The sequence below is a fragment of the Emydura macquarii genome, unplaced genomic scaffold (assembly GCF_026122565.2).
Source record: "Emydura macquarii macquarii isolate MOO-44397 ecotype Brisbane River unplaced genomic scaffold, CSIRO-AGI_Emac_v2 contig_3506, whole genome shotgun sequence".
NCBI lineage: Eukaryota > Metazoa > Chordata > Testudines > Chelidae > Emydura > Emydura macquarii.
In genome coordinates this window covers 469,674-613,852 of record NW_027133643.1, presented here as the reverse complement: position 1 = coordinate 613,852, position 144,179 = coordinate 469,674, and positions in this window count along the sequence as shown.

Sequence of the window (144,179 nt, the reverse complement as noted above, 5' to 3'; positions counted from 1 at the left end):
CTGATCTCTGGGTTTTCCTGAGCTGGGGGTATGTCTGCCATGTGACATGGCCCTTCTGCCTGGGGTCGGTGCACTCGCCCTAGGGGGGGGGGGGCCCGTCCCCACCGCTTCTGCGAGAAAGGCAGCCCCAGAGCCAATGCGTGAGGTCCTGGATCGAAACTGCTAATTGAACCGGTTCACAGCTCCCGCATTGCAGCGCCTCGCCAAAAACCAACCGGGCGCTGCTCCGGCGCCCCTTTGGGACCACACACAAGCACCGCACAAAGCTTTTGTGTGTCAGCAAAGGGGAGGCATAATAGAAGGAGCGAAGGGGGGGGGGGAGATTCAGTAAAGACATAGGGCACGGTACCTATAGAGCAAGGGAAGGCAACCGGTTCCCAAGCGGAGATCAAAAGTTGGGCTTCTGCTATCAGCAGCTGAGCAAACTCAAGTATGGGCCGTAATGAGCTTCGAAAACGAAACCGGGAAAGCACAGCACCAGCCTCAAGGAGCTGATTATAATACACCGCTAGGTCATAGGTACAGAGCACAGAGCGACACAAGAGGCTAAAGCTCTCTGTGTGCTAGGTACAACACACACATTTCATACACACAGGGTGCGCACCCCTTAAACACAATACCACCTAGCCACGTATTCATGTCACACACCTCTCCATATATAGTACACTCACACCGAGATTGTATATATGTATATCTCGTTGAAAATCGCTTTCTATATATGAGAATGTGTATAGTTTTCAAATACATGTCAAAATTAAAGAGATTCGACGACTAGATAGACAGACAGACAGACAGATAGATAGATAGATAGACAGACTGGATTTTCTCTAGATAGAGAGAGAACGGAATGGATTTTCAAATGAGTGTCAAAATGAAATCGATCTGATCAGTGTCCATCCACCCTTGGCTGTCTGTCTTGCAGCTATTTCTTATGGGTTTTTTTTTCATGAAAGAGAACGGGGAGCAGTCACGCAAGATGTGCAGTGTTGGCTGCATCCACGTAAAAAGGCTCCCAGTCACTATTATGTTTATTTGCTGTCACGAGGCTCATGGATGAGCTAAGCATGGGTGTGAGAAGGCAGATTGCGGGTGGAAGTGCAGAGCATTGTAAGGTACTAACAACACAGAGCACTGATCTCTTGCACCGCCCAACTAAAACTGGCGTTAGATCTAAAATCGGGGAGAGGGGAGAATAGAATTCCCCTACCTAACTGACTAACATCAGCCCAAGTTAAAACCAGGGGGAAAATACTTAGCAGACAGAGGCTGAGATATAATGGGACAAAATCCCACTGGTTGAGCTAAAATTCAGCCATAACAATTGGTTTCAGTCAATAAAATTGTCTCTAGGAGGAAAACTAATGAATATAGCAGGGGTTCCCTAGAAATCCTGTGCTTTAGTACCTGACATGACCTATCTTATATTATTTCAGCTTTTGCATATGGTTACCTCAGCCATCAGCCTGCTCTCACAGTCAACCCAACTGCTTGATCCTACAGTTGAATCCACAATCAACGATGTGTTTTTTTTAACCCACTTCTATCAATTACTCTTGTGTCTCCTCTGCGCATCATCTATAGGGGAATGTATATTTCATAGTAAAATAACATATATTACGATTGATGAAGACATAGTCCGGTGGGGATAGCTGTCTGAGGAGGAGAGGTAGGGAGGAAAGAAAATGAGGGTGATTAATATATTTATTAGCAATGATTTGATTAGTTATATCACCTGCTGGAAGATAGCACACTGCATTTGTGCTGGGATGGAGTTAAACCTGTGCTCCTAAAAGCAGCTAGCATGAGAGACCCAGAGACTGAACTTGTCTTTTCCCAGGACAGATACTGCCTGGGCAACTTTCCCTACCTTGCCATACAAAAGTACCTAGGCACACGCCAAACCATATGCCATGCTGGTAGGTCCCGTTGCTCATTCAGCCTGCTTGGCCTCTCTGATGACACTGCAAATAAGAGTAGCTAATCAGTGCAGTTTTTATATGACATTTTTGGCGGCCAAAGGAAAATGTTTTGTTCAGATACTGGCACTTACTGTGAAAATTGATCCAAGTTCATTGAAGTTATCCAATAAAAGGGGACTAGATCTGTATGGTGACTTGCTCTATCTGTATCTACACTGACAAAGATTTCTGATACTAGAGGGTTCTTTACTTTATCAGACAAAGGCCTAATGGGGTCCAATGGCCAGAAGTTAAAACTAAAATTCAAGCTGGAAGCAAGGTGCACATTTTATTTTTAACGGAGGGTAATTAACCTCTGAACAGCTTCCCAAAGGGTGTGGTGCAATCTTGATCACCTGGGGTCTTGAAGTCAAGATTCAGGGCCTCTCTGAAATATCTGCTTTTGTTCAGCCACAAGTTATTGGACTTGATGCAGCCATCACTGAGTGAAATTCTATATGGCCTGTGACATGCAAGAGGTCAGACCAGATGATCCCAGTAGTCCTTTCTGGGCTGATACATTCAATAGAAAGAATCCCATTGGCTTCAGTGACCCCCCAGTTCCCAAACATCTGCTTTATCTGCATGATACACGTGATCTGTCTCTCAATGCCATTGCTTGGGTTTCCTTGCTGCTGGGATGGATAATGGAAGGGTCATAATGTTTCTGGGCAATACTGAAGGTGACACGCTGCAATTTCCTGGCCAAGATCATTGATGTTATCAGTCACGAATGTGTAGAGGATTCCTGGAGGACAGGCCTCCCCTGCAGTGTTTCTGCACTCTTGGACCTATCAGCAAGTTAAACAAGAATGTGTTAGAACTTTTTCCTAGAGGAAGGGCTGTCAGCTGCTGTGTTTGCTCAGACAGTTCAGTGGGCATTGCAAATTGCGCTGATAGTCTTGAATGCAAAGCAGTGACAGCAGCAAGGAGATGGGGATTGCCTCGCACTTTCCTGCCTCTAGGGCCAAATCCTGCTCATTTTACTCACCTGATTAGCCCCGCTGACTAGCGGGGCTTAGCACATGAATGAGGGTTTCAGAACAAGGCACCAAACGAACACAACCCTGGCCTACAACAGCCCTTCCCAAGCTGTGTACGGAGGGTACCCGCAGGATATGGGGCTCCAGCTGTTCCGTGTGGGGTGGAAGGTATGGTACTGTCTCATCTTCCCCTTCAGAATGCTACAGAAGCTGCTCCTGGCAAGAGGGCCGAGACAGGGCAGGCCAATGGAAGTCTTGGGTGTGGTGATGTGGTCAGGGAAGGATGAAAAGATAACACAGCCTTGTGAGGCTGGCTTCAGTGAATTGTTCTTAGAGGACTGTGAACCAAGTATCACAGGCCGGAACCTGCACTTGTTGCATACTCAAGATTCTTATTGCCTCCAGAAGGATTTCTGAGTTTCAAAGGCGGCAGGATTGGACCCCAGGTGTTTTCAAGTTCACGGCCTATTTCCACCTGATGGGCCAGTTTGTTGCCCTCATTTTATTCTTGCGCAACCTGGGGTTGCCTGGCCATGACTGACAGCAACACTTGGCCCAAGATAGGTCATGATAGCCATGTTTCAATAGGCCCTTTATTGGCAGCACCGTCTAATAGAAAAGGCATTGGACTGGACCTCACAAAACCTAGGTTCCATTCCTGGCTTTACTATTGACCGGCTGTGTGACCTTGAACAAGTCACTTCACCTCTTTCTGCTACCCTTTTACTTCCCACCCTTTGTTTATTTAGGCTGTAAGCTCTGTGGGACATCTCTTACTACGTGTATATACAGTGCAGAGCACCAGGGGACAATGATTTTAACTGCTGCTAATACACGAGGTGTTTGCAATCACCTTCTTACAAGCCATAAACAAACAGCGTCCTTGCTTCGGCTGGTTGTGAGAGGCAGAGCACCTTTCTGGAGAAATAAGGCATTCCTTTTAAAGTGTATGTGTTTCTTTTTTTCATTTTTGCTCTTTAAAAAAAAATCAAACATTCTTGTTCATGTACACGCAGGAAGACCTGAACGGTAGTGACCAAGAAAATCATGGTGCGCAAGAGACAACTCAGTTAAATTTATGACCAAGTATCTCTATGCAATATTTTGGCATCACACATGAAAAAAGCAACAAAACCATTGCTGCTAGCATATTCTTAACAAAAGGTCTCCCCTGGTTTCCAGATCTTGATACTAGGGCAAAGGTTTCTATTAAAAGCAGCACAGGACATTTCTTAATTTCACACGATTTCTTAATAACAGCCACAGACAGTACAGAATGGTGGAACAAGTTGTTTTACTTCATGAATCTTGCATAACATGTGTAGCTCAGCTTATGCAGGAAAGTATTAGAGAGAAATTGGGCCACTTAAGTGGGATTCAATTTTTTTTCATATATTAAGCCATCAATAGCCAAGTTATGGTGTATGTTAACATCTCACAGACATCAAGGGTTTCCCATTTTACCTGGTAAATTAATCATACTCTTCATTTCTGTTTGACTGTGTCTCTCACATAGACTTTTCTACCCAGCTCTTGGGATAGACAGATATTGGGCCAAATTCAAGGGTGATGTGTAAATTAAATGTCACTAAATTGGTGTGAAGCAGTTAGAGAAGTCTAAGGGAGTCTGAGTGAATGTAAGGAGTCTATGTGAGTCTAAGCTGGTGTTGCCGTGTGGTGAGTGGAACTGCAGAAAGAAGGCCAAGGTTTCTGGAGGGACCAGTTGGTGCAACACAAGTGACGTAGGAATGCAAGTTCTTAATGCACATGCTCTCGAGCCTTAGCACATAACACTGGCCTCTCATCATATTAAATCAAAACCACTTTCCTTCCAATCTGCCTATCTTCCACATCATTTATTGGAAAGAAACAGACTTAACTTACATGCTGAAGAGCAAGGGGGACTTATAATAAGCTGTCGGGAGTGGTCTGGACTGACTTCCTCATGTCCCTTTCTTCTGTTAATTGTTTTTCCTGCTGCACATCTCTGAACATGAGTGTCTCCAACTTTGACTAAGTAGGCCATTTTCATTGTTGATGGATAAGGAGATGCAAGTTATATGTTAGTAGGTGGGTGTGAGTCTTAGAGGGTTTAATATACAAGCTGAGAGGGGCAGGGAATGGTGTAAGGTTTACCCACTTAGTATTCAAAAATCTGAAAGCGTCTAAGACGCACCTCTGAATCTCTGAATGTAGTCCATTAACTTGGCAGTGCTTCTTTTTTCAGCATACCACACACTGTTCAAAATTAGACTCAAACCCTCTGTGTCCCTTAAAATATTAACATATATTGTACAAATTCCAAGAACAAAGCTAAAGAAAAACAAATGAAAATAAACAACTTTTAAACACAACCACATTTTGTACAGTAAGGTCCGTTCCTCAAGCCAAATTTTTATTCCAATGAATATGGCTAGAAAAATGAAAGACAATAAGTGAAGCTGATTCATATATAATGCTATAAATCTTCATTCTCACTCAGGAAAAAGTGGCTCATCATGATGTTTTTAGATCATAAATACCAACAGAGTTAATTAATAATTTGTAACGTGCTTTGAGACCCTTAAATTTATGGTTGGAAAAATGAATAGGTTGGTACAGTATAATTAGACCACAAACTATCCAACACAAGAGTGTTGCTTTGTAAAACAACTACAGTGAGTTTGAACATTGTTGCTATGTGTTTCTACCTAGATTTCTATACTATACTCACTGTTCATTGAGGGCCTCAGTCTACCAGCCTTATAGATTCACAGATTTTAAGGTCAGAAGGGACAATTAGATTATGTAGTCTCACCTCCTATCAAATAATAACATTTCATATAGTTACTTCTGTATTGATCACAATAACTTGTATTTGGCTAAAGCGTCTCTTCCAGAAAGGTACCCGGTCTTGATTTGATGACTTCAAGAGACGGAGAATCCATCACTTCCCTTGGTAACACTGGATCTGATTCTCCATTCATGGTGGTGTAAATCAGGAATAATCCTATTGAAGTCACTGTGTGAAAATGGCATAACTCCATTGATTTCAATGGGGTTACTCCTGATTTACAGAGAGATAAGTGAGAGACGAAAATGGCCCATTGAGTAGTGCTTACGGAAGGCAACAGAACTACTTGTGTGAGTAAATGCTGCTCAACATGAATAAAGATGGTGGAATCGGGTCCTAAGAGAAATGAAGTAGGGAGGAAAAGAACATAGTTAAACCAAGCAAAGGGAACCAGGAATGATTCTATTATTATTTTTCAGCCGATGAACACGTCTTAAAACGTTCTGAATCAAAACCATGAGCTGATTTATTAGCATCCAATTACTGCACAAGAGAAGAACAAAGAGGTGAATCCATTTCCTAATGTAAGGTGATGGTTTCTAACACAGTTAGGCCCTAACTGCCTGGCTCTTCCTCGTAAGCCTACCTGATAATTAAAAATCAAAGAGACCCAGGTGCAGTTTGGATACAAAGGAAGAACAAAGAGATGAATTGCTCCTCGAGCCAGAAGGTTAAGTGCACTATTTCCCTGCACCCCCCGTGGCATGGCTTTGTGTTCTAAAGTTCTCTCCAACCTCTCATGCTCCAGGATGCTCCATAGCACATTATATGAAAACGGGGAGGCTCTGTCTTTGAACTGCTCAGACTAGTGGTTAGGCTAATAATTACACCACTCAAGTTATATTCGATTTAGAGGGCCTGATTCTAAGGTCGGGTGATGCATCTTCACTGTGTTCAATGGATGCCGGTGGGAACCAGCTAGGAATCGGACCCAGAGCACCACTTTGGTAGGCAAAGTCGTTCCACAGGAAGAAACCATGGCTACCCTGTCGCCTCTCCTCCTCCTCCTGCAATGTGTATAAACTTTGTCCTTTAATGGTGCAGGATAGTGGTTAAAGGGAGAAACGGATACATCGCCATTGAAAATTAAGGGGCACATTCTAAGCCTTCACATGGAGATGCAGTGGGGATGGGAGGAAAGCCCCAAAGACTCTCTCTCCTCTGTCCCAACCTCCTTAGGACTCAGGTACTCAAGGAAGCACTCGACCTTTACTCTGGGGATGCACAGTGCAACAAAGGGTCCCACCCAAATCCAGGATTTGGGCTTGGTTTACTAGCACTCACAGACCAGTGACCCAACCTGTTATGTCACCAAAAAGAGGGTGTCACCTCCAAGACATGAGGAAAGCCATTGTTGCTGAGCCGAAAATGGCTGCCCTCTTTGCCTTCACAGTCACTGTGCTGCTGTTATGCAGGGCCTCACCTCAGCCTGCACACATTACTCCAAGTACGTAGCCTTCTGGGATTAATTTGTAAAGCACTTTAGGATGCCTAGTGTATGAAAGGAACTTCGGGAGACTGAATTCTATTCTAAGTTCTCTGTTCTATTGTTCCTCTCATTTCCTGTGTGATTCAGGGCACATGGCTTTGTCTAGTGACTCCCTTTTCTGGCTCCAAGCGCCCACAGATGCTACGTGTCACTTTTACATAACAGGGACACAGCTCACTCAGTACTTAAAAAAAACATGGGACCAAATTCTGCTCTCAGCCATGTCTGTGTGACTCCACTGAAAACAACTGACGGTAGAGTTTGGCTCCTGGCCTCCATGTTAAAAATAAAAATATTTCTTCAGATTACTGGATTCTTTCCAGTCTCTTCTTCTCCTACTCCACTTTCAGCAGGTTTCCTCTTCCCTTTCAACACATGGTATGATTTGGACAGGAGGGAATAGCAGGACCTCGGACTCTGTGCCCAGAACTGAATCTATTCTCTTTTGAGGCTAATGTGATGTTGATTATCTCCGGAACACCATTCCGTTACTCTCTCATGGGATCATCATGATTGTATTTTGCTTTCTTCTGTGCTTACAAATGGCTCCAAAGAGGTCAATATGGGGTGGAGCATTAGAGCCACTAGACACCTGTGTACTTGGATCCAGTAGCCAGGTAGCCTCCCATAACGGTTCAGGGGGCAAGTAACTGCTATTCATTGTCTCTTAGCACACAGGGGAAGCTTGATGGTGGGCTGGAGATAGGCAAGAGGTGCTCTGAGTCAGGGTCAGTGGATATATGATTACATAGCTCTCGTCACCTTTCACCCCCGTGGTGGCACATTCCATTAGAGAACTATGGTATCTCGAGGCTGCAGAAGCTGCCATATTGCAACTCAGTGACCTAAGAGACACCACAAGCCTGACCACCTTCCATTTTAAGTGCAAGGTTCACTCTTTTGACCTGCCTTCACTAACACACACACTACAGTGGACATGAAAAAAAATTACCCAAAAATTTCTACACAGAATTTTGCAGGCATATGGTAGAGGCCAGCCACGTTTCTTAATCCGCTACGGAAGTGTGGTCAGCTGGCATAGTGGTGGGCATTGTAACAGAATAGAATAGGATTAGGGCTAGTCTGGAATTTTTCATTGAAGTGGTTTGGTTTTTTGGTCAGAAAATGCCTATTTGTGAAAACCCAAACTGTTCACAAGAAATTGTCAGTTTTGATCAATGTCCCAGTTCAAAGTGTTTTTTGAATTTTGACATTCGCAAAATGAAGAGTTTGGCTTTTCAGTGTGAAATGACTATTTCAAAAATGTAGATAATTTAGACTAAAAACATGTTTAATTTTAAAATTTAAAAAAAAAGGTAAATATCAAAACATTTCAAAATTAATGGAAGTAAAACATTTCTATTGACCTGATCCGGGGGGAGAGGAGGGAATCAGATTATTGGTTTGAGGAAAATCTTTGAAATTTTGTCTTTTCGTCCTGATTCATTATGGGGAAAAAAACTGAAATCTTCAAAAAAACTCCCCTGGAATGGGAAAGCTATTTATTGCCTCAGTTCTGAATAGAACAGAACAGAATAGATGAGAACTCTACTGCTGCTCTGCTTTCTGGGGTTACCTCCTCCAGGCCCCACACAGAACCTGTGCACCAACTCCATGTAGTCGGACTTGGTTCTGGATAAAAGATCAGACCTTCAATGAAAAACAGTAGAGAGATCTCAAGCAAAGCATACCTTTTGGATGAGATTTTTGAGAGTCACTTGGCTTTAGACGCCTAACCCCCTTCAATCCTTTTGAAACTCCCAGCCTTTCTTTTCAAGGAAAAAGTTAAACAATCTTCCTATGCAATGGCCTGAGAGAGATGATCCAGTTTCATTCACCGTGTCACTCATAAAGAATGAATAGGTCAATTTGTTTCAGTAATACAAACTACACCACTGAGGCCTTTTCCCTCCGCTCTTTAGATTTATCTGCATAAATATTAATACCACATCTCCTAATTAAATCCAGGAGCATATTTACTTTCACCAACTAGATACTTATGTGTCAGAAGTGGGCTTCTTGTTTCTATGAAACTTTACAGCCTGTGAAATACAGTATTTCTTTCCAGGGTTACTGCCACTCAGTAAATAATGTGGAATATTTCTGAACGCTGGTTCAAGTGCACTTCAAGCAGAAACATGCTAATGGGGAAAAATGTAAGAACAATGTCAATGTTCACAAAATAGCTACCGAATATATATATTGACCAAGTGCAATGCTCCTCCGCATGTATGTAAGTACATGCCCTTAGTGAAAACTAGTATGGCTATTTTCTTAGCATGTTTTTTTTAAACTTAAGAACAATAATAAAGTCCCTATATCCTGGAAAGGCAGGCTTATTCAGTGTGTGCAAAAGTCCTTGGCCTCTTTATTGTAAAAATTTATGGTTACATATATTAATCATCACCCATGTATGTTCTGAGTGCGCCTTATCCAAAGTCCCACGGGAAAAGCTCCCATGGACTTCAATGGGTTTTGAATCAGGCCCTTTTTAAACAATCAGTTATCCCAAAGATGGCTTCAAGACTCAAAATGTGGATCTGGATTTTAATCACAATAAATCAAACCTGGGCATGCTAAAATCCAGGAGTTTGGTGTGACCCATAATAAAGACAGGTCACCTGCAAAATGTGTGTCTGGATTCAGTTCTGAACAGTCCCATACTCCTAGATGTTTGCATCCAAGATTTTGGTCCGGGGCCTCTCTACAACTTTCCCATGTCAGCAGCTACTGTAAAGCTTCCCATAAAGTTTTATGCTCAGTGGCCTTTGAGATGATTTTTGTTTCATCTAAATAAAGACAATGAGGAGTGTGTTGCCATTACTGCCCCACTGAAATCGACAGGGAACTCTGTTCAGACATCAGTGGCATATAGCCCAAAGATCTATGATTGTGATGAGGGCGTAGGAAGTTAATGCCAATCCACAAGGTGGTTGTTTATCACAAGGGACAATATATTGCGTGGATGACACTAGGTTTATTTTGTAATCAGCATCACAATTACAGTAAATTGGTACTTCTCCACCTCCTGTCCTATGAACTAAGAAAACATCATAAAGTATTCTCTGTTATATTCTTCTGAAAGTCATAAAGCAAGAGTTAGGATCAAGGAAAAATGAAATACAGAACAAGGAGCCCAAACCATAAAATTCAGCTTTGTTTTCCGTTCAGCAAAATAGTACAGCTTGTGTCCCTCTCTCATTTCCTTTATGGGGTTTTTAAAGCTAGTTTTCCATTTGAGATGGCTCCATTCAGAAAAATAACTTCTATGGCACAGGAAATCACTGTCTTTTTCATGATCATGTACTCTGAATATGTGCTGCAGGCTAACGGGGAAAATTGTTATTTCTGATCCACATTTCAGGATTCCTGCCTATATACAGCATAGCTCCCACATCAATGGCAACTCTGCATGTGGACTGAGTGCAAGTAGCCGCTGGGCAGATTGAAGTGATTTTTGTTTTGGTTCAAGTTAAAGACAGGCAGATATTAAAAGTCTTTAGCCAGCTGAGCACTCAGTTTGCAGAGAGGCCTGCCTCCACCAGAAATCAGGATGGATCCTGGGTCATGTAACAACTTTGGCCAAGGTCCATGAATATTTGCTGAATCTGAACTGATAGTGCTTCCAAACACCTCTGGTGACCCAGCCACCATCAACAGGCTAGAAGCCAGAACACACACACACACACGCACACACACGGGGCCTCAGCTATCAGAGCCACATAGTTACATCAGAACCTAAGCTTTCCTTTTTAAATAAGAGTAAGTTTTTAGCCTTCCTGGTGGCAAAGAAAAGCTCAATCAATGAGCCCAATGTAACTGATGCAGTGATATTTGCCTGAGTCTGCAGAGAGCCTGAAACAATAGCTCTGAAAGAGGCAGACTGCCCCATGCAACTCAATGGGGTGTTAACTCCAAGAGCCACTGCTCCGGGGAGAGATCTTCTCACACCACCAACATAACAGAGGACTGAGTGGCAGGAAAGGCAGAGTGCAGTGCAACCAACCATCCCACTGATGCAGATATATCCTGGCTGCTAAGTGCTAGCCCACCCCAATCACACTTTCACTTCTGCATTGGCAAAAGGGTGAGGGGGAGAAGATGTTTCCACTACTGCCACTAAAGAGAAGGGGCCCCATGCAACCATGCCACCCCACCCCCACCTCTCTGCCATCACCCGTCCAAGTGGGGACAGAGCAAAGTGATGAGTCATCCCTCAACCAGAGCCAGGTTAAGCCACATGTGGCAAGGAGTCATTCCTGTGTTACTTTCCAGCCAATCCACAAGCCCAGAGCCGGTCTGGTGACTCTCCGAGCAAATATACATGACTCACAGGAGAACCAGCAGCTCAGGCTGGCCCATGTCACATCCTGGGTTGGAATGCTCCCCTGAGTGATATTGGTAACAGACGCCACAGGGCTTAGCCTGGTCCAGGCTTGTTCCCAGCCCTGTCCTATGGATGCCTTGTTCCAACCCTGTTCACGACTGCCGATTCTAGCCCAGAGTGCCGGTTCCCGGCCCAACTGCCACTGCATTAACTGCTAGCCCAGACTGCTACTGTTCCAACCACTAGGCCTGACCATCCACATCTCAGTTTCTGACCGGCAGGGCCACGGCGGGGAGGTGAGCTGCAGGAATCGAGCTGGGGGTGACCGCCCATGTTCTGGTGTACCTACGGGTCTGCTTACCGCTTCTATTCCCTGCTGGAGCCACGCTCACACCTCTCCAGCTTCTCTGCGCTCCGCACCTCCACAGGCTCTTCGGGAAAGCCAGGCAGTGGCTGCTCTTTGGAGGGGACACCAGGAAAGGTCCACTGTCTCTGACTCCTGTGAAAAATCCTGGGGGCCTGGCCCCACAACAAGACTGCACATGCCTTGAAGCAGGTCACAGCGGCTCTGTATCTGGCCCCAGTAGGGGGACGGGGCGAGAACATGTGATCAACAGACAATTTCCCAAACTATTTTTTCCTCAAAAATTTCCAAGGCCATTTAAAAAAAAAAAAAAAAAAAAAAAAAGTGACCCATTTTGGAGGGGGAAAACAATTTTCTTTCATTTACTTCCCTCCCACTCACCTTCCCCCTCCCTTTTTCCCATTTTGCCCCTGAAAAAGGGAGGTAAAGGACAAGCAAGGAAAAAAGAAGGGGGCAGAGGGAAAAGAGAAACCGAAAAAGAGGAAAAAAAGAAAAACCTCTTTTTTTCCGTTTTTGAAACAGTCTTAACTCAGGCTACCCACATACACACACACACACACACTGTTGTGTACTGTGCTGCTATGTTGTGTGTATGCACACATGTGGCCCAACACAGAAAAGATTTGCCTATGTGCTTAGCTCCATGCACAGGAGCTCTGCCACTGACATCGCTGCCTCTACTCACCTACTTAAATATGAAGCAGGTGCCTGCGTTTTTGAAGCATCAAAACATGCACCTGCAGACACACTAGCCCTTTCTTAATACAGTAGAGGTGGGATTTTGGAAGCATTTAATCTGACTCCTAAGCAAATTCCTGCAGGAGATCAAAATAAGGCCCGGATAATAAAGTTATGCAGAATGCAGGCCCCTTACTTAGAGTTGGCCAAATAGGGTCTGATCCTGTTTCTCTTCAAATCAGTGTTAAAAGCCCAATTGATGTAAATTGTGCAGAAGGCGGATGATGGTGTGGGGAGTTAAAAGTGACTATTCTGTTTGAAAAACTAAACAAAAGCGTGAATCTATTCATGAATTATCCACCCTACTCTGGAAACTGAGCTAACGGGGCTGTCAAGCACTGGAGAGAACATTTCTACAAAAATACCATGGAGTTTGTCTAATAAATTCGACAGATACACTTGATCAGCCAGACACACAGCAACGTTTTCTTCTAGCCTCCTCTTTGCACCGGGTATTTGGAATCCTTTCACACCGTTTTAGGATTTAGGTTCCATCCATCTAGGGACTTGCTTCCCAAGGTCCAACCTGTGTGCTCCTTGGTTTGAAGTCAACTCTTCCCAAAGCTAACAGATAAACCCAGGCTTCTTCTTATTATGAATGTGCTGATAACAAATGAGGATTTCCTCTTAAAAAGAAAAGAAATCAGGCTAGAAAGCAACACATGGAGAACACCTTCGAAAACATACCACCCAACATCTGAGACCAGGGAGCCTAAGGGTTAGTTATTTTTAAATGGCTGCAATTCCTTTCTCCAGGACAGATCAGTGACTTGTACACAAACAGCCTTCCATTTTTAACAGGGATCCGCCTTTTTTTTTGGTGGGGGGGAAGGGATAATTTGTGATTAATTGATTTATCCAAACAGACATTTACCTTTAGCTCTAGAAGGAATCATTGCTTGCTGGTAATGACTGGATTCATCCACTTTTCTCCAAAGCCTACTGCCTTTGCAAGAGACAACTGGTTATTGGACTCCAACAAACACTTATTGCCAGTGATCACTGGGTATTTATGAAGCAGGAGACACCAGTCATCTGGATTTAGGAAATAAAGGATTGGAGTGGAAAACAGGGTGGTGGGGGGGAGGGAAGGTTTGTTTCCTGATTCCTGAGAATGCCGTTGCAAACTCACAACGTGCCTGTCTGGAGACTTTTTGCACCGGTCCTGGCTCTGAGTGGGGTTTATGGTCCAGAACGGAGGGGGGCTGACCCGGGGGCTGTCCCAGCGGTGTCCCCCCGCGATCAGAACCTCGCGAAAGCCTAGCCACTCATTGACCGGCGTGTTATTTCCTCCTCCTCCCCCCCCCCCCTTCCGAAGTCCCGACATCAATTTGCAACGAGTTTTAACCAACCGAGGGGCTGTGACTTTCCAACACGGTCTCTGCTCCCGAGGGGTGCACGCGCGGAGCACACACCGAGCCCCACCGGAGCCTAAAATAAACACGCGTGAAAACGGTTTAAAGTTTCCCACCTCGTCTCCCCGGCCCCGGGAGCCCCAGAGATCTGCCCGTCTTTCCGAAGCGGGGTGTGTGTGTGTGTGTGTAAACGGGGTGATATGTAGCACGGGCTCGCACTCGGATCGCTTTTCCAGTCGTCGCCTTAATGCAAAGGCCGCAAACACACACACACCTGCCCCGAGGGGGATGCGCGTCATTCGGATTCATGTGTCGATCATGGAAACGGTGCTGCTCTGGTCTGGCGTCTAACGACTCCGAAGTCAGGCTCCCCGCCAGAGGCTCGGGTGTGAAAGGTTCACCCGACACTTTAACAGCCCAACGCCGCCCTCAAACCCGTGCAGCTCCGAGCAGGGCCCCCCCCCCACGCCTCGAAATGCAAGTCAGCCCCCAAAGCAACCGGGCGCCCGCCCTGCCCCGCGTGGGGCCAGGCCGCACGGGTGGGTTGATTCGCACCGTGCCGTGTTAGAAGTGGTGCTATTTCTGGGTGTGTCAGCCTCTCCGAGGGGGGGGGGGGGGAGAACTGGATCCCGAAAGCCTGCCTGGTTTCGATCTTGCATTCCTGTCCCTAGGCAGAAATCCCATTTCCAATCAATGGGGCTAGCGTCCAGGATCGAGACCTCTTTACTGGAGACGCAGCCTCGGGAGAGAACGTGCCTTCGACTCGATCACCCCGGGCTAGTCACGCAGTGGAGACGCGCTCAGCTCAGCTCAGCTCGATGTATTCCCGTTTTCAAGCAGCTGTCAAGCCCCGTGTGTCCCAACGGCTGCACTTCCAGGAGCCCAGCACCCCGCTTTATCCTGGGGTCGCATGGCAGCCCCGTCGGCCAGCTCCATGGCTTTCAGACGGGAGTCAGAGGACTTAAAACCCAACGTCGTGGTTAGCATTTGTAATAGCAACGCTGCAATGTGAAAAAAAAAAGAACAGAAAAGAAAGGGGGGGGGGGTGTCCTGAGACTTAAAAGCTGCGGATGGGAAGGAAGAAAACTAGAGTCTCTTCTCACAATTCCTAGCTTTATGGGACTTGAAAAAGACAGAGTTTAATTTGTCACATTACATGTCATGGCCGCCCCGTTAACAGACACAAAGGATTGAAAACCCTTGCCGTGAAGATGGGCGGGTTGTTGTTTTGTTAAGTATCTACAATAACCACATGGAAAGTTCCCGGTGAAGCATTCCCTTCTGGGAAGATTTGCTGCTGATTTGCTACTGGAAATGTCTGATTTTTGAATGAAAAAACTCCATCCTATTTTATCAAAAGAAAATTAGCTACCAGGAGGAATCGGGTAGAGATTCAAGAGTTGTCGGGGTTTGGTTTTTTAATGGAAAAGTACGCCTGTCAAACAGAATTTGGTGCTCTGAATTTGGAGGTTATTTAGGGGGAAATAATCTGTAATCGGTCCCCTCCTCTTTCCAGTTGTTCTCTGATTGTATCATCGTGATGAGAATTATCCTACAGCTTGCAGATCCAGAGCCTGTACAGAGGTTTTCAACAGGAATGAGACAGGCCGGTTGCTATTATAGTAGCAGATTCTAAAATGACCAAGGCCTGGGCCCAATAGATAATGAAAATGGTAGCTCCTCTCCCATAATCACACCAGGTGTAGGGGGAAATGCTGTATTTAACCTGGGTTTACTTTTAAGGCAGTTCATGCAAGAGAAATATCAGTGACTGGTCACATGGACACCTTGGGATGCACTGGTGGCCTGGGTTAACAGCATAGCATCCTCATCTCTGGGCAGGGCAGGGCACAGAGACAGGGCAGGGCAGGGCAAGACTGCTCCCTGAACACCAGTCTACGAGATGAACCCATTCACCCTCACCAGGGCGCCTGACAGTTAACTCCTTCAGCACCAGGCGGTTGTAGCATTTGTGAGCTAGCATTGGAGATGCTGGTGTGTCTTAATCAGTTTATTGAGAGAGTCTACGTCCCAATGTTAGCAGGAAAGCTGTAAATGATTGTGTGTTGAATTATCATCTCTACTCTCTAATGCCTTCTTCAGCCTGTACATCTTTTGGGGCAAAATTATGCCTTTGGGATCAAGTACAGGACAATCATTTAAATAGAGCGTGTGTCTCTACATTAAATTATAAACAGGTGCACATTGTATATGTGCATATCAATATACACATACACAGTACAGTGGTTTGGGGGATTTTTGCTTGTTTTTTGTTTACAAATTCACACATACATGGTGTAAGACGTGTTGGTGTGTACACACAGCATCTGTCACTGTGTACATAGGCTCATATACACACACAGAGACCGTAGGAAATACACGGTTCATTTAAATAAGTCTCCTACTCTTGATCCCAAGATACTATAACCCGCAGGCTATGGAGGAGGAGAAGGAGAAGAAGAATCTGACTTGTCAAGAGAAAAGGAAAAGCAGCATCACCATAAAGATCCATGTTGTCTAGTCCCTTCTAGATAGCACAAAACCCAAATGTTCTCCCAGTTCCATAAGCAAAAGAAGTCCCTCTTTCAGTAATTCATGGTGGTCTTTGATCACAAATGTGCACAAAATCATTTACCCCAACTATTTGCCTTCCCTGGCTTTTTTGCAGTGTGAGGAAATAAACCAGCCCCAATGCCTGTTTCCAAGACCTTTCCTTTTCCCCATTTGCAGTTAAGGCTGATCTCTCCTTGTAGCTTTTCCCTCCCGCGTGTATAATCTCCATTTCCCCCTCGGTGTGGTATTTGGTTTTGGAATTACATCTATTTACCCGGAGTGGAAGTTGCACAAAGGTTGTGTTTATGCGAGAAAATTATATCACTGACAAACGCTGATTGGCATGTGGAGGCTGCGAGGGAAAACGGCGGAGGACGTTTTCATCAGCTTGGAATAACACAATGATTGTGTTTTCAGCAGAGCTAATTGATCACATACCTCTGCGCTCTCGCATAGCTGTTTACACAAAAGAGGGCTTCCCAGATGCAGCCCAAAAAGGCTTGGAATAGGAAAACACCTCCCAGCAAACATAATAATAGATCACAATAATGGAGGATCTCAGATTATCTTTAGGAGAAAATTCTAGAGGCTGATTCTCATGTACACTAAGACCCCTTTAAATCCCTTTGACAATATATATATAAAGAGGCCTTGGAGTGGATGTAAATGACATGCACTTCCACACTGCCAGAGAAGTGTAAATGGGCTGTAGGGTAAATAAGAATCAGGCCTCTATCCTATCCCTCTATGATCCCTGTATGATTCAACCCAGGTGAATACACCATTTAGTTGTTTTCCAGTTACACAGTTTATACAATGCCCATTCCGTTTTGTTTGGAAATAGTTCCTTGTTATAAGAGACTTGAGACCCATTCCTGGTTGGGGTTAGACACAGAACTTCTTGGAAGGCACAGGATGCAAAGAAGAGAAAAGGGGGCTTTCACGGGAAGATAATATCTATTGCCTAGATGGCCTCTGTTTAGTTGCACTTCAAAAGCAAAAAACAAACAAATCTGCAAAGAAATGTATTAATGTGCTGGCCCTGTGAAAATCAACAATCCCCAATGAGACTCAGAATAGACATAGACAACAATAGACAACAACAAACAACCAATCCACACACACCACTTTGGGGATGAGGGAGTAAATCGACAACATTCATTTGGCAAATTTAGTGTATCTATCCCCTATCTGCTATGCTTTCTGGTTTTGTATGAGCCAAGGTCCTGTTAGTCTAAAAATATTACAGCAGCATTGTCAATTTATTGCATGTTCCCAGTTCCACGTCTCTTCTTGCCTTTCAGAAAGTCTAAATCTGCCACACGTAATCCAGAGGAACCTGTTTGATTTTGCTCTTTATTGCATGTCATCTGCTACTGTGTTTAAAAGACCCTTTTTTTGAACAGCAGATCAGAATCTGATAATATTTCTCTTTGCAAAGTCAACATTCTATCATTGTTTCGAATTCAATTATGCCGCAGACTCTCGGTGGTATGCAAGCACTATATTTAGGTTATATTAAATTATGTTTTAATAACATCCACTAGCTTTTGTTTTTAATCCACTTCAGCCTTTAAATGTCTTAGTCTCTTTAAAGGGGAGTGTGTGTAGGGGGGGAACAGTTTATTAATACACCACATTCAGAATTGTTTTTTAATTGGAAACATTTTGCAGAGAAGACCATTAATAAAACTGGAGTCCAAATCAAACTTCTCTGTGTATGTTATTTTTACTCTGCAGTCAAACGCTTTTATTAGATTTAAAACTTTCACTGTTCTTTTTTATCTCTAGCACTGTAATGTTCTTCAATTAAAAAAAAAAAAGGCCCAGTGACTCCAAAGTCTGGCAAAATAATATACTTTTTTGGATGTCTGTGTATGTTGCCAATTAGTTTTGCTGTAAATACAGACCTCCATCCATCATCAGTCTCTGGGTGGCTATAAGAGATCTAATTTGTTTCAGATGCCTCACGCTTTCTGAGCTATTCACCCACTCTGCTGACCTGCTGTGAAGACCAAAAGCTACAGAAGGATGACTGACAAGGGAAACTCAGAGAGAGAGACCCTTATCTGCTTAGGGGCTGATTCTGCCTCACCAAGTGAGAAATAGAGGCCATTGCAAGGGTTTTTCCTCCCCCCTCCCGGCCCCCCTTTGCCCGCCACAGTCTTCTTTTCAGAAGCTTGCAGTTTTAGAAAGGATCTCAAAGGCGAAAAACTCACATTAGGGAGGCTGTGACAAGGTAATGGAAAACTCTCCTCCCCAATCCATTCTTCCAACTTCCCGCTCCTCCTTTTACAAGCCATGCTTAAAACCTTCAGTTCCCTAGGAATTTTATGAATGCCTGAGACAAGCCAAAATAAACTCGTAAAGAAAAAGTAAAAAAAAAAAAAAAAAAAAGGTCACAGACCCATACAGCAAGTGTTAACCAGTAAACATCAAATCTTAGGCCAGAAAACATTTGGTGAAAATCTGGTGGCTCTACACAACATGGCAACACCTTATTTTTTGTATCTAAAAGGCAGGATTTTTTCCAAAAGGAATTCCTTCCCTCGAATCCCTGCGTCATTTAGTCAGATAAAAAACATTTGCCATTGGCTTCACTGGAAGCCCTTCTTTTCTGCCTTTTTTGCAAAAATAATCAGGCTAAAGTTAGGCACCTAAATCCACATTTTGACAGGTAAAGGGAACTCAGTATATCTGGGGGTGGGGAGGAAGAGTGTGCCAAGGTGTCTAAGGCCATGATTAGGGCTGTTAAAAAATGTTCCATCCTAACTGGGGTTTTTTTTTTTATAGAAAATTGGATTTTCAATTAAATAAAATTTTCCTCAGAAAAGCAGATATTTTTCATGAAAAATTTTGATTTTCCATAAAAAAAAATGAATGCCACAAAACCAAAAGTTTTTGGTTTTCTGCTGAAAACGAATATTTTGATTCCGATATGTGCCACGGTGCCTTGTGGGAATTGTGCTTTGGTTACCTCATGCCCTCTTTCTCCTCTATGAACCAGGCTTTCCAGCTGGATCTCATTTCCCATGATGCATTGTGTCCCATGGGACTTCCATGATACAGGGCCTCTGATACATGTCTTATGGGAGATGTAGTCTGAGCAAGGCGTGTGACCTACAGAGCGTGGGAGCATTGGACACTTGAACTACAAGTCCCATAAGGCACCATGGTGGCATTTATAAATCAAACTATTTTTAGAAGAAAATATTTTGGATTTTGTTTTTTTTTGTAAACCAAAAAAACCCCAAAATTCAGTGAAAAAAAGAAACCAAAATAAAAACAAGGTTTTCCAACCAGCCTCAAGCCCAATCCAACAAATCACTTAAACATGCGTTAACTTTAAGCATGTGAATAGTCAAGATATGCGCATACTTGAAGAGATTTGGTCTCATACTCTTGCTAACATGCTCACCTTACCTCCTGGCATGATTTCCCATTGTTAAACAGTCCCTTATTAAGGCCTGTAACATTCTACAGTACCTACCCGCAACTGGGTTAGTGACGCTAATAAAAGTTGCTGTCAATTTGGCCCAGGCAGTGAAGACACCTTACTGAAGGCAAGTTTAGCCACTGCCTGCCCTGTTTCTGAATCAGATCCATTTTGATCCTGACTACCTGCTCCTGTAAAATGGCTCCAAGTGCACTTTTGATTGTCAGTTGCACCTACTCTGTTTCAGATGTCCCTAGACGTCAATGGGACTACTGCCATTGACTGTTGCAGTATGGTCTGATCCTGCAGGATGCTGAGTGCCTCTTATGAGGTGCTCAGCACCCACAACTCCAGCTGGAGACAAATGGAGTTGAGGGTGTTCAGCACATTGCCTGGGCCTGGTCACAGCATTGGACTAGGACTCGAGAGGTCTGGTGCAGCTGCAGACATTTCATATACTTCCTCTATAACATTGGGGCAAGTTGCTTATAGATTCTATGAGTCTGTTCCAAGGACCACTGAAGTCAATGCAAAGTCTTTCGCTGAATTAGATACCAATCCTTCATTTCCCCAACTCTTGGCTTTTCTTTTCGAGTGGGACAGTAAGCTCTTCAAGGCAGGGACTGTCTTTCACTAGTGGTTTGTACAGCCCCTAGCACAATGGGGATCCCAATTTCAGCTGAGGTGTCTAGGTGTTACCATATGACAAATAATCAGAATTGTTGGAGATATTAAAATACAGAATAATTTGTTTAAAGGTCTAAAATGTACTTTGAAAAATGTACCCAGTGGCTTTTAAAAAGTGCCTAAATGACCTTTTAAAATCCATCGCTATCTGCATCTTCATGCACCTAAATACTTTTAAAAATCTGGCACCTAAATCCCATGGACTTTCACTGAGACTTAGGCTCCTAAGTGTCCAAGTCACTTTTGAAAATAGGATGTAGGCTCCTGAGTCACTTAGGCACTTTTGAAAATGTTACCCTGAGCTCTTTTCAAAATTAACATAATCGGTTCAGCATTCATTGAGGGGAAAAGAGGAAAAAAAAATCTGATCCTCTTCTATCACACTGCGTGCTTAGTTTTCATCATGTTCGGAGGAAATTACTTTTACTCAGAGACATATGTAGAGCATCAACAAATGCACATTCTGTAATGTGGGGAGTTTCTGCAAGCCGGATTACAATGCTAGCAATTTATGGCAGCTGCATAAGTAGCCTCTTCTTCCACACATTATTCTGTCAACATAGTATTTTCCTTGGAAAAACACCTACAGTAGTTTAAATCTCTTTACTGAAAACAAATCTACTACAGGTGCTTTAGAGTTCAGCCATAGGATATGAGAAGGTTGAACGTCCCCAAGAAAGGGAAATTTATGTCAGTAATGACTAATTGATTTGCTTGGCTTTAAAATCCCCAATGTATTTTCACTTTTTTCCTCCTCTTTTACAAAGCTAGTAAAAGAAGCTATGTCATATATTTGTGTTATATGTGGGTTTATTCTGGAAATCCTTACTTTTTGAAAAGCATTTATGTTTTCCCTCATTTCCTTTTACCATCCCTTTATAAAAGAGCTTGTTTTCACAGCCAATCAATAGGCTAAAGGTGAGCAGTACAAAAAAATGTGTGCTTTGAAAATAAACGTTGAAATCGAGGTAGAACCCGAAAGCAAATTTTCGTGGCTGAAAATTGAAGACACTTTCCACACTCTTTTGGACTAAATGTAATAGGTTATAGCACAAAACTAACTCCACTGTAGTTAAGGTTGTGCATCACTTTCTGTTTAAAGTCGACCATTCTTTGTGCTCTAAAATCTACATGATTACTCAGATTGTCTTAAAATTGGCTGTGCTTCACAATGGTACTGGTAAGGTTAGAAATTTGGGGGCATTTGAGTCAGGAGTTCCCATGATATAGCGCCCCCTCCCCCTCAAAGCCAGCTAGGTCTTCTAGCTTTTTTTGCACACATGGATTCCAAGACCAGAAGGCACCTTTGTGATAATTTAATCTGACCTCCTGCATAACCCAGGCCATAGAACTTCAATGTAATTGCTAGAGCATGACTGTTAGAAAAAGATCCAATTTTGATTTTAAAATTGTTAGTGATAGAGAATCCACTACAATCCTTGGTAAGTTGTGCCAATTGTTAATTGCTTTCACTGTTAAAATTGTATACTTTATTTCCAGTCTGCATTTGTTTAGCTTCCATTTCCAGCTACTGGATCATTTTATATCTTTTTCTGCTAGACTGAGGAGCCCATTATTAAATATTTATTCCCCATATAGGTATTTATAGACTGTCGCAAGTCACCCCTTAACTTTTCTTTGTTAAGATTAATAGATTGAGCTCCTTAACTCTATCACTATAAGATATGTTTTCTAATCCCTTAATCATTCTCGTGGCTCTTCTCTGAACCCTCAAATTTATCAACATGCTTCTTAACTTGTGGGCACCAGAAGTGGCCATAGTATTCCAGCAGCAGTTGCACCAATGCTAAATACAAAGGTAAAATAACCTCTCCACTATTACTCAAGATTCCCTTGTTTATGTTTTCCATGATTGCATTATCCCTTTTGGCCAAAGCATCATCCTGGGAGCTCATGTTCAGCTGATTATCCAACATGCCTTAATCTTTTTCAGAGTCACTGCTTCCCAGATTCTCACTGCTTCCCCATCCTGTCAGTATGGCCTACATTCTTTTGTTCCTATATGTATATATTTACCTTTTGCGATATTAAAATGCAAACCGTTTGCTTGTGCCCAGCTTCCCAAGTGATCCAGATCACTGGATCATCTGGGTCACCTGTAAACTTTATCAGTGAGGATTATCTTGCCCAGGATCAACATCAAACTGACAGGCCTATAATTACCCAGGTCATCCTGTTTACCCTTTTCAAATATTAGTACAACATTAGCTTTTTTCCCAGTCTTCTGGAACTTCCCCAGTTGAAAAATCAACAGTAACGATCCAGTGAGCTCCTCAGCCAGCTCTTTTAGATGCAAGTTATACAGACCTGCTGATTTAAAAATGTCTAACTTTAGTATCCGATGTTTAACATTTTCCTGAGATTCTAGTGGAATGGAAAGAGTCATCATATGATATGACTATACCATCTTTTTCGCCCCTAAATACAGAACAGAAATAGTTATTGAACACTTCTGCTTTTTCTGCATTATTATTGATAATTCTATCATTACCATCTAGTAATGGACCAATACCATTGTTAGGATTCTTTTTATGTCTACTATACATAAAAAACTCCTTCATAGTGTCCTTAACTCTGCTGGCCGTAGATTTCTCCTTGCATTCCTTTGCTTCCCTTATCAATTTTCTGTAAGTCCTAGCTTCAGAATTATATTCATTACTGTCAGCTTCCTCTTTCTTCCATTTGTTTATATACATAAAAATAAATAATTTTTTCATAGATGCCTTCACTTCCCCTCTAAAGCAGGATAGATTTTTAAACAACATGGCCTTTTTCTGCAGTTGTGGACTGTGGCTTTTTGAGCATCTAGTAAAGTGTTCTTAAACAATTCCCAATTATCATTCATATTTTTCTGATTAAATTCTTCCTCTCAGCTGATTTGGCTTTTTTTTTTTTTTTCAGCTTTGTAAAATTGGCCCTCTTAAAGCACCAAGGTGATAGATAGATAGATAGATAGATAGATAGATTTGGTCTGGACTTTATTCTGTTTGCACATTATAAATGTAATTAAGTCATGCTCACACTTGTACCTAAGTTATCATTGTGTTTTATTTCTGTGACCAGTTCCTTTTTACGTCAAGACGAAGTCCAATATAGAATTTGCTGGTGCTAACTGCAACACTTTTTGAGTTAGGAAATTGTTCATCTTTATAATATTTAGAAACTCCAAAGCTGTTTTAGTACTGGTAGCATGAGACCTCCAGCATATGTCATTCAAATTGAAGTGCCCCACGCTCACACAGCTTTTTTACCCTACACATTATAGATAGTTGTGTAAGGCGCTGATCATCCTGTTCCCTCATTGTGACTTGGTGGTTTGTAACAGACATTAACTAATACTCCAGTTTGTGCTTTAGCTGTTAGGACATTGATCCGTGCACATTCAAGATAATCTTATTCTGAGTTGTCAGTGACTCAGAAACTGGTAATGCCATTTTTGACAGAATGCCAATCTCCATCTCCTTCTGGCCGCTTAGTGCTTCCTAAATAATATATCACCACTGATTTTAACATTCCAGTCATGGGAATCATGCCCCCAGGTTTCTGTAATATCAAATAGGTAACATTTATGCCCATAAACGAGCAATTCCAATTCCTCTTGTTTCTTACCCAGGTTTCTAGCATTGGTGTATAGGCAACTAAAGAATTTCTTTGCTTCATATCCTGAGGTTCCTTGGTTAACTTTGTTCACATCATCTCAGTTTTGTGCTGAGTGTTCAAATCTTCTCTCTTTTTAACCCTCCCCCTCTGTAATTTGCTTAACACCCTCCTGGTTACTCTAGCCAGCCTGTTCCCAAGAAGCTGGGTTCCCCTTCTACTGAGGTGAAGACCACCCAAACTTTACAGTCCCCTCTCCCCACTGAAGGTGGACCAAGGTTCCACAAAACCAAAACCCTCCCCACCCTCCAGCCAGCAGTTCACTTCCAGAATTTTCTGCCTTTTGTCTTTGCTTGTGGACAGGACGGGTCTCAGAGAAGGTTGCTTGGTCTGAATGTAGCTGAACTCAATGTTCTGGAAGGGCATGAGGTAGCCATGGGCAACCAGCCATGGGTGATTAGTATTTATATATCCGACAATGCTTTATACGCAAAAAATGTCATCAGGACTTTTACTAATTTGCTTGTCTTCATTCAATCAATCAGTCTCTGGTTATTAAAGTTATGTTCAACTAACTTCTTCATGCCTATCAATCTATGGTCCACTCGCTAAGCTAGTGGACTGCGGGTTAAAAAGACCGATGTTCTCTTCCCGGCTCTTCCATGTGCCTGATGTATGGCCTTAGGCAAGTTGCTTCATCTCCTTGTGCCTCAGTTTCCACATCATTAAAATAGGAATAATTTTATTTACCCGCCTTTGAAAAATGCTTTGAGATCTGCAGATGAAAAGCCCTATGTAACAGTGTGATGTATCGATATGGTATCTGAGCATATAAAGGCCTGTGCCCACCAACAGTTGTTGCTAATTAATAATTATAATGGAAATATTCAGGTAGCACCCAAAGACCCCAATCAGGGTTGCTCTGAGCCCCACTGTACTGGAGAATATAAAAACACAGCTAAAGAGACAACCCCGGCCTTAGAGAGTTTGCAATCTAAAAAAAATGCTGTTGCCTTTAGATTCACCCTTTCATCTGCTCTCACACACGGAGGTATTCTTCCTACAAACGTGCTCCTGATAAGTTTACATCCAATTTTTATAATAGACGAGTCTAAGGAATACATGGGTAACTTAGTGACCAGCTGGTATAGGAACATGGGTATTACTTTAAATTACAGGGAGTAAAGGAGAATATAGTCCAAAGAACATAAAGTATTCGGATGTCTCCATATGTTTCCACACAGGCTCCTGCATTTAATTTATAGCTACCCCATGGAATAAGGAACCTGGCTCACAGACTGACAAAAGCTGTAGAGGTTATAGAATTGATGGTTCCCCATTTCCTCATGTGGTCTTATTTTCAAGATCTTCTGGGACACACTCTGTTCTAAACATCAATTAACTTTCACAAGGAATGCTTCCACTGAACCTTACAATATTCATTCTCAGCCACCATCCACCCAAGTTATTATCCTCAGGCCAGGAGAACTTTGACAAACTAAATGTCTACATGTAGTGCACAGCTCTGGATGTTATCTGAGGAAGTTTGCAGGATGCAGCAAGTTTGGGACATGGCTTTAGCTGAGAAACGGAAAGCAACTTCCTGGACTGGATGACTTTTGCACGCCTGGGATCTCCACATTACAGAAAAGAAACATTTCTCGAGCTTAAATGATAATACAAAGATTTTTCTGAATCCATATTCAGGCATCTGAGGGTGTATTTGGTAGCATATCTAAAATAAAAAGTGCAGCTCCAAAATGCTTTGCACCGTTACTACAGACACAAGGGGCTGGAGTCTAACTTGCTGCTGGCATAAAAATCTGCCTGACATAAGAGTGAGGAGAGGGTGGGTTGGAGGCAGGAGGAGAAGGAAGGTGGCACGCCTGACCGGAGCTCTGCTAGGCCTGACCCACCATCGATGTAAGGTCTAAGAAGGACCTTACCTAAGTGGTGTAAGTTAGGGCTTGCCCCAGTGCAAGTCTCACAGGCACCAGGGCCAGGTAGGTTTGCAGCTATGAGCCAGAGAGGTGGAGAGAAAGGGAAATGTTATTCCAGATGACAAGAGCTGCAAAGAAGAAGGCTCTCCTACCAACGAGGGCCAAAATACTGGACGGGAGAGAGAGAAGACAGGCACCAGGGGCCTGATCCAAAGTTCACTGAGGTCAAAGGAAAGATTCGCTTGAATTCAATGGGATTTGGATCAGACTTTAGATGAGCAGTGGGAGTGGCCAAGAGATAGAAGATCCATAGAACTCTATGACGGGCAACACTCACCACCGATGCCACCTTGTGGTCAGGCAGGGGTGTGGCAGGTTGTTCTCCAGCGTAACCCCTCCCCCCCCCTTTTTTTTTACTACAGCTCTGCCTTGTGGTGATCTGTCACTTCAGTGACTTAGCCCAATGGCCTGGTCACACTTTCAAGTCCCCCTCCCCCCTTTCAGGGTATATATAAGGAGTCCAATAATGGGAAAGTCTTTAAGATTAAGCCAGAGACTCAGGGCTTCCCCCTAGGGTCATGGGTTTGTGGTCTAGACCCTTGTACCTACATGGTCTTCCCCAGCAAGGGATAGACTTCCATCATTGTTTCATTTTAGGGATTGGTAGGGGAGCCTGGACACACCCCTCTGCCAGGCTCCAATCCAGCACCCAATAGTGAGCAACTAAGTCCTGCACCCTAGGGTGCCTGTCTGGATCACTTCCTACGAGTCCCCTTTCTTCTCACAGGGTGAAGTAAATAACTAAGGCACAAAGATACAGTCTCCATCTTCAGAAAGTCCCAGAGCCTTCTTTCCTTCCTTTGTTGGCTTGGTCAAGTCCCTATAGTCAGACCTCAGGCAGCAAGAGTTCCTGCAGTTCTTTTTCCCAGGCACGTAGCATGCAGATCGGCTCACTCCCACCATCTGCCTGACAGTGAGCGTCTCTGATCCTCTTTTTAAGCTCCTTCTCCAACCTGTGCAGGTGGAGTGGGGCTGCCGGGGCCCAGACTAGCTCCTTAATCCCTTCCCCACCAGTGTGGGGATCGCAGGCTCACTTTATTTTAACATGCTGCGTTCTCAGTTTTGAAGCAGAATTCGATGAGGTGTTCTGCTTCAAAATCCTTGCCATGAGAGGGCCCGTTATTACCAGCAGCTAGACGCAGGTATAACCGGGGAGTAAAAGGCATGAAATAAGATCCATGCTGCGGTTATCTGATTAACACTTAAAGGGCGGCCACCGAAACACTGCACCATTGGTTGCAAAGGTTCCAAAGGGATACACGGCTAAAGCTGTATTGTCTTAGCAGGGTGCTCACTGCTGGTACTTAATCAGAAATCCCAACTCTGAAGAGGACACATCAACACTGGCCTAATGTTCGTGGTCCCATTGTATCAACATAGCTACAGGCTTTTTGCTAAAGAGCAACATCCCTATTCCACATGCTGTTCCCAGCTAAGGAGTGAAGCATCGAGGCCCAGATCCTTGAAGGCATTTAGGTGCCTAATCCATGGGAGCTGGGTGCTGTGATAGGGCATTCACCCCACACTCGCCCCTGAAGGGGTGAAGGTAGCTAGACGGGCCCATTAACCACCTGGGCTGCACCTGGAGGAGGAGCCAGGGAGAAATAAGCACTAATTAAAGGATGAAGCTCACCTGGACAGGAACAGGCAGGGCTTGTATAAAGTCAGGTAGCTGAGGGCAGAAGGTCCTGGTAGGTATGAGATCTGTAGTCACTCTCTCCGAGGCTAGGGAAAGGAGGGCACTTGGTCTGGAGGGAAGGGAGTACCGAGTGGAGATGGAGTCTGAGGGAGGCACCATGGGAAGCAGCCAAGGGAAACAGCAGCAAGATGCAGTGCAGACCTTGGATGCTAGTTTTAGGGTCCCTGGTCTGGAACCCAGAGATAAGAAGTCGTTCCCCCACCAGCCACTGAGAGGCAGTGAATTGGAAGACTGCCTGGGACAGTCAATACAGAGAGACTTTAGTATGCAAACCGCATGCAGGAGGGGAAAACTACAGTCACCTGGCCACAAAGAGGGAGCCCGTGAGTCCCAAGAGAGAGGCGCAGTGAGCAACCACAGGAAGGGGACTGGCAGAGCTAATCCCAGAGCAGTCAGAAGGAGGTGCTCCAGTGGTGAGTACAGCACCCTGTGACAGGTATCTACCTATCTTTTGAGGGTCTGGACCTTGGGCTGGTATATTTCCCTTTAATGTGTTAAGTCCATTAGAGTGAAATGCTTACCTACAACCCTGTTTCACCTCACTGCTGCTGTGTTTCCTCTGCTTTGGTTATTAGCTTGTTTTCCTGCTGATTTTCCTATAATTGATATGTAGATATTATCTACAAAGAAAGAAGGCCAGATCCTCAGATGGTGTAAATCAGTGTAGATCCAATGAAGTCAAAGGAATCATACTGACTTATACCGGCTGAGGATCTGTCCCAGCTTGCTAAATGAATGATTACCCAAAGACAAGAAATATCAGGGGTTTTATCTATCCATATATAAATAAATAAAACCATGACTTTTCCTATCAAAGCAGGAAATAAATAATAATACCTAACTCCTATATAACGGCTCTCCAAGTACTTTACAAAGGAGATTGATATCATTATCCCCATTGTACACACAGGGAAACTGAGGCAATGAGAAATGTTGGTAACGAAATATTTTGAGTCACACAAACAGCATAGACTTTGAATTTGGCCCCTCAAAATATTTTCATCAACAGTCCACTAGCATGTCTATCTGATGTATATGGCCCCATCTTACATCTCTCCCTCTAATAAAATACATTAGATCCAGTTCAATGATTAAATATGATGAACTTGCAACCATTTACCACCAGTGAATTTTGCTCTCAGAAATGGAATCAGATGAAAATGAAGTGGCAGGAAAAACCCTGTTTGTCTGTTTCAGCTTTAAGGAGTTTTTTCTTCAGCAAACATCAGGGTCAATCTTATGTCAAACTCAGATAAGGTCATATGATGTGATGTCGAACTTGGTCCTGTCGTGTGAAATATCTCTCTTCGTTCTCCTGAAATCATACTGAACTGACTGGAGGAAAATTTTGCCAGATTCCAGAGGAAGACTAAGATCCAGCACAAGAATTAACATAAGATTTAGGGCCAAATTCTCCGATAGTGTAATCTGACAACACTTCATTGTCAACAGCGTTTCACCTACTTAACCCATCAGGGTACTCAGTTCTCCATTTCAGAGTATGAAGGAGCTGTTCATCTCACCTCAAGTCTTCTGTGCTGCTGGATGTTGGAGACCTGACAAAGAGAGAATGGTCCTGGCAATTTCACAGCCAGTTAAATCTGTTTGCTGTTAGCTCAAGATCAAAATGTCTTCAGTTTTCCTAGAGCCTGGTTTGACTGCCCTCTGTACTCTTTTTCCCCCTATAATTTGGTGATTTGCCTTCAGCAGTAAAAAGAGATGATGATCGTCACACTTCACTTCCCACTCCTTTTCCCATTTATATGGTGTTGAAGGTGTGCGCACCTTCCAGTCCATGACACGGGTTCATAAATCTTGGAGTTCCAGTCCTTTTCTCTTCAAACTTCTCTTGACAGTTTCTCCATCATATCCTCAGTCTTCCACTTCCTTTCTTGCTGTTCTCTTCCTCCCAAGCTTTCCCTGCCGCTTGTTCTCCTCCCATTCTTAACACGTGTCCAGCCAACCTCAAACGTGCATTCTCCAGACAATCATTGAGACTCCCAAGTTCATCGACCCCCTAATTTATTCCACTTGCACTCTGTCCACCCTCCATTTGCCTGCCATTCTCTTTAGTATATTATTTTCTATTATCAGTGGCTTTCTTCCGTCTCCATAAAACCCACCGTTTCACTGAAAAAAACCTGAATTTCAAAAATTATAATTTTCTATGAAAACATTTATTTTGATAAAAAGCCATTTTCAGTGAAAACATATTTTGAGAAAATGTTGATCAGCTTTACAGTTGACTACAATGGGAGGGGGAGCAGGCCTTACATCTGTTTAAAAAAGAAGAAATTGTCTCGACTGATTGTCAAGACAAGAATAGTGAAAGGAACAAGGCGTTTAATCTCTAGTTCTTGGGCAACTCTGACTCCTTGAGAAACTGACTCCTATGTTCAAAATTTTAAGCTCTACATAGAGACTATTATTCTGCATTTATCTTAGACTTTGCAAAGTTTTTTTGCATTTTATCAGGAGCACTGGCATGAAAACAGAATCTTTGGGTTTTTTTTCTCTTCTTCTCTTGTTAATTATTCCCCATATTTAAGTAAAAATCCACCACTATTTGTGACTTCATAATTGATTGCCGTGGAAGGTACAAAGGATTTAAGATTGTTTGAGGAATAAGCATCAGGAATAGATAAACTCTGAAGGCATTGTTGTCATGTAAGTGTCCTTGATGATGAAGAATTAGGGAAGAGAAAAGAGACCATTTGTCAACAAACGGTCAGTTGCTCTTTTAAAATGCAGGTAAGGAAGGAATATTTGAATCTGTAGAGACCGGACAGCATTCAACAATTTAAAAGAGGGTGACACATAGTATGATGTCTTACATGGACCCAAGATCTCTTTTAGCAAACATCAGAAGATTCTTTTTCATTTGGGACTTTTAAAAGTGGACTGGACAGGATCACTTGAAAATGAGCTTTCTGGAGCAATCTGCTTCTTTAAGAAGATGGTCTGGAGCGCTAATGAGCCTTTTCTGTCTCTGGCCGGCAGTGCAGGATCGATTTTGCGGGTTCAATTGACCGGCAGTGAAGACTCGCTCAATCAAACCTGGAAGTTGACTCTGTAAATCCAGAAAGAAGCGTAGCGCTGCGTTGCCGGGAGGGCATTTCCCATTGGCATAGAGCAGTGGAGACGCTGCGGTAAGTAGACGTTAGAAAGTTGACGGGAGATACGCAAGTTACGGTACATAGCTTGCGTATCTCCCAATGACTGCCACCGAAATCCGTGGCCAGTGTAGAGCAGGCCTGTCTTCTGTGAATCTCTTTAAAGGGTTTAGCCCCCAGCAAGGTACTCAAGCGCATGCTTAGCATTGGGTATATGTTTCTCACTGACTCTAATGGGATGTAAGAATGTGCTTAAGTGCTTTGCTGAATACTGCCCAGATTCTGCAAACACGATAGATGTGCTGAAATTTGCTCACTTGAGTAGTCACATTCGGATCAATGGAACTGCTTACATGAGTATAGTTAACTGCATGAAAATTGCAATATCTGGACCTAGAGATGGGGAAACAGCATGTGCCTAAACATGTGCTGAAGTGCTTTGCTGAATCAGGGTCTTATTCTTCCTCTAATAATTTCTTTTAGGTACAGGATAAAGGTATGCACCAGTCGCCTGTGTGTCATATCCATAGCTTTCAATGGAGCATGTAACTAAGGACAGAATTTGTTCCATCAATCTTTACAACACGAGCCAAAATGATAGGTGATATTTAAAGAGACAATGGCTAACTCACTAATACATGTCCCTGAGACTTTGTATGAGTATAGATGCCCAACGCCGACAATCTTAAGAGCAAAGACACTTCTAAATGTTGATTGCTGTTGTGTTTCAAAGATTAGACACTGGTATTAGGGTAGTTTTCCTCTAGGAGACAATATGCAGGGCAGTAAACAGTCTGATCAAACTACTATGCTAAAATGTTAATCTGATGGATTCGACTTCTGATTTTGAAATACAAGGTTAACAAAATATTTTCCGTGCCAAGGGGCTGTAAAATAATCTTCATTTTAGATGTGATGGGGGAATATCTTATTACTAATCGTACCAAGGTGTCTGCTGAGTTAGCTGTGATATAATATATGAGCAGTCAGTGTAAAATCCAGGCCTGCCATTTGAAAATATCTAATCATACTGTGCAAACCAAAGTTCACTGATGTCTCTTTTTGTGTATGGAAGATTAATGTTATCACGCTAATGTTAATCATAAGTTAAGGGACAGTCATTTATCATTAAGCCAACATTTTCAAATTTGGATGCCTGTAGTTAAACACCTAAATATTTTCAAAAGGGCTGAGCGCACCCACAACTGTCCCGGCAATCAATGGGAACCGTGGGAGATCAGCACTTCTGACCCACTGACACCAGTGGGACATAAGCATGTGCTTAAACGCTTTGCTGGATCAAGTCAGCAACTCATAAGACTGAATCCTTCTTGGGTAGGGAAGGGACTGTTTATGTGGTTGGCTAAAGCAGTGCCACAGGGCCTGATTCAAAGCTCATTGAAGTCAATGGATAGACTTTCACTGATTCCACTGGGCTTTGGATCTGGCCTATACTGCAGTAATTATGGAGCTGTGTCACAATAAATTGCCACACAGCAAAATATTACTGACTAATCAACATCTGTTTGTTGGCAACTGGCAATTACTTATGCTACGCAAATGCAGAAATCTGCCCTGTGACTGGATGGAAAAACGCTGTGGTTAGATTTATTCACATTAACTTCTGTCTGGTTGTACTTCCCGTTCAAGGCTCACACACAAACAGGTTACTTTTGTCCAGTTCAACTTTTACTGCATATTATTATTCTTATTTGTACACCAGTGGTGCCTAGAGGCCGTAGCTGAGACCACAATCCCATTGTATTAGGTGCTGTACATACACACAATAAGAGACAGTCCCTGCCCCAGAGAATTTACAATCTAAATAGATCCAGCAGACCAAGAGGAGCAGAAAGGAAATATAAGCATCTTGACTTTACAGATGGGCAGCTGAAGCACAAAGTCACAAAATGACTTGTGCAAGGTCACATGGGGAATCTGTGGCAATCCAGGAACTGAACTCAGATTTCCTGACGCCCAATCAATGTCCTTAATCAAAAGGAGGTCTCCCTGTTAGAATTGTACTTTAAATATTTTGGACGTTGGACTTTTTTAAAGCTGGTTGTTTATATTTTCTACTGCTCTGTGGGTGGGTGGGAGGCGGGGGGAGTTTACATAGGTGCATGACAGAGCTATTTAACTAAACCGATGGTGCATCTCAAATATTTTTGTGTCTGAGACTGATAAGTGATTTTATGGTCTGAGTATATTATAGAGTAGCCCTTTCCATAATAAAACTAGCAGTGTGTGTAATTTATAACTACAGTGCAACCCAACATTTATTTTCAGTAATTTCCCCCAATTATCCATATCAATTGACGTCTCTCAGTGAAGTTCCAAGTCTTCAAAGTATGTTTGGAAAGTCACATATGTTTGCATAATACAAACCTATGTCATGTTGGGAATTCATTTGACTAATAGGTCTTTAATTAGATCCGTGTGAGGCCTGGATCTAAAATATAGACCTGGTTTTCAAAAATTTTCATGTATAAGATAAATTCTCCCCTGTAAATGTTCTCTCTGATGTCCGATATTAGTCATATAAACAATAGGAGAGACATTTTCTTCAACCTATTTCCCACTACATTTTCACTGATGTGCTTGACACTTTAAACTTCTTCTGTAGAGTATTTGAATAGTGGGATCTATAGATAAAGAAGATAAAGGTTTCCATGGTGTATTGATCCAGAAGAGATGCACCTAGTGTACATTTCAGTCTTAAATATACATATTGAAACACTTCCCTTGAGGACACAAATTAAAGTAATATCTACCTGCCACTGGAGATACATTACAGAAACCACAACAGGAAATGTTCATTTTCTCAACCTTAATTCTTTCAGTACCAATTATTTTGGATTTTTCAGATATGACATTCATTCCCAATTTTTACTGCAAGATACTTCACATTTAAACAAAAGTCAGTACTCGTCATTGCTCTGATTTCTTCAGTCAGCTCCTTGACTTCTCATTTAAATGGCCGTTGTACTGTAAATAAAAGGTAAATTTAAACTTGGTATCTGTTGCCCAAGTGAACAGACATCTCTGAATGCAAAGACTAATGCAAGAGATCATTACAAGCCCCAGTGTAAATGCAGAGGAATCTTAATGGCAGCGCACTAGACATAAATCAGAGAATTGAGTGTCTGCAGGTCTAAACTCTAATCCCAGCAACAAATGTAATAACTCCTCTTTGCTATTCCTTTACAAATATGAGGACAAATGATACTGCTTAGTGCCTCGAATTCCCACTGAGGTCTAGAGGAGTTGTAAGCACTCAGCACTTCCAGGTTTTGGTCGATGCATAGCAAAATAATAAACCAGTCCAGCTGCCTCCTGAGATGGGGTGTGTGTGTCTATTGCTGCTTATTGCTTTCTGTTCGTTTCATGGTTCCTGCTCCTTGAACTCCAGTGTTCCAGTTCCTGTTCCTCTGTGTCGGGGGGTTAATTGCATTGGGTGTGTGCAGTTTTTCAGGGCCTGCTGCTAAATAGCCACCGTTTGGACTATTTCATTTGGTTCAGGCTGTTGTTGATTTAATTGCTTCATGATTATGACATGTTTCGATTAACCACCTACCGGCGTTCCTTGCTTCAATTTCCTCGTGTTTTGGTATTACTGTTCTTCTGGGGCACATCAGAGCGTAACATCACAGCGACCATGACTTCTATTCTGCAACCCATGCTGCCTGAGCATCCTTCAGCTGTTGACTGGTGGGACTTTTGCAGTTCCTACAACTCTCGGATGCCGCTAGGCGACCCTTGCTGCAGAACTGCTCAGGCTGGGATGGCTCTAATATTTATGACGGACTCCCAGAGTTCCAGTTTTCCTTTGATGCGGCCGTGGAGTGGCTCAGTCAGTATTTCGGGACTAGAGAACCTCTTCTGCTAAAGAGGAAAATGTTTCCTTGAAGCTTGCCAGCCGCCCAATGAAACCACACATGAGTCTGCATGTCGTTTGCGGTGGCTGGCCCAGGACTGTGAATTTGGGGATGTTATGATGATCACGCTCAGGGATTTTTTTTTTTTCTGATTGGCATAGCCAATAACCATCTGGGCAAACAGTTACTGGCTGAAGCTGCTAGAACTCCAACTTTTGATGCTGCGGTTGTGAAGAGCGAGGCACTTGGAGAGGGCTCCAGCTGAAAGGATCTCAAACTGCTGCTACTTTTGTGTCTAGATTTAAACCATCAGTTGCTCCTCTTGCTTCTATCGCCCAGAGTCATACAACATTGCCCACTCCCACTCCACAGCCTTGGCAGAGAAAGCTGCCAGCTCCGCAGCGTTTCCACTGTGGTAGTACGGGTCACTTGGCCAATTTCCCTACCCACCTGGCTCGAGCTGTTATATTCCAGGCTTGTGGGAAGGAAGGAAACTTGAAGTTAGTGTTCCATGGTACACTGGTTCATGCTGACGGGCGGCCTGAAGTGCATACTGTAAATGGAGAGCCGCATGAGACCTTCACCAGGCACCCTGCCATCTCCTCTAGTACGATCTCACGTGGCCAGGTGCTGGAGCTGGTATCCCATATTGTAGATATTAAAGGTACACCACTGAAGTGCGTGGTGGATGCGGGTAATGAAGTTAAATGTTTTCCTCTCTGGGCTTGTTAATAATCTGGACATCTGCCTGACTACAGTGGTTGTAAAAGCTTGGAACTGGAACTGCTAGACCACTCTGGCACTTTGAGATTTCCCACTTCTAACTGGGGTGGTGTCAGGGGATTGAATCTCTCACCAGTTCTTGGAGACCACTCGCCACCAGAATAAATGCTGTGAGGGTGGTGCCCAGTGGCGATTTAACACGAAGCAAGTATAGGAGTGGGCAGGAAAGACAGAGTGAAATAGCTGACTCAGACTCAGTATTCGTGTAAAGAGCTTGTTGGAAATTTTTCATCTAAACTTTTTTTTTTCCCCCAATGAAAAATGTCATTTGTCTAAATGAAAATGTTTTTGAAAATTTCTGGTTTAGACAAAACTTTGTTTGACTTTACTGAAATGCTTTTTTGGGTTTTTTTTTTTTAAGTTCCATTCCAGTGTTTTTGGAATGGAACATTTCAATTTTTTATTTGAAAACGTTTTTTCAAAACTTCATTAATTTTTTTATATAAAAAGCATGTTAAAAGCTCCATTGGAATGCAGTGTTCTGATTTTTTTTTTTTTAAATGAAGCTTTTCAATGGAGCTGAAACAAACATTTTGGAATTTTTTTTGGGGGGGGGGGGGGGGAAATTTCAGGTTTTTGCTTTTTTTCATGTTGGAATGGGGAAAAGATTCAAAAGGCCAAAGAAATGGAAAATGTGGTTCCCTCCCAGCTCTTCTGATGTATCAGGCTAGTCTACGTGCACTGCACTTTAATGCCCACATCTTCTGTCTCTAAATTACCCGGCCTTGTTTTGACTTGTACAGAAAACATGCACCTTATTCATAGAGACCAATTATTATCTTAAATTAGGAGACCAAAATTCTGGCCAGTAGGCTACTGCTTTACTTAACCAACACTCATCCTACCTCTACCAACTACTGCTTAAACCTTTCTGAATAATTTACACAGCGTTTGATCTTGGATATCGAACAGACAACATTTACAGGTGTTTCATTTTACTGTTCCTCACTTTGGCCCACAGAGGAATTTATACCTGGGACCTTCCGTGTTAAACTCCTGAGACTCTACTGCATGCATTAAAGGGCTAAGGCCTTTAAGATCAACACTTTCCTTTTCTGGGGTTTCTTCTTTGGATCCATTTATGATCCTAAATGCCTGCCATGGTGAGGATATTCAGAAGCAAAACATCGATCCCCAAGCCCACTGACCATGTGGCGTTGTGGCCATAGAGTGCTTCTCTGGGAGCATTGGCTGTGTCACCCAGCACTCAACTAAATGCTAGGTCTGTATCATGGTCAGTTCCTAAGTGGATACATTGGGAGGAGGCGGGTTGCAGAAGACATCCCCTCTACCTTTCTCTTCCCCCTCCACTGCCCGTACACATGCACAAGGCGGTTGAGAGTTAGAGAGAGGCTAGACCCGAAGAATATCTATTAACTGCCTCACCCCAGCTTTCCTAGCACCCACACATCCATCAGTTCCTCAAGAGTAGAACCCAGCATCTGCAAAACTCCTTTTAAAACGGACAGGTAGTTTTCATGATCTTTAATAAGGCCGTCAGTCTGTTCACATTAGAGGCGGGCCTGCACTTTGTAGTCCAGATCCAAAGTTCTTCAGCAACCCGGGGTGTTCATGTCTGGCTTTATAGCAGAGGTCCTGCCTCTGGTTCCTGCACATCCCCAATTGCTCGTGCCATTCCTGCCTGCCCACAGGCCCTCTGTAGGATAAGTTTTGTTAAAGGTTTATGGCAAAGGTTTAAGTATCTCTAAAATAACTTGTAAAAAAAACCAAAAAACCCTCTAAATTTATAACAGATGCACAAATGTGCCACAGGCACAGAACTGGTGTCAGACCCTCCCCACCACATTTTCACCTGCTCATGTGGTGTGCACCTGTAGCAAGCTGGTGATGCACTTGTTCTCAAGAGGGGAGAGATTCCCCAGGTTCTGGGTCTTTGGTCCCACATAGGAGAGTGAGAGAGAGTGTGTTTTTGTGTGTGTGTAGAAATGGCCTCGTAAACAAGTCCTAGCTAAAGCTAACAAGACACCAGGTGCTAGAACGACAGGGGTGGGGAACGTGTAGCATAGTGAAAGGGCACCAATGGTCTCCTCTCTCTTCCATTCATGTGAATGGTTCTAGTTAATTCATTGACAGATGTGGGGTGAATGCCTGGAGGCAAAAGCAGTTGTGGGGAGAAACGTTTCAGATCCAAGTTCGGGTCACCTGAACTCTTGAAAGTTCGAGGGTTTGTTAATGGGTGTGGTGGCTGAAAGGTTCAGGTCGTGTCTCGTCTTTTCCACATGAAATCCTTCATTCTCATGGTCTTTATTATTTAAAACCTTCTCACTACCACTCCAGAATTTAGTATTTCTCCCTATATGTTTAAGAGCTTCAGCCGTAGTCCCAGGCCTTAGCGTCTTTTCTGTTCTCTGTCTATTCCAAAGACGGCATTCTTGGCTCTAAAAGAGAGAGTCAGTAAAATGGTTTAGGAATCTGTGGACTTTTAGGGGGGAAATCTAATTGTCAACGTGCAATTTTGCTTTAAGTGTTTTGTGTGCATGAATTTTGTTCCTGGGAAAACGAGCAACTTAGTAACATAAGCTAGTGCCAGATAAACTCGGTGCAAGTTCGCCACACACAACTCTCCGTGCTCCTTGGTTTTAACATCACCCTGGCCTCTGATTCCATTGCTTAGGCTATCTCGAGCAGAGGTGATCAATTGGCCTGTAGACAGATGTCTTCTGGCAAGTAATAAAGATGTAATAGATAACGGTGAATACTAGGGGCTGTTCAGAGGAGTGGAGTAGATAAACAAGTTGATGAAGCTATTACCTCCTTGATTAAAGAATCTGGTTTGTTTGTCCTGACGGCTTGCTTGCTTCCCTTCACACACAACCACTATGGCAACCACTCCATTCTTCCCATCAGGCTTTGAGATCCCAAGTCTCCAGAGATCAATCCTGCTATATTTTAAACACATTATGACCATTCATTTTGACTCTCAGAGCAGCCTTTTTCTTATGTTCACTGTCGCAAATTACAAATATGTACCATTTAGAAAACATAATGAACTAGTATGACTCTGCATCCTTAACATCTCAACCTCTCCTGCTGGAAGGGAGGTTATTTTGTTCCCAGGAACTCAACATTACTCAATGGAACCAACCATACTAGTAACACAAGAGAGCAAAACTGGAACGCTATGGTTCCAGAAACTGGATGCAACTTGCCTGTTGTGGGCGGGAGCCCGACTCACAATGCTCGATCTGAACAAATGCAAAGTTGGGAGACAGCTGTAAGGCTAACCTGCATCTGGATCTGAATTTTGCACTTTGCTCCCACAGCATCTTTGCAAAGGGCTGAACCAATTCCCTGCTTCCAATCAGCCCTAAAGCAGCATTTGAAATCTGCCTCTCAGGGCTTGTCTACATGATGCATGAGTTTGCAGCAGAGGGGTGTAAATCCTAGTGAACAGTAGCATGCTGCACACCAACTGGCTTGCGTAGACCCTGCAAGTACTACATTAACAATGGGGGAGTTCTTGTGCACACAAGCAGGGTCCATACAGGCCACTTAATATGAAACACTGGTGTGCACTAGAGTTTATACCTCTCCCGTGCAGATTAATGCCCTTTGCGGACAAGCCCTGAGTTTCGTGGAGCGAGGCTATCTGATCCTGTGAGTGGAGAAGATCCCAGAGCCCCACCGTCGACACTACAATTTTATAGCCCCACGGCACGAGCCAAGTCAGCTGGCCAAGGCCAGCAGCGGGTGTTTTATTGCAGTGTAGACATATCCCTTGAGTCTGTTGTCTTCCTGTCAGCTCTCCTTAGACTATGATAAAAGAGGACAAAATGTTACAAAGACTTGTTGACGGGGGTGAAACTCAATGGTGGCCAAAGACTGTTTTTTGGCAACAGTGCCAACTCTAAACTGAAACCTTCCTGGCATGCAAGACAATCTTTGCTTTTTACTGCGCGGCCCAAAACTAACATTTTCATAATAATTTTCCAGTATCAAAGTGATAGTTTTTATCCAAGACAGCTGAATACTGCAGAACAGTGCAAGAATAAGTCAGTGCCAAACATATGCTATGTATCTATTTTAACACCTTTGATAATAATAAAAAATGCATGTTCATAGCCGTTTTCTCAACTTTCCTGCAATAACAACAGCCTAGAGTTGATGCTTTTTGTTTTCCTTTCCCATTCTTACGGACCTGTGTTTAATTCTCCATGCCAGTTTGGCTTTTTAACCTCTCTTTCTACATTCCACTAGTAATGTCTGATTAAGAAATTAGCCTTTCAAGTGCTATAAAAAAATCCAAGAAATACAGTAACACAATACCATGGAAAACCGATATAATCTTCTCAAAACTATAAAAATTGGTCACCCGAAGGAACATCTGCATGGTAAAAATTTTTAAACAAACTGGAAAGGAATCAGATAGCCCATAAAGAACCTAGCAGCTAGAAGACCCGTTGGTCGGCTCACATTTTTTCCTGTCATCCTGAGTCAGAAAGGACTATCATTCTGAAGCATGTTTCTTCTGTTTTAGTTACCAGCATCTGCAATGAATTCCAGGATAGAACACTGAAAGTTTTTAAAAGGAAACTCAAGCTTACAATAATTATTCCTTAAATCATTAATACGGTGAAAGCGCCAGATGTAAAAGTATGAAGAAAAATAATAAAATATACTCCCAGGTACCAGTCAATTCCCCAATGTGCATCTGTCTGTTTTCTCAGTTCATTAATATGCGTTGTAGTCTCAGATATTTTCTTTTATGTAAAAATTTCCACTGGTTTGTTAAGTCTTCTGTCTTGCATTAGATTCGCTGCTCCACCACTCAAAGCAACCCTGGCAGCATATGTTGCTGGATTGTGGATCTACCATAATGTAGGCTTGGCTCCAGCAAAAGATAACAATGTATTAGTCTGTTATCCAGCATGAGAACTGCTTCGGTGGGAAGGTTTTCTCCAGGGCCCTGATCAGCTCATTGCAAGACTGTAGTCTAATTCACAGATGAGATATTACTTAGTAAGGACTTGTTGGGATTGTAAATAATGCACATGATTGCTCAGGTTGCCATGCTTTTGGTGGGGTCAAGGACCTAAACTGACTTAGCAACTCACGCCACCAATTCCTGATCCATGCCTCATGCTCGCTGATCTCCGCTCATATGCTCAGGGTCGAACTGTTCTCCAGAAGTGGGATCAGGAAGGAATTTCCTCCAAGATCGGCAGTGACCTGAGAGGGGATTCACCATCCTATAAAGCATTGTTGCAGGTCACTTGCCGACATCATCTGGGTATCTCTCTAAATCAATTCCTCGCCGTTGCAGAGGCCTTGGACACTGGTGCACTTCATACCTCCTATTCTCTGCCAGGGGCACAGAATAATTTAGTCTCCTGTGGGCTGTAACACTTGGGTCTCATTTCTGTTGTTGGGTTTAGTGTGTTGGTGCTGCAGGGCACCGGTGGCCTGTGATATGCGGGAGATCAGCGTAGATGACTGGTGGGCATTTCCGGCCTTGAGCTCTAACACTATGACAAAGCACCCGGACTAGAGTCAGGGAGATGAAAGTCACAAGATTCCTCACTCAGGCAGCTTGGGACTCCGTGCTTACTTGGGAAAGGGACACAAATCGTAAGTCCAAGACTCAACTCACTATCACGGTGGTGTCTACCTAAACCTGGAGAGTCTCAGCATGGTGTTATATTGCATGGGATGGTCAAAACCACCTAAGTGACTTATGAGCACAAGTCCCGTTGAAAGTCTAGGGGCGTGGTGCTCCTAAATCACTTATATCCTGATGAAGATCCCACCCATTCTCTGTATTGCACCAATGCCCCCCCCCCACACTGTAGCAAGAAGATGCCTCCATGCTACTAAATGTTCTTGCAGATGAATGCTCATTTGAATATTAGTAATTATGCCAGGCAAGTGTATAATTAGATGCATACTAAGTTCATTCCTCATTAAAAATAAATGGTAACTATCTGGTTTGCAGTCTGTTTCCATGTACCAGGCAGATTTATATGTCGTAGACTATAAATGGGCTTCCCGGCGAACCAGATGGAGCTGGAGGGGGACCAATGATAGCACGGAGCGAGTACATGTCTGAAACCCAGGGTTAACTTAAATAAGGAAGTTGCCAGCCCTCCATACATCCTGCATACGGCCCCTGATATGACTAGAGCCTTGCACAGTGCTCTAGAGCCGCCTGTTCAAATGTCAAGAAGGGACTGAAGAGAAACACATCCAAGGATCAGAATTAAAATCCTCCCTTCTAAGAAGCTTAAGTGTCAGGAAAGCCACTTGGCCAGGTGCTTTCTGAAAGCTCCTGTGACCGTCAGGGCAGAAGCCAAGGTTTGGGGACATGTAGGCTAAGCAAACTCAGCCCATCTGAGAGGGTGGATGAAATGACTCCCTTCTCTTAACCAGGTCAGAGCCCGTTTCTTTCTACCATGTTAACCAAATGCACAGTGGACATATCAGCAACTTTTTCTCACCGCTAAGCAAATCTATTGGTTATTAGTGAAGCCTTGTCTCTGGGCTCGGTGCTGCTCTGCAAGAGGCATAAATAAGGACAATCTCTGCCCCCGGGAAGCTTACATTCAGCAGACAGACACATGCACAGGAAAGTCAGAGGAGGGTGGTTACTTCTAACTAGAAACGTTTCCCCTCTTTCCTTCTCCCCGGTAAGACAGTTGCAGAGAAAGCTCTTGACTGACGAGGTGGGTTAGCATTTGTGGGCCAACTGGAAGATGTGAATCTTTAGGAGAGATCAGCAAAGGGAAAGCCAAGAGATCAGGTGTATTGGGACTAAGGATGGCATTCCATGTACAGTGGGCAAACATGGAAGGAGGATGAAGATGGGAGTGGGAAGAGGAAATCAATAGGATGGCAAGGCTGGTATTGCTAGCTGTGCAAAGGTAGCCAGAGGCACACTATAGCATTGAGATGAGAGTCGCAGTGTAAGACCCGGAGGGTGGAATTGAATTGGGCCCGGAAACCAAGGAGGAAAACATTAAACTTGAAAATATTTGATATTTTCAGTTGTGGTCAGGGGCTGCGATCAGGACTTCAGCCCTAGTGTGCTGGGTGCTGTGCAAACACGTGGTCACGGCACAAAATATCTTAACCATCTAAGTAAGACCTTGCAAGAGAGAGCTGGTGGAGGGCTTGAGGCGGGTGTGGAAGATAATGTGAGTGATGGTGGCTTGGCTATGGAGATGAACACAAGCTGGAAACATGTCAAGAGTCCGAGTTTTCTGGACTCTGTGCATTTGATGTGAGACCACGTCTATCTGCCCTAGGTTGCTAGGGAAAGATAACAGTGTGTGTAGCCTCCAGACACCCCAGAGCTCAAAGAAACCATCTAGAAGTGACCAGATATGTGACAGGCATATGAAAAGGCTTCGTATAAAAATCAGGGATAGGCAAGCCAGTATGGATGCAATAAAGACACCATCCCAACTTGTCATCCATTCTTTAAACCAGACTTGAGTCTTTCGGCTGATTTTTATTTGAATATTTTAAAATAATTTTGTGCTCCACTGCATTCAGTGATTTGGCTAGGAGAGGAAGTTAAAATTCCAAATTAACCCAGGAAAAAGAAGAGATCTGCAACCTGGCTGATCCTCAAAAAATACCACCAGGATCTCAAAATTTGCAACTCATTTTCCAGTGCAGGCAAGCTTCAGATATCACCCGAACCTTCTTGATGACTATCCAAACAGAATGGAACCTCTCGTTATTATTACATAATATTCTATGGCACCCATCCTCACAGTATCTGAACAGCTCACAGCCATTAATTACTGTCTTCACAACTCCCACATGAGGTAGGGAAGTACTATTATTCAGAGACAGAGAGAAGGGAAGTGACCTGGCCAAACTCACAGAAGGAATTGAAGCTAGATCTCCTGAATCCCAGTCTAGGGCGCTCACCACATGACCATCCTTCCTCTGGATTATTGTTGACATTCACTTGGACATTCAAAAATAGAATTGAAGAGAAAGGTTCAATATGGACTCAAGAATTTAGCCATGACGGTATTCGGTGAAAGGTCCAGATTCTCTCTGCACCTTGCTGTCACCCAAGGACACAAGGAAGAGGTGTGGGTTGGACAACCTTTAGATAGGATAGGGCATAGGTATAGCAGATGCGATTCATGCCAGTACGAATGACAATGAGCGAGACAAATCAGAAGTGACAGGAAGTATGACCTTGTGGTTTGGGTGCAATCCTGGGACTTAAGACATCAAGGTCCAATTTCCTGCTCCACCACAGATTTTGTGCATGAAATTTGGGCTAGTGGCTTAGATACTCCGTACTTCCATTTTCCATTTGAAAAATGAGGATAATAGAACGGCCCTGCCTCAGAGAGGTATTGTGAGGATAAATAATTAAAGCGTGTGAGGCAATTGGATACTATAATAGTGAGGACCATAAAAGTACCATAGAGAGAGGTTGGTAATTTCAGCAAATCACCCCGTGTCAAAGCCCGGACTAGACAGCATGAAATCAATTAGGAAAATTTACAGTATAGCTAGAAAATATCTGGTGTTGTCGGCATGGATTTAAATCATGGCTTGTCCTGATAGGGGTTGCAAATCAGCTTTCTCTGGCTAGATAGGAAAGGCCAAAACTTATGGGAGAGGAGTTACTATTTTTTTTTCTTTTGTAACATGGGGTCATGGTAAGGAAAAGATCGAGCACCACTGATTTGGATGAAAGAATGTAATTTTTATTTTATTGCAAGCATATACATGGCGCCCATTGCTTGAGTATTGTCATGCAGTGCTGTGAGCTATTGGTTGAGGTGCTGGACCCTGCAGTAGAAAGACAGCTGTGGTGAGCTACACCTGAGAAAAATGAGGGCCAGTGTGTTGGCAGAGAGAAGATACAGCGCCATGAAGTGTCACAGAATAGCTTCTAAACTAGTTGTGATGAGCCTCCAGGCCACATCTGTATAAAATGCTGCAGGAAAATCAGTGGAGGAAACTTGTGAAGGAAAATGGGAAAGCAGAGACCTACGAGCACACAAGAGGTATAGAGAAGGGAAGAGAGAAACACAAAAAAGTATTTGACAGTTGGCCAAGAAAACCAAAGGCATTCTCAAAAGAGAGCCCCAACTTGCCTATGTGCAAATGCGAGCGGGTATAAGAAACAGACTAGTTAGCGACATGTGTGAGCATGAGCTGATGACTGAGATATGTTTTGTATAACTGAGAGACATCGGGGTGACACAGATTCACGGGAGGCAAAAGTAGAGGAGAACTTACCATTTAAAGGAGACGATACAGGACACTGTAATTTAGAGAAGCAAAGGAAAGATAATATTTGATAAGCCCTGAGAGCCACATGTGTTAGAACTCAGATGCTAGTCCCTCATACAATTCTGGCCTTGGATACACAAGTGCTAGTCCCGCTAATGCCAATGAGAGCTACCCTTATTAAAAAGTACTCAAGTACTCTGACCAGTCAAACGTCAGTGCCTAAAGAGAGGCGCTCAGATCCAGCATCCGAGTCAGGGCACTGAGCACCTCTGAAAGCCAGCCCATTGACTAATGTTAGGCAGCCAAGTTTGCCATTGCTGACCTAAGCTTGCAAAAACGATACAACACTGAAGCTTTTGGGACTATCTCGGTAACTGTTTGCCTGCAGGGGCACACACCCAAGCACCTGGAGTAAAGGGATATAGACTTGACGAGGACCTCCTGGGCCACTGAGTCCAGCCCCCTGCTATCACAAGCAACCCTGTCCTATCATTCCATTCGTAAACGTATTAAACTCCATCATCTGACTAGTTGGATTGTTCTGGAACCTCACTCCTCTGATGGTTAGAAACCTTCTCATTTCCAACCTAAGGTCATTCATGGACAGTTGATCCCCATGTGTTCTTTGGTCAACATTTTCCTTCACTTTAAATAGCTCCCCCCTCACCCTCCTCCGTCGTGTTTACCCCCTGGAGATATTTAGAGAAATCAGTTTATCCCCCTCAGTCTTTGTTTTGCTAGGCTGAACAAACCAAGCTCTTTCAGGATGTATCTATACTTCAGCTGGGAGCGTGCTTCCCCGCTCACGTAGACAGACAGCATGCTAAAACAGCAGTGTAGCCAAAGGTATTATAGGCAGCAGTTCGGGCTAGTTACCAGAGTACAAACCCATCTGGATCGCCTCGGTATACTCCCAGACAGCTAGCCCAAGCGGTGCCTGCTATTTTTAGCTGCTAGCTCTGTTTGAGCTAGCACTTCTCTGTCTACCCACGCTGGGAAGCGCACGCCCAGCTGTAGCGTAGACGTAGCCTTAGTTTCCTCTTGTAAGGAAGGCTCTCCATTCCCTTGATCACCCTAGTAGCCCTTCTCTGCACCTGTTCTAGTTTGCATTTTCGAATCAGAACTCGACACAGGAGGACTATATGTTGTCAACCACAAGACTGGGGGGCAGGAGAATGAGAAATGAAATCAAAAGGGGGATCTAGAAAGGGAGGAGTTGTATTGATGGGGAACTTGTATTGCTCACACAAACAGTGAATGTAGGCCAGGCTTTATCATAAATGCCAGCTCCATTTCTTGCACCATCTCCTGTCCATGTGCTCTTCCTCCCTGCTGTGCTTTTAGCGTTTTGGGGTTGACATGGGTGTCATGGAGTAGGTCATAGGCATCTGGTCATGGAAATTGCTTTTTGGCTCAATCTCAGCAATATACAGGGTACCCAGATAGCACAGGCTCCCACTGACTTCAGCAAAAGTTGGCCTGATCCCTCCCGGAGCTCCCACTAAGGTATTGATGCACCACTTCCAGTACAGATTTGCGCCTATCGGACACAATTTGATGCCAAGAGTTGAACAGGAGACACAGGTGAATGGGGAAAAAAAATTATGTGAGGTTGAGAATGCCTTGAGAAATGGTAGAAAAGGCTATAGAGGGTCAATACAACCTTACGGATTGGCCAACAACTGTACTGAAGTCAAGAAACCCTTGAGAGACTGAAAAGAAGGCCTGGGCGGCTTAAGTCAAAACTGAGGTGGTTTGGTGGGTGGATTTTGCTTATAACCAAGATATTAATGACTAACAGTGCTAAAGTATGTGGTTGACCTGTGTGTGAAGTGGTCTATGCATGGCTACAAGTGGTATTTGAGTAATGTGGATTACAGAGGAAATTATGGAACACAGCAGACATATAAATCAGCAATGTCAGTGCTACAAGGGGGAGATGCATGAGATGAAGGAAAAGGAATGTAAGAAAGTTGTCAGAAACATCACTCCAGGGAAGAGTGAAGATTGAGCAAGCCTGCAAGACAAACAATACAATATTTTACAAATACATAAAGGAGAGGAGGAGGAGGAGGTCAAGGGAGAAAAGACTGGAGGGCTCTTGAGGAACTAAGTCAGGGGAAGAGTGTCAGAGGAGGCGGCAGCAGATATTTCTGCGGGAAGTCTTAGTATTTACCAGGGAGGGCAATGAAAACATTCCAGAGTCTAAGCCATGGTTCCTCATGAGGAGGTGAAGATGGACAAATTGCCGAGAGTAAAGATGCCACCAGAACAGGTACAAGGTACAGCGGAGGAGTAACATTTTTGAAAGCACCCAAATGACTTAAGAGACTGCATCCCATTTTCAAGAGGTACTTAAGCTCTCAAGAGTCTTAGTGTCATTGAAAGTCCATGAGACTTAGGTTCCTAAGCCACTTTTGAAAATGGGACTTTGGTGCTTTTGAAAATGTCACCTACTCTCAACAATCCTATTTAACAATTCTATTGCAGTAGTGTCCGAAGGCTCCGGTTAAAATCGAAGGCCCAGTCACTGTGTCAGGGGCTCATGCAAACACAAAGCAAGACCCAGTGCCTTCCCCAAAGAGCTTAGAGTCTAATTGGAAACAAGAGACAGCAAGCGAGCATGGCGAGAAACGGGAGGGCAGAGAAGGGTGCGTGAAGAGATCAATAACAGGCACGCACCGTTACACCAGCAGCTGTGGGCACAACGGGGTGGTTCCAAATCAGTCCAATGAGGCTGGACTTTTCAAAGGAGCTGAATGGAGTGTCCAACTCCCACTGGATTTCAATGGGATTTGAGTACCTAACTCCCAAAGGCTCCTTGGAAATGTCCAGCCTAAGACGTTAAAACTCCCCTTCCATTCAGAGCCCTCTGAGCTCTCTTAATATTTACCTTAAGTGCTTAAGTAACTCTCCCAGTCCCTAGTCAAGTACAAGTCACCTTGGCCTTTTGCTCCATTCTTACCACCTCCCTGCTCAACCCAAAGACTGTCCCTCTAGGGTTCTTGCTCAGGGTCACACTGAGAACGGTTTATTCTCTCTCGGCTGCTGCTGGGAGTAGGGAAGGCAGGACTGGACAGTGACCTGTTCAATTGGAAAAGGAGGCTACGCTGTAAGTGTGGCCTTGCGAAGTTGTCTCTCCCACTACTGCTACTAGCTGAAGGAGGAGGACCTCACAGGGCTCTTGTGGTAGGTGAGATCCCCTTCTCCACGCAGGTCTGAGTCTAACTAAACTGGAGAACTCTGCAAGTCAAGGCCACCTCCCAGAATTCCTTAAGACATGGCAGCTACAAACTGAAAGGAAGGGTGGTGAGGATGTTTAATTCTCCACTGACAACAGAAGAGGTACATAGGGGACTTGGAAGGAGATAATGTTTCATCCCTGCTATGGGAGGAGTTGAGAATGGAACTGAGCCATCAGCCTGGATATTGAGGAATAGTTGAAAGCCAAGAAGTGAAGGAAAAGGCAGAAGAGCCTTAGTCCCAGAGAGATCGCACAGAGCCTCCAGAGGAACGAGGTGGGAATGACTTTAGAGCTGGTCAAAATTTGTACATTAGTATTTTTTGGACAGAAAAATGAACATTTTGGTTGAAACGGTCCCTGTCTGTCAAAAAAATTTTGGCAACTGAAAACCAAACATTTTCAAAGTGTTTTAACTTTTATATTCTGGGTTTTTGACAAACGCAAACATTTTGATGAAAAATATAATTTTTTGTTTTCATTGACATTTTTCGCAGGGAAGAAAAATATCATTTTCTGACCAACTCTGGAAGATTTGGGGTGTCTCTAATCCTACTGAAGAACTCCCGAAGCACGGCATACATTGACTTGGGCCATGAGAAGGGCCCAGGATTTGGCCTGATAGTGATTTCCTTTTTTCTCTTCAGGCAACAGATTTTTTGGGTGCAGGATCAAAATTTAACCTCCCGTGTCTAACAAATAGACCAGGAGTGTGAGTTAGATGGAACACATTCCAAGGCCTGGTGTGCTTAAGGAAAGTGGTATGGTTTTCGCTCTCTCCTCCAGTTAAACAATAAAGTGCTGACTGAAAATGTCAAGCTTAAGTTTAAACAAAATAAAAGACTGTCTGGCTGCGAGTAGAGAATTTAAACACATATTAATTATGGTTGCTAATACTCTGACATTTTCAGGATTTTAATAAACCAATACATATTTCCCCTTCATATTTCAGTGACATGAAACCTGTTTGGCACAAGTAATTTCAACAACTCTGGATGACGGGTGCAAAAGGAAAATGAATGTGTAGAGTCATTAACATGAATCAGTAGTGCCCTCGCTCAGAGTAAGTCATATGTAAACCTATTGCCCCCGTAGAAGATGAAATCCCAGCCCTGGGGGTTTTGACAGGCATTTATGTATTTGAAACACATGATTTATTTAAATAATAATAATACAGGAATCAGATGAAGGAGGAAAGATAAGATCAGAAAGGCTCTCTCCAGAATATGACAGACTGGAATAAAAGTCTCACCGAAAACATTACAATGATATAATTTAAAAAACATTAGCACGAAAGCAGGGTTGCTGTTGTTCAAAACTAATTGTCGGGTTACAAAAGACAATGTTCTAGACCAGCATGGTCGTTCAGGTAGTCTTGTTACTATAGTATAAAGGAATAGGGTAGTATCCTTTAAATGATCTGTGAGCCCTTCAGTGGTGCTCACTGTGTGGTATGTTTTAGAAGCAGGGGCGTAACCAGAAGTGATTTTTGGCAGGGCCTGTGGCTGACCTGAGTGGACCGGCCGAACTTCCTGCTTCCGGTCATGTGACAGGAAGCAGGACGTTCGGGAAGCCACCGGCCGAGAAACTAAGCTGCCTGATGACTTTACAGTTGCCAAGGTACCTTAAGCATAGCGTTGGACTAAACTGCTGCCGATGCTCTGCTTAAGCTATCTTGGCAACTGAAGCGTCGGGCAGCTTCGTGATTCTCGGCTGGTCACTTCCCGAACTTCCTGCTTCCGGCCACATGACCAGAAGCAGGAAATTCGGGAAGCCACCATCCAAGAAAACTCCAGTTGCCAATGTAGCTTAATCAAGGCTTGGGTGGGCCTGCTTTCAAAGTGAGTGGGCCACGGCCCACCCAGGCCCACCTGTAGCTACGCCACTGTTCAGAAGTCACCTGAACCTAACCAGGGAAGCAACGTGTCTGTGTAGCCAGGCCTTGCATGTTGGGTATATTCAGAAAACACGGTTAACTGGATTCCACCCTACCCACGTGGTTTCTTTGTAATGTTTGTTGTGCAAAGAGGAAAAGCCACAATTATTACTATTTATTTGTATTGTGATGGCTCAGTCATGGAGCAGGGCCCTATTGTGGTGACTTCTGTTCAAACACATAACAAATGGTTGCATAAACCAATGCCACCTGGGGAATTTGGGACTGACCCCCATCTCAGTACTCTGGAACATCAGGGAGGCAGGGGCCAACCCCATCAGAGAGAAAGATCTCAGTTTTGGGGAAAGAGTGGAGAGATGATGGGTTGCTCAGATACTACATCCCAGGTTTTCAACCAGGGAGGTACAAACAGGAGTGCAGTGGCATGACCCATGTGGCTCCCATATGGTTAAGTGGGAAGGGGCTCATGGATGATGGGAGAGAGATGCTGAAGAGGGTTTTGTTATGGAAAGGACTGAGAATCTCTCTACTACGATAATGAAGGATCATTAAGAACCTAGGTAGATAGACCTAGCACCAAGCTCAGAGTTTTAGATTTAGGTAGGGAGGGGCTCAACTATAGATTAGAGCGGAGACCCTTTTTTAATTTTTCAAATTTCAAATTTCAAATTTTGAAAATAAAAAGAAATCACATTTTGTGTTAACATCAAACTATAGATCTGGGTACCATTATTAAAACTTTGAAACTTCCAAGCTAAAAATGTAGATACAATTGCATTTTGGGGGGGGGGGAGGAGGGGGGGGGGAAATCTGGCAAAAAATTCTGAAATAATTTTTACTCATCAGTTCCTTTTTCTCAGCCACCTCCAAAGATGGATCATAGTCACAGGCAGAATGAGGCAGTTCTCTCTCAGTTACAAGTTTTGTGTTGGGAAGAGGTTGCTACCGCTAATTGTTGTTATTATTAATAATATATATATATGAATCACACTACAGCTTAAGGACACCTGTCAGCAATCAAGGGCCCATGTGTTAGGCATGGTAAAATGGTAATTAAAAGACACTCATTGCCCCAAGGAGTTTACATTTACTGATGCAATCAGGGGAAAATGGGAGGCAACACAGAAAGGAAAGGACTGATAGATACGTTAATGGGGTTATTGCAGATTTACACTGCTGAAACTGAGATCAGTATCTAGGCCATTATTATTGTTAGCATCAGTAGGATTACAACAGAACCTATGGGTATTTCTACACTGCAAGGAAACACCAGCAGCTGGCCCATGTCAGCTGACTTGGGGCTCACAGGACTGGTGATGTGGAGCGATCAAATTGTAGTGTAGATGTTTGGGCTTGGGCTGGAGCCAGGGCTCTGGGACCCTCCCACCTTGTGGGGTCCTAGAGCCTGGACATCTACACTACAATTTTATACCCTCACAGCCCAAGTCCTGTGAGCCTGAGTCAGCTGAGCTGGGCCAGCCGCAGATGTTTTATTGCAGTGTAGACATACAAGACCAGGGCTCCATTGTGCCTGTGGAAATAGACAGTCCCTGCCCCAAAGAGCTTACAGTCTCAACAGACGAGAAAGAAAAACACGTGGAAGAAAATGTATAATCTCCATTTCACAAATAGGCTCCCAAAGCACTGATTCAGGCACCGATCCAGCAAACTTCTTATGCATGTGACTAACTTTAAACACATGATTAGTTTCATTGGTTCACCCAAGGTGGGACAAGACATCTGTGAGAGAGCTGGGAATGGCACGTAGATCGCATTATCCCAGTCAAATGGCATAACTGTTATCATAAGCCCAACCCATCTCTCTCCAGATCTGGAGTTTCCTTGACTTCTCGTAAAGTTTGATTTCTGCTGTACATAGCAACGGTTTTGTTTCCTGTTATGCATGTTCTGACGTTGGAGAAAGCCATTTAAATCTATGCAGATGGGACATGGAAACTGATTTGACTCTCACTCCACCACATTGAGTTTCACGGGAGTATTCTAAGTCAAATGAGATCAGAATCATGCCCATTATCTAGTCTTCCACAAATGCACAAAGAATTAGAATGAAACTCCTGTTTGTCTTATCGGGAGTTACCAAAGAAAATCCCTGAATACAGAGGCGACCCTTGACCTTTAAATTGGGTCTTAAATTATAGGATTTATTGGTGGAAGGAGTCTAAGACAAGGATGTGCTCTAAGGGATTCATTTCATTACAACACTGAGTGCTGATAGGTAAGTATCATGAAATAAATGTGATCTCCAGAAGGAGCTTGACATCAAGTATGTGGGGAACAAACAGGACTGGCTGCAGAGTTCTGAAGGTGACTGGTCAGAGATAAATATGAAATGGAAATGAAACAGGCCAGTAGCGATCACAAAAGATTTGGAGAGAGGGGGAAAAACCCAGTGACGCTGGAGGAGATGGGAATAATGAATTCAGAATAGGAGGAGCTCAGCTCCTACAATTCTTTTTAGAGCTGATATCCTTATAGCCTGTGCAACTTCAGAGATCAACTTTTTGTGATTAACATTTGGGGCTTTGGTGTTTGATTTGCAGGACTAGGAGTCAGGAGACCTGGATTGTTTGTTTCTGGCTGTGCTATAGACTTCCTGATTAAATTTATGTAAGTCACTTAAGGCCCAGATTTTCAAATTTTGGGGCCTCAGTTTATGCACACAAATCCATATTGACCTGCCTGATTTTCACAGTTACTGAGCAACAGCAACTCTCATTGACTTCTAGCCCGGCTCCTCAAATTTGAGAATATTGGCTTTAATGCTGTGTGCCTCGGTTTCCTCATCACTAAAATGGGAGCAATATTACTACCCTTTTTTCCAAAGTCTGTTCTGAGGTTAATTTTATTAGTGCTTGTAAAATGCTTAGAAATACTAAGATGGAAAGTGTGACAGAAAAGAAGAATGCAACTATGTGGAACAGCTCAAAACTAGAATGATAAAAGCAGATTCCATTTAGAATAATTAATCTGGTTATTTTAATAGTGTACTTTCCACCTAGGTATTATAACAACTGGCCCACAATAGAGGGATAGATATGAAAAGTATTATTAATTCTTAATTATTATTATATCTTACACACAAAATCTATGATCTTTGCTACTGCTGCAGTCTAATGCAAAAGCCTGGCGCATTTATAGTTAGAACTAGAAGAAGGAAGATGATCCTTTGATTCTTTACAGGAAAAACACAATATTATCCAGAACTAAAAATGAAGCTAATAATATATATAGCATGTCATCCTACAATCTCAGAGCAATGTAAAATGACCTTAATGGAAGTTCTGGGTGTTAAACACTTCTGAATATCAGATCATTAGCTTAAATAACTAAATATGACATTAGTTGTCTAACTTGAAGCACCCACATTGGAACATTTTGATCCAAGGTTACTGATGCGCAGCTCTTTGATCTATCTGCTAGAACAAATGAATAAAGCACTTTAAATACTGTACAGGTTTCTTTTCAGGTTTTCTAAATAAAGGGACATATTTTTAGACGCTGCAGACAAAACATAATGTAGAAAAATGACGAAATATCCTGAGCCATTCATTCCATCAACTCCCTGTCTTGAGATTCACAGGTGAAGTTATTCAAATCTGTTGTTGGGAGGCAGAAAAAAATTGCAAGAGTTTAACAAACCCAGGAGGCTATTCTATTTGAAACCAGAGGAAGTTCCCCTTTAAAGAATCTCAGTCTTTACCAAGAGTGCTCCTTTGTCACTGAGAGCCTCCAATGAGGAAATTTCACTTTGAAAGGGGCCATGTGTCTGGACACAGGGTTTTTGCTGCATGTGTATGCACGCACACACACACACACACACGTGCGCATGCACACACAAAATCCATCAATTTGGGAAATAATTTGTTTTCTTTAAGCTCACTGCCATGCATCTCTCTCTTTGTGGCAAAACTTAAGTTAAAAGTACAATCTGCTTAATATACATAATACGTGAGACTCATCAGGCCTAGAGGAGGTGGAAAGGTTCCAGTTTGAGGCTGGGGTGAATGGAATGATGTAGCAGGACTCCTGGAAATCTCCACTACGTGGTGTGAGCTTCCATTCTTGACCTCGGGACAGAAACAGAGCAGATGTGCAAAAGTGGCCTCTGTACTCTGCATATCCTGGGATCTCCCAGCATTAGTTAGAGAACCCTAAGGGTTGTTCTGCCTGTTGCTTTGCTTCCTATAGCCCCTCGGAAACAGAGAATTGCCAGAGTGCAGTTGCCCTCTGACCACACCTTGATGTTGCCACCTGTGTTGATGCTGGGAGCAGAGCCAGTGCAGAGTCTTTATGCCAGCTGTACAACACCTGGCGAACCTCCTATGCAAGGGGATCCTCAAACGGCTGTTTCTGTCCACTTTAAAGCCCCTTCATGCTTTCAAAGTGATGTAAAAGGAGCCATTGGCTACCGAGGAGATGCCAGGGCTCAGGAAGAACTGCATGCAACCACACAGCCTGCACGAACATTGGGTTGGCTCTGAAAGCAGGCAAATGTGAGCACATCTAACTCCATAACAGCGTCTCTGACAACATTCCTTCCCTTTACATTCTGTTCTGTGTAAGTACATTTGTTATTAATCATCCACTTGCATGTTAATACAGCGTTTAAACCAGATATTCCATCCCAGAAACTTATATTAATATTTGTTTGAATAATCTATTTAAAATGATGTCTGGCCAGCAGTGTGGTCTGGCTGGCAGCACTCTGCACTCCCAAGCGGACGTTTTTATTTGGTTTGCTCTGTATTTTCTTCCTCTGCTCTTATTTTATATTATCCATCAAAAACCTTCCACTCAAATTGATATTCTCTCCCGATGCTTCTTCTGCATGCAGTCAATGTAGGTCAAGTGCGTTCTTTCTTTCTTTTCTTGTCTTAATAACTTCGGACAGGTGACTCAACCAGAACGGAAGATTTCTTTGTAGGGCATAATTGTTTTGCAGCATTTATTAAGAAGGAGCCTGGATCCTGCAACGGATTGCGTCCATAGGCAGACACGTGAGCCAGCACAGCACCCCCTTGAAGTCAATGGGGTGCCCCCGTGGTATGTGGATAAGCCCACGGGCATTACATTTCAGAATAAGGGCCATATTAGCCTGATTCTCCACTACAAAGATGAAGAACAGGAAGGTGACCAGGCAATCGTTTGAGATGGGCCTAAATTCAAATGCTGGATCTAGACAGCTTCTGACTTTAGAACGTTTGAAATCTGAATCAGATTTTTGCAATTCAGACCCACCTCTAGTAAATACGAAGGAAGGGCAATCTTCATTCATTTTGAGCAGCAATTACCCTGTTGAGTAGTTCCATTGATTTCTCGTGTGAGTAAGTGCTACTCAGGGTGAGTAACGGTTTCAGAATGTGGCCCAAAGTCCTTCACAGTTCAAGAAAAGAGGGGAAATCTCTCTCATTAAAAAGGAACTCTGACACAGGGGTCAGCCTCAGATGATTTGAAAAATAATATTCTCAGTAGTGTTAATTTTCAGAACCTTGTACAGATATTCATTAATCCTGGCCACATCCCTGTGAGGTGCATATCCACGTACAATTTGTTCTCACTTTTCAAGACACCTTGGACATAACCCAAACACCTTTGAAGTCAACTTTCTATTTGTTTCTACAGATCAGGCCCAGAGATAGTAAGTGGTCTGAATAAAGCTACAATGGGAGTCTGTGTCAGATTTGGGACTAGAACTCAGGAGGTCTCATCGGTATTCACCAGGCACTACTCCTTCAGGATTTCATCTCAGTACCCCTTATTTGCACATGCTCAGCTAACTAGAACAAACCTAGTTCTCTTAGCTGAATCTTCTCTGAAATGCAGCATCTGAACATTTTGGAATTGCAGATCTTGGTTGGAGATCTCTCAAGAAAATTCCTGTCCTCTTACTCTTTTTCCTGATATCCAGGGTTTCGTCTTCTAGTCTGATTGCCTGCAAAATCAGCCTCTCCCAGGTTGCTTTGGTGTTTCCTTCTTGAATCTGGAAATTGAGACGCACGCGAAGTGGAAAAAAGGCTAATTAAATAGTTTTGAACCACAAGAGACTGAGTTTGAGGCCTGGGTTAAGGTTCACATTACGTTTCCTTTTATCTGAGCAGTTCTTCAACTCACTAGTTAAGAAAATTCATTGTGAAGTCCTCTGGCTCTTGACTCCCTCAGGAGAAACAAAAATTGGAATAATATGACCTTTGGGGCAGATTCTCCCCTTTTTCCACATGCAGGTCGGCCAGGAACTTTTACACATGCACCAAGGAGAGAACATGCCCCCTTGTTAGCATGTTCCAAATTTCCATCCACTCCAGTAATTAGATATTCTTTACAATAATGGGATTTTGGAATATACTTTCTGCCATAGTTAGCGTCAACACAGTGGCCAATCCATCAGCTCAACACTTCTCACCCAGTTCATCCTTCATGCACCTCTATACAGAGACATTGGGAGAGCTCCTATGGAGAAAGGTTCAGTGTTTCATAATGCGTGTTGGTCCCTCCCAGGGGCTCTGTAAATCTTGTTTCCTCACTGCACAATGGAAACACATCAGTCCCACTGCAGCAGGATTAAGCCCTTATTATCTGTATTCCCTTCGGGAACTGTTGCTGAGTTAACCTTAGCAACACAGATAGTTGTGAATGTATCAACCCGATACTGTGCTCTTGCCCTAGCTTCCTGTGGGATAGAGGCCGGTTTAAGCTCTCTATTAACCTACTGATAAAACACTCACTGGGACTGATCCCATCTCCCTGAGATGTCACCTTTCCTTCCACAACCATGACCTTTCACAATAGCTAAAGTCAGCTAGGAAAAGGAAACTGTCAACCAACATAGGGATGCTCATGAGTTCAAGAGACAGAACTATGATGGAAGCTGAACCTAGACTATGAAACTCACTCCCGCAAGCGCTAAGAGAGACCGTATAAACCAATCAAGGTATTTCTCCTGAAAATTGGAAAAGAGGAGAGCAAGAAAGAGGCAGATTCTTATTTCTATTTTTAAATGCTTGTGAAGAGCACGGATGCTACAGTGCTGAAGGAAGGATGGGGGGGAGGGACAGACAAATATATAGATCTCTGAACAACATTGAGAGAGCGCTATTGGTAGCTGATCACACAATGGATCAATTTCAGAATTTCTGTTCTTATCCACAAGGTCTTGTGTTTGATATTGACTAGGGACAAACCTTTTGGTATGTCTGCTGGTCAAGTTGAAGACAGCCTTCAATAGACATCTGCAGGAATCTAAAATTCAGGGCAAAGAGCAAAATAGCATATTTCAGTTAAAAAGGCCTTTTTTGCTCATGGCAAAGAAGTTAAGGCATGTGCTCAACTGCTATTTTCTTTCACCTTTAATTTTTCTTTGTAAAGCATATGCTGATGTTCTTTATGACTGCCTGTATATAACTCTGCAGCCCAGCGTGATATCCCGCTTCAGTAGAGCGCTCTTGTAATGAAATCATTTTCTTTTTCCACCCCAGAACTTCACTGTAACTGAAATAGAAATTTGCACATGGCATTGCAATGAAACAATTTGAGACTTTCATTCTACTTTATGCTGGGGCAATTCTGAGGACAGTTCTCAGGCAGTATTGAATAGACAGTTGCAACTGAATTTTTAAAAATATTTTGGGGAAGAGATGGTAATTGGAAAACAGAAAAATCCAAAAACCAAAAACATTTTTTGTAGGGGGAGTTGATGAAAGCCTGATTTTTTTTTAAAACAAAATTGGATTTATTTATTTATTTGCAAACATTTCCATTTTGTGGAAAAGCCATTTTTTTAATGAAAAAAGAGCCCCTGAAAAATGTTCAATCATCTCTAATATTGAGCATTTGCATCCTCTATTTAAATCCATGAACCTGAAGGTGCTTAGCATCTCTCCAGATTTGGATTTACAAATGGAGTTTGCTTTACCTAAGTTCACTAATCCTTGTTACATTTTTATTCGGTCCTCACTCAGGCGAAGCTCCCATTTAGGGGTAGTGAATAAGGACTTTAGAATCTAACCCAATTGCCGGATTCCACTGTATGCAAGACAACGCTTATTAAGCATTGGGTGTTAGTCAGCAACAGGCTCTACTCTAGCACTTAAACTTTTGGCGTTCCCACAAGGAAATCTATTGAGAGACTGTGCTTTGTAAATTCAATTCTCTTTGCTGGCTTATAACACAGCTGCTATATATTATCTTATACATTTGACCACAAAGGTGCATTCTATAGGCAAGATTGATCCATTACTAGCATCCCTTTTTACTCATTCACTGCTTTTCAGTGTAATGTTTGGGGGCCCTGTTCTCAGCCACTTGTACATTTCAGCACTTGAAACACACCAAGAGGGACAAACACTTGACTAATATCTCCACCTTAGTATCTACACCCGTCTCTCTATTTCTCTAGCTTTCTACCCAACCCATTGTGCTGGTCAATTGTGCTATCATAAAGCAGAGTGTTGGGGGTGGTTTTGTGGTGGCGAAGGACCATGCAATCACAAGCTTTATTGCATACCATCCCATCCAGTGACCCTTGTTCTTATCATGAGAGCCCATTCAAGGGGAAATTACACCAGACTTCAACTGGGGAAAGTGTACCTCTGTTTCAAGAGCATTCAGGGCTATGACCACAAAAGGTGAGAACCACAGAACAAGCCTCTTCTACTTTAATTGTGAAATATTTCAAGCAACTAGCAAAAAAAAAAAAAAAAGAAAACCAATAACAACAAAAAACCACAAAAATCCTATTGAGATCAGGTGGTCCCAATTCCCAGAGATAAAAAAGTTCAATAATATGCTGGTCAACAGCATTAGCCTATCCTCAATAGGCTCTTGTGTTTTTAAAAAAGGACTAAAATAACCACTTGGAAATGTTAAACCAAGGCATGGCATTTTAATATGAACATAGAGGCCTAGTATATTTTTGGTTCCCTCTAACAATGATTGCCCTCAAGCAGATCACTTAGACTCGGCAAATTGGTTTCTGCAAGGGGCTTTATGATCATAAAAATAATTCATACATATTTATGGCAAGCTGCTTTCAAGCCTTGGGTTTTTTTGGTTTTTTGTTGGGTTTCTTTGTGGGTTTTTTTTTTTTTTGCTTATTACCATAGTAACAGGATGGTCACAAGAAGTGCATATTTTGGCTCAGTTCCAAAATAACATTTAAAAATGTTCTTTTTGTCATTTATTAAGAGGAATCCTGATGACTATTTGAATTATATTTTCCAGTTAGGTGAACTGAAGTGCTTGCTGGCAGCTCTGGTTTTTCCCTCATCCACAGAAAACGTGACTTTTTTTATTATGCCAAGGACTTTTGCGACAATAGCCGTGGAGATGTTCCCCCCCCCACATTGTTTATAATGATATCTAATTCTGTGGTAATTTTTAATGGTCAGAATTCCTCAGGGATTTATTTGCAAATTTCATCAACTTGAGTTTCTGCTTCATTTACTCAAATGCAGTGCTTAGAACTGACTCAGATAGCAGGGTCACTCTTAAAATATTATAGCATAACATAATGGACTGTGACTAGTTATCACAGATAAAATGCTCTATTGTCAAGAGAATCAGATAACACATTTTGCTGTGGATGAACTTGTTGAATTAGATGCACCATTGACCCAATTTAAACAAACACACACTGTATTTTAAACCTTGAATTTCTACTTAATCCAGTAGCAACTGGGGCAATTTACAACATGAAGGGAACTTTATTCCATTCAGGAGTAAGTCGTTCTGCAAATGGAAGTAAACAATCGACATCCACTCCTTAATTATTTTATTAAAGGTCAGAGCTGAAAGATTCTTAGTACTCTTTCTCTGAAGGTCTTCATAATATGTCACCATTATACTTTTCTTAATGTCTCAACAGTACTGCCATTATCTAGACCCCTCTTCTCTTATGATTCTCCATATCATGGTGTTGCAACCTCTTGTATAAGGACATACTGGTCTATATATGCCCAGTAATACAAACTGTGGCCCTGATCTGTGCAACTAAAAGATCAGGGCCCATTTGCTTATAACTGAAGTGGGACTCTGATTTTATCTTGTTCAGACCCTGAATAGATTGTTTAAGAAGGAACTGACCTCGTCTGGTCCTTGGCCTCCTCTGAAAAGAGATCTTTGCTCTGTTTTTTAGGTTGTGTTTTTCAGGAGCCAAGGTAGACACTTGAGTGACTAGCCCTTCACTGCTCTTGTTATTTGAGCATCTAGATCAAAGCTAACTCTGGTGTGTCTACCTGGGCTGCAGCCACATTTCTGATTACAATATAGATGTAGCCTTATTAGCAAACCACTGGGGTAACTTCTGCTGATTCTAATGAAAGGAAATCAGAAGAAATCAGGACAATATTTTCAAAAGTGGCTGCTGATTTTAGGTGCCTCCATTTTTCATCGCCCAACTTCAGACACAGTAGCAGAAGTTCTGGTCAATCAAAACTCGCCTTTGCAAGCAATGAGAGTTGTGGGTGCTTAGCATCTCTGAAGAGCAGATCCTATATAGCTATATCTGCCTCCATTTATATAGCCACCCCATGTTAAACATACCAAAATATGCTTCTATCTTAATGTATTATTAAATCAGCAAGTTGGAGTGCTCTTTATGGTCTTTGAAAATCTGTATATGCTATTTATTGTTTGTACTTTACAGAGGCGCCTCATCTGAAGACACTGCAGATGGAAATATACTGTATGTGCCAAAGCACTATAAGCATCACAGAGAGAGAGAGAGAGAGATTGTTATGGTACTCAGATTGTGTTAGGTTCTTTTTAAACGGAGATGAAACTTCAGGATCCATTGACTTCCCTTGGCGTCAGCATCCATAGGGTTAGACCCCAGGTCTCTGCCTTGCATACTTTACAAACAGAAATACTTTGCTATATTCCTCCAGTGTTTTATTACTGCATAAAACAGCCATTTAAAAAAAACCCCACTCCAATGGGTCTCCAATGATCAGAAAACGCTTAAGCAACACAGAAGGAATTTGCAGTTTTTTGATACTGCATTATTACACTAATATCTTAATCCTTTACCAATGACATTTAAATCCCTAGTGGGACCTGGATTCAAAATTACATTATTTAATGTTTATACAGTGAATAATCCAAATAATATTTAACACTAACAAAGAAAAAGCACACACAGATACACACACACACAGCCTGGATGGATTGTCTGATTTTCCCTTGTTTAGCAATTACCCAACCAAGGGCCCTATTAAATGACTGATTTTTATGATCTTAAAATGAAACAAACCCGCTGTTCAAACAGTCTGCAGAAGAAATGCTTTAGACACGTATCTGCGCCATTGAGCTCAGACCCGAATTCATGTCCAAAGCCTTCCAAAGATCAAAGCTGTTTAAAAGCATTTTGGAGGTTCTTGGCCAAACCTAGTTACTATAGATGGGTCCAATCCTGGTCCCATTAACTTGACTGCAGGCAAGAGCAAGGCCTAAAAGAGTGGATGAAGAAAAAGAAATGATCTACAAGTGGAATGTCCCTTTTCTTTTGGGTTCATTGTCTTCAAAAACATAATATGGTTCAGGCAGTTGGTGTGCTGGGACCGCTGCTTCTTGTACTGATCATAATCAATTACCTTGTATTTTCCCATATGTTTACTATGTCCACTTGTTAAATCCTCTTACACTAAGGCCTTGTCTATACATAGGCTTGGCAGAATTCATTTTTGTTATGATATTGGCAGATATCAATGTTCATTTTTTTTAATTTTATTGATTTAAATGTTCACAATCACACAACAATATGGGCTTGAAGTGTTGTTTTCTAGTTTTAATCAATTTACATTTTCACAGTTAGGGGAAATTTTGGCTTCGTCAGACAATCATTATTTAATGACAGTAGATGCTGAGATTCAAAACGTTAAAGCTTTATAAACATTAAAAAACAAGTTTTCATCATTGCGTGTCAAAATATACCAAATCAATATCCTTAAATCAAATTCTAATAAGTTCTCAAGCAGCATTATTATTGATGGAAATATTTTTGGTCGGTTTATGTGTCTACAGTGAAATCGGTGCTTACTGACATTTACCACTAAAAATCCAATCCTTCCAAGGCTATCTATACAAAAATTTGTATCTCTATACTAGTACAGTTAAAGTGACACGATTCCCCCAATATCTGGACGCAATTATATCAACTTTGCCTTATACCGGTATATTCTTATAAGGGAACCAGACTAAGTTATAACTGCAATATAACTGCATCTACAGTACCTATTTAACTATACCACATCCCTAATTGGCAGAGTTATACTGGCACAAAAATTGCATGTAGACAACCTTAATTTGTAAGTTCTTTGGGGCAGAGACTTTTTGTTATATGCTGGTAAAGTGCCTAGCACCAGAATACAACACAAATAAATTAATAATAATACCTACCTATTAGACAGATCACAAGGAGTGCAAAGTCTATACCATCTCTGAGGAAGGCGCGCTCACCACAACCTTTTCTCCTGCTGTGAGAAGTTAAAATCCTTAAGATGACCCAGCAGGGATGGGAGAATTTTATGAAGGTGGAGGTTTTGGGAACCACTCAAATCTCAACTTGCAAAAGGAGCTGGAGTTTCCAAACCTGTACGTTAAACCTATGTTTCCCCAAGAGCAATTCAACTTTTTCTAAAAAAGCTCTGTGTTTTCCTAGTTAAAGAGCAAACTGTTCTCTGGCAGTAGGGGTAAAGGAACCCATCAAAGGAAGGCTGACACTCTGGGTAGCCCATAGATATATACAGAGAGGATTTCTTTTTTTTTTCCCCCCTAAGAATTTTTTTCTCTCCATCTCCACAGCTTTTTCAGGTTCACAAAGCCAATGATGCTAAAGTTCAGACTGAAGCCTGAGTAGGTTCACCCTTCCCCAGACATTTAGGATAGATTGTGACAACTCTTATAGATTCATAGAATATTAGAGTTGGAAGGGACCTCAGGAGGTCATCTAGTCCAACCCCCTGCTCAAAGCAGGACTAACCTCAGCTATATCATCCCAGCCAGGGCTTTGTCAAGCCTCAGCTTAAAAACCTCTAAGGATGGAGATTCCACCACCTCCCTAGGTAACCCATTCCAGTGCTTCACCACCCTCCTAGTGAAAAACTTTTTCCTAATGTCCAGCCTAGACCTCCCACCCTGCAACTTGAGACCATTGCTCCTTGTTCTGTCATCTGCCACCACCGAGAACAGCCTAGCCCCATCCTCCCTGGAAACCCTGGAACCCCTGGAACCTTATGTGGTGCAACAAGTTTGGGCATGGGACAAGCACATTCAGAACCCCCCTTTCTCTCCCCCCCCCCCCATGCCCAGGGAAAAGTTTGGGAGTGTTCAGATGCAGAGATTTAGCCCATCTATTTATATCCCACTGCTTTTCACTGACAGTTGCTGAGTACCTTTGGGACGCTGACCAATAGGGGCAAGCTGCAAAACTTGGATCCACATCCAGTCTGAACTCCCACTAAGTGTTCAGATCTGGGGTGTGATTTGCACCCATTCTCCCTGTGCCACACCAAATAGTTCATCAGACTGAGCGGAGACCTGATAACATGGGGCGGGGGACCTGCTCACTTCAAATATGTTACAGGCTGTTATAAAGAGGACGGTGATCAATTGTTCTCCATGTCCACTGACGGTAGAACAAGAGGTAATGGGGCTTAATCTGAAGCAAGGGAAATCTAGGCTGGATATAAGGAAAAAACTTTCTAACTAAAAGGGTAGTTAAGTACCGGAACAGAATCTAGGGAGGTTGTGAGATCCCCATCACTGGAGGTTTTAAAGAACAGCTCAGACAAACACCTGTTGGGGTGGGCTTGGTCCTTCCTCAGTGCAGGGGATGGACTAGATCAGTGTTTCTCAACCTGGGGGTTTAGAGGGGTCGCAAGTGCAGAGCTGGTATTGGGGGTGGCAAGAAAGGCAATTGCCTGGAGCCACAGGGGCGCCATGAAACTAAGTTACATGCCTCAGCCCCATGGGGGTGGGACTCAGGCTTCAGGGGTACAGTCGTTTGGAAAGGTTAAGAACCACTGGACTAGATGATCTCTCAAGGCCCCTTACAGCCGTACATTTTTATAATTCTATCCTGTAGAGAAGCTGACAGTGGGTCTATTTTCATGTCTAAGGGTTTGCAGAGCTGAGTTTAATCTCTGTCCTCCACTCTGGACACTAGCTGCCCGTAGAATATCAAGTTCAAGATCTCAATCCTTACCTTTAAGGCACTCAATGGTCTGGGCCCAGAAGACCTAAAGGATCACCTAAAACACTGGGATGAAGCACGGTTGACAGCTCTGCTTCTTTGTCACAATGGAGCTTTGTACCATGAGGGTAAAGCCGAAGACAGAGCTTTCTTGGGGGTTGGTGCAGACTGAGGAACAAATTCCCACAGGAACTAAGGATCAGCCCAAATCTCCCTACCTTCCACTTCAAGTGCCAGCTGTACTTCTTCAACCATGCCTTCTCTCATATAAACACAGAGCTGTGAGGACATATAAGAAATCCTATCAAAACAAATACTAGACTGCACACACAATTGTCCCGCTGCGGACAGGATGGATGGATGGATGGAAGGAAAAAAGCTGACTAGCCCCTTAATTCTAGTGCCACTGCTCATCACCACTGTAACATCTTGTAAGAAAGCCAGTGGGAGGAAGGGAATGAAGAAACAGGAAACAGAAATGTTTTCTGGCTTTGTGAAAAGGCAAATGAGTTTACTGTGTGGGTCAGATAAAGAAAACAAATCCTTCCTTCTAGTTTGCCACAATCCATTGTTAAGACTAAGTCAAATTTAGTTGTAAAGGGTAAAATCTGTCCTTTCCCCAAATGCTGCTATATTAAAGGAAATCATGAAAGACATGATATGTGCATCAACAGACACTTTTCCTTGCTAGGTTTTCATGCCTATCCTTCAAACCTGCCTTAATTAATGGCCTAGATTTTTTTTCCTTCTTCTTCTGTGGAACATTTATAACTGAAACCTTTACTCTCAAATATAAAAATCAACTGAGCAGACCTTGAGTTTGTAGCACAGATGTGTGGAAGAGAACAGGAGGGGTAGATTTGAAAACAATAAATGTTATTTCGTCTCTTTTTGAATGGAAAATGTTCTTGCAGGTTTATCTGTAATATTCTATCAAAGAAAGACAATTTGAAAAGATCTCCTTGTCTCATGTCTGTTTCATATCTGCCATAAGTGGCCAATAGAGTTTTATTCCAGTATTCAACTCTTTCAATCTTTAAATATCTATCTATCTATATATAGATAGATATATATATTTAAAATCCAGTATAGTTCTGCAGACACATTTGTTAACATCACAGCAGCTCCTTGTAACCTGTCAGTATTTCCAATATAGAACCCTGTTTTGGAGAGCTGAATAGATCAACCATTTCAAGATCACATGGACTGATATATAGACACATGTTGGTCAGTGTGGTGATAGATAGATCGATCGATCCTTTCCCACCCATCAACCTTTGGATTATGCACAACAATGTAGAAAGTGTTAAAGGCAGTTTTATTCTTAAAGTAGACTTGCCCATTGAAATATAAAGGTCTTGATGAAATTCAGATATTTGTTTGAAAAATAGCAGCTGAACATGTGCAGTAGGCTGTTTCTCATAACTTGCGTGCTGTGTAACAGTACCATATTGAAGCTTCTTAGTTTCATAAAAATTTCGGCCATGGAAGGGCCTGTGTTTCATCCTGTTTTCTTGATCTTGTATCTTTCTTATATTTTGTATCTCAAGCAGCTGCCCAGTCCAGTGTTGCAACAATGTGGCATGGAAGTCTATTCGGAGCTTTCCCAGTAGAGCTGGTGGATTGGACCAACTTCATTATTAGCACTGGGAAAGCTCTCTTCCATGTCTAAAGCCAGATGACTGTCCATTACAAGGCTCTCACAGAGGATCTGAGAGACCTGCTCATGGATTTAGGGTCACTTCCATCAAGATTCACCCTCCCTTTTGGTTTGGAAGAATAGTGCAGGCTGGTTTAATGAATTCCCCAAGGACCAGCCTGTGGGTGGCTTATAGACAATGTGTGTGCAACAGGCCGTGTCACTGAGGCTAGGATGTGAAGGCAGACGGTTAGTTCAGCACTATTCAATATCTATGCAAGATTGAACGGGCTAACAGCAAACTGAGGCTCTGAACCTGCAGATGGCTCCGCTGAAGTCAACGGAGCGCCATATGGCCAGACGAGGCTGCCAGCACAGAGCCAATGGCTGGAGCAGGGCAGAGAGTCCTGATTTTTGAAGTCAATGAGGTGCCCAGAGGGAGTAAATGTCTACATTGAATTAACAGGACCTTTCAGAAGGACGGATTTAAAGACCATATCGTATGCACAAAGGAGAGAATTAAGATTGTACGAACTTCTGAGTGCTTGACTTGGCAATCTTAAAAACATGCTTTTAATGTCATTTTTTGTATGTAATCCCCTAGAGGTTCCCCCTCACCCCTTAGAAAATAAAAATGGAGATATCACAGACAGTTGTAATATTCCCACACATGTGTGATCCAAAGGGTCTGAGCCCAAGACCTTCAGATCGCCAGCACAGACCTCTACCACTGGAGCAAGAGGAACAACTCCACTAGCTAGCAGCAGTAGTAGTCCGTTATCCTCTGTGGACCAGCTACTTTAGGGGAAAAGGTTTTGAGCTGTTAGGCATGACTCATTCCAAATGTCTGAAAGCTGGTCAAATGCCACTTTTGTAATGACCCCCTGCAGGGCTTGTCAAGAGGGTTTGAAACCCTGTAACATGTTTGCAGGATCATTGGGAATGGTGCATGCTCTGAAATGACAAATGTTCATCTCGCTCACACAAAGAATGCTCTGGATTCTCTAGCATCCTGAAGCATTAGTCATTCAGAAAAGCCATTCAGTCTTGGAATAAATCTTTTCCCCTTCGATAAACAGCCAAAACTGGACTGGATTTAGCACTGAATAGTATAAAGTGGAGACAACCCTGCACAATCAGAAGGATGGACAAAATGACCCCAAATTTAGGTCATTTACATCTTTAACCTTGATGATGCTAACCTCTCAGCCTGACAAAGACAGCCCCTAATGACTGCCAACAGCAAAGACAAAGAGGAGTCTCTCCCAGTCTGAGTTACTCTGGGCTTTATATTGCCAATCCAGGGAACATTGCTGTACACAGCTGGCATTTCAGAGTTTGCCAGTAGCTCTTTTCACCCGAACTATCTTACCACAAAGACAAGGGAGATCTGAGTAAGCTCAAAGGAAACTAAGACGGTTCCCAGTTTTCAAAACAAAGCATAAGCAAAGGTCCCAATATGCACTGGGGGTTTTATTGTTTGGTTCTTTTAGAGCACGATTAGCTAAATGAATTTTAGGCCTTTCCCCAAAGTTCCAAGGTCATCATCCACAGGCCTCATGTTTACTACTGGTTTTTTCTTGAAGGTAGGCCCAATCAACTAGTCCTGTTATGATGAAGCCCGGGGGATCTGCTCCGTTTTGGGGGGACAGACCCTGTAGCCTTTTCACATGGGAGGGGCAAACCTCACCCCTTGACAAGATACCTATTTGGATATTTATATACCTCTCACCACTATAGTAAGAAAGCACCTCGGTCATTAATGGATTTTATTCTCACAACATCCCTGGGATGGAGGGAAGTATTATCTTCATTTCACAGTTGGGAACCAAGGCACAGGATATGCTGAGTGACTTGCCCAAGGTCATAGACAGGAAGGTCTCTGGCTGAGTGGGGCATTAAATAGTCCAGGATCCCTTCCACTCGACCACCCTTTCTTCCCGCCATGATTTGTCTGTGGGAGCAGATGATCTGGGCCAACATGTGAGTGTGTGGTTAATGCTAAAGCAAAGAAGAAACTAAAATGCATTGACAATCCTAAAATCTACATTTACCGACTGGGTCAGGGAGTTGTTTTACTTGCTACCAATATTAACGTCAGGAATGGAATCAATTAGTATTTGTTTAAAACATCATCTGTTTTGGTTTAACAGAAAGCTTCTGTTCAATGAAATACAGCATTGGTAAATGAAAAATAAAAGTTCTCTAATTGTAGTAACTCCTAGAGTAGTATTTTAAGATACAAACTGAGGTACGGTACATGTGGCATAACTGTGTGTTTAAATATATCACCTTTTTTTTCTTAGGTTTTTTTTTTTTTTTTTTTTCCACGTTTTCATATTACTATATTCCTGCAACAATCTGGAAGAGAATAAATAACACATTTGTCCTTAACAGCATGAATCATAGCCCCTTTTGCAGTCTGATTGATTGAGTATCTTCATTAGTGGTAATGCTAGGTAATAAACTGACTGTTTCTTTCCTTACTTTTTAAACAAACGGTTGCTCAGATAATTAAGATCTTCTTTAAAACCAAGGTACAAGGAATCCTTTCCTGAAACTATCTCCACTTTTGCAGGATGAATGGCATTTATGCATAGTTTTCTACTACCAGAGATGCAGAAATCAAGTATCAGGTTCCACTAGAAAGCTGAAAGACATGAGAATCTTTAAGCTGGTGTATAAATTATGGCAAACTATACTGCTCATTGTATCAAAACCATTTTCAAATACTAATATTCCCTGCACTTCTAAACATTCTGAGAGTCATATGACCTGCAAAGGTCAGCTGTTCTGCATTTGATCTCCTTGGGGACACCTAGCACCCACAGTCTCGCTGTTGGTCAAAACACTTTAGAACCCACACAATAGCCAAGAACCACATGTTATTTTAAAGACAAATCAGCAGTGTTTCCACTGGAGTAAGTGGGCCTGACTCTGGTCTCACATCTGCCAGTGTGACTCCATTGATTGCAATGGATTTGTCCCTTGATTTACATCAGCGCAGGTGACATCAGAACCTGGCCCACCTAGTCAACCACCTTGGGCATCTATTTTTTAAGGTTGACTCCTGCTTAGCTGTCCTGTTCCACCAGCTGGGACAGCCTTGAGGTGTGCTTCCTCTTTAAGGGTGCCCCTCACCCCCACAGAGCTAGAAGCAGCAGGGTTCAAAAGCCGTCGCACAAGCACTGACTATAGTACTGTACAATTTTTTCATTCAGAATTTTTTTATCCTTCCCCCCCCAAAAAAAATCCACACCTTTTTAAATGAAAATGTATGTGTAAAATTTTTTTTTTTCCAAAAATTTTTTTACGGGAACAAAGCCACTTTTTTTTTTTTAAATTTTTTTCATCTTTCTCCCCCCTCCCTTCTTTTCTTTTTTTTTTTGGAAGGGGGGAGGAAAACAGGAGAGAAAAGAGAAAAATACTTGGTACGTTCTTTAATACTTTTTGTGAAGAAATCAATTTTTTTTTCACAAAAAATGGGAGTAATTTATAGATATATTAATATATAAATAAAAAACACACTTACCGTTTCCCCACCAGCTGTACAAGACTATAACCTGGCCACTCAATCCCCTTCAGCTGGGATAGTTCTGAGGAGGTCTAGGCTAGACTATAGGTTAAAAAGGGAAAAAATATAGCTAAGAAACAAATCACAAAGGATTGTGCTGATTTAAGGTAATTCATCCTTGGGCAGAGCAGTAATGGGTTCACAACCACACACCAAAAAAATCACCAGGCCTGGTATGTACCATACATGTTTCAGCATATATAGCACGAGTCAGCAGAAAAAGCCACAGGGAAGGATAAGCAGAGTGTGGGGCGAGATGGAACAGCTGTTACACTTCCTAATCGGTGGAAAAATGACATCGCAGCCCATGTTACACTGCAGCTACCAATGCGAAAGTGGAAATTTACAGATATATTTTTACACAGGGATGATGATTTTAGCATATGCCTGATGCGCTTCAGCCAGTTTCTGGATCCCTTCTCACTTCAATGACTTATGTTCTATTCTGACTAGGAGCAATAATCTGTTTGCTTTTATTGCCCTTTTATAAACATTTCATCCCACTCTACTCATGAAATGAAGAGGTGTGAGCACTGTCAAATAAATTCAGCGCGTGACAAGAAGAACAAGTTTGGGTCAGTTACAGCAACTAGGCCAAGCAGTAGCATAAGCAAATGTCCATATCTTGATGTCAAGGGGGAAAGTGTGGTAATTCCTTGGAAAAACTGCTCCACTAAAAGGACGAAGGTAAGGAGAATGCTGGAGCTTCTGAATGTGGCAAGTTGACTGTAGATCTTTGTAACCTACTTCTTCCTGCCTCAGCACTTACAGACAGCCCCCCAACCTGAAGCAAATACTCACCAGCAACTGTACACCCCACAAGAACACTAACCCAGGTACCTATCCCTGCAATAAACCCCAGCTCTGCCCACACATCGACTCTAGTGACACCATCACAGGTCCTAACCACATCAGCCACACCATAAGGGGCTCGTTCACCTGCACATCTACTAATGTAATATATGCCATCATGTGCCAGCAATGCCCCTCTGCCATGCACATTGGCCAAACCGGACTGTTACTATGCAAAAGAATAACTGGACACAAATCAGACATAAAAAATAATAACATCCATAAACCAGTAGGGGAGCACTTCAATCTCCCAGGACACTCTGTCGCTGACTTGAAAGTTGCCATACTTCTACAAAAAAAACTTCAAAAACAGACTTCAGGGAGAAACTGCAGAGCTAGAAATCATCTGCAAACTTGACACAATCAGACTGGGTCTGAATCGGGACTTGGAATGGTTCTCTCATTACAAGAAGTAATTGTCACTGTTCACACATTCTCACCTCCTAATCAATGGTTGTGAATAGGCCTCAACTACTCTAAGTGAATGGACTTTGCTTTTATCTACCTTCCCCATTGTTGTTACTTACCCTTGGATATGTATATATATATATATATACCTCCTATCTGATTTCTATTCCTTACATCTGATGAAGTGAGTTACAGCCCACGAAAGCTTATGCCTGCAGAAATTAAATTTGTTAGTCTTTAAAGTGCTACAGGACTCTCCTTGTTTTTCCTGTTAATATATGCAGTGTCCACAAAATGGCTCAGTGCCACAATGTTATGATGGACATTGCTGAATGAAGCCACTAAGAAGTATTTTACAATGACCGGGGCATGACGAGTTGAGGAGCAATTCCTTTTCCACCGGGGGCAACTGATGCTGGAAAAATCTGTATAGCATCCTTCTGTGCATAATATTAATTTATATTGTACGCCTCCTGAACTCACAAGTAGACGACTGGAGGATGGAATGCAGAAACAAGCAGCATAAAAACAGAGCTAGCCATGCATCTGATCCTGGGCATAGTTTCAAGAAGAGATTAGAAGCAGAGGACTCGATATCTTTTTTTGATGATATTACAAGTCTGGCTGATAAAAGTGATAAAAGTGATAGTGTTGGAATAATTGACTTCGCTAAGGCTTCTGACTTAGTACCGCATAACATTTTGTTTAAAAAACTAGAATGATATAAAATGAACATGGCACACATTACATGGATTTAAAACTGGCTAACTGATATCTCTCAAAACATAACTGTAACCAGGGAATTATCACGGAGCAGGTGAGTGTTTCCAGTAGGGTCCTACAGATATCAGTCTTTGGCCTTCAATGGGAGAAGCACCTATGCCACTGTAGACAGATTAGGCCTCCTGCCCTTGAGAGTCCACATCCCCTGACTTTGCCAGACTTCTACCAGCACTGACTTCAAGAGGGAGAGCACAGCAGCTCTTCCCTTCCTCACAGGAATGTGGTAAGGAGAAACACATTAAAATATGGTGAAGTGCTTCGAGATCTACTGACGTAAAGCACTATATAAGTGCCAGGTGTTATTGTTGAAGAGAAGCCTCCATCTCTTTCATATGCTGCTTTCAAAACCAGTAAGATTTCTCCAGCCCAATGAATAGCCCAATGATCAGAAGGAAATATGGTGTCACCCTTCAACCAAGCAGCAGCAGATTTGGGGGCCTTGTTGGTCAGCTTCCCACTGGAGGAGAAATCAGTAAGGTGGAGTCTGGGTATTTTGTTAGTGTAACTTGTTTATTTATATTGCGCCTATGCAACCCTTCTGCCAGGTGCTGATGACAAGGGGTAGGCTTAATCCACTTAGGGGTTCCCTTTTCTAAGATAAAAAAAAAAAAACTATGGCCCTCCATCCAGAACCATAATCCTACTTCTGTCTCTGGGAAATTAAAATAAAACCTCCCTGGTGCTCTTTGCAAATGGTTCTTCGCCATTCACAAACACTCAGAAACAGAGCTTGGCAAAAAATAAGAATTACCATCCCACAGGAAATGCCGATATTTCAACATTTGTTTTCATCCTGAATTGGGAAGAAAAGTTTAACCATCAAAATTTGCCAAGGAATTAAATGTTTTGAAAAATTTTCAATTCAGAAATGCCAGAACATTCAGTTTCAACATTTTCACCTGAAACGAGACATTTAGATTTCCCCACACTGAAAAGTTTCACTACAGTTTGGTGAGCTTACTCAAAATGCTTCCTTATGAGTCAGTTCAACATTAAACCAGATTTCCCTATGGTGGCACATTGCCGCCTAGCAGTTGTAGTTCAGGTTGCCTGATGTTCCCATTCTCCCGTGGGGGCCAGGCTCCTGGCTGGACTACTTCACAGATGATGTCACTCCCATGATGCACCCAGCTAGAGGATGAACTGCATTGCATTGCAGGAGATGTAGTCCTGCCAGAGCGCCCAACCCATAAGAGAGAATGGGTGCCTGAACTACAGCTCCCAGGAGGCAATTCACCACTATAAGGAAATCTCATTTAATGTTGAACTGACTCAAAAATGAACGTTGGGTCAGGTCAACAGTCCAAAATATTTTGATTTGGGTTGAACCAACCTGAAATAAAATATTTCGTTTTGGTTTCCCTGACAGAAAATTGAAAATTTTCCGCTAAATTCCGATTTTCCTTTGGAATATTTTGATTTTGTGGAAGCTGCATTTGCTGTCAGAAAATCACTCTGGCTGAAAATTCCCGAATCCCAATCAGCTCTGCTCAAGAGTCCTTGGCGAGATGGAACCACAATGCCTTTTAGTGGGAGCAAAGGTGATGTTAAGATATCTGCGCACTTCCAGTGTATTGAGGCTCTTCACGGCCTTGTCTGCTTCCAGAAACATAGATGGATATGTCTGCACTGGAGCTGAGAGCACGCTGCCCAGCCCGGGCAGATAGACTTGCGCTATCAGGCTCAAGCTAGCCTGCTAACACAGCAGTGTGGATGTTCCCACTCGAGTTTTGAAGCTTACGGGGGTCATGTGGGCTTGAGAGTCTGCTAGTGTGAGTCTGTCTACACAGGGGAGGCTCGCTCACAGCTGCAGTGTAGACACGTCCCATTAGAGCAATCTCATTGTTACCTTAATTTATACTCTGTTTCCTATAGCCCCTGGGAATCAAAGCACACCCACGGTACAGTGCCCTCCAGCCAGTCCCCTGACATGCGCCGTGCCATGGTGGCTGAGAGCAAGGACTTCCCTTACATCACTTCTACTCTACCCAGGGAGCCCCTCCGTGCAGGCAGTTTTCTTAGGGGCTGTTTCCATCCCCCTTTGACACGGCCAGAGCAGTGTAAAGGGGGCCTCAGTGCAACTGAGAATCAAGCCGCCCCGTATATATTTGGTGTTTGTGCATCGATAAACATAGCAATATGAAAGGCAAGAAATAAATCTCATTTGAACTACTTCTAGCCAAGTGGTCTTATATCTAGGGAACACTCACTAGTATTGGAATCATTGTTCAGTTGAAGACTTTTGTCTAATGTAAACATTTAATTGATTTTCAAGGTCCTAGATCCCACTACCTTTTTAAAATTCAGCCTTGAAAAGGGCTATACTTTATTCCAGAGTCTGAACTGAATTGTACCATCATTTTTTTTTTAGGAGTGTGTTCTTCAGACAAGTAGATAAACAGACACTACAGCTGTCCTTCTGAAGAAGGTACAATGATGAAGGACAAAGATCCAATCTATCATGGGTGTTTCCAGCTTCCTTGAAAATAAAAAATCTTTTAAAAGCTTGGGTCTAGCTATGGCCGGTTGAAAAATGGGTTTCTTTCCCTGAAGAAAATTTCAATGGAATAAATAATTTTTTTTAAATTTGTGGGGAAAAAAATTCAGTCTCTTCATTTTGAGCTGCATTCAGATGATTTGAACATATAGCATGATATTAAATGGGTAAAGTAAAATACAAAACAAGTGGAATAGGTCAGAGCTAATCCTCGCTGCTGGGCCCCACAACTGCAGCTGGTATATCTGGCTGTCGCTCCTCCCACACCACCCCCATTGGTCCCTACAGTAAAGGGCATGCTAGGAAGAAAGAGAGCATGGATGGGAAGTCCTTATGTCCAGCAATTCTTGTCTGCCAGAACAATACCTTGGGTCCATGTTCAATCAGCATAGAAGTGGCATAAAGCAGAATTCAACTAGAATGGAAGATTGAGCCCAATGCATTTAAACTGGATATCAAAAACATGAAATTAAAGATGGGCCCTAATCTGAACTCTGGAATCGGACATCCCCATATTGAGGTAGGTCTGAGATGTGTATCTAGAGTCTGACCTAGAGTCAAGCTTTTTAAATGTTGGGCTGATGTCTTTTCCATGGGCTGAATCAAAATCTGGGGTCTGAAGAACACTTGGCAAGTTCAAATCTGAGCTGCTGGCAGGGCCTTCTCCTTGAAGGAACCTCAATTTTGAAATGCATTCATCCACAGTTGGTCCAAAATAAGATCAATCTATTTATCATTCAGCGATGCTTCCAAATAGAGCCGGTTAGAAGTATTTCAACTAACTTTTTTTTCTTCTTTTTTTTAATGGACAATGCCAACTCATCAGGATCAAAACTATTCAGAATAAAGGGTCAATTTTGACAAGTTTCTCATTTTGAAGAAAAAAATGACCCCCCCTCCTCCCCCCTGAAATTGTTGAAATATGATGTTTCAACATTTTCTAAAATACAAGGTCTTGTTTGCCAGTTTGAATCAAGTGTCTTCTGAAATTTAAGTTAATTAACAGCAAAATAAATGTAAAAATTTTAAAAAGTCAAAATTAGAAACTTTTTTTTTTTAAATTGTCAACATGAAATGTTTTGATCGGCCCAATCCATTTTTCCTCCTAGTTCACACAATTTTTCAAGATTTTGATCTTTCTCCCCAATTTTTGAAAGGACATTTTTTCGAAAAATTCTCACAGGATGGGAAAAACATTTCCCTCTCTCCCTCCCCCCCCCCCAGCTCTACTTCCAAGGCTGCCTATCTGAATGGATAACTGGGAAGGGCCGTAGGAGATGTTTTGTTATATTTTTTTGGTGAAGAGCTGAGCAGGAGGGTTATGTTGGTTGAGACCTGTCGCTTGTTATGGCACAGTGTTTTGTCAGAAAGCCTATCATCTGAGCTAGGAAAAAAAATCAAACTATAATACATCTATAATATATCTGGATCTGCTATTATTGGTGTGAACCCATCTCTGCATAACATTAATATTATCGCATTATCATTTATACAGATAATATATTCCAATGGGAAGTGTTGAAGCACCTAACACCAATTTCTGGTACCACTGGAGCCAGGCAGCCCACTGAACACTGCATATGTAATGGAGCACTCTCCATACACTATTGATAGACATAGCCAGAGAGAAAATAACATTTGGTATATTAAAATAAAAAGGAATGTTGGGTGTTTATGACTTAAAGTTCTTACTCCTTCATTGAGGGATAGTCAATTATTTTTTGTCAAGGTCCAAATTTCTTGGTCGACAGTCAAGATGCAGACTCCAGAGAAAATGATGAAAAATAATAACAATAATGATAATAATAATAAGTAAATAAAAAGATTTGGGGGTTTGTTCAAAAGCGCCTGGCAGTCCAGATTTAGGCCCTGGTCCGCCTATTGACTACCTTGCCTTAATCCCTCTTATAAAGCCAACGCCCTTTACAGTATTGATGAATGTGTGATAAGCAAGGAATCAATGTTACAGCTGAACAAAATCAAATGTCTTCTTCAGTTTTCATTTGCATGCTTTGAACCATGCAGAGTTTCACTATACCTTTGAACAAACCCAAAAACTTAAAGCAAACTTCCTCTTCTTTTGCTTTGTATCCATGTACAACCACTGGGGTTGCACTTGCGTTATTTCAGTGTGAAACACTGAAAATTGAGTCAGGTTAGTTCAACAGTTTGCCAACATCTGCTGATCTTCCTGTGCACCTGGTCTGAGTTTACACTGAAATCCCAACCAGTTTCATCAAGTTTCAGATTTTGTTGCAAACATTTCACAGAATCTCACTGTCAGGACTGAAACTTCATAATGAGTTGTGAACCTCTTATGGTTTGGAGGCTTGGATAAGCATCAAGGACTTTGGATATTTATCCAAATTTATCCAGCCCTTTATTAGTCTGGAAATTTCACGACATCAAGCTTTCTTGAGAAACTTTCAATAGAGCTTGACAAAATTTGTTGATTTCATTTTTCTCCAAACCAGTTGGCTCGTCCCTTAAAATGTGGTAAAACTTTACTTTCCTGATTTATTTTTCCATTTGTGAATTTCATTGATGAATATTTTTACATAATGAGCATCCATAAATGAATCAGAAATATTCCTCCCTCTTCCTGTGCAAGATGATGCCTAATGTGTCCTGTCACAGAGATGGGGCCAGTTCAGTACGATCGGTAGGTGAACTAGGCAAGCAGGATAGAATAGAATTCAAATGTATCTGAGGTCCTCTCACAAGACATTAAGTTCTCCAATTCAAGGCTCAGCAGTTCTGTGTGTAACTTTATCCTAGTCCTCTTCTTTCACCTGCCCTAAATTCCTGTACAATGCCAGCTGGGGTATTAATTCCTATGGGGATGGGCAGAAAATAGGGTATCTAAAAAAGATTCAACAGCTAGACAACACACCTTGCAGAGAAAGATTTAATGAGCTCAATCTGTTTAGCATATCAAAAAGATCACCTTGATTATGGTGTAGTAGTACCTTCACAAGGAGAAAATATCAGGTACTAAAGGGCTCTTTAACCTAGGGTATGACTTCATTGATAGCGGCAAAGACCCGCTCAATCGATCCAGAAGTCAATGCATTAAAACCACCCCCTCAAGTGACGTAGCGCTGCATTGATGGAAACGCATACCCATGTGCTTCAAGATCTCAGTGGAGGATAGCTCCAGTCTTTACTGACTTTCTGGTTCACTTATTCCATGAATGTATGGATATGAATGTTGAAGACCACCTGCCAGGTACTGAACGTTGTTTTGAGATGCCCCCAGGAAATCATCTCCACAACTGCTGTAAAGGCAACGGCCTCTGATTTTCAAAACAAAAGAAAAGAACTCATATCAAGTACCAAGTTAGAAAAAGTAACTCCACACACCTTTTATCCTGCTAAAACAAAGGTAGTTCACAACCATGAAAAGACTTCTGCAACAAAACTCCTAAAGAATTTTTAGTCAGAATGTTTAAAATTCTTTGTGTGCATTGGCTTGTTTGGGGTTTTTTTTTTTTTTTTTGTTTTTAAAATTATTCAACTTTAATTAGAGCTGAACAGAGAAATTTTGGCAAAGCCAAACTCCATCAGAATATGTGGTTCCATCAAAATCACAATGCTTCATTAAATTGGGTTGATTTTGCTGAAATTTCATTTCAGAAGAAAAGTAGGAAAAAACTTCTGACAAGATCAAAATGTCCCGATTCAACATTTTCAGAACAAAATGTTTCAATTATTTGTTTTGAACAACTTTTTGTTTCTAAGAAGGTTTTTATTTTGTATTATACTATATCTTATAATATAATACACACATTTTAAAAGACAAAATCAAAATGAAAATTTTGGGGGGAATTTTCCAGTTTTCACTTCACTTCACTTCTGATTCTAAATGAAGCCAAACGTCAAAATCCATTGTGAAACAGAACGTCCATCCTGTGCAGAACTTTAACTTTAGTGACTAATTAACATTATATGAGGGGACACCTAATCAGGGCCAGCCTCAGGGAAAATGGAGCCTGGGCAAACTTGCATTTTGGTGCCCCTGGCCTCTGCTGCCTCTCCAAAACACCCTCCTATTGCCCCTGATCCCCACTGCCTTTCCAGGCCCCACCCACCTCCCCTGGTCAAGGTCCCTCTCCATCCATGCCCCCATCACCTCTTGCCCCTGTTGCCTCCCCAGTCCCCACCCCGCCCCCATTGCCATTGGGCCCTCCTACCTTCCCCATTGCCCCATGGTCCATTCCGTTGGCTCGCATCCCAGGCCCACCCTGCTCCTTGACTCTTGACCACGACACCCCCCTGACTACGGCGCCCTGGGCAGGAGCCCACGGTGGCCACCCATAAGGCCAGCCCTGAACCTAATCATTTTGAACGTTCCTACCATGGACTCTTCTCACCTGTGGTTACGTCACTGAGATCAGATCCCGATTTTGTATCATATCATTATGTCAGAGTTTAATATTTGTGATTTTTCTAACTTGTAACAAGCTATACCATATACAGGACTGTGCTGAAAAGAGCTCATCAAAATACAACTGGTAGTGTCTTCACAAAGAGGAATTTGTACCGTTGCTGTTCATAGGTCGTCGCAGTAGAACCTTCAAGTCATATGGAGATGTTTCTTAGTTCATTTCCTTTACCCAGGCCAGTTTCTTATTGTCAGTATTACCCCATATTTTTATAGAAAAAATATGTACACTATGCGCCAATTTATTTTCTTACTAGAGATCTGATTATTTTGTAATTTAGGCCTCTGTTGAAGCGCGATCGGGTTTAAATTGTTTCCAGTTTTTAAGATTTTGTAAATAGTGTATTCGCTGTAAGATGAAAATAAAGATATAGGGTCAGAGTCCAATATCATTTACCCTGGTGTAAATCCACTGAGCTCAATGGATTTATTCCTGAGTTTACAAAAACTCAACATTTTCAATAAAAATTGAAGTATTTTACTTTTGTAAAAAAATATTGCAGGAAAAAGAAAAAGATTTCCTGACATTGCTAAGAAATAAGACAGGACAGACCAGATTAGATTAGGCTATATCAGGTCATCATCAGATCTCTATTGATTTAGACTATTTTAGGCTTTTTTTTTTTTTTTAAACAAAACAGAAGAAAAATCAAGAAAACGTTTCTCTTTCCCTTTTTCTCTGCAACTCCTGGAATGTTTTAACAAAATGTCAGAAAACCCAAATCTATGTGGTGATATAATTCCTAAAAATAAATATTTCCATTGTGGAATATTTTCATTAGAAACACAGGAACTTATACATAAAGCATGATTTCTACTTATTTTCTTTGAAAATAAAATAGTGGTGATAAAAATAATCCTGCTATTAGGAATGTCTTTAATTTTACATTATATTTTCCAGCTGTAATCTTTCTATAGAAGTAAACCTCAACTCCTGGAAGGTTTTTAGTTTTACATGTTTATTTCATTTTGTTTAATATCCTAATCGGTTCACAGTAAATTTGACCACACGCACATACACAGTAACCCCAGCTGGTTGAATGTAGCAAGTGAAGCCAGAGACATAATCCAAAATACCAGCACTAATGCTGAAAACTCAGCAAAATTACAAACAGGATGCTTAAAATTATGAACTTGGCATCAGAACCCAAGAGTCATGATGATAACAGGATTCTGCGGGAAAACAAGTTCCGTGCTCGTCTATGTCTAGATGTTTGTTTTAAAAGAAACACTCACATTTCACTGGGTTTGATTTATAGTTTTATAGCCCTTTTGGCCAGTATTATGGTTTTAATAAACTTGCCTGATAACTGCTGTGTTTTTTCTTGAAGGTAGGAAGATGACATAAATTAACAACTGAAGGAATCTTCCAGTGTGCAAATCCTCTGTTGTTGTTGTTGTTACTGCCGTCAGTGTCAGTAGATTCATTCTCTTAGGACGCTTCTTCCACTATAACATCCAAAACAAACAAACAAAAAATCCCTCTGTTAAAGATTGTCTGATGCCCCATGGAAAACATTGCAAATATGCTAGGCCAGATTCTCAGCGGTTGAATAACTGCCTTGAACTCATAACTTGAATGTATAACTCCATTGAAGTCAATGCAGCCCTGGTGATTCACCCTAGGTAAGGATCTGGCCCACTATTTAGAAGCAATACCTCTAACTTTTTCTTAATCTTTCTCATCTCTCTTCATTCGTTACTATGGATATTTGTACTAAAACAAAAGTTCTTGTTGCTAAAAGTTCATCTTACAACCCACGCTTATTTCCATCTCGCAAGGCTGGATTCTGATCACTGTTTCACCGATGTAAATCCAGAGTAATTCCACTGGGGCAAGGGAATCACTTCGGAGTTATACTGATGTCAAATCACGATTTAGCCCAGAGAGTCATAACTTTCTGGGATATCAGAGGGTCAGATCCTTTACTCCTCATTTAGACAAATCTCCCCATTGACTTCAGTGCTGAGTGTGGGATAGAAAGTCGGATTATGAAGAAAATCATTCCAAGTTTCCCACACTGAAATCAGTGGAAATTTGGGGTACACATGGGATGAAAGAAGATAATATTAATTAAAGTGTGGGGAAAAGAGGCAAAACCAGATCAACTCTTAACCCTTCCCCTTTCCCCCCACGTGCACACACAATTTCCCTTCTTTCACAAGTGCCTTAGAAAAAAAGAGAACAAAGGAGGAAGGAATAGACACAACAAACATACCATGGAGGCGGAGCTGTTTCTATATAGTCTGAACTTGTCTAGGAAATGTGGGCGTTCCTTAACTTGAGAACTCAAACAGTAAGGGTAGATGACACAGTGCAAAGATCAAATACATCAACCATCAGAAAGAGATAAAGACTTGAGGACACAGAAACATTTTATCTTCACGGTAGCCCACGGAGCTCCATTTGCTGTGTCTATGAGGCTAATCAAAAGCTGAAATCCTTCGTGCAATAAAGCTTGTTATCAAGATTCCTCATCTGGCCTGAACATCTTAATTTAATGATGATATGGCAACACCGGCTTTTCCACAGCACAGCACAAATTAACACATTGACTTCTGAGGACGTAAATCTTGCTCAGCGTTTTTCCCCCCATGGAGTTTTACTTGCCAGATAGGAGGAAAAAAAACAACAACCAGGAAGTGCATAAGGAATGTCTTATGTAGACTGTGAGCATAAAAAGCCAGTCCACCCCTGATATACGCTGCAGTTTGGCATGACTATTACCACAATATTTAGGCATATTTTTATGATCCTTGGCTACCCAATTTTACACACGTTGGGCCAGATCATCAGCCGGTGCAAATCAGCATAGCTCCACTGACGTTGATTTATAGCCACTGACGATTAGGCCCATTGCTTTGTACACTGGAATCCATCAAAAGCCATCATTTAGGCTTATTCCTGAGGCTTATTTTTGCAACATATTCGTTAAATATATATATATATGTATATCCCTCTGATTCTCCCTTGCTGAACAGACTTAGTTTGAGCTGGAGACAGAATCACATCTGCTTTTGGCCAATTCCAGTCTTTAAATGCACTCCCGAATTAGAAGAGGGAAGGCTAAGTGGTACATGGTAGTGAAGGAGGGAGCAGCTCACAGGAGACTTGTGGAATCAATCCACAGCTGATGCATAATATACTCTCTCCTACTAAATGTCTCGGTTCTGCCATCTTGCTTTGGCACTCGAGATGAATTCACAGGAAAACCATTTATCTGGCTACATCGGTTAAGTCAATAAAGAGGAAAAAATTTCAACACAAGACTACGAGCAGCTATGTCCCCAGCCCCCATTTGTTTTGAAACTTTGTTATTATGGGATGGAGCGTTAAGGATCTGTCAGCATTTCTATTACCAACCTCAATCTTCAGAGGTTTATAAACTCAGCCATTTAAAATAACACCGCATTAAAAACTAGGTATGTGAGTTGTCAGCAGTGGTGATTCTGGTTTCTTTAAGCTGGTTTAAAGAAGTTTAAGCAGATTATTAGCAGTAGAGAGGTCAGAAATAATTGGAGGTGGTTTTTTCAGATACATTTTTGGCCATCTCTGGATAAATACTGGTTTAATTTTAAAAACATTTAGCACATAATGTGGACAGTCTTTAAACAGCAACAAAAAAAGAAACCCCTCACTAACTGACCACGATATTTATGTTCTATAAAGGATCTCCTGCACATGCAATGTACTTTTTATGAGGTTTGCCTGTGATGTGGGTAATCTGATACAATAGGTATATTGTCACAGAGGTTGCCTCTATGTCCTTAACTCACCCCCTGGAACAGCAAGGTTATTCTGAAGATCTGACCCTGCTTCCACTTATGACAACAGCAAAATTCCCCCTGACATCAACAGGAACAGAAGCTGAACCTCCATAGTACCTATATACAGTATACCGGTAGCTTAAAACTTAGAGGATCAAGGGGGTAAGATGGAGCATGAAGCCTACGTTTTATTATTATTTGTATCCTGGCAACAACTAAACATTGCCCCTCGTACAGACACACAGTAAGAGACAGTTCCTGCCGCCAAAAACTCACAGTCCAAATAGACAAGGCAGATAAAGGGTAGGAGGGCAAACAGAGACACCAATGTGCAGACCCACTGCGAGTCCGGAATATATTCTAGGTCCCCTGATTCTCAGTCTCATGCTGTATCCACTAGCCCAAGCTGCTTCTCATTTGTCCGGTTTAAAATTAGACCATTTCTATCGTTCGACCGTACTGGGCCTGGTTCTTGTCTCATTTACCCCAGTGGAACTGCATCCACTTCAGCTGAGGTAGTCCAGATTTATATGTGAGAGGAGAATCAGGCCCTTTCTTTTTTTTCTATTTAATTGTGGAAATGACTGGCAGCAAGAGCGGTACCCTCTAAGGGGTTGCTGCAAAAGGCTCGGCTGTGCTGTTGGTAGTGCAGTCTTAAGCGAAAAAGCCGAAACGATCCTTTTTCCACCGTGAAAATTGCAGACATGATATTTGTTATGGCATAATTGCAGATGAGATAGAATTGAAGTTGCTAATCCTTATTCTCCAAATCTAAATAGTATGTGCAGTATGCCATCCGTTGGCCCAGGCAAATAGCGTGCTTAACAGCTTCTAATAATTTTCCATCAGCTCTTGGTTTCCTTTATCTGATTGTTGCTTCGAAGTGTTTCAGCAGAAATGATGTGGCTGCAGCACTCTCAATTTATCTTGGTGCCTTATTCTTCTTGGTGAAAGTTTTTTATCACATTCCGTGGACAGAAGGTGGAGACTTCTGCTGGGCCTGCATCTTCTTTTTTATCTTATTCAAGGGCTAGATCCAATGACCATTGAAGTCAATATTGAGGATCATCCCTAACAAGCATTATACAAGTCCTATGTATATTATATTAAAGGGACAATGTCAACATAATTTTAAACTTAATTTCCTTGCTAGAGTATCTGTCTTAGGTACTAATATGTAATCCTATTGCCATAGTATCTGAGGGCTTCGTAATCTTTAATGAATTTATCTTTACAACACCCCTATGAGTTAGGGAAGAGATAGTATCCTCATTTTACTGATGGGAAACTGAGGCACAGAGAGACAGGGTGATTTATCCAAAGACACACAGGAAGTCTGTAGCAGAGCAAGGAATCAAACCTAGGTTGCCAAAGTCCCAAGCTAGTACCTAATCACTTGACCATCATTCCCACTGCAAAAGTATAACATATTAGTTTATTAACAATAAAAACTGTAAACATATTATATGCATACAATTTACTGTTCATGAGTTGTGCTGTTTGTTTACTTTTTGCACTTCATTCAACTTGGACAATGAAATTAGACTTGTCAGTTTCACTTTCTGTTTATATTCAGTTTAATATTTTAATGCGTCAGCACAACGGTGCTGCATTTAGTTTCACAACATGGCAGGCCAATGTTTAAATTGAAAAATGAAGGCACCAATCCTGCACAGACTATAATATGGGTGGATTCCTGTAGCTCCATGGTACTTCATTGACATCTGTTTCTTGCCTAATTTTCTCCCACCAGATTTTCTATTAAAACCCTTGTGAAATCTCTCTCTTTTGCCCAATTTTGCTGTTTGTGCCAGGTTCTAGATCAACCCCGGACCACAATCCACAACCCACCTTGTGTAAGTGGGTGCATTTTGTATTTAACACCGTGGTAAATTTTAAAATGGCGGCTTACATCAAGCTTTCATTACACATACAATAAAGGATTCCTCAGTCATAAAAAAATGGATAAGGGGAGGGGGAACAACCCACCACACAAAAATGCCTTCCTTCTGGTGTTAAGATATGGGGGAAAATTCTCCAGATAATGAAATGTCCCTTATGAAATATGCTAGAGAATTGATTCAAAATGCTGCACAAGTATGGTAAGCTTTGGTGGTTTGGGCCATTACTGTAGTATGGGCCCTGATTCTGCAAAGACTTATGCACGTGCTTATCTTGAAGTCAATGGCACTACTCACATACTTAAGATTAAGCACGTGTAAGTATTCACAGGGCCAGGGCCTTAGTTCACAGAGGTCTCTGTCAGAGGTCCTGCTTACATTGTGAGAAATGCTAATACTCAATAGAAAACCTCAACATTGTTTATTCTTTTGGTAAAAATTACTTTAGTACCCAGCATGCCTGCCCAAGAAGTGTACATTTAACTTACGTACAACACCACCATTTTTTTCATAACTACCTGTACATTTTAATAACTTATGGCCCCATCCAAAGTTCATTCCAGTCAATGGAAGACTCCCGCTGACTTGAATGGTCTTTCGATCAGGCCATACATTCTAGGCTAGGAAACCAAATCTTCAGCCATACTGAGGCAAAACACTAACTGATTCAGAAGGACTGCAGTGGTATTGTCTGTGTGAGAACTGCTCGGATGGCCTCTTTATCGCGTTCCCATTGGTGATTACAGTTTATGTTTATTATTTATCCAGTCATAGTCCAGGACTCCATTGTGCGAGGTGCTATATAAACACAGAACAAAAAAGATGGTCCCTGTCCCAAAGAGCTTAAAATCTAAGATCAGACAAGACACAACAGGTGGAGGCAGACACAAGGAAAACAAGGAAACAACGAGACAATATTGGTCAGTGTGATAAGCCGTGGTATCGCATTCCAGCTGCCTAACTATTTATCTTTACTATATTATATTTGTGTGTGGTTCATAACAGTTTGTTTTATAATGCTTTTTTGTTTAGCTGCAGTAGCTCCCCAGAGTTATACAAGCAAACAGATAGGCTTTAAAACTAATTACTGTGTTGTATATAGTAAAGGTTGTTACTTTATATACAACACAAAGTACAGCAGGCTGATCAGCCGCGCAAAGCTGGGAGATGTGGCCACAGTTTGATCGACCTTTAAACATTTCTGCTTTCTTTGGTACAGCAAAGCTGTATGAAAACCGAAGGACTCTTGTTTCACTTGCATAGGTGTGGTGGTTTTTATAGTGGTTACCACAACAGAAGAAACACATTTACTGCTATGTTCCACAAACATGACGTCATACGCAGAACATGTTAAAACCTCCCCCAACATCCATACAGTATAGCTACCAGGAGAGACCTCCCATGTAGCAATCGTGATAAATGCTTCGCAAAAAAGAAAACATTTTAACCTACTTGACATTAAATTCATGTGTCTACTATGACATGTACACGCGTCAATATACATGTGTAGCTGTTTCCAATCATTCAATTATTATCTTTTGTTAAACGAAAGTAATATGAATTGCTAGAGGAAATTACTATACACTTTAGTAATGGTTTGGTACTATTTTATCAGGGTCTTTTAATGGAGAATTACATCTTTGCCATAAAGGTCTACAAGAGAGTTCAAAATAGAGTGGTCAGGATTTTTTGACAAAATGTTTTTTCATCAGAAAATGACAATTCATCAAAACTAAAGCTGTGCATGGAAAAGGGTCAGTTTTGATTAATTTTTTCACTCAAAATATTTTGGTTAAAAAAGTCTCAAAATTGTCACCATATTCTGGTTTGACTTTTTTCAAAAAGGAAAATTCCAGTTTTCTAGTTCAATACAACCGTTTACTTTGAAATCTGAACTAATTATAGTAAAAAAAAAATTAAAATGATCCAAATCAAAGTGAAACATTTTGCAATTATCAAAACCAAATGTTCTGATTAATCCAAACCAAATATTTTTTCAGACTTTCGGTCTGAGAAAATTTCAAGCTTTCTACTTTTCATCCCAATTCAAAGTGGGAACATTTTTTGATGTGTCAAAAATTTTCATGGGAAAGGAAAAAGGTTCATGCCCAGCTCTTTTCAAAACACCCACAAGGCCAAAACTCTACCAGAATGAATAAAGGGAAAGGGGTTATACCATCAGAGAATTTGGCCTACAGAAAGGACATAGTTGTCTCATTCATTTTTGTGGAACAGACCCTCAGCTGGGGTAAATCAGTTGCATAAATCAGAAGATCTGGCCCTATTCTTTATAGAGTAATTTCAATGGAAACCTATTAAAAGCTTATGGAACCCTACTGTTTTCACCCCTATTACATTATATTGAGGTATTTCAAGATGGAAGATTCACAGATTCCAAGGCAGAGGGACAGTTGTGATCATCTTTATTTGATCTCTTGTATAACACATGCCATAAAACTTCCCCAACATAATTCCTAGAGCAGATATTTTAGAAAAACATCCAGTCTTGATTTAAATATTGCCAGTGATAGATAATCTATCAAGACTTTCCGTAAATTGTTCTAATGGTTAATTACTCTCACTGGTAAAAATGTACATCTTAGTTTCAGTCTGAATATCTCTAGTCTTATCTGCCAGCCAGTGGATCTTCCTACGCCTTTCTCTGCTAAATTGAAGAGCCCATTCTCAAATATTTGTTTTCTTTGTTTTGCTCCTTGAGTCTATCACTATAGAGAATGTTTTTTAATCCTTTAACCATTCTCGTGGGTCTTCTCTGAACACTCTCCCATTTATCAACATCTGTCTTGAACTGAGGACACCAGAACCGAACATAGTATTCCCGCAGCGGTCGCACCAGTGCCAAATACAGAAGTCAAATAGCCTCTCTACTCCTACTATAGATATCCGCTTATGATCCCAGGATGCATTAGCCCTTTTGACCACAGAGTCATACCAGGATCTCATATTCAGCTGATTATCCACCATGACCCCGAAATCTTTTTCAGGGTGGCTTTTTTCCCAGGATAGAGTCTTCTAGCCTATAAGCATGGCCTACATTTTTTGTTCCCAGATGTATACATTTACATTTACCATATTAAAACATATAGTATTTGCTTGCACCCAGCTTTCTAAATGATCCAGAATGACCTGTCATCTTCATTATTTACCACTCCCCACATTTTTGTGTCAGCGATGATTTAATATTTTCCCCCAGGTCATTGACAAAATTGTTAAATAGCGTAAGGCCAAGAACCAATCCCTGTGGGATCCCACTAGAAACACACCTGCTCAATGATGAGCCCACGTTTACAATTACATTTTGAGGCCGATCAGTTAGCCGGCATCTAATCCATGTAAGGGGTGGCATGTTAATTATATATCACTCTAGTTTTTTAATCAAAATGTCACGTACTGCCAAATCAAACACCGTACAAATCATTATCCATACTGAAATAAACCAGCTGCTCAGCTTTCGCTGGTGTGAGTCACTAAAGCCAATGGATCTACATTGATTTGAACAAGTTGAGGATCGGTCCCCAGTTTTCCAAGCCCTTTCCTCTATTTTTAACAAGAGGATTAAAACCAGGATTTAAACCATGTAGCAGATTGGGAGGGAGGGAGGTAGCGAGGGCTGAAAGCAGCAGGCCTTTAAAACTAGACACTAGCTAAAATCTATTGTTATCTATTTAACATGCAGTAAATAGAATCTAATATTTCCCTTGAATCAAAAATGATCTACCACAGCAGTTTTCATTACTGCAGGGGAAAAAAAAAAAGCCATTACTTCTCTGAATTACACGCCACTTTCATAATTCTCCCTGAAGTGCCACACAGGGACTGTGTTGAAGGGAGGAAAATGAAAACAGCTGTGGAGGTTTTGAGTTACACTTCAGTTCAGCTCTGCCTCTGGCCCTTGCCCACCAGTGCAGTTTGTTCCTAATCCTGGTTGTGAATGTCCGTATTTGTTACTGCTTGCTAAGACGAGGCTTCTGCCTCTTAGAATAATAAAAACCGTTGTGTGCTTATCTCAGCTTTTTAGACAGTTGCAAAAAGTCATCAAGTTGCTATCGTGCATCCAGCTACGGGCTGTCAGTCAGTCCGGCTGCCGAGAGCTGTTGGCTTGTATGGGAACTGTGTGTAACTGTTACATTCAGGGAAGCTGCCCCTTCTATTTAAAAGCACCCTGTTATTTTGCAGGCTCACTGGCACTGATGGCCCACCATCTTCGCTCCTCGGAGTTGCATCCTCCTTTCTAACCGCGCTTCAGAATAAAGAAACCATCTGACAGTTTGCAATGGTAAATCCATTCCTAAAATAGGTCACAACATTTTAAGGGAGGGATTTGGCTTTGGAGACAGACTTCAATAAATAAGAGATGATTTGGTTTCACCAGAATTCTGCTTTAAACTCAAAATTCCCTTCCCCTATTTCTCCCAACTCCCACAGTGTTGCTCCAAACAGCCGGTTTTCCTTCTGTCTTCCTCTCCCTTCAGCTCCACAATGCTGCCGTGCTATTTCCCAGTGCTGCTCTCCTATTTACTCTCTAATCCCTAACTTCCTTCCACACTCCCCCAATAGTTCTCTCCAGCCTCTGGTTTATTAACTAAAGCTGTTTATTCACGTGTCACTAGAAAGTAATTCTGTATGTTCCGTTTTCCTCTCCTCCAGCCCCCCCCCCCCCCCACTACAGAAAAAACCCCAGCGCATGCTGGGATGTCATTTGTTCCTTTGGATGACTGCATGCACTTTTCCTATGCATTTCAGACAGAAAAGTTGGGGGGAAAGTTGCTGGCAGCTCCCCATCAGAATATCATATCTGTTTTTAATTTAGTTAGTTAAAAATTGCAGCCCTTTGGAATCTGGAAAAAAAAAAAACCTTTTTTTTTTTGGCGTCTGTATGGAAATGGTGCAGTGTGTTATTTATTACATGTGCCGGTGGTGTCTCTGCTGCGCAACACCCTTAAAGGGATGATAAAGGCTGACTTTTTTTTATTGCTAATGAAAAATATGAGAAAACTGTTCTGCATGAAATATATTTAATAATGCTGCTTTAAAAATAATCCTTTGGAATTATCTAGTAATCGGGAAACCCATCCTAGGGAAAGCCAGGTCACAAATACAAGATTTGTGGGTTTAGGCAGCAGAGAGAAGGAACTTAGAAATCAAATGGCAGGTATATATATACATCCATTTCTTGCATCTGACGAAGTGAGTTACAGCCCATGAAAGCTTATGCCTGCAGAAATTAAATTTGTTAGTCTTTAAAGTGCTACAGGACTCTCGGTTTTTTTTGGTTTTTTTTTAGAGAGAGAAGATGTGATCTTAAGACCGACAGGAGAACAGCTAATGTAAACAGGGAGGCAGTGTGGCCTAGTGGCTACAACATGGGACTGGGACTCAGAAGATGGGAGTTCTGTTTCCAGCTTTGCCTTGGTCTTCGAGCTGATGCTGGTCAAGTCTCTTCCCCTCCCTATGCCTCAGTTTCCCCATCTGTAAAATAGAGATAATGATACTGTCACTGACTTCCTTTGATCTGATTGGTCTGGCTGCACTATTTAAGCCAGGCAGAAGGACAGTAAGTTGTTTGTACAATGGAATGAATTCCTGTCTGGCTGCTGCATTGGACCTTGCCATCTCAGCTGACTCCTGAGCCCTGCTCTCCTGATTTGTCCCTGATCCTGGCTCCCCAGTCTGGTTCCTGCCTTTCTGCCTCATTCCTGATTACTGCCCCTGGTCCCTAAGTCTGGTTTAAATCCTTGGTCCGATTCTAACTCTGATCTTTGGATTGACTCCTGCTTTGACCACTAGGGATGACGACCCAAGACCAGGTGATGACGCCTCCGCCTCTCTATTTCATCCCTCTTTGCTTCTGGTTCTTTGAAAGCATTTTTTGTTGAGATGGGAAAGTAAATGAATAGATTCTCCAACCCCTCACCAGCACAAGCATGCACAGGATAGGGGAATAATCATGGGAGTACTTTGATAGGAGCCCCTTGCTGAAATATTGGCAGTGCATTGGTACAGTGAACAGCCTGGGCAAATAATAGAAAGATCCTTTATTGCATGAACTTTTAAACGTTCCTCTTCCTGAGTTTGGCAATGGTGGGAGTGGGCAGGGAGGGGGGGGGCAGCATTAACCCATTTTTGCCCTAGTAGGACAACCTACCAAAGAGATGTTCTGTGGGACGACAGAAAATCATACCAGCATGTTACTAACAATAAACAAAATCAATTAAAAAAAGAACCAAGCATACCAGAAGTAATGCAAAATGGGCCATGTGCAAAGAAATCCAGCCCTAAAGGGCAACTCTGAATTGAACGCACTGGTTACACAAGTTTTTACGTTATTATTTACTACAGTAATCGATGTCAACACACTACGTACCCTAGCAACCTCTGTGTCACACGGGCCCGTATTCACCACCTCTGGGAAGCAGGGCAGTGCCATAAAGAAACTCAGCCACATTTTGTGTGAGGCTCTGTACTTTTTACAGTGTTTTCAGAAATGTTTTACGACAGGTGGAGGCGCTGCCATAAAAGCCGCCCCATTTAAAGCTGTCTTTGAAAGTGCAGCTTTCTTACACAAATATTTTCCTTGTCTCCCCACTGCCCCTTCCTTTGCACATTGCGTTAAAGACAAAAAGGACCCAATCCTGATGGAAATTAGCACAGCTCCTTTGGCTTCAGTGGAGCTACGCGGAATTACGTCCGCTGAAAACCTGACCCAAAAGACATTTAACTAGGCACTGAGGAAAGGGCCTTGACGCTGTGCGGATGCATGCAACTCAGTCAGTGTTTCTGTGTATTACTCTATTGCTGTTGTAGGCCTGGAGTGAAGTAGGCCGGATTTTGCTCACACTGAATGAGAGATGTCTTACTCCTGGAGTAGACCCATTGTTTATTTACGTTTCCCTCCAGTCACCTGTGACCCCCAGCTCAGACCTTTCATGTCATCTGGTTCTTCCTGGCCAACGACCCTCACTAGCCCCTTCACTTTCGAGGAGATTGAAGTCTCCTGCATGCGTGAGGCCCAACCCTGGCTCTGCCTTGTCCTAGGTCAAAATTCAGCTGCTCTCCCAAGCTGTCTAGAAGTGTTGAGGGGTCAACTTCAGCAACATTTGGGTCACCCATCCTGCCGGTGTCCCTGCCCATCTAGCTATAGGATGGAGAAAACAACGATCTCAATGGCCTGCCAGCAATGGGCCAGAATAAGATGTCTACGCTGAATCCCTTAGACCTATCGTGATTGCTGATAAGCCAGCGACGAGCCAGTTGCCCTCACATACCACTGCTGAGGGAGTGAGTAACTCTCCACACAAGTAACCCCTTGGTCCTTAGTGGAACTTCTCACATGAGCAGAGTTCAGCACGTGTGTACGTGTTTGCAGGAGCCTTCTGGGAACCTTCTGGATAAAAGGCCCTATGTCATTCTGAGACATGGTGTTGTTAATATAGCCGGGGTTAATATTCATAAGGCAGCTTAAAAACACTTGGGGGTTAGAACATAAATGCTCTCAGGATGTTAAGGATGACAATCCCAATGAGCAGAACAGTCCCCTGATTTGGTATTTAAATGGTCCCCTTATCATAGCATCTGAGTTTCTTGCACTCTTTAATCCTCACAGCACCTTTGTGAGGTAAGACCGTGGTACTAGCCATGTTGTACAGAGAAGGAACCAAGGCACAGAAAGTGGCTTGCCCAAGGAAGTACGTAACGGAGCAGAGAAATGAGCCCAGAGCTCCAAAATCCTAGACTGATGTCCTAAGCACCGGCATTCTCTCTTCACACTGTTGGGTTTTAATGTTTAACACTTCACAGCCATTTCCCTAATCTGTGCAATCTGTGCTACAAACACAAAGTCTCCCAAACCTATCTTCAGCACTAGGTTTGCCTAATAAGCCTGAACGTATCACTCAGAGGGATGCTGTTTATCTTTCCCCATTGCATACCTTTGCCCTGTGCTCTTCTTTGGATGGCCATTCATTGGATCCAGACTTCAAACCTCGTTTGTTATTTTTCCAGCAGGGGCATTTGCCTCCTGGCAGACCGCAAAGACATTTCTGTCGGCAAGTTAGGAATTCCCTTTGTGTCTTTCATGAGGTTAGGTTCCGCTACCTTGTGCACCTTGATGCATAGTCTTTGACCCTGCTTTAACACAGAGGAATGTGTGACAATTTTATTTCAGTTTCAATAAGACCTCACTCAGATTCGCCAAGAGGCAACCCGGCTTATACCTCTTCAAGTACATTGTTCTTTGAAAAAGCTGCAGTGATACTGTTTGGTTTCCAATTTAATTTGAGTTAAATGAAACACCTTCTATAAGGATTCAATTATTTCCCCTTCGCGTTAAAGCTTTGGAATCAGGTACAATAGGACACGACCACATTTAAGGCATGTAAAGTCAATGCTCCCACCAACTGCAAAGGAAGAAGAAGAAGACTCTTAATGTTACAATACATATTGCAGCCCTTTCACGTTTCTTTATTTGAATTGGTCAAAAATTGATTTTATTTGCCAAGAAAAATTGGGATGAAAATGAAGGGAAAAATGTTTTTGTCTATGTTTTTCATAGATTTGGTGGAGGGTGAGAAAAAACAGAAAGGCCAAAACTGATTTTATTTTTTAATATAGCTATAGATCTTACAACCAAAATCTAACACTGTTCCAACTGTAGACAAGTGACAACTCAACATTTTTCAGAGTTTTTGTTCGTATTTTTTGACAAAAATCTGAAAAATTTCAACAAAAAGAGAAATTTTCTTGTGAAAAATTCCACGTAGTCATTTTTTCACCTAAAAAAACTCACCAGTTTGGTAAAAAAAAAAAATTGGTCCCCTCTATTTTTCATTCTGAGCCTGCAACTTATTAATGACTTTCTTAACTTGCTGTGTGTGCAGAGCTGAGTTCATTGTCGGTACTTAACAAGTCATAAATAATAATAATAAAGATTTCATTTTTATTAGCAATCGAATTATAGTCGCCTAGAGGCCCCAGCAATGACCAGAGACACATTGTGCTAGGAACTTAGTGAGAACTTGTCTACACATGAAAATCTGGAATAAGATAGGGTGTGAATTTAAAGCAGAGTGGCTATTCCTGATTAACTCCATGTGTAGACGTTCTTATTCCAGAATAAGAACCAAATTAGATTAATCTATGGGATTAACCTAATTTGGGGGTTGTCTATTTGAACACTTAGTTTGCAGGGAGATGGGGTGTAAATCTACCTTGCACCAGCCTGCCACTCACAAAGCATCCACTTAGCCACTGCTGCCGTGTACTAAAAGTTCCTAGCACGTTTTGATCATTCCTGTGTTTGAATTGCACTACATTAATGCGCACTTGGCAACTTTTAGTTCTTGCCAGCAAGGTCTATGTGGCCAGTTAGTGCGCAACACCTAGGTGTGAATTAGCACTCACACCCCTCTAGTGCATATTGTTCTGCCCTGCTAACAAGCCCCGAGGCACAGATTGAATGAGTATCTTGCTCAAGGTCCCACAGAGAGTCGGTAGCAGAGCCCAGAACTGCACGCAGATCTCCTGAGTCCAGATACAGCGCCTTAACCACAGAACAATCCTCCCTCACCAGAGCACGTTTGGACCCCTTACCTAGACTCCAGCTGACCGTCAGAGTGATGGAAATTGCAGTCCCCTGACAGGCAGCTACCTTGTAACAAACCTGCTCCAGCGTTACCAGTTTCGCATGGATGCCAGCAAAGGTTGGCGATTTATAATAAGCCACAGCCTGCTCTGATTTATTTTATTTATGCCGCTTGTGTATTTGGTTTTTGACAAATATGCCCTAATACGATTTATATTTTAAATGAACCTCTTTAAAGCGATGGATGTCAACATTTCAGTGGTCTTCTGGGGGCTGTTACGAAGGAGTCCTGGTTGAAATGTATCTGAAGGGAGTTAACCACAGCCCGCGGAGCACACATGTGGATAATGTAGGCTCTTTCTTGCTCTTCTCTTAGGTTAAAGATAGATAGAGCAGAGCCTTCCTAAAAGTCTCATAAGTGTGTTTGTGTGTATGCTGGATTTATGGCATGTACGGGAATAAACGCCTGTCCTTAATTAAAGGAGCTCCACAGGGGTGAGTAAGGCCCAGTGCCAGCTACCCACAAGAGACATCCGGGTATTGCCGGGGAGAGGAACCCCTGGGCAAGCAGCTGCGAGATGCAGAACTCTGGCTCAGATCAATGGGGACTCCATGTGCACCGCAGCCCTTGGTCAGCACCAGGTCCTTTCAAAGGAGCAGGGTGTGCACCCGGTTCCCATGTGCTGCTGACAACACGGCCCCGTCGAAGTCAACAGCAGTTTTGTCGTTGTTACTGGATGCAGGAGCCGGCCGCAGAGGTGGGGCGATGGGTTGCCAGCTGGTGTGGTAGTGGGCTCCTGACCCTACCGTGTTCAAGTATTAAAGAGAGAGCCTATCCTGCTTCCTGCGTGGACGGAAGCAAAGGCTGTGGGTCCATGACACCAGAGTTCCCTCCTGCGAAGGACTGAATGCTTCTAAGAGGTGCTGAGTACTGACTTTAATGTTAGAGACACAAACAGAATTCAGGGAGCGGGAAGTGATCCAGAGATCCCCAGACTCACCGCCTATATACCAATGCCTCTCGCAGCCAGGGCTCTAGGGGTCCAGTGTAACTGCCATTGGAATCAATGGGAGATGGATCCGACTGCCAAATACATCAGGCTTCATACAGAAAAAATAGCACACAGTCAATGGAATGAATAGGCCAGATCCTCAGTGGGTGTAAATCGACATAACTCCATTGAAGCCATCTGCGCATACCAGCAGAGAATCTGTCCCAGAGATGGCATCGTAGTGCTTACGAACAAAGGGACAGAGTTAAGGCTGAATGTATAACCTCAGCTTTAGCCTTCTCTGTCTTGTTCAGTGCTTCACTTGGCACTTTTGGCATTGTTTTTTTGGCATGGCATGGATTTTGTGTTAATGCATGTGCACCCACCACATGTACACAGAAAGTCTATAAACCAAACCACTCATAACTGTAAAATGGACAAATCAGTTTAAAGCATTGAAGGAAATCTGGTAAAAGACAATCTCTCCTGGACCGATAATTTGTTTGCCAAGTTTCAGCCTGGAATGAATTTTTACGACTGAGTTATAAACCCTTGAAAATAGACGTTTATAATGGAAATCTTGACAAATCCTTAACACAGACCCATTGTAGCATATTCTGTACATCGCCCATTGAGCTCAGTAACAAGTTCTATATACAAATCTCAAGCCATGGGATTGATGAGGTTATCATCAGGCTTCCAAAAATATTTAAAAGAATAAATAGGTGATGCTTTAAATGTGGTGAAATCAACAAATTATGCATTGAAAAAGACGTAAATATTCATATGAATAAAGCAAATGCAATCAACTCCTCTGTTGTTTCTTAAATGAAAAGCAATCATTTCTGAGGTACCAATCCTGCACTCAATGCCGGACCTAGTTAGAAACAGCAGAAATGACTTTCCGATGGGATTAGCCGAGTACCTAAAATAATAATCACATTTTAAAATGAGTTGGAAATAATTTACAATCTTTTATGATTAGTTCTAATTATTTCTTTTTCTTTAAATGTGTGAGAAATGGTGGTGTCTCAAATCAGTTGGCAAAGGCTGACTTTTTAATGGCAGCCTGTGTACATGTATATCAAATGTGCAAGCAGCAGGTTCCCTCTTATGGCGTCCTCAGACCTTAACCTGACTTTCTGCACCCTGGAGCTGATGGCAGACACACAGCTGACAGCTTCCACCTCCAACTCTGCCTTTGTAAGCCCAGAAAGGTAGAAGTGCAAGTGGCAACTCATTTCGTGAGTGAAAAAATCCCAAGGCAAATTTTGCAGGTGCAATTTGTATTTGCAAAAAGGGTAGCTGGGCGTCATCCCTTTAACATATGTTCCCCTATATTAAACATCCATACACAGGCCCAGATATGAACAAATATCAAGTAATCAGTTTTTCTTCCTGTTAATATTAGTAGCTATCTACTGTAGGTGCTTATATGGCACCTGTTACCATAGTATCTGAGCACCTCACAATCATTAATGTCTTTATCCTCACAGCACCCCGGTGAAAGCAAGGAAGTGCTATTATCCCCATTTTACAAATGGGGAACTGAGGCACAGACAGACTAAATCCCTTGGTGAAGGCCAAACAGAATGTCTGTGGCAGAGCAAAGAACTGAATCCAATTCTTCCAGATCCCAGGCCAGCACCCTAAGCACTAAATAGCTAACAACATGATTTATGCCTGATGATCAGGTAAGTAGCCACCCATCTACCAGCATTTTGGGCACATCACACACACAAAAAAAAATGCAGGCACAATTTTTGGAAGCCCAATTTGTACCTTCTAATAATGGCAGCTGCCTTTTTTGCAACAGGGGGCCAAAATGTCGATTTGAACTCCACTATTCACATCTAGGGGAGAAAGCCATTTCCATCTCCAATGCATTCCTTTCACTTCCACTGAAACTGATTGCTACATTGCTGCTTGAGCATGAACATAAATTTTTCCGAGTTAACATGTTGCTTTAGGACTTGGTTCCACTCGACAGTAGACTTCCATATGTGCCGTACCATTTGTGTTTCTAAGCAATGCCTCGGCAACCACATCAGGGTCACCGAAATACAAAAAAGAAAAGCTTGATTTTTAATTTTCTTTTTCTGGCCATCTCAGTTGGAAACAGGAAATAAAAGACGGTGGTCTATGTTCCTGGCACAGTTCAGACCGAAAGAAATGTAGCTCATAGGCCAACTTGTACTCAGAGTGCTCCAATAACATTTTGATGGTGTGTGCCTAGTTTTAAAAATAAATGCATTTCACTGGGATTATCTTGGGAGAAAAAATGTTAATTCTCAGACACGTGAGACGCATAACAAAAGATCTTGTCCTTGTGAAATGTCCCAGCAGGTGTTGGCCAGCAATATCTTTTTTTTTAAAAATATATGCCAGCGTATTTCCACACACTCAATATTGGCAGCCTCCTTTTGGACATTTTGTTTCACGTCTTACAAAGTAGCTGCATAAACTCGCAAGATTTTTTCCACCCAAATCACCCATGAGCAAGCAACTTGTTAGTCGGACACTTGGACAAGAGAGAAGATGTGACATTTGAAGGCCTGCACTAAAGCTCATTCAAACCTGTGAAAAGAGTCACAGATTTTAGGGCTAGAAGGGACCATTATGATCATCTAGTCTGACCTCCCGTATAACACAGGCCACAAAATTTCACTCAGCTACCTATGTATTGAGCCCTACCGCTTGTGCTGGACGAAAGCATAGTTCCTTGATTTCTGTGTGCTTTCAGGACCAAGCCCTTTGGTCCTCGGTTCAGCAAAGCATTTAAACATGCTGAAACCCACCCCTATTTAAAACATTCAATAAAAGCACTTAAGTACACGCTTACATAGAAGAACACGCTTAGGTCCTTGTCATAGGACGGCTCTGTCACTATCTGGCAAACCACACTGTCTGGCCATTTTGTGTGATTCCACAGTCACCTTAGGTCAGTGATCCAGGTGCTGCTAATAGCACCCTGTCACACAACCCTTCCCGGTCTTATTTCATCTGAGGCCTTTTCTTGTCTTCAGAAGAGGTCTTCTTTGCTGCCCATTCCCTATCCTCTTAATGGGACTGGGATTCTACTGCGGGGTCCTGTGCCAATTGGGGATGGCCTTCCATGGACCACCAGCAAGGGTCTCCTGCCTTCCACCCACAAAAAATACACTTTGAGGGTGGAGTTTTTCCCCATAGCTCTACCTTGGCCCATAGGTCTTCACACCAATCACATCCCACCAGTCTTTCCTCCAGCTTACTGGGCTCTGGGTTTAGATCTACCCACATGAACCATCCCTCTGGAGCCATAATTTCAGGAACCCTCTCTTCCCCGACTGATCTTGCCCCTGATTTGAGACTATTGGGATAAGTTCAGCCACACAGGCTTCCTTGTCAGGACCTTTCTCTCTCTCTTCAGCTTGTTCTCCATCCTGTACCATTCCCAGGACTTGTCCTCTTTCTCCTCTAGGTCTCCCTAACCTAGCAGACCCTGCTTCACTGTCCCCATCTTACCTTCTCCTCCTCCCCTCAAGTTCTCCACTATGTCGCATCTTTCTGAGTCAGTTACTTTATGTCTAGGGTTATCACATCTGGGGCCTGGAGGACTCTCTGAAAGGTCTAACACATGAGCTTTTTGCACGGACCCACTGGTTGGGGTCCCTTCTCCCATTGTCTACCCTTTTTATATAAGGGGAATGGGATCCAGTCTGTTACTAAGATTTCTGAGTAAGGCAAAGACTTTACTATCCTATTTGCTGCCATCTAAACTTTCCTTCTACTTCCAATGGGTTAACTGCCATGAGAGAAGTCCTCTTTTCCCCATTCATGCAATAGATCATTATCATTGCCCACCCCCCCATCGCCACTATGGCCTAACCAGGCACTCAGTACAAGGGAACATGCTGCTGCTGAATTCATAATACTCCTTGTTGTTCTTCAACCTAATTATCTCCGGCTCCCCTTTTACACCATTGTGACAGAAAGGACCCCTGTGTCCACACCCTACATACTATGGTAATAGTCTTTGTACAAAGCATGCCTTGTGAGGTATCATTTGAAAACTCAAAATTTGCTCGTCATCATTGTCCCGATAAAATGTGTGTGGCAACATTGTAGGTGAAGTTATAGAACTCCGCTATATGGTGTTCTTAACATCTGTTCCAAACTGAGAGTGGAAAACAGGCCTGTCTTAAACGAAAGAATGTGTGCTCTGCTTAATTTGTATTTAAGCAGTAAACAGAGTCATCAAGAAGGAAGGGAAACAAAAGATGCTCCAACAGGTGAGGAAAAAAGGCTGGGAACATCCTTCCCGTAGAATCTGTCTACTGAGGACTGTCTATTGAGGACTTCAGTAACTCAGTCATAGGTTAGGGGTTTATTACAGGAGTGGGTGGGTGAGGTTCTGTGTCATGTCTAGTGTGGGAGGTCAGACTACATGATCATAATGGTCACTTCTGACCTTAAAGTCTACGAGTCCTGAATCTCAACTGGAAATGTTTTCCAAGGAGGGGACTGACACTATAAAAAGGAGGGGCAAACACCCCAAGGCTCCCTCCTCTTTCTCTGCCAATGATTCACTTCCCCAGAAGGGACAAAAGAAGCAGCCATTGAACTGGAGACCGGGTCCAGACCTAAGAAGTTTGGTCAATAAGAATGCTAAGAGCCTGTGGTGAGAAAACTGCTTTGAGTTTAACATTGTTTGTTAAGTTATGCAGCAGTTGTGTTTTCTCTTTATTTTTCTTGTAACCATTTCTGACTTATATGACTCATTACCTGTAGTTGCTCAAAATCTCTCTCTTTCTAGTGAATAGACTTGTTTTATTCTTTTAGCTAAGCCAGTGTGTTTAAACTGAAGTGTCTGGGAAACTCCATTTGAGGTAACAAGTTGTGTACATATTATTTCTATTGATAAAATGACTGGCTTTATATAAGCTTGTATTGTCCACGAGTGGGCTGGGCAAATACAGAACATACATTTCCGGGAGAAATCTAAGACTGGAAGTGAGTTGGGGTCACCCTGCAGTAGAACCAAGACTAGTAAATGCCAAGGCATGGCTGGCTGGCTGCAGTTCACACCCAGACAGAGCCGGGGAGTGATTTGCATGCTGGAGGCTGTTTCTGAGCAGTCTAGGCTGGAGGCTACAGCACCAAAGCATTGTAAAAGGCCGCCCAAGTTAGAGGGCAGGGGTGACACAGCTACTCATTAGTGTGGATTGTACCTGGTATGTCACACATATCCACCCACAGAACTCCACGAACCCACAGTCCATGTAGGAGCAGTCTCTCTTTGTGCGTCCTTTGCCCTCGCGCTGGTAGCAAACTACTGCGCGGGTGGCTGGAATGACACCCTTTGCTCCTTTCATCCCCCTCCCAAGTTTCATGACATGGGAGTTCTTCAATCTTCTTCCCACCCACCCTTGGTCATGGGGGTATGAAGCTCTTCCTACGGGAACATCTGCCTCCATATACTCCTCTATTAATTTTACCACCGCCTCCAATGATTCTGGTGGGTACCTCCAAACCCGACCGATGTAATCTCAGGGAGGCTCTGTGTAAACTGCTCCAGAATAACAGACTCCATTAGGGCCTTAATGTCCCGTCTATTCAGCCGTCATCATCAAATGGCCCAGTCTGACAATTTCTGCGTGAAGGTCCTAGGACATGTCCCACTATTCCTTCTGGCTGCCCTGAATTTTTGGTGATATTTCTTAGCTGACAAGCTGACCCACTCCAAAATAGCAGCTTTCAGTGTATCATAATCTTCGCTCAGGGTCACCAGCCAGATAAGGGGCCAACCAAAATGCCAATGCAGCCTCGTCCCACCTGGTACTATTAGCCATTCTCTCAAAAGGTCAGTAAAAAGGCGTTGGAGCCATTTTACATAATCCCAGGCCTCTGGTTGGCTTTCCAGTCCCCTCACTGGCACTCACCGGTCTCTGCTGTACCTGGGCCTGCTCCCTGATGAATCGTTACAAGGTTCACTGCGTTTCCTTTTCTTATTCCATTGTGGTTGTTCCGTTAGCCGGTGCAGCATCTCATCCCATGGTGCCCGGATCTCCAGCCGCACACATCCTTCTCGGCTGAGGCAGTTACTAATCCCAGGCCAGGCCCCAGGTGTCACAGGGCGTCTCTGTCACTACTGAGGGAACCGCACCACCTGGCCAGTTCAGACGGTTTCACAGTCACAAACTCACACCACGTTGTTACCTTTTTCACCGAGCATCTATTTGTTTTTTTCTTTACCACGTGTCACAGTGTAAGGCAGGCTAATGGCAAGAATAGGCTTCCCTGCAGCCTTCACTCCTCGGCCCAGGCTCACCCTCTGAGCTTTCTTCCACGTATATTCTCCCAATTACCTTGTTAGGCCAGTGATTACCACCCAGGTGCTCATAATCGCCCCAAGAGAACGTGTATAATTGGTTTCAACTGGCCCTGCAGCCTTCTTCGGGCTGCAGCGATGTCAGCGCTCAGGGTGCTGATGATAGCTTTGCTGAGTAGGGAGGACGGCTAAATCAGGGCCTTCGTGGATTAAATGACTGTACTTTGAAGTTTAAAATTATGGAGGCATTTATTAGACTGCAGAGCTGATCGAAAAAAGGAATTTCCCTCCCAGTGGGAAATTCTGAGATTTTGAAATTTGGTTCCATCTGGATGAAAAGAGGAAAGCTTGAAATTAAAAAAAACCCAACCAAATATTTTAAAATATTTCCCTGTGAACTTTCAAGTCTTTTTAATTATTTCCCATTGAAAATCCTGATTAATTCGATACGTTCCCATGTCATCAAATCAGCATTTTCCAACAACAAACCGTTCCACTGGAAAATTTTCCACCAGCTCTCTTAGATTTCACAACACCAGGCTCCCTCTTTCAGGAACAAGCTCTGTTTTAGAGGGCTGGCTAATAATCCTTGTCTCTCCACACGTTGGCCGGTGAGCAGGCCCAGATTCTCGGCAGGAGGCTGCAATGCATAACGGCTGTATTGGCATCCACTCTTCCATTTATAAGTGAGTTTGTTATAACCTTGGTGAAGTGGTTTGGGACACTTCAGACTCAGTGATGGCTCATTAAACCCTGAGCTGTATTGGGGGGGTCGAATGGGGGAGAGGCCCGCTGTCTGAATGGTGGTGTCTAGCGGTATTTGGCATCTCAGACACATAACGCCACCTAGGTTTAAGGGGCGGTGTGAAACTTTCTAAAGAACTTTGCAAAACAGTACCCAGAATTCTTCCCTAGTGTGGTTCTGCTAACTTTGGCGCCAGCCATGCCACGCCTCCTCTGAGTCCAGTACCACCACCACTGCCACCAACATTAGCCCACCTGTTTTCAGCAACTGCGTATTCCCCTGCACACAAACGATTGCGGCCCCTCCAGTATATTGATTCGGGAAGAGCTCTATTTATCCTCTGTTGCACATAGCACTCCCCTGCATGGGGTAAGCAGTATATGGCAAAACACTACAGAAATAAGTTATTGTCATTACAGCTTGCCTAAATACCTGATTCAGAGACTTTTAATGTGTAAAATGTATGAACGGCATCAAAACCAGAGCTCATTCACTGAATTACATAAGCCTGCACAAACATATAAGAAAGACACCATCATCCTCAGTTTTTGAAGGGGTTTTAGGCGTGATTAATTCTCTGTGCTTATTAATCACAACATGTGTTAGTGTTTGATAAATGGCCCGACAGTGGCATTAGCTAATAAGTAGAAGAACAAAACGAAATAGTTTCATCTGTTTTTATAATAAGACAGAGAGCATCATGGGAGCATGCACGGTGGTCATGAATAAAAGAGAAACATTCATTTATGATAATTGGTTTCAGCTCCCCGTTTGGCTGGTTCTTGTGACCTAAATGTATCCAGTTGTTTCCTTTCTTTCTCTTTGGTTTTTGGGTCACTCCTAATGGTTTAATTCAACAAAAAATGTCTACCATTTCCTGTAACCTCTGTCTTTTTTCATTCCTTCTTCCAAAATGTTTTTTTTTTCTGCGCAGCATCTAGAGAAATCTCGCTCTCTGTTTCCTTCCAAGTGAACAAAGTCAATATTGTTGACAGAGAAAAGGTTTAACTCCAGGCAAAAAAAAAAAAAAAAAAGTAATAGCCATTTATTTGTCTCCACTTTGAGTTCACAAGGGTTTTTTTGTTTGATCCTGGCGGTCAAGATTTTGACACGGAACATGCCCCCTCTGACCAGGAGCAATTTATAGGGGAAGGAGGAGACAAAAATCCTCATTCATGTTTAAAAAAGCAAAGGAAATGGTTGTAGATTAATTCTTGTGCACTTGTAGCAAAATTTTCTGATAGGTCTAACACATTCAACCACCCGGGTTGAGACACACAAGGGGCGAAACTCAGCCCTGGAGAGTTGAGCTTTGTTACTCTTGGATTCCTTTCAAAACATCAGCACTCATTCGGCTTTCTGAGACCAATGTAGAGTACAGATATTGTATGTCATTTTCAGGAACAAGACACACTTTGGCAGGAGTGCCTTAAGCACTGTGTTCTTCGTTTTGTGCACACGTTCCACTCAAACTGAAGGAGATTTTATGCATTTCATCTTGCATTTGTTCTGCTAAAAAGAGTAAATCTGGACTGTATGGTACAGTGACTTGGGTTCCATCTGCATGGAAGGTGCTATGCAGCATACTGTTATCATGGGTGGTGCAGGCATTGCCTATCGTGCTAGGTTCTCCAACACGTCCATTATAAGACACTGTTTTCAGTTGCTTATAACTTTGACAAGCTTTAACTTTTGGGGCTGATATGTCCCATGCTAGTTGTCTGCCTCAGGCTGAATATTCGGGGTAAGTTTCAACAAAAATGGTTCAGCTGCTTCTGAGAACAAGAGTAAGGGAAAGTATTTTGTGGTGCTCATATTACAATAAATTCTTACAACCAATTGCTTGAGAAGGTCTAGACCCTCTGGGCTTTGGAGCAGGGACTTGAAATTTGACAGGGCGGTTGCCCTGATGACAGGGATGTGCTTTTTGCTTTTTATAACCATTAAAACACAAGTTGTCAACATCACAAGTCAAAATATATAAACTAAATATACTTAAGTCAAATAAGTTCCCAGGCAGAAATTTGATATTATTAATGGAAATATTTTTCATTGGTTTGTGTGTGTTTGCAATGTAGTTGTAGTCATGTTAGTCCCAGGATATTAGAGAGACAAGGAAGGTGAGGCCTGGTCTACCCTGACAGCAAAATTCGGCAGCAGTCAATGGCAGATACGCAAGCTACATAGAGTAGCTTGCTTATCTCCCATTGATTTCCTAAATTTGAATTAGCGTGGTGTCTCCACTACACTGCGCCAATGGGAAATGCCCTCCCATCGACGCAGCGTTAATCTTTTTGAGGGGGTGAATTTATTCAGTCGACTTCTGGATCGATTGAGCGGGTCTCCCTGCCACTTAATCGATCCCGCAAAATCGATCCTGCACTATCGACAATGCCGCCGGCAGTGTAGACATGCCCTTATTGGATCAACTTCTCTTGGTGAGAGAGATAAGCTCCTAAGTTGGTCCAATAAAAGATTTTATCTCCCCCACCTTGTCTCTCTGTGGAGAAACAGACATTTACTGACATTTACCAATAAAAGTCTGATCCTCCCAAGCCCAGGTAGAACAAATTCTGTAGGCCAAATTCTCCAGCGATGTAAATCAGGACCGCTGGATTGAACTCACTGAAGTGACAACCTATGCCAGCAGAGGATTTAGTTCTGTGTATTCAGAATATTCTGATTAGTAGTAAAGCAGGATTATTGATTACAGACAAAACATTGCATGGATGGGTCAGAATGTCTTGAGTACAGGTAGTAAACAAACCCCACTGTCTAAGAACAAGATCAAAAAATATTGTAATGGTCAACAGTGATAAGTAACTGGAAATGAAAGAGGAATAGGATACAGAGTATATTAATAAAGGGTAAATTTTCCTTTAAGTATATGATGTCAACAAGAGGCAAACTTAGCATAATATTTAGGTTTTACACAACTCCTAAAGATACATACTAGCAGAGTTCTGGTTTTCTTGCTCATTCTGTACTTTTCTATCATGGGAATTCAACACATTTTACCACACAAATTTCTAATGGTCACATTTCCAAAGAAAACAGTGTTTCTGTAAACTATATGCTTCCTGTCTGCGACACCTGTTTTGCGTTTATTTGTGTTAGCAGTGCCTAAAAACATGATTTAAGGGAACTATGCTTCCCCTCTAAACACGAGAGGCATTAAAATGGTTTTATATCTTATCAGTAGCAAAAAAAAAAGAATCCTACTCAAATCAAATCAAACAAAAAACTCAAATTCAGTTTGATGGAACATTCTTAGCTGTATTAATTAATCAATTACTCCATTAATTAATTGTTGTTGTCATTGTGTTTCTACTCTTCTTACACTCCCTAGTACACACGCACAAGAAGTAAGCAAAGAATAATCATAATGTGAAATTTCCTATATAGTTATCTGGCTCATTTAAAATTGGACTGGACAAATCACTAGGTAATAGAGTGTAGGGAATAATCCCCTGCCTACATGATCTACTAGGTTCTTTCTTTCGCTAATTCCTGTGAACCATATTCTCCTTCCCCACTGTGCAGTGCAAAGAAAATCACAGTGGGGTCCCATGAAGGAGACAAGTAGCTAATCCAAGTGCTGCCCCAACTCTAATTGCACTAAGCCTCCCTTCAACTTCTGCCAAATATCACGTGGTCACTGGGCTGGGTGGAAATATTGGAGGAGGCAGTGAGGAGAAGTGAAGAGGAACTACCCTAAGTGCCATCCTTCCCACCCCAAAACCACAACAGCATCACAAATAAGCTCAGCCAAGCGTTCATGCTTCTCCCGCTGATTGCTCTGTGACTCTTCTCCTGCAGGGGGCAGAGAGCTAATGGCAGCGTAGCTATTGCTCTACACTGCTGGAGTTGGGGATCAGGCTGCTGGGAAACCTGGAGGAGGAGGCGTTCCTCCACACAATTAGGGCATTCTCCAAGGTGCTGGGATCCCCTGAAGCTCCTGGCCCTTTAGGACATGGAGCATTGCACACCCCTGCTGGTCTTGTGGACTCTGTTGAATTTGCCCGAAGGTGGTAACCACTTGGGGGAATTTAAAAAGTATGTTTCCCTGGCACCAGATTGTCACTGTCCTGTCGGCAGTGGGTCTCCAACCCAGTTCTTTCCACACTTGCCTCTACCACTTGAGGTACTATTATCACTGTAAATAACTAGCAAGCTCATATAGACGATGGGTTATCCTTTATGTAACCCAGGCCTGCTTGGTGTGACACTCTGTCCCCCTCTAGTGGCACCTAGCCCTGTTAGGGATTGATGAGTGTGTTACAGCCTTAGCTGAAGGCCATGTGCAGTACAGGCTCATACACTAAGCTTCAGAGGTCCTCCGTTCGATCCTGCCCGCTGATGACCAGGGTCTGTCGGTGTTACATTTTCACAGAGACATGATCACACACAGCCAGTTGTCATGGGCTTTGCACAGCAAGGAGTCATTCTATGAGGACTCTGTATGAGCAGCCAAGTGTTGATGGCAACAGGCGTTTTAACTGAAAAAATGACCCCACAACAATAAACCAGAATCACTTTGTATGGAATCATAGAAATGTAAGGCTGGAAGGGACCTCAAGGGGTCATCTAGTCCAGGGTTTCTCAACCTTTTTGATAGCAGGGACCAGCTTGCTGCCTTTCTAAACTAGGTCAGGGAAATCTCAGGGACTGGTGCCGGTCCACAGACCGGTCATTGAGAAACACTGATCTACTCCAGTCCCCTGCACTGAGGCAGGGACCATGGCTTAAACCTAGACCAGGCTTAAAATCTTTGGGCCTGATCACCCTCAAATCCTCCGCAACACCCAATCTGATTTCAGTGGGCCCTGTGCATTGATGCCATGTTAGTATTATGCAGATCTCCTTTTCTTTGCCAGTCCATCCTGTCTCTTCCCAAAGATCTATCATAAAACTTTAAGCGCTACATGCAATGAAAGCGGCTGAAATACAAAGCCAGTTGCCAGCAGATTAACAAGCATTTCACATGAATTTTCAGATGAAGAACGTATTGAAATCTTTCCAACAATGCAGTTCTACAAAACACTCCTGCCCAGATATCAGCCCCTGTGAATAGAAACACAACATTAGACAAAGACCTGAGAATGGAATACAGGCCACAATTTCGGCTGATGCAACCCCATTGCAATCAATGTCCAGCAACAAGGTAATTTGCTTAGAAAACTCCATCTCCGTTTTCCTCGGTAGACTTCCAGATCACCAGTACATTGAGGGGCAGATTCAATACCCACTGAAGAAGAAAAACACTCCCATTGATTTCAGTGGGCTTTAGATCAGGTGCTTGTTTTCACACTCAGCATAATACTACTACTACTATCTGTAGATACTTTGCTCTAAAGTTTTTGTCAGCATGTCTTGGTTTGACATATCACAATATCTCAGTAATGTATGTACGTAATTTGCACTTCTATGGAAAAGCAGTGGTTTCAAGAATATAATACACTTCTTCTTATAAATGCACCCTTATTATAACCAAATCATTCTTGAGAGGATTTGTACATACATTTTTTTACCATATATGAATCTTATAGAACTGTATAAATGTGTCTTTAGCAGTGATAAATGACAGGTTTCAAATCTCATCAAATTAATTCAATCACATGGATAATGCAGGTTTCCCAAATAGCCTCATAAGCATTGTAATTTCAGTAAGAATTAATCTAAAAAGCTACCACCACAATTCAATAACAAAACTCACTAAAACAGTCTGCTCTGCAGATCGGGGGTAAGGAACTTTGATGAGGTGGAGTGGGAAAGTTTGCAATGCTACTGACCATGCAGTTTGATGGATAAAGGATTTTTTTGTACAGAGATGTTAAGACGACACCTTTTCACCTGCAATGAATTCACTTTGCTATAAAATAACTCATTTATTCCTTTAAGAGATCCTAAGATTTTGACTAGTGTAGATATGAAGTGGGATGTATCTATATCTGCCTAGCACCCAACTACTTTACAAGAATTAACTGCAGGCCAAAACCTTTTATGTGATGCTATCTGTGCCACTTTCAATGTCATTCCACCCAGACAAGTGAAATTGTAATTGTTTGGTTTCACTAAGTCCTCAAATGTTTTCTGCTTCTTTTTGTTACATAGCATACAAAATAAATACACTGTTAAAGTGATTAGGAATGATGGGTGCATTAAAAGGTAGGATCACATCCTTTTTTCGATATTTGCTTTTTTTCTCTTCCTATGATACCCAATTCATTGAATGTCAAGTGAACATGCCCAGTATGGAGGCGCATTTACAATGTGTTTGGGTTTATGCACGCTTTTGCATATGGGAGCAGGGATTCTTCACCCTCTAAACTATGCAATCGATATGCTTCTAATTATTACAGTGTGAGAGGCGACCTACACCAGAGCCCTGCATCTAGATTGTTCGTGGTGCACTTTTTCTTTGTGGCGTTCATAAATGGACATTTCAAGTGGTTCAAACTGATGTTGCTGACCTCAGCATCTAAGTACAGTAATGGGCCGTGGCAGCAACCAACATCTGAAGAGGCTGTGGTCACAGGACCTGCCAAAAGGCAGACTGACAGCATTAATAAAGTATTTAGCAGAAGAGTAAATAACTGTCAGATGCAATAAAAGCAGTGGGGTGACAGCTCTCCTACACCACAGCAACAGAAAGAGCTATTATTTTGCAGTGAGGTGTTTTTAATTACGCAGGGCCCCGGCCTGCATGGTGTTGAGCATGTACTGTGAACTGATGTGGGCCCTTGAACTGCCACCAAAGCCCACCTTGAAAAAAAAAAAAAAACCAGGCTCTTATGCATGCAACAGAGTAGCAGAAAATTGGTAAGTGCATCTTTAAGAAAATATCACTGTGCATTTAGGACTTGCCTTGTATTTTAGAACCACTCATGTAAAATTAGAACCTGGAAATGCCCAATTCATCTGCAATGGAGAATGCCCGGAGAGGAGACCTCCAGCAGGGGTATTTATTTAGTGCTAGTTTTGGAGTTGGACTACGTGCCCATGCAGAAGAATAAGAGCCCTTCTCACACACCTGTGCAAGTATGACCGTCGCCCATTTGGCCGATGCACCAGGAACTGAACCGACCTCTCAAGCTAAAAGCATGAGCGCATGTAGGCTGAGCTAAAGGAAGCTTTAACAACCCCTGGATTGGCACAGAGGGTGACCTGCAATACGCTCACCGGTGGGTTATACAGATTACTAGGATCTTGGGTAAATAGGGGTGGTGCACCTCCTTCCTCTCCCTCTCATCACCTGGAGCAAGAGGGGGGGAATGGGTGGAGCCTTCACTCCACCTGTCCCTCCTCCCCAGGTGATGGCTAACACAGTTAAATCAGCATGGCTATGAGGTGGGCGTACTGTAATTTGTAGTCCAGCAGCAAACTGCTACCCTCCGCTTGCCTCCCGGAGCAAGAAGGAAGCATGGGAGGAATTAGGACTGAGCTACTGTTATATATCAGGGTTGTGCCTAAAGGCACAATTTAACCTCTGGCGACTGCAGTGTAGCGGCCTCGCCCTGCTGCTGTTGAATTCAGTAACAAGCGACCACGCAGAGAAAAGCTTCATTCTTGAGTGTTCCATGGTCCAGCCCTCAGGAGAGGTCATGGCACAGAGGAAAAGGTGGTCCCCCAGGTAACTTGGGCTAGTCCTGTGTAGGGCGCTGAAGATGAAGACCAAAACTTCGAACCCAACTGAGAGCAGAGCACGGGGGCCCGAATTCCTGAGCAAACGGGCTGCTGCGTTATGAAGCCATCGCACGGTTTTTAAGGGGCTGCAGTTTCACACCGAAGTACATTTTTACCCTACGCCCACCTGGCGGTCAGTAATGCCTGGTCTACTGTGCCTAACCCTAGATGGACAGGAGGCGTTTCAATCCTCTTGCCAGTGGTAGATGGGAAATGGTGTCTTTTATGGCCAGGGCTATTTGGGTATCCAGAAGCAATGAGGATACCACCTACCCATGGAAACACCGAGGCCTTGTCTACAGTAGCATGTCTGCCAGCAAAACTTTTGTCACTCAGGGGCGTGAAAAAAACACACACCCGGGTGACATAAGTTTTGCCGGCATAAGCACTCGTATGTACAACGCTATGTGGGTGGGAAAAAGTGTCCCGCTGACACAGCTACTGCTGTTCATTTAAGTGGTTTTATTATGTCGACAGGAGAGCTCTCCCCCATCGGCATAACACGGCTACACGAACGGTCTTACAGAGGCACAGCTGCGCTGCTGTAAATCCCTAGGTGTAGACAAGCCCCAAGATTGTGGACTCTCCTAGTGATCTGACGATAGATGCCCTTAATGGAAAATGACTGGGTAGAGATGGCAAGCTCTTTGAAGTTTCTTTTCTGCCCACCAGCCGCCCTTCAAGTCTTAACACCATGCTACAAAGACAATAGCTAACGCAAAAAACATGCCAAAACAATAAGCAGAACTTTCCTGCCAGAATATATGTAAAGAAAGAGAGAACTATTTTGTAGAGATGCTGGCATGGCGTGCTGAGGAAACCTTTCCCTTTAAGCACTAAAATTAAACAAACACGTGAAACACAAGGAGAAATTTAATTACTTTATGGCTTGACTTTGGTCTTTTGCCTCAGGTATTTAGTTCCCCTCTCACTGATGTGGAAACTAAAATTCCGCCTTCACAGTGTCATTAATTTCTTGGCAATGGGAACCCAGCTTTCCTGTTGCTGAGGGCTAATGTAGTTTGCATCAGGAAATCCCAACTCCCAGCTTATTCAGAGAACCACACTACAGGTGAAAGAGGAACTAGCACCTCGCTCTGAGTACAATCAAGTGGGTGAGGAGATCCCCTCTCTGGTCTAGAAGACAGGAGTTAGGCCAATGAATCCTGAAAAAACAATTAAAGGCCGAATTCAGCACCTGGATTTTATGACACATAATTCCATAATTCGTCTAGGACTAAAGAAGCCCCCAAGAAACTGGCAACATTTATAGGGCTAAACCGAGTCCTTTATTTCTGTCTAATCCTTTCCTAATCCAGACTGCTGAGCTGCTATTTCTCCCCCTGTTAGAACTGGCTCAAGCTGGCTTTAAATGAATGTCCATTCTAAAAGCACATAGGACTCAGTCCAAAACCTATCGTAGTCAGTGGAAAGACACCCACTGGCTTCAGTAGGCTTTGGATCGTGTCCATTGACCACCCCTCCTAGGAACAAACGTTGTTTCAATTCCTTGTCAACAATGTACGTAATTTAGCAATAAAGAGCGTGGAGTCAGCACTGAGAGATTAGCAACATCTCTCCTGAACTCACCTTTCCTCCTGACTAAAGGCTCAGCCAAGACTCTCAAATGCTGAGGAAACGCGTGACTTGATATTCCAAGCAGGAAATAAATTATTCTTTTCCTTTATCGGGCTAAGATTGTTGTTCCTGAAAAGGCTTTTCACACACTGGTGCAATCCTCACAGCTTCTTTCAGAGAAAAAGGCTTCTGAAAGCAGGTACTGTAAGCAGATTGCCAGCGGTCTTCCCTTTGCATTCTCTCACGTAGTTCAGGAGAAAACAAGGAGGAACCGCTGTGTATATACCACTGCTACACACACACACACACACAGAATGCAGCTGGCATCTGGAATGGTCGGCACTGGATTTATCCCCTTCATTTTTGCCAACATCTGACATAAGTGCTGGGAACGGACAGCGGAAAAATGCTCATGTACATTGGGCCTGAACCAAAACCCACTGAAAACAATGGAATATGACTTTCAATTGACTCTAAAACTGGCTTCAGATCAGGGCCACGATCATCGTTCAGCTAGCGGCATACAAAGCAAACAGTGAACTAGACAGAGCCAGCCACTGGGGCACGTTAAACCTGGGGCCATAGGCCCGCCTGATTTGGGGAGACCTAGACACGTCAAGGCTAATGTCAGCCTCCATGCCCTTTTTTTTAAAAGTAAGTCTGAAGTCCTCTTCTTGGGGGGAGAGAACCTTGGAAACGTAAAATGATCTAGTTTGTCACTCTTTTTTCCTAAATACAATTTTATAAATGACCATTGTTAGAGTGGCGCGCAGATTATCCCATCCTCTGTCCATCGGGTCCCCCATCTCTATCGCATCAACCACAATCAGCTTGTCTCCGCTTTCAAGGCCCTTCTCATTCTATCCACACTCTGCCTACCAGCTCTCATTTACTATCAAGATGTCGGCTCCGACCTCTGATCGGCCCAGGCTGCCAGCTTCCATCACCAGCTTGTTATATTTGTCAAACAAGCACCTTTGCGCTTTCTTCCATGCTGTACCACACGCTTGGGAGGCGCGCTCCATGAACACCTGCAAAGCCGTTTCACTGTTTTCCTGCAAATTCCTGTGGCATGGTGAAGGCTGCAAGTTTGTCGTGGAGGTCGCGGAAAGTCACGGATTCTGGGACTTTCTGAGCCTTCCGTGACTTCCACAGCTGCAGATAGCCAGTGCGGCTAACCTCAGGGCAGAAGTGGACCTGGGGGTTGCCTGAGCAGTTGCTGGAGCAGCGGCCCTGAAGGCTACTGGAGAACGGTCCCCAGAGCCTCAGAGCAGCGGGCGGCCGGGGACAGTCAGCCCCCGCTGCTGGAGCAGGGCCCAGCTTTCAGCCCCCAGGACTCCCCAGAGCAGTGATGCCCCAGGAGCCGCTAAGAATTAGTCAGGGGTAGTTATAATAAAAGTCATGGACAGGTCACAGGCTGTGAATTTTTGTTTATTGTCCATGACCCGTCCATGACTTTTACTAAAAAGACCCATGACTAAATCTTAGCCGTCGTCATGGTTCCTCCATAGACCTTGACAATGGTTAGGCTGCAGTTTTGCTGAGCCCACAATCTATCCTGCTGACTCCTTTTAGTCCCGTTGGTTTGTCAGTATCCATCCGTTGTCTCTTGTCTTAGGTGGTAAACTCCTTGGGGCAGGCACTGTCTTTGTTCTGCGTTTGTACAGCGCCTAGCACAGTGGCACCCTGGGTCAATGACTAAGGCTCCCAAGTGCTACTTAAAACAAAGAACAATAAGGATGAGGGGCCCATTATGCTAGGCCTTTTGGGACACACTGGAAATGGTCTAGATACATATCCAGATCTGGATCAGAGGTTTGCCAATGGCCCTATCTATACAATGGGCTGAATCTAGTTTTAACACCGAACAGTAACATAATTCTGATTCCCTCCAAACTGCCCAAATCCCATCCATATCTGAGCACATGCCGTTCCCTTTATCAGGCTTAATATCAAGTTAAAAAAAAAAAAAAAAAATCCTGCAAATTACATTCACAGTTTCTTCCTGATGCCCACTAAATAATTTGTTTCATTAACATTTAAGCAACAATTTGCATTCTTGCTGGTTAAGAGATATCACAACAGGGTAAACTTTGATATTTCTTCTCATGCTACCTCCCAAGATGATATAACTTTTCTCCTCCTCTTTTTTTTTTTTTTCTTTTCCCTTTTAAGACTTTATTTATTAGGCAGGTTTTACCCCACAGAGAGTAGCTGAGAATCACACCAAACATTCTGTAGCAATCTGTTAGCTCGAGGAAGAGGTCCCTATACCCCATGGGATTACACAATATCAAAACCTAAACCTCCACAATCTAGTAGTTAAGCCTGGCCTACATACAATTTTTGTGTCTGTATAACTATTTCAGGAAGGGGTGCAGTTTCTTTTATTGATATAGTTGTATCAATAGAACTCTGAATGTGGACACAGTTATCCCAGTAAAAAAGTGCTTGTACCAATATATCTTATTCCCCTTCCCATATAGAGAATGGGAATATACCATACCCAACGGGGCTATACCAGTATAAAGCACCTTTATATCAGTATAACTAGGGAGGGTTGTACTGATTTAACGATACTGAAATAGTTAAAGGTGTGCAACTTTTGGGAGTAGACAAGCCCTTAGACCTAGATTTTCAAAAAGTGAATAGAGATTTTGAATATCACTTTAAAGGGGTCCACAAGATTAGACCTGACACTCCAAAACTAAGACGTGCAAACTCACTAGTCACTTCTGAAAATCTTAGCCTTCCCTACAGTGCTCAATGGCCTTGCAAGAGAATAATTCACCAAGATTTCCCTTCCTTTGTCATAACAGCATAAGAGAAAGTCAGGTTTAAAAGGCAATGGGATAAACCTACAACTCTGCAAAATGAATTCTCTAACTCAGGAGGGCTAGTCCTGTGATGAGTACTGAGGCATGTCATGAAAACGATCAGCATTTTCCATCCCCATAGGTATGTTTGTTAGTAAAACTCAGGGAAAATTCTGTGTAAAAACAAATAAATAACTTCAAAAAAAAAAAAACCATCAGAAAAGAGTTGCACCAAAGCAGATCTGGCTTCACTTTCAGTTGCTGGTGAACATAATTCACGGCAGAGTGAAATGCTGGAATTTCTGTAAGCACTGGGTACAAATATAGCTCAAGGAGGTGTTTGGAATGAAAGAAATGGTGGTGCTTCTTCCATTTCCCATGAATATCAGATGCACAGCTCTAGCCATATGTTGTGCTGAATCTGCCACATTCTTCAATGGTGGGCACAGATGTGGGCTGATCTGATGGATCAGGGTCCCGGGGTCAACCAGGAGTAAATTGGGGGCAGATGATTTGAAAGATCCAGCTTATTTTTAGAATAAAGATTGCTAAGAATCATTTCTACCATGTGTCTGAGCAAGAAAAGCATTTATCTCAATTGCTGAAAACAAAGAAGAGTCTTTCTGAAATAAGGACCCTGTTTTAACAGACTAACAAAGAATTTTCTATTCACTATATGGATCACAGGTGGCCTAGATAAGCGTGTACTTTGCAAAATCATCTTATTTTAGTGCTTCACTTAGGGGAATTATTTTCAGGTGGTGTCTGACCCAGGCTTTCTGTTTGCAGACACAAAATGAATTCCAAATCAGAGTAGTTAGACCTCCAGTGCCCTGACTTGCACCCACGGTCAGGTTGTTCCTCAGATTTTCAGCCACAGCTCCACTGTAAGTACAAAGGGCACCCAGAAAATGGAAAGCGCTCTTCTGAACATACCGCTATGAATATAAGAAAATTAAAGAAAATCCAGGCTAACACAAGCTCATCCCAAATCCAAACGACGACAGAATGTAGAAACCACACAATTTTCTATTCTATATATCCTATGACTTGCACACATAAAAACTGCAGTATCTCCCCACTTCTCCACAAAGTTTCATAGCAGAGTGCTATAACAGAGTGTCATATTACTATGACTTCATTCATTTTACAAAATGCACTGCTGAACATTTTCTAATACACTGTGAAGACTTAAAAATAATTAAAAACTAAACTACTCTTTCCAAATAAATGAATAATGCATGTTGTGCAATGCAGGATCCTACCTTTTCTTTTTTGTTTTTTAAATGCACATCTTCGCTATTTTGTAAATTTCAGTCATTCACAAGGGGTCTCTCCTTGCTCAAACTACCAAGGGCCAAATTTTCGTATCCTTACTCGCATTGAGTACAAGCAGACTCCAGACATAAGTCCTGTCGATTTCACCATAGAGAAGTGTATCTCAATCAAGCACCAAGATTCCTTTGTAATATTAACATATTGCCACGCTGCTCCCAGAGGATAGTACTCATCAGTGAGCTGCATGTAAGAAGATTTCATAACTGGTTATCACCTAATCAGGTACTTTTCAATTTCCCCTTACAAATAAATTCCAGGCAGTTATCGGATCCAGTTGATGCTATAGAAATGCGAATACAGAATGGCAGCTGTGACTTACAGGAAATACCCAGCACTATGAAGCAAGACATATTATTACAGCAGGTTTTCTATGTGGTCCCCCTTGGCAGAGAGTGCTACTTAGAAGCTAAGGCACGAGGAAAGGGAGTTTTTGGCTCAGTTCCTAGTTTTCCCGGAAACTCGCTGTGTGACCTCGAACAAGTCACGCCATCTCTGTACCTCAGTTTTCCCATCCATTGAATGAAAAAAAAAAACCCACTTGCCTCACAAGGATCTTTTAACACTTAAATTAATATTTCCCAGGTTCTTGTGGACCACTGGGTGAGACGGGCTTTACCAGGGTTCAAGAGTTGTCTTCAGAAAATGTGATCTTTATTCTTTTGTGTGGAAAACTTAGCTTCCAATGTTAACCTTTAAAGCAATGTCCGTTATCCAGAAAATTGGTTTTATTACAGTCACACTCAGTAAAACCGCCCTTTTTTTTTTTCTTTTCTATAAGAGATCATTTAGAAATCCTATGACAGCTGCCCAAGGAGAAGGGACCTGCCGCTCCACACAGTCATGCAGTCTGTGGTAGCAGTATGTAAATACGATAAGAAAAAAATGTGCCTTAAATATCTTTTGCTCACACATCAGTACTGGAGGCAAAAACAATCCCAAAAACTCTCGCTGATTCTGAGATGACCCCAAGCTGCCAACTTCTGATATGGATCTAAACTTCCACAAATTTCAGGGGGTAATCCTATTTGGGGCTTATCTGTGCCCATACATAGAGATTCAGCTCCATCCAGATCCAAAGTTTGAGTATATATGGCTTTCTGAATCAGGCACCTCCCTCAATGGAATTCTGTCCCACTGGAAAGGGCACAGCCAGAACTAAAGGGAATTTTACCATTGCAATTTTATTGAACTAGGCTCTTGTGAAGAGTCACAAGCTGTTCGCAGATTTATTATTTATATTGCGGTAGCATATAGGAGCATCAGTCCAGCGCCAGAACCCCACTGTGCTAGGTGCTGTACAAACACAGAACAATAATACAAATGGTGAAACTGACCACACTCAGAAGGCTTGAGCGGTGCATAGGCCTTGTACTATGGGTAAGAAACACCCCTTTTGCAACCAAAAGAACTGCTAAGGCAGCAAATACTGGTCCCACGGAATTCTCATTGAATTCAATGGAAATTTTGCCCCTGGCATCCATAATATCAGAATTTGGCCCTACATTTTTCTAATAAATTATTCATAATGAATAATTCCACCAGTCCTGGTCATTACTAGAATTGAATAGAAAATTATTCATTTTTCCCTCCCATGAAAAATGTTGACAAAAATGGACTTTTTTTTGTTGAAAATGTTGAGGTTTCGAGAAAAACTGAAAACCAAATATTTTTTCCCCCCAGTTTTTGGCAACCAAAAATCTAGCAAAGTTCAGTTTCTGGCAAACGAACATTTTCAGTGTTTTGTTGCCAACAAATGAAACATAATTTGTTTCTAGCTTTTGATGGAAACCTTAAAATTTTTTATAAAAGGGGATTTTTTTTTCTTGAAAATGTCCATTTTGTTAAAAAGTCAGTTTCCACTGAAAAATGTTTTGACTTTAAAATTTGCAATGAGCTCGTTACTGACATGGGTACTGTTTTTGATAGCAAAGGATCTACATGAGCGAGCACAAGTCTGCTCAGACATAAATCTCATTCACAGGAATATAGATCTTTGAATTGTTCTGAGTTCTGAAGCTTTATTTCACCTTTGTGAGATTCAGCTTTGTCAATTCACGGTGTACAAGATGCACTTCAATCGAGGTTGGGAAGCTGCCAGAAGGATGATCTCAAAGGAAATGATGCCACTTTTGTAAAGTGTTGCTTTGCTTCCTTCATTAGAGCTTGGGTTTAATGGTTTCTTTATGACACCAAGGAGTGAAATACTTTCATTTATTCTAATTAAGAGCGAGGTCATCGACAGCAGAGCAAAGGTAGTCAGATTTCTCCCAAATCCTCCAAAGGATTATCCAGGCACACTGAAAGAATAAGCCAGAATCTCACTTTGTAAACGCAACAAGTTTGCAGTGTAATAACAACAGAGCAAAGTCGCGTAATTAAAGCACCTACCTAAAGAAAAATGTACAGGGGGAAATACACGCTGGGGAGTTAGAGCCTATCTGGAGAAATTAAAAAATGAGAAATGTTTTAGAAATTATAGTTTTTCCCATACATCAAATCCCTGGACCTTCATCCCCAAATCCACGTCCTTACAAACCCTTAAAACAGCTCAGAACAAGAGGAAAGCTGAAACAATCTCCTAGAGGCATATTAATCCCGACTCTCAATGGAAACATACAAGAGCACCTACTGTGTACACTAGCTCATGTTGCAAAAACTAAAGAGAGGGAGGAATCATGGGGAGGTATTTCCAACTTTCATGTAGGAGGAGATGCATCCTGCGTCTCGGTACAAAGCCCATACGCTACTCAGTCCCTGATCTGGCAATGTGTGTGGGGCAGGCTCCAATAGAAGGACCGTGTATGGGAGCCTCTGTACCCCTTGCATGCCACAGAGAGTATTTCTGTGACCTCCTGGCATAGACCAGTGTGGAGGGATGCTTAAGCATCATGTCGATCACATGGATTTGATGGCTCGAAAGCCCCAGGCAATTGATGTAGAGACAGATGCTATCAGGCTGCCCTAGTGCCTGTGGGAGGGAAGATGCAGTGTTGCCCCACCTTAGAAGGGGTAACTGGCGTTTCTTCATCCTCCCATGTGTAACATCTCGTGGCTCGGGTGCTCTGTGGGTGATGTGCGTTACACCCCGTGTGAAAATCCTGGATTAAAATTCACTAAAGGTCCTGGTTTGGGTTGCGTGGCCCGGCATGGTCCACTGCCCAGGTGAGACATCTCTATGATCTGTCATTAGCTGCATCACTGGAGAACATGAACCTAACTCAGAAATCCCACCAGTAAAAGACGCTGCAAAGAGAACTTAGGGACACTTCCAAGTTTCCGATCCTTCGGCCCTTACCTGAGTTGTCCTTAGCCACATAGTTACTGCCAATGACTTCAGTATAAGAACTACTCACACGAGTGTGGCAGGCCCAGACCCTTTGCTAACTACCGAACACATGTCGCTAAGGTGAATTAACCCGTCTTAGCTAACATATGTAACTAGAACCACCACTGCATAGAAGATTGACAGAAAAAGTACAGACCAGACAGCAGCAATGAGTGCACCCCTACAATCACCTTTTCAGGGAGGTGAGACCATATGCCCACCTCTGAGACAGAGCCTTTCCTACTTTAAGTGAGAGCTTTACATTAAACACCCCTTTTCCAAATCACTGCAAAACACTTGATCATATAACATAGTTCAGTGATAACGGTGAGCCTGATTCTGATCTTGACGAAATAAGTTTTGTACTAGGGTGACTCCTGTTTAACACCAACGTTAGTGAGAGGAGAATCAGATCCTTTGAGAGTAGTACACATGACATTCCTCTCGCTCGCTCTCAGACGGGGACATCTGTGTAAAGTAATATTAGCAACAGCTCTGTAGAAGGGAATCATGTTGGTGTCATTTAACACAATGAAAAGTTTAATTGGTTACAGCTGACAAACAGGGAATTGCATTAAACAGCACATTGGATACCAGGCCGTGGTTTACATCAAATTGTCAATCTCAATATGGCATTCTCCTAAAAAAGCTGCTTTTTCTGTAAACGCTCAGGAAACATAGCAAATCATGGCAACATGTTTATAGTTTTCAAATGCCACACAAGGAACCTGATACGGATCTTTTATGGTGGGATATACTGTAGGGTGTTTCACCATGTCCATACTCATTTTCCAAATACATAACACAGCCTCATTAATCCTGTCTACATCCCTGTGTGTTGCCGAGATAGACTTTTTGATTAAGCCTTGGTGTGTATCACATACAAAGTCAAATTCACTCAATAGAAGAGATATTCTTTGACTTATCTCCATATCATTTTTTTTTCTTTTTGATTCCAGCAATGAAAACTGGAAATGACAACTGCAATGCACTGATCTTTATGGTCTGCCACAAAGATTCACAGTCCTCCCTGGACACACAAGTGCGTTGCTGATATTAGAACCCAACTCTAACACAAAACATCAACCACAATGGAACCAGAGGAACAATCTTTGTATTGAAACAAAAGCTTACTTCTGCATTCAGCGATGTTTTTCACGTTATTACTAAATAGTGATTTTAAAAATACCAATATTGGCTAGTGAGCTGATGGGAGTCGATATGATCAGACTGAGATGAAGGATGGCTGTCTAGTGAACTCATTGCAGTGGGACTCAGGAATTCTTGGTTCAGTTCCAAACTCCATGTGTGACCTTTGTCAAGTCACTTAACCTCTCTGTGCCTTGCTGCCCATCTGAATAATGGAGCTAATGATACTGCCTTTTTCACATAATTGGTCTGGTCCATTTAGATTGTAAACTCTTTGAGGCAGGGACTGTCTCTTATTACATGTACAGCATGTAGCACAAATGGGCCGTAATATCAGTTGGACCTGCTAGGAGCTAATAGGATACAAATAAATAAATAATAATAATAATACTAGGGAAAATCAGCCACAGAGATTTAAATAACTTACTGAAGTCACAGAGGGAATCATTGTCAGAGCTCAGTGTTTATTTTTATTTAAAAAGAAAAACCCAGCAGCCATCATGGCACTCACAGGCAACTCTACAATAAGAAATCACGATGCAAAGGAAAAAGATGAGAGATAAAAATCAGTAAATACGGAGAGTTCGCTTTTCAGCTTTTCAGGGGTGAATATAGTGGGGAGCAGCTATCTTTTAGAAAAATCTCCAGAAAACATCCTTTGAGGTGATAGCGCCGGTTACCTTGTAGGTGGTTTACAATGATATTGTGCATCTTTCAGGGTCCACAATAAGAAACTACAATATGAAGCACATAGTTACAGTATGATCTGATTTCCCCTGAAATCAGTGGAAATTCCAGCTGTCTTCCATGAGTATTGGATCAGCCGTATTGAGAATCAGGTTTGAACTAATTTTATTAAAAAACAAATAAGAACAGTAAACAAAACCATTCTGTAATTTGCAAATACCAGGACAAGGAGCTTTATTCCTCAAACCTCTACATTTCACAACAACTATCTACAATACTCCTATTATTTATATTACAGTAATTCCTAGAACAGCAGCTCCCAAACCGTGGGTCATGACCCCAAGTGGGTTCACTTCCACAGCAGATGAGGTCACGGTAATCCCGAGTGTGCAGAGGATGCCGTTTTACAAAATGGCCACCTCCGCACAGCGTGACCTCACACACACCGTATGCACGAGGTCGTGTCGCACAGAGGGTGCTATTTTGCTCTACAAAACTGCACCCTCCATGTGGCATGACCTCACACGTACCATATGTGTGTGAGATTACGCAGTTCAGAGGACACTGTTCTGTAAAGCAAAATGGCATCCTCCTTGCGGCGTGACCTTGCACGTACAGTGTGTGTGAGGTAACACTGCAGGGAGGACACCATTTTTAAACTGCAACTTCCATGCTCTCTGGGGTAGAAGGAAAAAACACATCTGAAAATGGGGTCTTGCAGGGAAAATGTTTGGGAACCGTTGGCCTAGAGTTCCCAACTGAGATCACAGTCCCATTGCACTAGGCACTGTACACACACTTAATGAAAGTCCCTACCCCAAAGAGCTTACAATCTAAATAGACAAGACGGACAAAAGATGGGGGGAAATGAAGCATCGTTATCCCCATTTTACAGATGGGGAACCGAGGCCCAGAGACACTAAGTGACTAGCCCAAGATCATGCAGGAAGTCAGTGGCACAGCTGGGAGCTGCTCACAGATCTCCCAAGTCCTAGTCAAGTGCTTTAACCACAAGACCATCTGTTGCATTATCCGTAACAGTACTGAGGTCAGGTATTTCAGTGTAATCTATTCTAATCAAAAAAATTAGAAAAAGGATTCATTAAATGAACCCTTAGTGGTCAGAAGAGATGCAGGAGTTCTGTTTAAAGCATTCTTATTTAGTCCATGCCATATTTAATACAAGATGGTAAATTCTTCATAAAAATGGGTCCTTTGTGGCTAATTTTATCTACTTGTCTTAGAGGTTGCATTCTTTAAGTGTTCTGCCAAATGCAAACATGTTCCAGTTACTAGGTACACCCCTTGTTCCAAAGCCTTGTCTGCACATCTCCGTGCTAACAGAACATAGCTTTTTTCCCCACATCTGCAGAAGATATGAAAAGTTACAGTGCAATTTAATGACAATCACGCCCCCACTAGCTGCTAACAATGGAAAGTTCCTTAACAACGCTCTCTCCCTGTGATGCAATGCAACATGTTGGGTTTGCATTTAAAGGTATGTGGTTAAGAAAGTCAACATGCTAGTTCGGTGTTAGTAGAAATCATAATAGCTGGATTATCCACTTTTCAGCTTCTCCTGTTCTGAACCTCCCAGAAGCCTTGATTCACATAAGATCCAAAATCTACCAATTTCAATTTGCCCCTTTATGTAAATACCATCCGTGCAACTAAAGTAATTATCAGCAAACCATCTGAAAATGATCAACACACTTCATTGCAAAGTACGTAGACTGTGCTCCATAATAAGATTGTAATTTGCACCTTTATTTTAATTCAAGGAAAGCTTTACTTTCTTTGGTGCATATGTTAAGCATGGAACATATTATTTAATCCTAATGCAAATCACACGGACAGGAAATGTCGTAAAGAGAAAAGTAATCTTCTGAAGGAAAAATAAATTATCAACCACGTTATGAAGGAAAAGAAACATTCTCAAATAATTTCTTTCTTTGTTGGTATTGGCTGGCAGCATAATCCTTCCAAGTAAATTGTAATTTCCAAATTAGATTATACATTATGTCATATTAGTTTTATATTAGAAAAACAAACTGACTTAAAGGAAAAATGCCAAAGTTGACTTGGTTGATGATATAAAAATTTTGTGTTTCTACTGTGAAATGTTTAATGTTTTCTTTACAAGTTTAACAGCAAACATAAAACCTAAATTAAAGCAAGGTATTTATTTCACATGCCTGAGCCTTGATCAGAACTTAAAATAGGAAAAGGAAGACTGAACATTTTCAAGACACACACACACACATAACCATAGCTGCAGGCTTTACATACAGAGATCAGTGTGTACATTTACACATGTATGTATATTTATATAGGCGTTTGCATTAATATATGTATCTTATGTGCATTTCTGTTTATGAATATAAATATATAATTGGGGGGGGGGGCGGGGAGAAATCTCTTTAGAGAACATTAAGGGTCCAAAGTCAAGCACTCAGAAGTTAGGACATGCCAGAATTGAGGTTGCCCTTGCAACTTTAATTTGGCTCTTTTGTGCATCTACATTATGATTAAGGCCCTTTGTTTTTAGGGTCCTCCCCTTAGGAATTTATCAGTGTTTATTCAAAAGTTTAATAAATGGGGGAAATTGGCAAAAACTGAAAATAAAGGGCTGTGGGCAAGTGGGGGAAGAGGGAGGGTGGAGCAGTTGGTGGTCTTGGCTGCTGGGACTTGGCTTCTAGCTCATCTCATTCCCCCATTGTCCAGAAGTGGGGCTAGTACACACAGGGTGCAGCCTTCCGTTCCCCACCTGTCCCCAGCCCTTCCGCACAGCCCCATCCACTGCCTCTGTGCAGAAGACTGCACCCCACATGAATACTAACTCCCCATTTAACAGAGCACTTTCCGAACCCCGGACTTGACTGCTTTGCCTGTGAAAAATTCCTGCGCCCTGAAAAAGCCAAAATTCAGGTGAAAATTGGTAACTCCCAAATACTGTCTTTTTCAAAACTTAGGAACTGTTGGAAGAAAATCAGTACATATTGAAAATAAAGGAGCTTAACTGTGACATAGTCTTGAATTGCATGATCCCAGGTCCCCTGGCTCATTCTGTGTACATGATAGGTGGGGCCCACAGAATGGGTAGCAGCTATTCAATGTCTTTTAATCCTCATCATTCAATGTATGGCCCCCACGCATTGTTTACTGCCCACCATCCAAACCTTGTGCTGAATACAGAATTATTAATTCCTCATGAGCTTGTCTTTGGTGCTGTCACTGATGTATCTTAGCTTACAACATTAATGACTATATCCTCAGAGCACCCTGGGGAGATAAGGTGTCGGTATGATCCTCTTTCTACAGATGGGGAATGAAGGCACAGACATTAGAGCCAAAAAATGTCAGAAGTGTCCATTTATTTTTGGTACTGAGTTTGAGAAGCCCAAGGGCCTGATTTTCCAAATACTTAGCATTTTTATAGCACCGTATGTGTTGAAAGCCCAGCTCCCGTGGACTGAGTTGTGAGGGCTAAGAACTTCTGCAAATCGATCCCAGAATCGAATATTCAGAAGATGAGGAATACAGAAGGAGTGGCCAAGGGTGAAAGTTTGGTATGAGACTTTCCAAGCATCACACAGGTATTCTGCAGGGGGTGTGCTCTAGTGGTTCCAGACCCTTCTGCCCCTGTCCCCACCAGTCTTTCCCTATCCCCTTCTGTCCCATCTCCCCCTCCCCAACATTTGCCCTGCTACCATGCACCCCGGACCCCAGCCTGTTTGCCCCACACCCAATTCTTTACCCTGTTGATTCCTTCTCCCATCCCTCTCTATTCACTCCTGCTCCTCCACTGCTCCTACCCATGTCCCCATCTCCACTCCTCTCTTATCTCCAGCCATTGCCCCTCCCCTCTTCTTCCTCCACCCCCTGCTCCTGTCATGCTCCTTCTACTAACTCCAACCCACCCAATTCCTATTCACCCCACCATCTCTTTCCGCTCCACCCCACTCTGCATTTGAATCTGGCAGTTTTCTCCTTTTTCTCTTCCCTGCCTGGGCACTTACCTCACAGGAGAGACAGGCTCCCTGTTACAGCATCCCCTGGCAGCCAAGAAGAGCAATTTCAGGAAAAGTCCTGCTGGTGCCCTGCAGCCCTGGGATGCAGACTGCTCCGTCACTCTTTGGGGAGAGGTATATGTGGAGCTATGCAGGGATGGAGCATGCTCAGTGAACATGGAATCTGCAAAGAATTTATCTGCCACACTATAACAAATAGCTACTGAAAGTGTGTATCCTAAAGATTTTTCAGAGGCTTATAACTTGGCCAAATTTGGGTGGATTTTCTCATGGATAGCAACAGGCTCATCCCTGACACCTCCATCTCCCCCCATGCCAAATTTCAAGTCCCTGTGACGATGTATGGAAGTGCCAGAGTTTCTCAACTAAACAGTTATAAGATTTTTTTTTTAATTTGGGCAAAGCATTATATTTTCCCTAACCTCTTTCTCAGAAACAATTGAACCACTTTAGCTAAAACTTCCCCCCAAAATTCAAACGTAAACAGACACTCAGCATAAAAATTTCAGCCAAAACAGTTTAAGTTTGGGAAAGTTATAAAGCAGCAGGAACCAGGGTCTTATAATGGGAACTGTTGGGTAACCTTAACTATTGACAATTCATCCATACACAACCATTTCCATACTCATTAAAGTGATCATTACTTAGCAGGAAAAATTGAAGGTTAACTGTTTCTGAGTTAAAATGAAGGAAATAAGCTGTATGGATGTTTTTAAACTATATTTTTCCACACTTTCAGATTTAAAAATAACTGACTAGATTTTCCTCACAGACTGCAACAATAATACTCTGAATTTATACATCATTTTACATGTTCAAAGCACTGTATGGACAAATAATAATCACCACTGAGCTGAAAGCAAGAGGGTGAAGTTTGAAGCCAACATGTCAATGTTAAAGAAAGGTAGGAGTGACTTGAAATGAAAGATCCTATTCAATCTTAGCTGCAGTGTTGCCACCTTGATATATGCTATAAAATACACAAACACACATCCTTTATGCTGAGTACATTTATAAATCATTTATAAGAGATTAATATATTATTAACAGATGTTGTACATCTGTTATAAACATGAATCGTATGTGTGCTAAATCACTGCAAGAACTTCAGTAGAAGGTTATAAACCATGGTTATAAGCAATCTGTTGACCTGTTGGACTCTATAATTATTGATTTATCATTTATTAAAACATCTATTAATCATTTATTAACCCTTTTAAAACTATTTAGAAGTGGATCTGTAATACAAAATGCAAATCATACATGCAGTCTTGGCTGTGAGATAGTGTGTATAAGAGACATCAGGTGGGTGAGGTAATATCTTTTATTGGACTAACTTTTGTTGGTGAAAGAGACAAGCTACACAGAGGTCTTCTTCAGATACTAAGATATTACCTCACCCACCTTGTCTCTCTCATATCCTGGGACCAACACGGCTACAATACTCCAAATATAGATTATATACACACACACGCTATATCTATCTCTATGTGTGTATTCTCATCATTTATGATTGCGAACCAGGTCTATAAATCAAGACCCATGAAGCTTTAATTGATTTGTGCTCTTTCTACTAACACTCAAAATCACTCAGAGGGAGTGAGAATAGATACGATATCTTGCTTCCCCCTATAATATCGTTTACACGACCATGGTGATTTCAAATGAATTATAGTGCCCTGATTTTTCTTCCCAAGCACTGACCCTAAATCAGAGCAGGAAGCAGGAGTCCAGTCTTAAAACCGCATAACCAGAATCCCACTGTGGGGCAGATTCTCTTCACAGTACCACTGGTGTAAATCAGCAGTACCCTTTGAAATCTCAGGAGTGACACAGATGTAAAGTGAGAGGAGAATCAGACCCTTAGCTACTTGACAAGGTTTCATGTACTCTGCTGTTTGAAATTAATGCATTTCATGATGCAACTGTTTAATTTTTTAGTTTCTGGAGGAGATAAATTGACTTTTGCTTGTTGCATAAAACGTTAGGTGAAGAGGAGCATTTGGGTGGCTGGAGCTAGGGTAATAAGGTTGTTATGAGTAATGCCACTGTTGAAAATTTCCATTCGTGTACAGAGTTTAAAGTATACTCTCATCCAAATGATTAATAGGGCTGATAACAAGGTTTATCAGTCATTATATAGGTGAGATGGCATTCTAGATTTTATTTTGACAAATAGGAAGGAACTGGTTGAGAATTTGAAAGTGGGAGGCAGCTTGGGTAAAAGTGATCATGAAATAATAGAGTTCATGATTCTAAGGAATGGTAGGAGAGAAAAAAGCACAATAAAGATAATGGATTTCAAGAAGCCAGACTTCATCAAACGCAGGGAGTTGATAGGTAAGATCCCATGGGAAGCAAATCTAAGGGGGAAAGCAGTTCAAGACAGTTGGCAGTTTTTCAAAGAGATGTTATTAAGGGCACAAAAGCAACTTATCCCACTGTGTATGAAAGATAAGAAGTATGTGAAGAGACCATCCTGGCTTAACCAGGAAATTTTCAATGATCTGAAACTCAAAAAAGAATCCTACAAAAAGTGGAAACTAGGTCAAATTACAAAGGATGACTATAAACAAATAACACAAGTATGTAGGGACAAAATTAGAAAGGCCAAGGCATAAAATTAGATTAAAGTAGCTAGAGACATAAAGAGTAACAAGGAAACATTCTACAAATACATTAGATGCAAGAGGAAGACCAAGGACAGGATAGGCCCATTACTCAATGAGGGAGGAAAAACAATAACAGAAAATGTGGAAATGGCAGAAGTGATAAATGACTTTTTTGGTTCAGTTTTCACCAAAAAGTTTAATAGCAATTGGACATCTAACAGTGAATTCCAGCGAAAATGAGGTAGGATCAGAAGCTAAAATAGAGAAAGAATAAGTTAAAAATTACTTAGACATGTTAGATATCTTTAAATTGTCAGGGCCTGATGAAATACATTGTAGAATACACAAGGAGCTAACGGAGGAGATAGCTGAGCTGTTAGTGACTATCTTCAAAAAGTCATGGAAGACGGGAGAGGTTCCTGAGGACTGGAAAAGGGCAAATATAGTGCCAGTCTATAAAAAGGGGAATAAGGACAACCTCAGGAATTATAGACCAGTCATCTTAACTTCAGTACCCAGAAAGATAATGGAGCAAATAATTAAGCAATCAATTTGCAAACATCTAGAAGCTAATAAGGTGATAAGTAACAGTCAGCATGGATTTGTCAAAAATAAATCATGTCAAACCAACCTCGTAGCTTTCTTTAATAGAGTAACAAGCCTTGTGGATAGGGGAGAAGTGGTAGATATGGTATATCTTGACTTACTGTCTCACATGACCTTCTCATAAACAAAATAGGGAAAAATAATCTGGATGGTGCTACTATAAGGTGGGTGCATAACTGGTTGGAGAGTAGTTATCAGTTATCAGTGATTCACAGTCAAGCTGGAAAGGCATATCAAGTGGGGTCCTGCAAGGATCAGTTTTGGGTCTGGTTCTGTTCAATATCTTCATCAATGGTTTAGATAATGGCATAGAGAGTACACTTATAGTTTGTGGATAATACAAAGCTGAGAGGAGTTGCAAGTGCTTTGGAGGATATGATTAAAATTCAAAATGATCTGGACAAACTGGAGAAATGGTCTGAAGCAAATAGGATGAAATTCAATAAAGATAAATGCAAGTACTCCACTTAGGAAGGAACAATCAGTTACACGCATACAAAATGGGAAATGACTGCCTAGAAAGGAGTACTGCGGAAAGGGATTTGGGGGTCATAGTGGATCACAGGCTAAATATGAGTCAACAGTGTAACAATGCTGCAAAAAAAACAAACATCATTCTGGGATGTATTACCAGGAGTGTTGTAAGCAAGTCACGAGAAGTAATTCTTTTGCTCTACTCCGTGCTGATTAGGCCTCAAGTGGAGTATTGTGTCCAGTTCTGGGTGCCACCTTTCAGGAAAGATGTGAACAAATTGAAGAAAGTCCAGAGAAAAGCAGCAAAAAAGATTAAAAGTCTAGAAAACATGACCTATGAGAGAAGACTGAAAGAACTGGGTTTGTTTAGTCTGGAGAAGAGAAGACTGGAGGGGGGATATGATAGCAGTTTTCAAGTACATAAAAGGTTGTTACAAGGAAGTCGGAGAAAAATTGCTCTCGTTAACCATCTCTATGGAACTTACTCACCCTTCCAAATTGCTACCCCTTAATGAGGGTTGCCAACACAGAGGTGTGTGGCTTTGCGCCTCAACACTAGCTGGTCCTCAATCCGACCCACAGCCAGTATTTTGTAGCTGCTGTTTTTCAGTCGTGCTTAAGGAAGAGAAATAATTCCTCCATGTTCAAAATGGAACGGATCTCATTCGAATACAGTGCATTTACAGAATCTAAGAATACATTAGAAACCCAATTTCCTGCGAGAGAGCAGAATTAGAAAAGCATGAACATTATTAGAGGCCTGGACAGACTTCCATAAGGGATTGAAAACACAGGACTGTTTATTTTTAAAAGAAGATGTGACAGAGATATACAGAATACTGGGCGAGACAGAAAAAGTTAAATTGAGTACTTCTATTTACCGTCTTTCATAGTACCCGGGAAGAGGGACAGTCAGTGAAATTGAAAGGCAGCGAATTTCAAATAAAAGGATTTTAAGGACAGATAGAAGGATTTTAACTCAACATTGTTAAGTTGTGGAACTCCCTCTCACTTAATATTATCAAGGCCAAGCACTTAGTATGATCTGAGGAAGGATGACACACTTATGTGAATAATACAACTATCCCCAGCAACCCTGAAAGAGTAAAAGAATAAAATATGAGAGAGAGAAGCCTTCATGCTTCAGGACATAAGCCAACTACTGACTGACTAGGGGTTAAGACAAAAATTCCCCCCAACTGGTATATTAAGACAAAATTGTCCATTATGGATTTTTTCACACCTTTCTCTGAAGAATCTGGTATTGGCTCTTGCAGAGAAATGATACTGGACTAGATGGATCATTGATCTGCTCTAGTATGATAATTTCATATGTCCCTAAACCTTACCTCTTCTTCTAATGCAGAATATCTGTATCGGTTCTGTAGCTGTGGAAGACAGATTAGCAGTGTCGTTTTAGGGCCTGATCCTGTATAGTCCCTCCTCAGCCAACCCTACCTCCAAAGACATTTAAACGGCATTTTGTGTGTCTCTCACAACATACTACTTTGTCTTATCTTCTCCTTCTAATCTTTGGGACTTTACAGGATCAGGTCCTTAGCTTGAGGCTCTCGCTGTAAGAGCTGAGCCCATCACAAAAACCTTTGTGGCACTGAATGCCTTACAAAACTCAAGTGGGGGGAAAGGGACTATGCTGATGATGGAGAGCTCTCATGATGTCAGCAAAAAAGCATCTCCGAATAAGTTAGAGGCCAAGCCGAGCCATTCAGAGTCCCTGCAACCACACCTCAGATGATATCATTGCTCTTCAGATACACTTCAATCACTGCTTCTCATTTTAGACAGCCATTATTTAGCCTAATACAAACTCAAAGAAAGGAAGGGGGAAGTTAACTGAAGTAACCTCCCACCCAGCCTAGATATATTAGATTGTTTTCCTTTATATGGGCTCCCAAGAGGTTTCACTTGTACCTCTGCAAACTGTCCTCTATGAGAGTGGCACTGGTGTGATTTTATTAATAATAATGTGACATCATTGTACTCAATTATTATCACTGATGCCACTCAGTGGCTTCTTTTATAAATATCTTTTGCACATAGTATCTGTTGCCAGATAAATCCTTCTGAAATAGTCTGTAAACAACTCCTCTGCCTTTTCATACAGCCTGAACCAGCATCCATTGATTTTAACGGGAAAAATATCATGCCCAAGGTTATTTAAATTAACATCTTAAATTCAACATGCCAAACTCCATTATCCTGGTGTAGTCCCACTGAGGGTGATGGGGTTTCACTGCAAAGGATTTGGCCTCTTTCCTAAATAAAACAAACAGCCGTCCAGTTTTCATAGTTACAGATCAGAAAAAATTGCAGGAATCAAGCTGTTTTTTTAATGGCCCTTAGTCTAATATTTCATATTCCAAGCAGCACATTATAGCTCTCTCACAATATGATATAGGTGCCTTATATTAGTTACTCTTCTAGCAATTTCATTGTTCATTTCATAATAAGAAGGATATTGAAATGAATGAAACTTTTAAAGTGCAGATTAATTAAGGGAAAAACCACATCAACTTTTCTCATTTTGGGATAATAATGTTGATCCTTTGCCATTTTTGACCCAAAATGAGTTAACATCTTAAAACAGTTTTCATGAAAGTTTTCCATCCCAATATAAAGTGATTTAATTCCATTTGCTTTGTTCTTGAGAAGAAATCTGAACTTGGGAGGGCAGTAAAGGGAAAAAAAGATATCTTAAGTCATCCAAACTTCCAAGAACAAATCCAAACATTGGAGGTTCATTCAATTGGCCCACCAGGCCACAGTGAGAATTCAGACAAAGAAGCATTGTAATGCTCCATGCAGTGAAGTCCAAGAACATCAAGCCAAATCCATTCCAACTGAACGCTCTGCAGCTGAGAGTAGGTGGATTTGAAATAGCGTAAGATCAATAAAATCCAGCGTTTCCCTTTTCACAGGAAGTCAACTGCTAAAACAGTAATGTACTTGTCCAAAGCATGTAAAACAGTAAGGCCACACAGAGTCTGAGAATCAGATTACCCCTTGACAGTTTTAATAACATGGTATACATTTATACTACTGTGATTATTATTAAGAGCATCTTCCTTGCCCTAATACGTTTAACCAAAAAACATCCCAATTTCCTGCTCTAGTTTTGTGGCAAGCTTTTAAAAACCCATTCTGCCATTCTATCCTTTACTCTGCCTAACAACTCTGTTACAAGTGTTCTGCAAACAAGGGATTATACCTGATACAGTATGTACTGCAGTATACAGACATGACTGGATGTTGAGTACAGTTGTGTGAAACAAAAAAAAAAATCCAAATTATGTCTGAAAAAATTCAGATGTGGAATCCATACTTTGTGGTTAGTCTAATCTCTATAATGAACCAAAGCAATCCCAGAGATCCAAATACCTCACAAATTTGGAGACATTCAGATCTGAATCTGAATTTTGAGTCATATCCCTAATGGTGGTCCATGCAGCTATGCTGATTTACGCCAGCTAAGGTTCTGGCCTTTGGTGTCTTGGACCCAACTCTAGTTTGGGGACTTTAGATTTACCCAAAAAACTCAAAACAAAACACAGCTGAAACAAATTAAGTTTTGCCTGGTTTCCAGCTGAACCCATTAGTCAGTCCAGGTTTATTTCTACCTCAGCCCAGATTAATTCAAAGCTTGCTCAACATTTATCCCAAGTTTGCCATAAGATCTTTGAACCTCAGCAAAGTGTTTGTGGAATACAGCTCAAGTACCGAGTTTGCAATGAACCTGGTTTCTGGATTCATTACGAACATTTAACACAACTCTCGCAATTTGTTAATGACATAACATCACACCAGATCTTCAGCCTTGTGTATGCAAATCTCCTTGCTTTTGAAGTGCTATTTCTTCTGTGATCGGATGACATTTCTGATGGGAAACCAGTGATGCTGATACACCCCACAGAAATGCTGCTGTCACTGTGTCTCAACATCTGTGAGAGATTAACGACACAGTAAGAAGCAGGAGGAGAAGGTTACATTTGATGATCCTGCAGTTAGATGTTCCTGGGGCACTGGAATTTTTACCAGAATATTACATTTGCCTATTCCCATTTGCTTTCCTTTCCAGGATATAGATTTTAAAAACAGCATAGAGAACACAGCGCTAGTGGTTTCAGGTGATCCATCCTTATAGACATCCCTAAATGTCTAAGATGCCTAGCTATAAGCCCTGCCCAGCATGAATTGCATGAGTCTTCTGCTACATCCTTTCATTTGTGGAACCATGACCTGCACTGGTGGATCTAATGATGAGAGAGGAAACCAGATGTACATTGGTCAAAGATATGGTTGATGTTAAACCAGTAACTAGCCCTATATGTTGGTCTAGCTTTGTACCTGTGACTTTCACTCAAGGTGTCTTCTTCTGCCTGTTAAACACAGATGGGGGTCCATAGGAGATCTCTGCAGAAATCAGCAGTTTCAGCTCACAAGGATCTGTGCAAACCTCTCCTTTGGTTTCTATCAGCATGGGTTATCACACCCTGGGCCAGATCCAATTCTGGTGTAAATTAGCATAGGTCCATTCATTTAATTAGCCCTATGTTGATTTATACCAGCTGAGGATCTGGTCTCTTGAGTTTGGGGGTTTAAATAAACCCAAAATCTAAAGCAAAAGAGAGCTGGACTGAACTGATCCTTGGATTTGGGTCAAAACCATCAGCTACGCATGATTTTGTTGCAAACCATAAATCAGTCCAAGTTCATTCCAAGGTAGGCTCAGGAGCGTGACACTTAGCAAACCTTTCAATGAACCTAAGAGATGGGTTTCAAATTCGTAATGACACCTGAATCCAAGTGATTTCTCCCCTGGTTTGGGCTTTCATTGTAGACATTTCACACAAAGTTGTACTCCCTAGATATGTTCTCCCTAAATTCTTTATTGTGCTTGCACCACTGTTCCAGCCTGTAGCTAGAAGATCACCCTGACTAATGCTAACTGAAGCACATTAATACTTGTGTAGGAAAATCAAGGCAACAAATAGAAGCAGATATTCAGTGAAGAACTGCCCCAGACAACCCAGTCCAAAACTGTCATAGATCACAACAATTAAAACTATGTGCAACTCTAGTGCTGAACTTTCCATCCTTCGTGACTAATGCCACCAAGAGTTTATATGCCTGAGCAAAGCAGCAGATAGCCACTATAGGCTGAGCTGTCTCCTGGCTATATTGTGACATACCAGTGAAGTGTTGCCATGTCAATGCTAGCTTGTAGTGGAGCACAGCTTGGGTGGGACGCCGCAGGAAAACCCCAGCTGAAGCGGGACATGTAGCGTGCCATTAAACGTGCAGCCCTCTCTCATAACATGTGCTGACAAACAGTGGATACAAATATCTGCCAAGGTGGGATCTAAAAGTCCTGCCCAATGGATGTCGGTGAAACATATTTATGTCTAAACACAGCTTCTAGGATCAGGAAACAAACCTGTTTAGGCATAACCTAAATTAGCCCTTTCTGCACTCCCCCCTCCCCCCGAATCCTCTTTAAACACACAGATGTCAGTGTATATTGATCTCAAAAGTATCCTAAAAAGACATGCAGCTATTAATAGTTAATGGGAGAGATTTTCAAGGAGACTCCAATGGCAGTTAGGTGCCTAATTCCCATTGATTTATGATGAGAACTAGGCATCTAATGGTTATTTGAAAATCTCCCCCAACGTACAGGAGCACATCGGTTCTGTAACAGCTATAATTCAAGAGAGGTGTGCCAGGCGTTACAAAGATGTCCAGCTCAAGACAGGAAGGGTCTGTGTCTGACCTCATGTGTAAATCAGCTGCAGTCGCTGGAGTTACATCTGTGTAAAGCTGGTGCAAGAGCAGAATCAGGCCCAACCACATTACGACGTCTCCATTATGTCAATCATCTCAATTCCAAGCCCCCAGCCCCAAACAATACCTGGCCAGGATGCCATTACTTTGATCATCGAGGTAAAGGAGTTGTGATTAGAGCTGGTCGGGAATTTTTCCACAAAATGCTTTTTCATCAGAAAATGCCAATTAATAAAAACCGAAACGTTTCACAGAAGCATATCAGTTTCATACAAATTCTTGTTGGGAAGGATTCTGAAGTCCAGGATGAAATTTCTGGTCAAAATGAGAGAGAGACAGACACACACACCCATCAACTTCAGAATAACCTGTAGTCCAGTAGTTAAGGGCACTTATATGCGATACAAGGTCAAGTCCCTGCTCTTCCTGATTAGGACCAGTGACTTGAATCAATATCTCTCACAGACCCTGGGAGAGTGCCCACCACCAGCTATCTTGGCCAGTCTCTTTCCCTTTTGTGATGATATGAAAATAGAGGGCAATATTTTTTGTGACATGGAATTCGTGTTTCCCGGACAGGTATAGATGTAAGTCTTTGGGGAGTATATCGTACAGCTCACCTTCTTCACAAGTCTAACCTCCATCTGAAACAAACAGCTTAACCCATGAAGTGTTAGGCTAGAAGAGGCTCCCGGGAACAGAGGAGGGCGATTTACTCAGATTTTTTGCTCTGCTTTTCTCCGTATCGTGCCATCAGGAGTGGCAGGGCCTGCCTAGTTTGCTGAGGTGTGCAGCGCATTTCTCAAGATAGAATTCAGTCCTGAAAGTGGAAAATCTAACTTCCTCTTTTAGAGAAACACTTGACCTGCATTAGCAGCCTGAAAATTCTTAGCCTCCAGCTAAGATGTATTAACAATTGAGTGGAAGGAAGTGATGCTCAAAATATCCTTCAAATAGCTTTGCTTCCCTCCTTGCTTTGCAAAGCTAGTGTGGACAAAAGATAATGCAACAATTCTTAAAACAAAAGATCAGTGCAGGTTTTTGTTTCATACCAGATTTCTTGACAGGTAGCAGTGCCTCACATTCGATAATGCCCTTGTTATAAAGGATGCGAAAACATGATTTACCCCGCAAAAAGTACAACATTAACTGAAAATAGTCTAGGAAGGATATAACGTCATACCTAACACTACATTAAATGCAAACCGAGAACCTGATATATTTTAGGAAAATTCAGCACACGCTAGACTAATAAACATTTTACAATATTATTGCACATGTTCATTTCACTTTGTACAAATAATCATTCCCTTCACATCTAATAAGTCTGCTCGACACATTTGTGGCTTTATAAAAACACCTTTGAGGTGCTTGTTTTTAGGTGCATTGATCATTTATTTATATAAACGCCAGTGACAGTGACTAATGATTTTGATGGTATAAAAGTCTTCAACCATGTTCTTTGTCTTGCGGTTTGTTATTACAAGAAATGTAAAATAATTTAATAGGAGATTTTATTTTAATACCTGAAAAGTGGTTCTTTCACTTTTGAAGTGGCATCAAATCAATCAATGTGAAAGAAAAAGAGAAAGTTGCTTTTTTGCTTTCAGTACATTTTTAATATTGGAATTAGAAACAGTCCAAAGGAAAATCCAAAGGCCGGTTTGCAGTTTCATTTGTCTGTATAATAGACTGTATCCAAACAAGCCAGACTTTGGGAAAGTATGAATTCAAATTTAGATTTTGAATCCTCTCCTTAGGGAAAATTTGGATTTGGTTCCATCCCTTGTGGAGATATGGGGCCTGATTTGACATCATTTACTGCAGTGTAAATCAGGAATAATCAAAGTCAGTGGAGTTAGACTAGTGTAAAATTCTTGTGTAATTAAACCCTTGAAGCTTGAAGCCAAATCTGGCATTTTGATTCCTGCTCATTTTAATTTCATCCCTAATTGTGCTGTGATATTTTTTTTCACGACCTTCAAAACAAATAAAGACTGCCTGTCTCCAGCGGGCCAGATCCTCCGGGGGGTATAAATCAGAATAACATCATTGACTTCAGTGGAACCTCACTGGAGTACACCACCTCAAATGCTTATTCATGATGGTGACCACTCTGCAGAATTGTGCGACAAACCAATTCGGTGCTGATTTAAAGGTCTAGTGTGGCATTACTCGTGGACTGTTTTACTAAGGCACTAAAATGACAACATTTTCGTTAAATTTTCTACGGTTGATCTATGAGTAAGACTTAACCAAAAACAGAACCTTCATTTCACTTATGACCTCAGATACATGTAAACTCAAATGAAGTGCCAGGGAAATATGATATAAATAGGAGAATTATAAGCACTTACGTAACAATACAAGCATTCTGAAGCTTGGTTTACCATTAAAATGGATATATAACTTACCATATTTTACTGGGTCTCGATTATTTTCAAAGCAAACTGAAGTAGATTAGCAGGTTTATGGAAACACATGTTAGGATTTTGTTTTCACTCAAAGCCACGTACGTCTCTGTCATTTTTGCTATTAACGTCATATGATACTGCGCGGGACAACAGGTAAAATAAACGCCCCACACTATTCTCGGGTAAAATGTCTGGTAGTCTTAGGAGACCTCTGTCATTCTGAGAGTCCGATAACGTGCTTACATTACTGTTAACTCAGCCTCCAGCTCCTCCTGTTTTTGTCTCTTCCACGTGTTACATCTCATCACAACGGCGGCCTCTGTTTGCTCAGATGGGGTGGGAGTAATCTATTCCCATCCTACCGGATGGGTCATGTTGCAAACCCTCCCCGCATGCGTACAAAGAGACTGCACATGTTGAGACTCATTCTCTCTGGTGCTCCTCCTGGGTTGGGTCTAGCCCAGCTCCTACTCAAAATCTAGCCCATATATGCATGGTAAACAATAAAGAACAGGTCAAGTGTGCAGGAGAAGATGATCCTCTACTAAACTACTTGGGTTATAAGCGCTTTGGGGCAGAAACTATCTTTTTATGATGTGTATGTACAGCCCCTAGCACAATGGGGCCCCAATCCCTGATTGTAGCTTTTAGGCGATACCATAATACAGATAAGAATACAATCCAGTGCTGTTGTTGCATAGCCACCAATTTATTCCTGTTAGGACACAGAGGGGAGCACACGGCTATGTAATTCTCATGACTTAGGACTGCACTCAGAGATATACATTTCCAGACATGCCCACTCTCTGCACACAACCTGCCTTTTTTCACTCTGTTGTCAAGAGTGAGAGCATGGGTACCAAGTGGCTTGAGACTAGAGCTGGTCAAAAAACAGTCTTTTTTTTTTTTTTGGTGTGGGGAACAAAAAGACTTTTTTTTTTGTTTGTTTGTTTTTTCCCAATAATTTTGCACCGGAGTTTTTTTTTTCTTCCCCTTTTCCCTCTCTTTTCTGGTGGGAAAATGGAGAGATGGGAAAGTAAAGAGCTGGGCACAGTGGGGAAAGAAGAGAAAAATACCAAAACCTGAAAAACATGTCCTTCTCAAATGATACTAAGATTTTCTACAAACCTTTTCATTTAGATAAAAAGGCCATTTCTTCATCAAAAATATTTTCAGCTGAGAAATTTCATCTAGCTATAGTCGAGACTAAATTCCTCTCTGTGAAGAAGAACAAGTCTAGCACTTCATCTTATTTCTACTTGCACACAGGGGGAAATCTCAACCCCATTGATGTCAGTGGCAAAACTCCCATTGATTTCAATAGGGTGAAGATTTTACCCATAGCCATATTTATGCTAGTCTCTCGTCACACCCTACCATCATGAGCTATTGCTGAGACTAAATTACAAGGATAATGAGACTGTCCAGATATGCGAGACAGGACTGAAGAATAAAATGGGATACAAGCCCTCATGCTTCAGGGCATATGCCAATCTCTAAATGCCAGTGTTAAGAAGATGTTTCCCTTATGGGCTGTAGATTCCATAATGATCAACAATGAGGTTTCTTTTATCTTTTTTAGAAGCATCTGATATTGGCCACCATCAGACAAGATCCAGGATTAGATAGGTCTGATCTGATATTGCAATTCCTATGTTCCTATCATGCACGGGCTTGCAGGATTAAGGCTAACAGGATAAGCGCTATCATGAATTCAGGCTGCTGGGACATTTATGTACCTCCCTGAAAACAATGTGGCAAACCTGATTCCTGCTTCTGCTTTACTTGTGCTCCCAGAACTAGATCCTTGCTAGTGTAAATTGGAACAGTTCCACTGACTGCAGTGAAGTTACTCCCATTAACACCAGCTGACGATCTGGCCCCCTAAAGTCCAAGCCCTTGTCTCATTGCACATTTGCAGAGATTTACAAGCACATTCAAGCAAATTATGGTGGATATGCCATTTTTAAAGAGCTGCACTCAGTGTTTATTCAGCCCTCTTTTTTTGTGCTTATATACACTTTCATTTCTATTGGAAACTTACCAGGAAATGTACGAAAACCCTTACATCAGACTAAAGTACATTGAATTTGAGATTAATTTGGTCTTAAAGGTTAGCTCCATTTTCGTGCCACTATTTCTGTCTGCAATCTGTCTTTATAACAGACGCTAATTAGTAAGCAGACACAGCTTTGGAAAAGTGCCTTTAATCTTAGGAAAGTGTAAATACTCAGGGTTACTAATGCAAAAATCTCACTACACAATTCATCAGTATGTTGGAACATGTAATTTTCTTTTATAGCTGCTTACTGATTTAGGGGACTAAAAGCACAGGTGAAGCTGAAAAGAAATATTGCTTTAGATGTTTCAAGTATTTCATTTCATTTTTCAGCATGCAGTGCTAAGGTACTTATATTTTCCTATGATATTTTGGTATTTTTCAGGCAATTGGGCTTAATTCTTCTATGATTTATACCAATGTAGCTCCATTGAAGTCTGTGGGGTTACTCCTGATTTGCACCCGTGTAAATCAATTGAGAATTAGACCCATACTGGCTCTGTTAGCAGCGATGGGGGTCTCCCACCACTAGAAAAGTAAAATATGGCTCTTTAAATTCTGTTTTTAATGATCGCTTCCTTTCATAATGATGCAAGATTATATATTGACTGCGAAGGGCTGTGTATGTGCCATGACTAAGATATATTTTCATCAAACATTTATTTTTCATGTCTAGGGCTAATTTGTATTTGATTAAAGGATTTCTGAGCACTTCCAGGAAAAGACTACTCACATTGAATTGGTTTCTCAAAAAAGTGTATGAGCGCTGCCAAAAAAGTGGTTTTAAATACATCTCTCTTTATTTTGTGCAGCGCAGTGGGGACATTTCACTTCCTGAAATCTTAATCAATACCACATTGGTCATGAAACTTATTTCATACTACTGAATTTGGGCTAGATCATCACTAGCTCAGCACAGCAGTGCAAAGGAGTAAGGGACTGGGGGGAGAGAAAGTAACCTTCTTATCGTCTTGCATGTGCTACCCATACTACAGGTTGTAGCACTGAAAGGGAAGCAAGCTCCATAGAACCATTGCGATTTCTCCTTCTGGGTGGGACGGAGCAGGAACTAGGTGATGCCTTAGCTCCACCCCCTCGATGCACACACCATTGTGGCAGTGCGCTGAGTACCGGATGCTGCTCCAGCGATCGGGCTAGCGTCGTTTACTTCTTCCTCGGGGGTGAGACAGGGAAAAAGACTAACTCTCAGAGTGGTGATCTTCTTTTCAGGCTGTGTAACACCGTGCTGAGGGCATAGCATGAAGTGACAACCTAGCCTTCTGTGGGTCAAATTCTGGTCTCAGCGTCACCAGTGTAAACCAAGAATCTTCACCACTGACTTCAGTAGCCCACTATTCAATCTAGAGGAAGGATGGTCCAGTGGTTAGGAGCCTCACCTAGCAGTGGCAAGACCTTGGTTTAATCCCCTGCTCTAGCACAAACTTTTCACATCATTCTGGGCAAGTTAATTAGCCCCTATGTGCCTTAGTTCCTCATCTCTAAAATGGGCATAAATAGCTGGGCTGGGTATTGTGAGGGTAAATACATTAAAGAGTGTGAAGTGCTCAGATACTACAGTAATAAGGGCCATGTAAGCACGATAGATAGAATCAGACTCAGCATTTCTCTGCTTCCTAGGTTTCAGATTTATCTTCCTTAACCGTCGCTGCTCTGTGCCAAAGAGAAGCTGCAGTGCATCCAGCACACGGGGAGGAATTTTCCACAACCAAAAACGGTTTAGCTATTAGGGTGCTTGGATTTTCAGTATAAATAAATTTATTCACGAGAGCACTTAAGACAAGTCCTAAGGTTAACAAACAATGTGCTGTGCAACTACACAGCTGTGACAAATATTTAAGAAATCTGATACAGCGTGCCTAAAAATTATTCATTTGCAGGCCTCGTTGGCTTTGAGGATCAACTGTTTTATTTGCAATTTTTGACATTTTCCTTCTTTTCCTGTTTGGCCTGTGAATTTGAAAGGGTTGTAAACACGTATTCCAGCTCCCTGCTCCAGGCACTGGACTGCTGTCACAAAGCCAAGAGAAAAGAAGGCTGATAGGTCCTTTGGTTCATACCGATCTGAAGGGCTTGTAAAGATAGCATTTGTTTGTTTTTTTGCTCTGACTTTGAATCTGGCTGTAGTGCTACCCTTCAGGGGAAAGCAACTTTTAAATAAATGCTTCAAGATTGTGCAAACATTTCAGTAGTCTCAAGTCCTGGTGTTCTGGGTCATAGAAGGAAGAAAATACATGTCAGTCAACAAAGAGATGGAAACGACATCAAAGACGGTTAGGGCTGTAGTTATCATTTTTCCTGGTTGGGTGGTGGGTGCTCTGTGCTGCTGAATCATTTGGAGGAATCACTCACGTGTATTTTACTCTGTATATTAAATGTTCATGTGTGCGTGTTTTATAGACATACTTATAAATATGCCCACACACGTATGTTAAAATACACACAGGGACATTAAAACATAGGGTTTTTGCTTTGTTTTTTGCTTCTCCCCAGTTCTTTGCCCTTTTAGATCTGGAGAACGATCATGTGCTTCCTAATTATTTAAAAAAGACTGGCAAACTTTGATTGTAAATTGTTCTTTTGCCTTTATCGTCTTTATTAATTGTTTGTATTAAGGTAGCATCTAGAGGTCCCAGTTGAGCTCAGGGCCCCAATGTGCTAGCTGCCGTTCACCCAACTAGTACGAGACAATCCACGTCCCAAAGATCTTGAAAACGAAATAAACAAGACTGACAAAGGGTGGGAGGGGGAACAGAGACAAACTAGACGACTTACCAATGGTCACCCAGGAAGTCAATGACACTGAAAGATTATTTATACACATGCACACGCAATGGGGGCAAAAAAAAAAAAACGAACTCGTTTCAAGACTGAACTGGATGTGTATATGGAGGGGATGTTATGATGAGGTTGCCTACAATGGCATATGGTCCATCCATGGCTCTAGCAACTGTTCCCGATAGCTGGTGATGGCACACTAGATAGGAAGGGCTCTGAGTTACTACAGAGAATTCTTTCCCAGGTGTCTGGCTGGTGGGTCTAACCCAGCATGCTCAGGGTCTAACTCACTGCCATGTTTGAAATGAGGAAGGAATTTTCCCCCCAGGTCAGATTGGCAGAGACGCTGGAGGGATTTTGCCTGCCTCAGCGGCGTGGGACACGGGTCTCTTGCTGGTTTGAACTAAAGTCAGTGGTGGATTCTCTGTAACTTGAAGTCTTTAAATCAAGGTTTGAGAATGTCAGTAACTCAGCCAAAGGTTCTGGGCTTATTGCAGCACTGCATGGGTGAGCTTCTGTGGCCTGCAATATGCAGAAGGTCAGACTAAATGATCATCACAGAATCACAGAAGATGAGAGTTGGCAGGGACCTCAGGAGGTATCTAGTCCAAGCCCCTGCTCAAAGCAGGACCAACCCCAACTAAATCATCCCAGCCAGGGCTTTGTCAAGCTGCATCTTAAAAACCTCTAAGGATGGAGATTCCACCACCTCCCCAGGTAACCCATTCCAGTGCTTCACCACCCTCCTAGGGAAGAAGTTTTTCCTCATATCCAACCTAGCCTATCCCCCATTGCAACTTGAGAGCATTGCTCCTTGTTCTGTCATCTGCCACCACTGAGAACAGCCTAGCTCCATCCTTCCTGGAACCCCCTTTCAGGTAGTTGAAGTCTGCTATCAAATCCCCCCTCACTCTTCTCTTCTGATGGCCTTAAAGTCTGAGTATCTTTACTAGGAAAAAAGGTGTATTCTTAAGTTTAGTTTACAAGGGAGTGAAATCCTACTGAAGACAAGTTGGTTTGCAGTTTTCACAGAAGTTGGCAGGATGAGTAAATTACTATGAAGGAGTCTAGAGTTGACCCTGACCTGCTAACACACAACAGTAGCTTCACTTTTGCTTCAGATTTTGCTTTGTGGTAGTAAACTCGCATTAAGAGCACACTTTTTTTTCCCTAGTGAAGACAATGCCTTGGAGGCCTCGATAGGGTGACCAGATGTTCCAGTATCATAGGAAGTTAAATAAGTGTTAACAAAAAAGAGCAACAAAACCCAAAGCATTTTAAACAGACTGACTAAAAATCCCGTCTCCTCTTAATTGTTCAACTTTCACTCTTTTAGTGCTTTTCTACACACGAAAATTGTGCACTTCAACTATACTGGTATCGGCACAATGGTACAACCCTTTAGTGTGGACGCAGGTATAGTTTATTTCTGCCATAAGACACCTTTGAGCCGATAGCACTGCATACATGCTAGGGATTGTATCAATCTTACTATTTTACCCCTTAACCAATACAAATTAAACCAATACAAGAACTATAGGTAGGCCAGCCCTTAGCAAATGGGATGTCACCATTGCACAAGCTCTCCAATCATCATAGAGTCTGCCGGCCTAGACAAAACCTGCATTTCCATTGTGTAGACCAAGCAGAATTGATTTTTATTTTTTGTGGAGGGGAAATAAAAAAACTTTCAAGCTACCATTATCCATTGTAAAGAAGCAAAACCAAGAGCACTTGGGTTTTCCTTTGCAGGTCAGCTTTAAACACTAAAACATGACTACAGGTTGGGCCAGGTCCTTTTCTTTAGGAATTATTTTGGGGAAGTTTTGAGGTAAGACAAGATGATCACAATGGTCGCTTGTGGCCTTAGAACCTATGAATCTCTGACTTCAATGGGAGTTTTGCCAGGATCATGCATGTTGTAAAGGAAATGGAACATGAGAGTGGCATTGTGCTCTAGCAATGTAATTAAAAACCTTTGATAACTTACGAACTGTGGGCGAGATCCGCATCTGGTGTAAATTGTCATCGCTCCGTTGACTTCAGTTGAGGTATGACAATGTACGTTAGGAGAAGGTCTTGCCCATTTTTTTCAATCCAGCTCTTCCTTTTGGACAGAATGGTAAGAATCATGGGTCACCATGCCTCACCCCATCACCCGACTAGACCTCCTGCTTGAAATTCCAGCAGTCGCACTACAAAACTTGTCAATCGCCTTAGACAGCTATGTGTGGTTACCCGACTCTTTGCAGTAAATCCAAGGCTGTTCGCTATGCACAAATTGAAAAGATTCTCATCCCAACTACAGTAGCAGTAACATGGCACCTCTGTAAAAGAGAGACATGGTAAAAAAAAAAAAAAAGGAGTTGTCTTTAAATGCTCAAGTTAAAGAAGATTAGAGATAGTTGAATTATTCACTGCTAATTATCCATCCAGCAAATTGAGCAATTATAATTATTTATTAATTGTACTGCAGTAGTGCCTCCTAGCCCAAGTCCTGAACCAGGAGCCCATTGTGCTAGGGGCTGTACAAACAGACCAAAAAATGGTTCCTACCTCAAAGAGTTTGTCATCCAATTAACATTTTATTTATGTGCAGGAAATGGCCCTCTGTGTAGAGGATCAGCCAAAGGCCTCCGCCCCACTCAATTTCACCCTCAGACGCTTAGAATCATAGAAGATGAGGGTTGGAAGGGACCTCAGGAGGTCATCTAGTCCCACCCCCTGTTTAAAGCAGGACCAACCCCAACTAAATCATCCCAGCCAAGGCTTTGTCAAGCCACACCTTGAAAACCTCTAAAGATGGAGATTCCACCACCTCCCTAGGTAACCCATTCCAGTGCTTCACCACCTCTTCTCAATGGGCTCCTGATGTCTCCAAAGGTATTTATTATTGGTAACTCTTT